Below are 144,179 nucleotides of genomic sequence, written 5' to 3'. Positions count from 1 at the left end.
GACTGGCAGTCACAAGCGGACGGCATTAAATGATCTTCGTGTCCACGTCAACAGGGCGAGGAAGTAAACAGTAGCCTACAATCCATGTTTGTTGTAGTCCAAGAAAAGAGATTTAAGTTGGAAATGATAACTCGCATCATCGTTTACTTTTGGATTTGTACTTTTTACATATCGTTAACATATACTTATACACACCAAAGGAAATGTAAAATTGTGAATCGGATAATAGGTGCTCTTTAAATTTTTGGACATATATTTAGACACTTGTTTGATGATGGTTAACACAAGTCCTAGACAAGAGTTTTCAATAGGTGTGATGTATTACTAAATCCACACTTCTACGTACGACTACATTCTGAAACCCCCAGCCTTTTATTCAAAGCCAAAGTGCTAGAGCTTACACAGGGGACGGCAACCTTCTCATTATATTCTGACACTTTTGATACGTTTAATCGACATGACCATCAACCCCGATGAAGAGCTCCCTCTCCTCAAATAAAAGGGGGAAAACCCAGATATTATTGTCAGGGTATGTAAGCACCGCAACCGGTCCCTGAAATTGACGGTTGGGGAACACGGTCCCCTGAAAGAAGTCAAATTAAATGATCGTGGTCTCTAGTTAGTTGCCCTTTCAATATACGAATATCTGCTGGGAATAGAAATGACTCTGATCCCACTCTTTAAGCTTCCCGGTGCTCATGTATAACAGCTTGTGATATCTCATCTCGTGTGGCTTGAGGAAATTGCTGTCTACACAGGCCAAATAATTCTGTCTCTTTGACCTGTGGTTCAGGGAAGTCTAATTATCAGCTTCAGCGCTGGGCTCGCTGGGGTCCCCAAGCCGCCTTAAAGGCCCCGGGCTGTCACCCTTTCTCTCTCCCCTCCCAAAATGAAAATTGAGTTGTCTGCAGAGTGATAAAATGTGTCTGCTAATCAGAAATGTGAAAAGATTTCGAGCAAGAGTGGCATTGTGACATGAGAGAATTGCATATTTCTTTCGGCTCTTCTCTCAAATTGTCTAAAGTTTTACTAACATATATAATCACTCCTGTCTGATTTACAAAACGTTCTTTAGGAAATATATATACACTGTTTGATCATCAAATTGTCATGTTAGTCCGAAAGTCCGAAATTAAATGTGTTCTTAGTTTGTGACACCACAGAAAAATGTGATATTAACCACCCAGCCAAGTTTGAATGATTAAAAAAAAACACGGCAAGTAAATAAAATAAGTTATCAAAATCTTGGAAAAACAGGCAGGATTCTCTTATACGCCCTAAACACTGGGGGCGTGTCTGCTTTTAAATCACGCCCACTTGCGGGAAAGCTGCCATCTCTCTTAACTTTCAAATACTGCTACAACCTGGATTCTCATGATTGTGTTAGGGGCGGGGCCATCCTCGGTGGCTCCAGTGTGTCATCGAGCCACCATTTTGATTCTAAAACGAGGCTGTGAGGGATGGACGTCCAGAGCGTGCGCGTTAAACCTATTGTTTTGTATCAGGATGCTGGTCATTCAGCCATCAAAACACAGAAAATACATAGTTTTACAAATTTCCACAGAACAAAAAAAACTCAGAAAACGTGGATTGCTGTGGCGGCCGGTGACTTCTTTTTTTTTGAGGGTGGTCGATGGGAAGTTGGTCACAACATGTATGTAGCCTGTTATGTGTGTGGTTTGTAATTTCAAAATATGTGTTCTACGCGTCGAGAGATCCTATGTGCATCACGTGTGTTGTCAAAATAAGTGCCTGCTGCAGACGCGTCTAAAGGGTTTATGATAAAAGGGACACTCGCGTTTGCCAGATACTCGCATATTCTCATGCGTAATCATAGTTTACTGTTAAGGGAGTGTCTTACGTATATTTTGTGAACTTGAGCATCTCTTTTATTATAAACAGTTTTGACGCGTCTGCAGCAGGCACTTATTTTGACAAAACACGTGATCACATGATGCAACAAACACATATTTTGAAAACGCAAGCAACACACATGACACTCTGAACACTTATTTTGAATTTTCGCCCCTCGGATAAGCAGTCACTATCCTCCACTGGTGGATTGTTCAAATTAGAAGGGACATTATGACCTAATTTGAGATAGCGCATTGTGTACATAATATATGTTTTATTATTAGCCTGTTGGCTAATCACTAATTTCTCATGTTGTAAGCATTTTTATTTTTCTTTAAAACACCAATATAGTGCAACAATACAATATTTAATGACAACAACTAAGTCTACATATCCAGTTTGTATAGAGTATGTCCCATGCATTTTCTCTGCTTGATTAAAAGCTATTTACGTTATAGTTTGTTGTGCAAGTATTATCAAGAGGTAAAACCCCATATAAACCCCCAAAGTTGTGTACAAATTTTATTTAGCTAGAAATGAATCCATGCTGCTATTTAACGTAGTTAAAACGTTAAAAGTTTTTAAAGTTGCAGTGTGTAAATTTTAGCGGCATCTAGTGGTGAGGTTCCAAATTGCAACCAACAGCTCAGTTCATAGCTTTTGAAATGCATAGAGAAGATACGGTAGCCAACACAGGACAAACATTTCATCACTGGAGACAATTTAATAAAAAAGTTTGTCCATTATGAGCTTCTGTAGAAACATGGCGGGACAAAATGGCGACTTCCATGTAGGGGGACCCTCGGTGTATGTAGATAAAAACGTCTCATGCAATAAACACATAACGGTTAATTATGAAAGGTCTTTATACACCCCTGATAATATAGTTTTGTTTATTATTTTGCATTTCTGTCAAGAAATCTTTCTAAAAATTACACACTGCACCTTTAACGTATTCATCCCGAGCATTTTTCACAATCTGTACGAATTAGAGATGTACTTCATTTTTTTTTTTTTAGATATGTACTTAGTTATCGGACTATATTACTGTTTTAAAGAAACGTTTTTTTCTTGAATTTAGTGTTTAAGAAAAATGTTCAAGATTTTTTTGCTTTCCTCATTGGCAGATTTTTTTTGCTTGTTTTATGCACAAAAGCACTTAAATTTAATATTTTTGGTCTAAAAACTTGACTTATTTTCTTGGGTCATTTTGCTCATCAAGAAAAAGCATCTTAATTTAAGAATTTTTAGATATTTTTAAAGTTAACTTATTTCAAGGAAATTTTTCTTATTCCACTGGCAGTTTTTTGTTGTTGTTTTAAGCACTAATTTACTTAAAGTTTATATTTTTGGTCTAAAAACTAGACTTATTTTCCTAGGTCATTCCGCTCATCAAGAAAATACATCTTATTTTAAGATTTTTTTATATTTTACTGAAAATAAGACAAAAATACTAAGTAAGAAAGTAATTTTTTCCAGAGCAAGTTTAATAACATTTTACCTTGCAAAAGACAAGGTCGTACAAATTGATACAGTTCCAGGGGTTTTAAAATGATCTGAGATGTATGTAATACTGTCACACAACAATTTTCCTCAAGCTGCCATCCCAGAGCTACAATTATATAAGAAATGCAAGGCACAAGTTAATAATTTTGTTTGCGCCAATTATTGTGCATGCCCATTTATAGGGCTGGGCGGTATATCGAATTCGGTCATATATCGATATTTTTCCCCAATGGGATAAAAAATACCATAGACTGTAAAAAATACTTTGCTGCTTTTTAATCAATTTCTTAAATCAATTCAGATTTACAAGTCATGTCAACAGAGATGGGTTGTCACAACTTATAAAATATAGTTAGAGAAAGGTCAACTTAATTTTTTAAGTTATAACAACTCACCTGTAGTTATAACAACTCATCTCTAGTCAAGATAAATAATAGTAAGTTGAAATGACTGGTAAATCCAAGTTGATTCAACAAATTTTTTTAAGGCAGTAAAATATATTTTACAGTGTATCGGTATGGTCTGATATGACTCTCGTTTGCAACAGAAGCTTTGCTAGAAATTTACACTGAGGTCAGATGTAAGTTTATCAACTTGCTTTTAAGTTGCGTATGGGGGGGGGGTTATTTTCATCATACGCTGTTTTAATAAATGTGATCGTTCGTGGCATCTCACATAGAGGTTTGATTTGCTTGAAAACATTTATTCCACTTTGTAAATTATACCGGGATATGTATTGTATATCTTCATCTATCCCAAAATTACAGAGATATGTATTTGGGTCAATCGCACAGCCCTACCTACTTATGATTAGCAAACTCTTACAGTGGCTTTGTCTATTCAGTAAGCTTAGAAATACGCACATGCTCATCATTATGATATATAATCTTATAGATCAGTACATTTCTTTGTAAAAAAAAGTGATATGCAAGATACGCATGTTTCGAGTATTAGCGGATGGGGGTTTCTTTCATTGTCATCACCCTCAGGTCACAGGGTACACTGCTGGGTGGAGCTTTTTGGTGTCTGGGACATAGAGGGCTATCAATAACCTCCATGTTTCACCACACCGTCTTTCTTAAAGCTCTCTGAAAACAAACAGTGAATGGACTGCCGGCACCAGCAAGATTCTGGACAGAGGTAACATATTTCACCCGACACTCCTTCACTATTAGCTATCTTAAAATAATGGAAATGATTTGAATAATTTATTTCATTTGAATGTAAGAAATGATTCATTCACGTCGTTCGTCTCAACAGTCTCTTTGCTACACGGTCACCATTCTGCTGCAGGGCCTGAAAAGGTTACGCTCTCATTTAACACCATTTCAATTCAACCTTCGAACCCAGCGCAGATGATGAGGATGTTTGCTTCCTTTCTCGATTTTGCCAACTAACGTAATTCAAGATCGACTTTTCCTGTTGCTCTTGTGACTCAACAAACGAGAAAAATAACTTTTGAAATTGCGTCTCTTAGTTTCGCATCGCATTGCTTTGGTGAAATCTAATTTGAGCGAAAATGGCAACCCAGCTGTTCTTTTGATAGAGAATCACCAAAACATGGGTTCTTTCAGTGCAACATGCATAGTCCATCCTCATCTACACATCAATGAGCTTTTCTCTTGTCTGCAAGGCTATAATTAAAGCTCTGTGCTGTGCTAGGGGTAATTTATCCTCCTTTTCTGGCTCCGCGTTGAAATCAGGTAGCAGGGCATGATTGCAGTGGATGGGGCGTTGCAGGTTGCACGATGCTGCCGCTTTGTGTTCCTCTAGCTTGTAGAGCACGTGTGGATGAGCGCCCATTAAATATACAAATTTATTATGCAAACAAAAAGGGTTAATTGTCCACATATTTGTATGCGGTATGTAAATGAATTATACAACGCGTTTCATAGCAACTGTCTTTGGAAGGAAGGTCAGGTGACATTTTTTGCTGCTGGTAGTTTGCTTTTGAGTGGATTGAAGGTTGTGAAGAGACAGATATGTGACCCTAGACCACAAATCCAGTCACATGGGTCGATTAAATAAATCAGCTTTCCATTGGTGTGGATTGTTATAGGACAATATTTGTCAGATATACAACTATTTAGACATCTGGAGGTGCAAAAAAAAAAAAATTATATGGAGAAAATCGCCTTTTAAAGTTGTCTAAATAAAGTCCTAAGCAACACATATTACTAATGATGACAATTTTTTTAGGTTACGGTAGGAAATGTACAAAATATCTTTTATGAAACGTGATCTCTAAATAATATCCTAATGATTGTGGCATGAAAATCAACAATTTTGACTTTTATTATGACTTTTTTATTATTATGATGGGTTTTGTGGTCCATGCCTGCAAAAAATTATTTTCATGAAAAAAAATTCTTAGTATTTTTGTCTTGTTTCAGTAAAAAATATCTAAATATTCTTAAATTAAGATGCTTTTTCTTGATGAGCAAAACGACCCAAGAAAATAAGTCTAGTTTTTAGACCAAAAATATCAAATTTAAGTGATTTTGTGCATAAAAAAAGCAAAAATTTCTGCTAATGGGGTTAGCAAAAAAATCTAGAAAATTTTTCTTAAACACTAAATTCAAGAAAAATTCAAGAAAAAAACTGCTTACCCTATTGGAAGATTTTTTTTATTGTTTTATGCACAAAATCACTTAAATTTGATATTTTTGGTCTAACTAGACTTATTTTCTTGGGTTGTTTTGCTTATCAAGAAAAAGCATCTTAATTTAAGAAATTTTAGATATTTTTACTGAAAACAAGACAAAAATACTAAGAATTTTTTTTCTTGAAAATCATTTTTTGTAGTGCATGGACCACAAAACCAGTCATAATAAAAATTGTTGATTTTCATGCCAAAAATCATTAGGATATTATTTAGAGATATTATTCTTGAAAATCATTTTTTTGCAGTGTGAATCACATTTAATTAACTATTAATATGTACAACTATTTAATATACAGCTATTTAATGACTTTCTCTTATTAGATCTGGTATAAATATTGTTGGACAAACTATTCGAAATAACAATAACATGGCATAAAACTGCTAGTTTTAGATCTTCAAACTTGCAAACCAATTATCCGTTCTACTTCACTCTTACTGTAAAAAATGCATTGGTTAATTCAAATGTTTGTTTCAAATAAATGTTTATTTTCTTAAATGAACGAAAGCAGGGATTCAGGGACCACAAATGGTCCCCAGCTTTCACTGGGGTGGTACCCTTTTAAAAAGTTCACCTTCATATTACTACCTTAGAGGTACATATTGGTATAGCAAAGAGTTCATATTAGTACCTCAAAGGTATATATTAGTACCAAATATATCTGCCCCAGTGACAGCTTGGGCTCATTTTTTATTTTTTTCTGACTGTGTAGAGATAACGTGTCCAGATAAATAATGGTCTTGTGTCTTATTGCACTAAGAACATCACTGTATCAAGCAGGAGACCAGAGAAAGTGAGATCATTCAGTCCCACCATAATTAATAGCTTATCTAAGTCAATTAGGCATACATGTTAGCACCTGCACTTTCACAGAAGACAAAGGAGAGAATTATTCCCTAAAGGCAATGGTAGCTCACTAATTTCAGCTTTAATTTGTTGAATCTGAGCTTTAATACTTTGTCAAAATGTTTTAAAGACAGGACTAATATTACTGCCGGTTCATTGAATATTTCCTTTATGAGGTAAGCAGGGAAGACAAAGAAACTATATCATGATCTCATGACAATGTTGATGAACTGCAATATCTTTTCATTTTAGCATGCAGAATCTCATTTACCCGTTTGTCAAATGAAATGCTGTGTGTAGTGACAAAACTATATAAAACAATTCATGCAATAATGAAATTTTGTAGCTTAATGGAAAGCACAATTCAGTTTAAGGGTAACACTTTATTTTACGATGTCTTTGTTACACATGCTACATGTAATTATTATAATAATAACAGTTAATTATGCATAATTACATGCAACTAACCCTAAACCAAACCCTAATCCTAACCCCAACCCTATAGTAAGTACATGTTGTTGATGTTTATTACTAAGTACTTAAATGTATAATTACACTGTAACAGTGATGCCGTGAAATAGAGTGTAACCGATTTAAGTTTAAACACAGAAAATCATTTATTATGTGTGTTGGGAGCTAACAGGTTGTTGGTTTTTGAGTTGGTTTAGCTCACGGTTGGGTATATGTTGGAGGGAACCAACTGTTGGGCATGGGTTGTTCTTAACCCACATACTGGGCTGTTTCAACCCACACTATAAAAATTCCTTGTTGCACCTAAATGTTTAAGTTTAAACAGCTTGAACTAATAAGTTGTTTAAACTTTTTTGATTTTAGAAGTTAATAAAGTTGTAATAACATAAGCCCATTCAACTTTTTTCATTTTTTTTTAAATTATACCAGCACTGTAAAAAATATTTGCTGCCTTAAAATTTTTTGTTGAATCAACTCGGATTCACAAGTCATTTCAACTTACTATTATTTATCTTGACTAGAGATGAGTTGTTATAACTACAGGTAAGTTGTTTTAACTTATAAAATTAAGTTGACACTTCTCAACTATATTTTATAAGTTGTGACAACTCATCTCTGTTGACATGACTTGTAAATCTGAGTTAAAAAATTTAAGGCATTTTTTACAGTGAGCTCTTCACTAGTCAAGAAAGTTGAATTTACTTGTTAATTCAAGTTGTTTAAACTTAAACATTTAAGTGCAACAAGTATACTGTAAATTTTTTTTAAAATTCAGCATGAAGTTAAAACAACTTAGTTTTGCAAGTCAATTCAACCTATTTTAAGTTTTGGCTTCTAAAAAGTTGACATAACTTATGAAATCAAGTTGAAATTGTTTAACTTAATTTTTTAAGTTAAAGTAACATTTGTTGATTTGACAAAAATGCTGCTTATTTTTTACAGTGTTATAACTTAACAGTTGGTCTGTCCAATATTTACCCAACCATGGGTTAAAGTGGTTCTCAAACTGGGGGCACGAGATGGTTCCTGGGCAGGGGGAATTTTATGACATTTTATAAAATACATTAATTTATCAGAATTTTGTGTAACCAAACCTCAGAAAAATATAGCAACCAACCAACAACACTACATTATATACATAATATACATAATATCTGCGGAGGGATGCACCGTACACAAAGTGGGGAAGCTGAAAAGTTTAAGAACCACTAGATTAAAGCAACACTATGTAGTTTCCATGTAAAAATGACTTACAGCTCCCCCATGTGGTTGAAAAGCGCAACAGTGCCTGGTATCAGACACTCTTCTGCAGGCAGGGGGAGGGGCGGGGCTGTGTTTCCTACCCTCCACCGCCACTTTCAGAGTGTGCTTGTAGCAGCAAGGAGGCTGCTCAGGTTGCAGCAACAGTACAATTTGTCCAGTTAAAAGTTGTTCTATCACTGAAATAATTTTAGAGACATTATTTAAAGGTAAAAAAACTACATAGTGTTGCTTTAAACCAACCCCACATTTTTTAGGTTGTACCTACCTGCAACAACTATGTATAACCACTAATACTGTATAACCAATGTACAGATGATTGAGGAGATTTGAGGTAGGCCAGTAGATGCATGAAAAACGTCAAACCTTAAACCACCCCACTTATTAAAGGGGACATATCACAAGACTTTTTTTAAATGTCAAATAAATCTTTGGTGTCCCCAGATTTACAAGATTCACAAGGGGAGCCAAATTTCAATGACATATTTTTTCACATGCTTGCATAGAATGGTTTACCAAAACTAAGTTACTGGGTTGATCTTTTTTACATTTTCTAGGTTGATAGAAGCACTGGGGACCCAATTATAACACTGGGAAAAGTCAGATATTCATGTCCCTTTTAAGATTTAGAAATACAAAAGAAATCCCAACTCTTTTATATATCTGTAATTATATTTGATGACATTTTACAATCCCTGTGTTTTTATTGCCCTTGTCTCATAATCTCTTTATTGAAAAGCATGATTTTGTAGCATAAGCTTTTTACTGTTTGTCTGCTTTGAGCTTCTGAAAATGTAACAATATGCATGGATGCATAGAAGTCCACCCCAAGTGCTACACAAAGCAGTAGCTGTAACACAGGAGTAAAGCTGGATCATATGAATTATATAGGCAAAGTAAATACATATTTAGGATTTTCTGTGGATGTGATTAAGTGATTGACTTATGTGGTGTTTCTCTACAGCAGGGAAGCTGGGATTTCGAGGATGTCAGGATTAGCCACTGTATAAGGAAGGCGCATGAAGGTTTAAACGACGGACGGCCAACCATCCCTCCTCTCTCTACTATTGTTGTCTTGTCAAAATGTGCCATTTACAACTTTCTTGACTAGCGAGGAGTTGCTATAAATGATTAAAATAAATCTGTATTAACTTAAGTTATTTCAACTTTATTTTTATTATTTACAGCAACTTCATACTAGTCAAAAAAGTAAAAAAGAATTACAATTTCAAATTGATTAAACAAATTGATGCAACAAATAAATTCTTACAGTGTATTCAAGAAATAGTGGTCATGTTTTAACGTTGTATCATGTGTCATGTGTGTCAATGTGGTCATGTATGACCCAAGACAAGAATTTGTGTGTTTCTGTCCTGTCTTTATTTCTTCAATCTCCTGTCCTTACAAACTCAATTTTTTTTCTTTTATGTCAAGCAGAATCTTGTGCTGCTTTTTTATATACAGCTAAAGTGTATGGAGACCAGGGGCCTTATTTATAAAGTGCGCATATGCACAGATTTAATCGTAAAGTGTGCATATGTAAAAATCCCAGTAACGGCTTGTGACTGCTTACACGAGGGGCACAAATTTAAAATATGTGTTCGAAGTGTCATGTGTGTTGCTTGTGTTTTCAAAATATGTGTTTGTTGCGTCATGTGAACCATGTGCATCACGTGTTTTGTCAAAATAAGAGCCTGCTGCTGCGTCAAAACCGTTTATGATAAAAGAGACGCTCACAGTCACACAATCAGTCCTTCCAGAAAAACGCGAGTTTTTTTGTGATTGTTGCGGGCAAAAATACTCGTTTTTGCAGCACGTTTTCTAAAAAAATGCGATGAAAAATGCGGGATATTTATGCAATTTATGTGATGGAATTGCGGGAATTTGCGAAAATTGCGGAACTTGCAAAATCTGCAATGATGTTCATGTCACATAATCACGTCACTTCATAACGTTCCCATGGCAATAGAGGACACGGCTGCGCTTTTGGGAAGTAAATGCAACATTTTTCAACTTTCTGCTAATATATGTGTGACTTTTTGCTACGAAAATGCGGAGATTATGAAATCATGCAAGCCCCGCATATTTTGTGCGCGGAAATATGTAATTAATGCGGCGAAAGTGCGTAGTATTTGGAGAAAATGCAGCCCCGCATAAATATGCGGAATTTGGCTGATTATGCAATATATCGCGCGATCGCACAATCGCGTTTTTCTGGAGGGACTGCACAATACACGCAAGACACTCCCTTAAAGGCGGAGTGCACAATGTTTAAAAAATGCTTTGGAAAAGGAGTCGGGCCGACTAACAAAACACACTTATAGCCAATCAGCAGTAAGGAGCGTGTCTACTAACCGACATCCTTGCCGGGTTGCGTATGTGTGGGGCGGGTCTTTTAAAAGAAGGTCCAGATTCTATTGGGGTAGGGGCGTGTTTGCTTAGGTGATTTCAAATATCAACATTGTCTTTTAAACATTGTGCACTCTGCCTTTAACAGTAAACTTTGATTGCGCATGAGATTATGCGAGTATCTGGCAAACGCGAGCATCTCTTTAAAGGCGGAGTCCATGATGTTTGAAAGCCAATGTTGATATTTGAAATCACCTAAACAAACACGCCCCTACCCCAATAGAATCTGGACCTTCTGTTGATAGACCCGCCCCACACATACCCAACCCGGCAAGGATGTCAATTAGTAGACACGCTCCTTACTGCTGATTGGCTATAAGTGTGTTTTGGTAGTCGGCCCGTCTCCTTTTCCAAAGCGTTTTTCAAGCATTGTGGACTCCGCCTTTAAATCCTTATTTTGACAAGACACTTGATGCACACAGGATCTCTCGACGTGCAGAACACATATTTTGAAAAAAGGAACCACACACATGACGGGCTACATACATGTTGTGACGAACTTCGCATCGAGCACCCTCGAAAAAACAAGTCACCCGTTGCCACTGAAAAATCCACTGCAATATTCATATTTATAAAAACAAGTTCAAGCCTAAAGACAATGTAAGCTATATAGTGTAAATGTTTTTTAAACCCTGGGTATAGTCTGCATATGTGCACATTAAAACACACAGCCTTGCAAAGCATAGTTCATTTGACTCATACATGTGTGCTGACGTTTTGCAATTTGCAATACCTCTCGTGGCCTACATAAACTGCGTCACGCACATTGTATGCGGACCCTTGTAAAAAATAACTATGTCGCGGATGTCTATAGACACTCCTTGTACACCAGAATTGTCCTTATACACAGACGAATAAAACAAGTGGGAGTCAGTGTTGAATTGTGCTTTAATAAGTAAGGAAAATATTAAATGTAAACTGTGCTTTAACAAAGCTAAACAAACATAAGGCTACTGTACTTTATGTAATGTATATATAGAAACCAAATGATGTTTTTATTAACCCCTGACTGAGAAGCACTATGTGTATTTGTTTGTTGTGTGCTGTAGAGAGCATTGGTGTGACAGGTTGAAATGCAGTACAGAAACATGTTGCCTAGAAACTAACAGAGTGAATAACCCAATATGTATGTGTTTGTCCTAGTATAGGTAACCATTGGCAACAGTGAAATCTTTCTGATAATACATTTCTTACACAAGACGTATGAGATTATTTCTTTGTCATGGATCTGCTAGATGTTTTGTTTTTTGTGCATTCAGATAGAAAATACACAGATACGTTTAGACATTGCAAGGTATGATTCATGCAGTTATTTTTAACCCTAAGCTATCGCTTGGGTATGCCGTTTATATTTTGCTTAGCATTCCTGCAATATAGATGTTTGTCTTTCTCTGTTTTTTCTGTTTTACAAAATGAGTGCATTTTAAAACGTTTGTGCAAACGAATCAAGCAAACCCAGTGCCGGTTTGTCTGGGGAAGCCAGATTTCTGCTCTGTGCTTGTATACTCATAAATGCTCCATAAATATGGCCCAACATGGTTATGAATTATATATAGTGGCTTGTCTTTGGACCATTCTGTATATGCATAGCTGGGGAATTAAGGGGACAAGCGAAGCTGGGGGAGGCGGAGTTCATGTTAAGTTTGCTCCACTAGTCTACAAACACTCAGGATAATCTGGCTTTTGAAATATAGTGTATTATCTTTGCTTAATAATTTTGCATAAAAACTTGGTCCAAATAGGGCAATAGTTTTCTTGCTCTTTTAATGCATTCACTCAGGCAATACATTCGAGTTTGGACTTTTTAACAGAGAATAAATTCTGACAACGGTGAGCATCTGTTGAGGGTGGTGTAATTGCTTTAATGAAATATCGAGGGTTTGACTTGGGCAGTCAGATGGATAGGCTCTTGGTGGGGTCAACACAATCTCATTGCAATTCACACGCATTTGAGGTGGCAATTTTTTGATCGCATTGGCAGTCTTATGACCACATTTGTGCGTTTTTGTATTATTTGCTTTAAATCAAATGCATGTTTTTTCAATTTTTTGGGGCATTTTTTGCCTTTATTTGATAGTACATAAGGAGAGGACAGGATGGAGAGAGAGGTATGGGATCGGCAAAGGACCTTGAGACGGGATTTGAACTTGTGTCGCCGAAAGTGCATTTGCACCATATGTCAGAGCACTGCCCACTACACCTTTGGCTCTGACTCAAATGTATGCCTTGTTTGAACTTGTTTGAACCAAGGGGCAACCTTTCGATCTCTATTGTAAAGCCAACACGGAAGTGACTTAAACTGCAATTCATGGACTGGCCACTAGAGACTAACTCCAAAAGGGAGTCAATTCCCATAGACCCCCATGTTAAAATGCCAAACTTTACTGCAGAAATTAATCTGTTTATAGCCTCTGGTACAAAATGTGTTCTTGGTCTATATAGTCAATTTTGTGTGCATATATTTTTTGTAAGTCTTCCGTTTAAATTATATTAAGTCTTAAAGTTCTGCATAATTAAGGGCGTGGCCATTTGAGTGACAGGTGAACTGCCACTGCAGTCACTATGGTTGAGCTAGGCGGGAGTGGTTTTAGCAACCAGCCACTTAAGCTTCACCCACGTCCCGCCTCTTTTCCCATTTTCAGTTATCAGCTCTTCACAAACCTATGGGTGATGTCACAGACACTACGTCCATATTTTTTACATTCTACGGGTCTTGGATTAAAGGCATGATCTCTGAAAGCCAATGTTGACATTTGAAAGCCCCTAAACAAACACGCCTCACCCCAATAGAATCTGGACCTTCTTTTGATAGACCTGCCCCACACATACGCAACCCAGGCAACGATGTCGGTTATTAGGCACGCCCCTTACTGCTGACTGGCCCATCTCCCTTTTCCAAAGCGTTTTTCAAAAATCGTGCACCCCGCCTTTAAAGCTAAAAAACTTTTTTTACCTTGAGGAAGGTTTGCATTTCTTACAAATAAGATAGAATAATAATTTTCATTCCTTTTTTCAAATGCATAAAGCTGTACATATTTATAGAATTAGGCGCTGTTGTCATCTTTCAGTAGCATAATGATCATATATACCGTATTTTCCGAACTATAAGTCGCTCCGGAGTATAAGTCGCATCAGTCAAAAAATGCATCATGAAGAGTAAAAAAACATATATAAGTCGCACTGGACTATAAGTTGCATTTATTTAGAAATTTATTTCACAAAATCCAAGCCCAAGAACAGACATTAAATCTGGAAAAGCAAGTTATTCAACTAAACAATAGCACACAGAACAACAGGTCGGAGAGGTGTATGTACATGTTAACGTAACACATTAACAGTTATTAAGCTAACGTAAACAATAGCATACCGAACATAACTGGGAGGTTGAAAAGACTAAATTAACATAACAAGCCAACGAGAATCATGTTCACCAAACTCATTCAACTTCACTAAATCATGAAAATGGAGGAAAAGCATATAGCGCCCTCTCCCGGCTGTAGGTGGTAATGTATTCTCTTAGCTCATGTTAGCCAGTATGAATTAATTTTTAAGTCGCAGGACCAGCCAAACTATGAAAAAAGCGCGACTTATAGTCCGGAAATACGGTAGAAGTTTGACGAATCAGGAAAGTATACACAATGATCCAAAATAGCCAATAAGGGAATGAATGTGGGCACTCACTTAATTACACAACTGTCTGGTTAGGTCCATCTACAATGCAGCTTTTAAACTATTACAGTAATATTACAAAAGTCTCTACATGGAAAGAACCTATATGTGGATATATGTGCATATATGAAACCTATATGCAGCTTATATGCACATATATGCTGCATATATACAGCATATATGCACATATATAATAATATATATGCGCATATATGAAACATATATGCAGCGAATATGCACATATATGCAGCACATATACAGCATATATGCACATATATAATAATATATATGCGCAAATATGAAACATATATGCAGCTAATATGCACATATTGTAGAGTGAGTTGTCTAATGATTGGAAGGTTGGGTGTTCGAATCCCGACAGTGGCACATGGGATTGCATTTTGTTTTGTGATCGGAAGGTTGGAAGTTTGAATCCTGGCTCCTGCAGGTGCAGACTGTCATTGGTTGGACCTTTATTTATGTTTCATTTATTAGCAGCTACAGATTTTAATAATTTTACCAATATATAGGTTAACATATATGTGCATGTACATATATGTACATATAATATAGGAAAACGGCCAATTTTATATATGTCACATATATTAAAAACCTATATCAAACCTATATTGATACATATATGTTTATATAGGTTTTTTCCATGTGGGATGAAGGTAGAGTGGATGACGGGCATAACCGTAGCAAAAGTAATGTGTTTTAAAATGAAAATACACTAATGTATACATTTAGGGGCAATTTCCCGGACAAGGATTAGCTTAAGCCAGGACTAGGCCTTAGTTTAATTAGGAAATTGAGTAGTTTTAACAAACATGCCTTACTAAAAACATTACTTGTGTACATTTTGATGCAAAACAAAGAGTACTGATGTATTTTAAGATATGTAAAAGTTGGTTTCAGCTTAGACAGCTCTTAAATTTTTTTTAGTCCAGGACAAATCTATTCCCTGTCCAGGAAACGGCCCCATTGTCTTAGTTCTTTATTTATTCATGCATGACAAATACGCAGACACCACACGTTTATGCTCCAAAATGTGGTTGCCACTCCATTCACCGTAGGTTTTACTGACCAATGGAGTTTCGAGGTTTCATTAAAAGCTCTTTTTAAAACATCTCATTTATTAAATATTCCCCAAAACCACAGCCGCGTTTGTGGGTCACATAAAGGGGGATCAATAATGATTCAAAATGACCAAACAAGAGATACAAGGTTTCAGTCGAACAACAATCATATATCATATTTGTCTATTAAAAATAGACATATTCATAAAATGAATAAACAGAAGCAATATTATTATGTATTGCTGTTCTTTGTTTGCTATAATTGCTTCTATGGTTTACCTTATTAAGCTAAATGCTAAATGACTTAATGTAAATATTACACTTACTGTTATGCTGTTGTACTAAATGTTAGCCACCCATGGCTTTGTGTCAAAACCTTTCTGATTTTGCTCAGTGAGAGATATTCCTGGGTCAACATCATTGTTTAGTCAACATCTCTCATAGGAATATTAGACCTTTTCTTATCTGAGCATGCTACACATGTTCTAGTCCAGTAAAGTGAACTGGACTATTGCAATGCACTACTACTACAAACCCCTACAGATTATCCAGAATGCAGTGGCAAGAGGGGCACACATCTCTCCTCTCTTTGTCAGATTACATGGCTTCGTATAGTAGCTCGGATCTCAAATCTCTGCTCCTGGCATTTTAAAACCACCACTGGGTCAGCAGCACCCCCTTGCCTTCACTCCCTTATACAGACTTATGTACCCTCTAGATCCCTATGCTCTACCACAGAGCAACAGCTTGTGGTGCCATCCCAAAAAGGGGAAAAAATCACTATCACGTACCTTCTTTGGATCTGTTCCACATCTGTGGAATGATCTGCCGGTTGCTACAAGATCTGCTGAGTCTGTAGCCATCTTTAAAAATCTGCTTAAAACCCATCTCTTCAGCCAACACCTCACTCATTATTACAGAGTTTAATATTTTTTTCTATTTCTATCTTTGTCTTTTCTGTACTTAATAAAACAAACAATTGGATATGTATACTGTGTTAGACTTGATGAGACTAGTTTTAGTGCACTAATGTATTGCTGTTCTTGTGTTGCACTAATTGTTTCTATTGTTTACCTCACTTGTAAGTCGCTATGGATAAAAGCGTCTGCTAAATGACTAAATGTAAATGTAAAATGTCACTTACAGCAAAATCAAGTCAAGCTATGGCTGAATTAAACTGTTAGACTTAACTGTAATTTCTACAGTTACTTACCACAAAATGCCCAGTAAAATACCATCATTTTCTTTTCCAGTTCATTACAGTAACATGCATTGCACTATGGGTATTAACATTTAATTTACAGTGATTTACTGTATGTTTTGAATTTGCGGTAGACTGCTGTAAAACAACAGCAGTATTGCTACTGTAGTTGAATAAAACAGTGTTATAAAAGCATATAAAACGGAAAAATAAAATATATATATGAAATGAAATACATTTTATTTGTTATGCTTTAGCAGTGTAGCAAATTTCAAAATGTGAATTGTTTTTCAGCAGTGTAAATAATTTATTGAGAATTGAAGAGTTTTGTTGCGAAACGAGATTTGTCAAAACATGTTAATTATTATGTTATGTTATTATTTTGTTTTATGGTGCTACTTAGCTGTACTCTTTTAGTTATGAAGGTTTAAATCAAAACAAACCAACTGCAGTTGAATTGATATTAATTGGAATGCACAACAAAAAAACAAGATTTCTGAAAAAAACGGAGTTATCTTGTTTTGCAACGAAACTCTTCAATTGTAGAAGGTAACAAGAAAGGGATTATGGATAAATGCTTGACCGATTTGAATTTGACCTCAAGGCTTCAAAACACTAGGGACACCAAGATTTCGCTCCTCGGAGTGTCGGGAGAGTGACAGAAGAGGCTACTTGGGGAGTGTAGCGAGTAACTTTTATTAAGTGACTCTGTGGCACTGTGGTAGTGTTACAAACCTACAACCTGGGTGATCAAGGTTCGATTCCACTTCAAGGCAATATATTTTTTAAAACTAGTATAGAGTAAGGGTATTAAATGGAACTGCGATAAAGGCATTATACTGTAAAAAACATGTACAGTTATGGTACTGTAATGGGGCCGCATATATACAATAAAAAGTCTAACAGTGTACAGCCATGTTGCAATATTTGTGATATTTTAATAACATGCCGAATATAATAACTCAGCAGAAGTTTTACTTTCTGAACATTCTATTTAATTATATTATCTTTCCAAGATTCATTTTCAAAGGTAGAATTTTTTCTAAAAACGTATTAATGTACCTTCCAATGACGGTCTCTGTCAAGAAGGAGAGGTAGGGGGGCCAGCAGGTGGATTAATTTGTTCTGCCAGGTTCCTCAGGCCCCATGCTAATGAAGAAAAGAATACAGATCAGAGCTCAGATCAGTGGAGAGCTGTCCAACTCCTCCGATGCCCTGCTGGCATTCCTGCCTGGATTAACCAATGACTTCCCTATCTCAAGCCCTTATTAGGCAGTGTTGGTCTCCCCATGCCATGGGAGCAAACCAGGGTGAGCAGGTCGGTGAACAGTTTGGGTTACGGAGTAATGAAGCATGGACCTAGCTACCAACAACCCGCTATTCCCCAAACACCCCTCCTTCCTTTTTTGCCTTCCAGAATTAGATGTGTTTATAATACAACACGCTCCAGAGAACAAACACAGAACGTGGAGGGCATGGGGATCTCTTCTCTCGTCTCTGTTCTCCGCTTCATTGTCGATGCAAGGGTGTCTGTCAAACACGGTTTCCGTCAGCACAGTCATGAGGAGTCGTACGGCTTGCATCTGGCCAAGTGTGAAACTCCATCGTCTCTTTCCATTTCCGTGATTCACTGTTAAATCGCGCCTTTTATTTGTCGCCAAACCTTTGCTGTAAAACCCAACACAATGTGACATTCAATCGTTTGTGTATTCTGCTCAGACATCATACAATTAGTACCCTCGACCTTTTATACAACAATAAAAGATTTGGAGAGGCAGAGTTACAACTACAATATCAGATCTATTTAATTGTTTACTAGCGCAGTGGTTATGAAAAGCAGAAGCGTTTTAAAGGAAAACACCACAGTTTTTCCATACTTTACTATGTTCTAACCTCAAATTAAATGAATTAATACATACCTATCTTTTTTTATTGGTGAACTTAATCTTTGTTCAGCGCGTTGTGAATGTGTTAGCATTTAGCCTAGCCCCATTCATTCCTTAGGATCCAAACAGGGATGAATTTAGAAGCCACCAAACACTTCCATGTTTTCCCTGTTTAAAGACTTTTACATGAGTAGTTACATGAGTAAGTATGGTGGCACAAATTAAAATGTGGTGATTTTTTTAAGCGGAAAAAAGAGAACTATATTGTATGGCGGAAGAGCACTTAGTTTTCAGCACGTCGACTTTGGCGCGCAGTAACATCATCACTCCTGACTAATCCCCCTCTCGTTCAAACTTCTGTCAATATTAAGTGTTGCAAACTAAGTGCTCTTCCGCCATACAATATAGTTCTCATTTTTTTATCCGCTTAAAAAATCGCCACGTTTTTTTGTGCCACGATACTTACTTGTGTAACTACTCATGAAACAGTCTTTAAATATGGAAAACATGGAAGGGTTTGGTGGCTTCTAAATTCATCCCTGTTTGGATCCTAAGGAATGAATGGGGCTAAGCTAAATGCTAACACATTTACGACGCGTTGTACAAAAATTAAGTGCACGCATTGAAAAAAAAAAAGGTATGCATGTATTAATCTGTTGAGGTAAGAACATAGTAAAATATTGAAAAACGGTGTTGTTTTCCTTTAAGACTTCTCAAACATGTCACACAGCATTCATTTAAGTTGTGGACATAGATGTTTTCAGGCAAGAAGTGGTCAGATCAACAAATAATTTCAAACACCCGATTACTTCAGCTGTTATTGATTATATATACATACAATTGCCAAATTGTAAAAGCGCTATATAAATAAAATTGAATTGAATTGAATTATGAAAAGCAATGTTTCATTATATATGTGATAGATTAAAGACCTTAAAATAGACCTTGCTTAGTCAATATTAAAGATACAATATTAAAACAAAAAATATTTTTTTTTACAGTAATGCATTGATAAAATTCATCTGCAAGCGCTTCTGTACTTCGGTAAGAGTTATAAAGAGCTTATAAAAGTGTCCACCTAATATTTTTGTACACGTACCCTTGGGATATACTGTTTGTGTTGGATCATGGGAATGTGTTGATACAGTAAGTGTGGTAACAAGCAGACATCAGCAAGCTGACATGTGGAGTATCAGGAGTGTGGTATCTCCCACTCACACCAGCCCTTGGGAAAGAGGGGGCTTTAAAACTGGGGGGGGGGGGCATGCAAAGGTCTCAGTTCTTTGCTCCATTTCTGTGGCTTAATGCAATCTATAAACTCATTGGTCTGTTTACGTATCTGCAAATGATACGTCTCTGATCCATTTCTATTGCAGAGGATAATGTATACACAAAGCACTGATGCTGTGTGTACACAAGACAGTGAGATCGCCGGGAGCTGTCCGTGCTTTTACAGCACACTGTCGCTTTAATAAATAAAGCCCTCGCTCCAGTTAGCCGCTCTGTGAGGGCCACATTGCGTGCAAACCCGGCTCACCGCTCGAGCGGTGCAGCGCTTGAGCCTAATCCATGCTGACATGTTACAGTAAAAGTACTTTATAAAATCAATATTAAATTCACAGCCTTTGACATCCTGGGACATCTAAGATAAAGGGGAAATAAGGCGTAGGGTAAATAGTCCTGCAGCTGTGTCACTCGCTCAAGGAGGAAGACTGCAGGGGACCGCGGGGAGAATTAGTGCAGTGCTAGTCATGTTTTATACCAAGGTCTTGACATCAATGAAAACATTATAAAACGGCACGCAAACTCTGACAGGATGAAAAAAAGAGAAGGAGCCAAGCAGAGGCCGAGTCTCCGCCCACTCGGAAGGGATAAATACGAGGGAGGATGTGATGGTGTGGGATTAAAACGTAACTGCTTGTGTCCTGACAGAGTAGCTTTATTTGTTTATCCTCGGGAAGTTAATCCGTGACTGATCATATTTGTTGGACAATTAGAACGGCGCTGAAAGCAAACAAACTAAAGTTTCTGGGGCGTAAGAAATTAGGGTCCGTTTATTTATGCTGTGCATTTCGTGGGAATTATTAAGGGTTATTTGCTTTGAGTCGTGAGACTGCAAAACTACTTTGGCATCAATAAAATAGTCCTATATTTGAAGAGCTTTGATGCAAAACCCTCTAAGTGACATGTTCTTTTTTTGGGAAATTAGCACTTTTATGAAACTCTTATGTCTAGGTTCAATAATTTGCCTTTAATGGCACTTATTTTAACAAATGTCACTTTAGTCATTTCATAGATTATTTACCAGTGGCGGCTCGTGACTGCTCATCCGAGGGGCGCAAATTCAAAATATGTGTACAGAGTGTCATGTGTTGCTTGCGTTTTCAAAATATGTGTTTGTTGCGTCATGAACCATATGCATCACGTGTTTTGTCAAAATAAGTGGCTGCTGCATATGAGTTAAAACCGTTTATAGTAAACGAGACGCTCACGTTCACAAAATACTCGCAAGACACTTAACAGTAAACTTTGATAACGCATGAGATTATACGAGTATCTTGCAAACGCGAGCGTCTTTTTAATCATAAACCCTTTAGACGCATCTGCAGCAGGCACTTATTTTGACAAGACACATGAAGCACATAGGATCACTCGACGCGCAGAACACATATTTTGAAATAAGGAACCACACACATGACGCGCTACATACATGCTGTGACGAACTTCTCATCGAGCGCCCTCGAAAAAAAAAGTCACCGGCCGCCACAGCTATTTACCAAATTTGGTCTTTAAATGCAAAACCCTCTAAGAACACTCAGAAAAAATTTACAAGAAGGTACAAAAGTTGTCACTGGGGTGGTACCTTTTAAAAAAGTACACTTTTATACCTAAATGATGCACATTGGTACCTTAGAGGTACATGCTAGTACCTCAAATTAACATATCTGTACCAAAATGAGACATATTATCACCTTTTTGAAAGGTACCGTCCTAGTAACAACTTTTGTACCTTTTTCCGAGAGTGTACATGCAAAAATCTAAAAATGTCTCCGTTCACCCTTCATGTCCTTTCTGAATAAAAGTAAAAGGCTAAAAAAATCACTCAATCATAATATAATCTTTAAAACCGGGTAAAAAAACTCTTGCACTTTGATGGAGTGCACCAATAATTTTTTTTATGAATGTATAATACGTGCCGATATTCGTTCAATATCATTATTTCTTTTTCGATAAAGATGGGGTTTAGCTGATTTTGCATCTGAGCTCCTCATTTTAAAAGTATATTCAGAAAGTATTCAGACCCCCTTCCTTTTTTTCAATTTTTCAAAAAAAACTGAAATATCACATGTACATAAGTATTCACACCCTTTACCCTGTGCTTAGCTGAATGTACTGTATGTAAATGTATGACAAACATTTGTTATATAAAATGAACAAATTCATTATCTAAATGTGTCTAAGCTTTTCTTTACACAACATTTCCTAAAATGTCAATATTTCTACTGTGACTTAAAATAGTACATCTACAAAAAAAGCACAGTTGGCAGAATGTATATTAAATCAAAATTGATGTGACTTTTTTTAACAAAAGTATAATTAAATTATGAAAGGATAACCTGCATTATTTATTTAATTATTAAAACCCAGCAGCAATTTGTGTATATTTTCTAATCATAACACAATGTCTACTCGGTTTTGATTGACATGTCTTTTCATAATTTCCTCTCCATAAATAAATAAAAAAAGCCACAGATTTTAATGTTTAGGCAATATACTTTTTCAGAGATTTTGTTTATTTATTTATCCAGCAGGCTGACATGTTGCGAAACAGCGCAGGAGGATTATGAGTGTCCTAGTTTGGCTACAGTAATTTCGTGTCCACAGAGGCGAACACACTGAGCGCTTCTGTCCGCACGCAGCCGAATGACTGAAGCACGGAGAGTTTAATAGGTCATCGGCAAGAGAAGATATGTTGTGACAAGGATGCAAGTTGTAAAAGGTCAGAGGAGAGAGAGCAAGCCCCACCCGCTGCTCGCCCCCAAACTCAACAAGCTCCCCAAACTGCCAACTTCACAAAGTGCAAAAGGGTCTTTTATTAACTCTTCACGTTATTAGGCGTACATTCTGATGTTTTATAATTGGATGTACTATTTGGAGAATTGTTTAGGTACTTGCTATACTGTACTGAAAATCTGGGATATTTGCGTATTGGTCAACACAGTCTCACCCCATGGCGTCAATATTTGTGCGCATTTTATTTTCATTTAAGCTTTAAAATTTCTTTAAAATATTTAGCTTAATTACATACTGGCTGGTGATGTGTCTCAGTTGATGGAGGATTTTAAATTCAAAAGCACAAATGGCTAATAACCTTTTTTAAAAACCAGCCATAGGAATGTGAACAAGAGAGCTGTGTGTATGTTTCGACACATTAACACTGTCGAGCATGAAGATCTCCCTAGTGTTTCCAGAGTTGTTTTCATTTATTTTGATTCTTGCTCTTCCATGCGATAAGCGTAGCTCTACATTTAGCCCTCAGAAAGCAAGAAAAACTACATGTTTTATGGGTCCTAATGCAGCCTGAAGGAAGATGTCTCGCCGCAAATGCATTAGGAGTAGAACGAGGACAAGAAAAACAAAAAATATGATCTCATAGTTGTAGCTTTAACTCTGTCAGATTACATCATATTTGTGCATGATGGAAAGTCTGGTTAGCACATAATTTTACAGTTCAGTGTACATACTATGTAAGTACTAGGTAACAAGCCTAACCTACATTAAGTGCATGGATTTACCAGTATGTTGTTGTCGTCGGAGAAATACACTGTACTGTAAATACACTGTAAGTGCATGTACTGTAAAATAAAGTGCAACCAACTTCTGTTTGTGTAAACCTAAAACGTTCTTTCTACAGAAGAAATAAATCCAGTGATAATATCTGTACTTTTTTACAATGCATTAAAGTCACATTATACCACGGGTCTGTTGAATGCTGTATTCTGATTGGTTGAGAAATGTTCCATAGGTATGCATTATTTTTCGATTACTGACACCTTACTTTTCAAATGTCTTAAAAATAGAGCAATGTTTGTGGTAACCGTGGTATAAGCGGAATAATTGACTCCTTTGAATGATTTGAAAATAATCCTTGAGTGTGCATTATTTTCTTATAATTCAATGGCCCGTCGTCAATTATTCCTTACATAAAACGGAAGTAGCGATTGTCTGTTTTTACCGTTGCGACGTATATCCGAGTGAAATGGCTTCTGAAATGAGAAAAAAAGGTAGAGCGAGAGTTTAACAGGCCTTCCAATAAAACAGGATTATGCGATTGCATGATTCAATGCATAATCAGCCAAGTCCGCATATTTATTAAGTTTGTGAAGTTTACACAGTTTTTGCAAGTTCCCGCAATTTTGTAGCCTGGGAAAACCCAGACAACTTCCGGCAAATTTAGATTTGTTCTGTAAGTAGTCTGGCAAAGAGGCCATTTAAGCCCATTTCTAATGCCGAGAAATCGCGACACCAATCAGAAACTTTAAGGCGGGCTTTACACGATGACACAGCGCAGCGACGGTGAAGCAGATTTTGTATATTACAAATATGGATGCCGCGATGGAACATCACTTGTTCGAATCAGCGTCTGTTTATCGCGTCTGTTTAAAGCGATTTAAACTTTTCTTTTTTGTTAAAACCCGAGCAAAGAACAACACTCGAAGCCTTCATATCTAAAAAAGATGTTATCGCTGTCTTACCGACTGGATTCGGCAAAAGTCTGATATAGCTTTGCATACGTCATCTCCTTCAATGCTGTGATTGGTGCTAATGTTAGGTCTACCCAATTGAACACAGAGGCATTTGAGAGACATCCGTTGGTGACACCCCTTTGGAAATGATTTGTGTATGTGTGTATGAAGCTTTGCCAGATCACAACTCAGTTACTACTGAAAATGGTCTGGTTTTAACCAGGCTAGCAATTTTGGCAAGTTCCCGCAATTTCATTGCATAAATATCACGCATATTCCATCGCATTTTTTAAGAAAACGTGCCACAAGATCAAGAATTTTTGCCCACAATCACAAAAAAATGGAGGACTGGTTAAATTCGTCCATCAAGAATTGATTGGATCGTTGGAAGCTGGGTCATGTTGCTATTATTTGTCAAACAGATTTTTGTGATAAGCTACCTGCAGTACCTCCGTGGAGCCCCTAGGAAACCCACGAGACTCCTTTGTTTTGAATTAAATAATTGACTTTTCACAAGAAGGATTGACTGAATTTATATTACCAAATTGTTTACATGATATACATTAGTATTCTTTGAAGTACCATATGGTAATCACTATTATTATCTAATATCTGTACCATGGTTTTTGGAAGTAAAACCTTCTACACTACATTACAGGTATCACTAAATTCAAGTCAGTTTTGTAAAAATAAAACTCAGTTACATGTCTAAACCCATGTGGTACACAGGACAACAGTGTACACGTGCATTGATTTTCAGGTCAGATCATTCATGCATTCAGAGAAATCTTCTGTCACTACAGTAAAGTAATGCAACAGGATAAAAGCTCTGGTGAATTCCCAAATCTGACAAAATTCATCTACTTAAAGCCAGCTAAATGATAATATATGAATAAAAAAGGCTAAAATGCTAGGTTATTTTTAATCAATGTTTAGAAGGGGACAAACCCAACTGTTGGGTTAAATGTCCAACTCTTGGGTTAAATGCTTATGTTTGATCCAATGTATGATGTATTATCCCTGCTACAAACATTATATTAGGTCCTTTGAATGCTTGAGAGTATTTAGGATTGGCAGCCTGTCTGTTTAGTGCAAGTCGCTATTTGATATCATACTCATTTGTGGCAGAATGCAGGTCAAATGTTTGACATTCTTGGCTACCGAACTCCAACATTGTACATTGATGCATAACGGCTCCTTCCACTCCTTCCGTTTTAGGAAACCATCAGGACTCTCACCGTAAAATAGTTTGTATTGTATCCTCCTCAAACAATACTAAGCGACAATCCATTATCAGTATTCATCTAAGCTCTGTGATCATACTGGTCCCAGGAGTTCACTACCACTGTTACTCTAAATTCTTACGCTTCATATAAATTGCATCTTCCTCTAGACATTGTCCTATTGAACCCCATCCCAATGCATTGAACCGATTTGTCGCGGAGCTCTGTACGCTCAACATCAGTGGATTTTGTGGTCCTTGTTAGCACTGGGACTCTCCGTGCCTCTGCCCCCTTCCGTACGTATGTGTGTGCGGGCGTACGCGATTGTGGAGTGACAGACAGCTTGTTACCCTCAACCTGAGGCGGTGCCTCGTTAACACAACCCTCGGAATATGGACATAATGAAAGAACCTGGCAACACATCTCACTCGGTCTATTAGCCTCTCAGTTTCCTCTCTGGGAAACTGCTCAGGGCCTCCATTCAGAGCGTCCGCACAAAGGGCCCGATTCTTTAAACGCTAGACAGGCCCACGGACAGCTGGGTAGAAAATGTCACACGGTGCGTGGAATGCCCATTATCAGACACACTCATTTGTTATCCGGGCCCTCCAAACCTTGTCAATCTCCACGTCCCCCTCCCCGTCAGCCACACACGCACACACACACACACACACACAACCTGATACCGAATTGACAAATCGAGCTTCGCGTCTGTGACAGAATATAATAAACTCAGGAAAAGGGGGAGCGTCGAGTCCACTCCGTTCTGCCCAATCTAATTGGTTTCGACATCAAAGATGTCAGTCAACCTTTTAGACAGATTCGCTCACTCTCTCGCTTTCTCATTATGCCAATGGTCCCATTAAAGGAGCCGTCAGTTCCCTGCTCAGGGATTTGGTGGAAGTCATAATTAGTGATTTCGTTTGACAGAGCGGTTCTGGCTCCATTTAGTTTTTAACACCCCCAGGCCACATTTTTCACATGGAGTTGTCTCAGCCTTGCTGATCAGCATAGGTGCACCTGGTCTGAGTCCAAGCTGTCACACTTTCGCTATTGTCTTTTGAACACTGTGTTCATGGATAGCCTCGGGCATTGAGCGTTTTTTTTAACGTTTCATTCAAAGCTGGTTAATAAAGACGTTCGCTTCGACTCAGACCGCTTACTCTACGAAAGCATACGATATAAATAGCAGCTATATGATGGTATAAAACCAAGATAAAATACACAAATATGTGAGCCAGTCTGTGGAAACCCAGCTGAAGTCATTTTTGTGATTTACTGTTTTCTACTTAAAATAATACAAAATACAACCTTGATATCTTTATATTGACTGAGTAAGGTCATGTCAAACATTGAAATTAAACTTTGATGCTCCTAATCTAACCATTACATTTCGAGGCTGAGGTCACATTATTAAATAGGCATTAAACATTTACCATTGGTGGTGCACAGCTAAAAAACCTGAAACGTATACAGTAAATGCATATGGACAATTATTACTATAATAGGCAAATAGTAATTTTTCAACGTGATCTCATGAGAATACGTGTGCATTTTTATGTAAAGTGTGGTTGTAATACACATACATTTACTTATGTTTTCATACAGACCGAAATGTATAATATCGACAGGACTATAATATGTTAATTATTTACATATTAACAGCTTTACAGACGTACAAATTTGTACGTATACCTATCCATAAATATTCAAATCAGAGACATTGCCATTTCTTACACATATTAAAGGTATAGTTCACCCAAAAATGAAAATTCTGCCATCATTTACTCACTTTCATGCTGTTACAAACTCTTTTTCTTTGTTTTGATAAACACGAATTACGAAGGAAGATATTTTGAGAAATGTTTGTGACCAAACCGTTCGTGGACCCCATTCAGTTCCATACTCGGAAAAAAAGTACTTTGGAAGTAAATGGGGTCCACGAACGGTTTGGTTACAAACATTTCTGCAAAAAATTTTTGGTGAACTATCCCTTTAATGACATGTTTCAGTCAAATTTTCTGACTTATTGATTTAAGACAGTTTACTCATTTATCTATTGAAATGTTCATGACTTTCAGAGAATCACACAATATTAAAGAGTACACTACACTTTAAAACCTTATAGTGAATAACATTTCTGTAATCATTTAACCATTTTGTAATATTTATTTTTTTAGTTGCCATTACACAAAAACGAGTTTTCTCCTATGCAATAACAATAACACCAAAACAAAACATAAATTCACAAAAGATCTGTAATCCACATTTAAAAATCATACAATTACGAAGAACAGATCCAAATTTAGGCCTTTATCCAGCGATCTTGAATCCAGTTCTCAGCAATGAGTCGACCATAAACGTCAAATCTCGTTTTTTTTATGAAATTGAATTCAATCAAGCCTCAAGAAGCTATACGACACATTGCTTTACGGCAGTGATATCAAAAGCTCATTGGCTCTTGCGTGCTACATCACATATTTGGGACATTTGCGTTTTTCAGTCAATGTACTTGCGCGCCTCAGATTAACATTCTTGTGATGAATAACTTTAAAATGCAATTTCTGTCATCATTTACTCATCCTCATGTTGTTCTAAACCTGTATGAATTTCTTTTTTCTGATGAACACAAAAGAAGATATTTTGAGAAATGATGGTAAACACACAGCAGATAGTGACCATAGACTTCCATAGTAGGAAAAAAACATATGATGGAATTTAATAAGTATTGTCAACTGTGTGCTTACAGTCATTTATCAAAATATTTTCTTCATCATTTATCACAATACTTCCAAAATATTTTTTCCCTACTATGGAAGTCAATGGTCACTATCTGCTGTGTTTTTACCATCATTTTCAAAATATCTTCTTTTGTGTTCATCAGAAAAACTCAGAATTTGCATTTTAAAGTGAACTATCACTTTAATACTTTTGTGAATTTCATATTCTCCCGAAAGGACCGCGGCACATCCTCATTTTATCTACTTTTGGTACTGCTTTTAAAGTAAGTTATTGTGTCGCTTATGCTTTTTATTAACAATAAATGATTTTAATAAACTTTTTTGGCTAGGTTTAGAGGTAGGACTGTATTAGCAGCTTAAAAATATCTTTAAAATGCTATATTGTTACTAACATTTTCCTACATATTTCTGTCCATTATCTTGCAGAATACAAAAAAATACATTCATATTTTAAATTTTTTTGTTTAAAAAGAGTTTAGGGTAAGGCTTGGGGTAGGGTAACATTATCGATAAAATGCAAGGGAAATTATACAGCAATCTTTAGGTTTTGTAGCTGTAAAAACATAATAATGCTACAATTAAATGTTGCAAATACGTGTTTTTGAAAGTAATACCCTGTATTAACAGTGAGACCAGATATTTTATACATATTAGCAGCACTGTTGTTAAATGCCAACTCTTATAAGTCTTACCGTCAAAATCCACCACCTTACATCACTCTCGCTGCGTGATGGGACTCTTATTGAGATATGAATAAAAACAGTGGCATAACTTTTAGTGTGAGATCTGAATACCACATTATGGGTGATTCTCACGAAAACTTGGTTTTAAAAATGTCAAGCATGAAAATGTAAAAATTGCTTAAATTTACTTTTTTCCCACCAGACATTAAAAAACAAAGTCTGGAGTAAATGGGAACGTTAATTTAAAAACATTTACTTATCATTTAACACTTTTTGTAACATAATTTAAAAAATTTGTCCTAAAAAATCTCATTACCGCAACAGTCAGAAAACATCAACACTGACATATTTTCAAAATGACATGACAAACCTGAAAGAACATAATTTGGAGATTCTGCACATGCATTTAAAATCAAAGTATTATGCTTCTATTAATTAAATTAACATTTAATAAGCATCTGTTGCGGTAATGATAATCAAAATGTCGTGTAAGCATTCTGACAAGACAATATTTCAAATTAACTGTAAAAAAAAATGATCTTACCTGGTAGCCATCTTGAAGTAACTGGTCCATGTGCTTGGTCACTCAAAATCAAACTTTATTAAAATTCTGTATGTGTGCTTAAACTGTTCTCAAAAAGTGTTGCGGAGGATGAGAACATCAGGCATGGACACATCATTTTCCTAATTTTTCTTCATTATTATTATACATGAATATTCAGTAAATACTTTTTCTGTCATCTAAAACATCCATTTATTTTTTTTCTTAATATTTTTGTGTTAATTTGATTAAATTACAACATAACGCATGTTCAAACACAGCCGGACACATTGCGGTAATGAGAATTTCAGCAGAAAATGAGATAAAATTTACAATTATAAATTCTTATGTTGAAATCACACATTTTGCAAGGTAGAACACAGTATTGTGTTAATTCTGATGCTTTTTAATGTTACTATATAACACATTTTAAAGCTAAAATCATTAGTGCCGTGGTGTTTCAATGGTTTCGTGAGAATCACCCTTATATCATTCTGCATTCATACCCATTTATATAAAGTAGATTCATCTTATTGTGTCTGAGGATATCACTCATATAAATGTTCATTGCTATCTGATACTGGCTCAAAATCCATTTTGCTCTAGGGTGAAAACTAATAACACTGAAAGGCAAACTCTACTGTATATACAGTACTGTGCAAAAGTCATTAGATTCGTTGTTTTTGCTAAAAGGTTTCAGTAAAGTGACCATATATAATTATTTTTCAGTGTCTTTATCAGAACAAAACCAAAAAAATGTTATCCGGTATTAAAAAACAGAATAAAATAATAAGCTTAAGCTTCAAGTGTTTAGTGTGAACTCCTCTTAGCGCAATAATAGGAACATGCAGGATCTCTTAAACCTAAATGAAATGAAATCCTAATATCCGGACTTCAGTCTCCTCAAAAGAGTTCAAGATGCGTTTAGTGCCACGAGAGGTCTACACTAAATACCGAATCTTATAAGAAAAAGCCATTTCGTTCTGAAAATTTATGTGTACATATTTGTTTGTATCTTCATTAAGAGTTTTATGCTAAAACAAAAAGCTAGTAGTGGCCTAATACGTTCGCACAAAACTGCTATCCAACCTTTCCGTTGCTTTACCAGGGCAAAGTCCCTAAGGTTAAACGGATTAGTTACGGACCGTTTTGATGGCTGAAGCCTCTCTGAAATGATTCAGTTTCAAAGTTTAAACACTTTCTGCACCATACAGACCTCGGGTTGATTGGCAGTTTGTGTCTCTATAGCAGCTTGTCTATCCTAGAAGCATCACCACCTGCTGTTGCATGGCTGCTTAAGCTCCTGCATCGTACAATTTGACATTGACTGCGACGACGGAAAACATCAATAAATAAATAACCCGGACAAATAAATCCATAGAAATACTCATTTGAAGGTTGAATGAAACGCTTTGTGGATGTAATATGCTGTGGATGCATTTCAAATGTAAATTATGGTATTCTGACACATTTGGTTTTCCATCTTTTCCGTCTTCATTTAGATGCCGATTCTACAGGCTCACAGCTGGACTTTTGTTTGCCACTCCAAACCGTTTCGCTTTTTTAAAGCCGGCGTTCAGACGATATTCATGCGGCGGGTTGCGACGAATCGACGCGTTAGGCCCAAAGTTCATATGGCAGCACTCAATGGCATAAGCCATCCAAACACTATTACATCAATTGGTTAAGTCAATCGGTTCTCGTGTTGGCTAAGTCTGTGTAATTGGACAGTAGACGCTATCTGTTTCCTGGTTTATAATGTATTATATCCTATGTCAAGTGACGTCTTTTCTTCAGGCCTTCAGATTGTTGGCTTGAATTGCAGTATCTCGTCATACGTGAATCCCATAAGATGTTAGAAAAGGGAGACAAGATTAAATTAACATGGTTTATCCCAAATACAACACGTTAACAGTTTAATATTGATTTTATTCTGTGATCACAATAACTAATGGTTAGATCAACATACCAAATGCTTTAATTTCATTTAATGGACTGGAAATTAAATATTTATAACCATTTAACTTATTTAAAACTTATGCCTATAGGTAATTTTATTTTGGCGAGGGATTTAATTTCAACAAATTATTTTATCAACTTTATTAAACAGTTAGTTCCAGTCCTTAATTCTGATTGGTCAATAGATATGTTATATTCACAATAAAACACAGCTATGACCTCAACAATTCTGCATATCACTCCGCAGCCACATAAAAACATATGTAAAACATTCTATTGCCTTTCCCAGGGACTATTTTTTCCATCGGAAGGAAGACTTTTAGTGATTTTACTTCATAAAGGTTGCGTATTTTTGCTTTAATATTGCAAAAGTGTGGTAACAGTGTTAGAGAAGCAATACTTCAGGCGAGTGCTGTATAAGTTGTGAATAACACCGCTTTCCGCCGTGCCTAATAACGCCCTTTGTGATATATTTACGATTCAATGAATACATTATTGCTTATATTGTATATATTATTAAGAGAAGACATTGTATAGATTTATAATGCTGATGCTGTGTTGTTATGTGTAAAAGCTACTATCTGGGTATTGTAAAGCTCGAAGCATCCTAAATTTGACCAGCCTTTTACACTTCTGGTCAATAACAAGTGCTGTATTAAGTGCAATGGCAATATGAAAGTTCATGGTATCTCTATTTAAAGTACACTAATGCTTTGGGGGATATACATTTTAATAACAAAATATTTACAAATTACAGCATTATGATGCTTACAAATGAACACAAATCCTTAGCCTAAAATTATGCACTCAGTAAAGCACTTGTCAGTATTCCAATGAATTATGGATTGTCTTTAAATAGGTTTATATGTCAGCTGATAACATTGAGTTACTGCTTTACAATAATCCCTGACCCATTTTGCTTCAAAAACAGATTCAGCCAATCCAAGCACTGGATTACAGGCCATACAGTAATCCATATACCATCTAACTGGATCCAGCACAGTGACCTGTGGCAATCTGTAGACCACTTTCCAGTAATAACTGACCATTAAGCTAATTTATTTACAAACAAGAGGACGAGCCAAGAGACATATCATATCGTATCACTAGTGGGCATTTGCTTCTTTCAGATACCATGAGCACTTTATCCCCGTCCATTCATCCAGGCAGCAAACCTCAGTCATGCAATTTCGCTTGCCGTCTGGAAGAAATCCCAAGGGCTCCCCTAACACATACAAATAGTTTTCCACTTACATGCAACCACATCCACACATTCAGATATGCACTTGTACTGTAAATTGTTGTGATGTAAAGATTTTCACATGCGAGTTGTGTTCGGTGTATGCATGGCCGTGTGAGAATTACGGTTTCTATTTGACTTTGCAGATATTGATTGTTCTTCATCCATCAGTTAATCAATCAGTGCAAACATAGAAATAGGATTTTATGGATTATGTGAGACTAAATCACAAATACCATATCGGACGTTGTTTCAAATACAAAACTGTGTGAATTACACATTTTCAGTGAACAAAAGGGCCAAGATCAGGTGTCAAATCAAAGCATCTCTCTCTGAAACAGGGCTCTGATACAAAAATATGCAACCGACGCCCCCTAGCAGACAATTTGGTCAGTGGCGTAGTGGTGCCTGGAGAAGTGGGTATACACTGTTATACCCTCATTTATTTTATTTTTTTTTAGAAGTGGGTTTACCCCATGCCATCTAATAATACCTGTGTATATACCCTGCACTATACCACTGAGTGTGGTGGCACAAGCTACAGGTATATAAAATGTATAATCTATAAAAAGGTTTCCAAACACTTCCGTTTTGTAATTATTAAAGCTTTAACGATTTTTAAAATTGTCGATGCAGTGTGGAGTAATAATTATTTATTAAATAATTAAAGTTGGATTTAATTAAAAGTACAAGGTGTTTCTAGCATGCCATGCTATACCTCATCACGCCTGTAGATGGCAGTGCTCAATAAAGTTTCACTCACCGTCCCCTCACTGAAAGCTGTGCCTTGACTTCAGTCTGTTTTTGCCGGAGAAACCTAATTATACGCATTCCTTTTGAAACCACAGCTCTTGACACATTAATGTATCATCAAAATATTTTTCGCTCATTAATATGACTTGTTTGTGCTACTGCTTACTAATATCTTGTGTTGTTGTTAACATGCCTATTAGAAAAGGCATTTGGATTAAATTTGATTTTACATAAGGCAAAACTCACTTGTCAATTAGCCTGTGACTGCATAGGTGTTTTCGACTAATAAAAACAACTTCACAAACACGCCCGCTGCGGCGCGCGAGGCTAATTCAGAACAAACCCTCACGAGCGATATTTGTTTAAGAAAGATATGCGCAGTTTGACTGTGTTTATGCATCAATGTGGTGAAATTAATGCTTTGGAGGACTTTTTACACGACTCCTCACAGCATTACATCCTAATGGAGATTTTGGTAGGCTATTTTCTTACCTTTGGTGGATGGAGAGGAATGAATGTCATCAAACGTGCAACAGAAAAACGCAAAAAAAAGGAGCGGGAAAGAGCGAGAGTTAAAAGGGCGGGAACTGTGAAGGGGAAATGCTAATTTAAAGAGGGAAAAAGGTCTGTGAACTAGCTGTTGACGATAACATAAAGTCTTTATTGTTGCCTTTCAGAGACATTACACATGCGAAACAGCGTGACGTGTAAGATTCATACATCTATTTCACAGTCATTTTATGGATGAATGGCACATTAGCTTCGGCAATTACTTTGTTCTTGCTACTGTAGTTCATACAGGCATATACGAGTTGATAACCTCACGAGGCATGACTGAAGAATTGTTTCCTCGGTCCTCGACTGTCAGTGTGTATTTTGTTGTTAATGTCATTTACAGATAATTAACCTGATCTTAGATGGAAACTTAACTATTTTATGAGGTGGATAGCTACTTCGTTGAATACGTAGCCTATGATAAATGTATGATTTTGAGACAAAGAAAAGCATGAAGGTCCACCCTACCCTAAAAAAACAATAGAAACATTCACATAAATTCAAATAGATTTAATACAAAATTCCTTTGTGTACCCAATATGGGGTTTAAATGATATTTTATAGTGTCCAAACACAGCCCCGATGTCTAGGCTAAAACAAGGCAAAATTTGGGCTGAAATTTGGTGAAAATTTAATACACATCTTGAGCACAAAATAAATAAATAAATAAATAAATGAAACCAAAGACCTTGTAATCACGGTTGACTTTGCTTACATGAATACTATCTCACAAGTTTGCAGGCCGGATCCGTGGCAGAGTCAGCAGCTCCGGCCCAGATCCGTCCCGGAGTCGTCTGCTGTCTGGTATTTAGGCAAAAATTAAATGCAACCAAATTCACGTTTATTTTGGTTAGAAGTGGGTTACTCATACCCGGACTATATAGGGTCTATAATTAACTTGGATGGTGAAATGTTTTTGCTTGCTGGCGTGTGTTTTTCGGCATATCTCAGTAGGATTTAACGCTGTTCTAATATTCATAGTTATAGTTTCCATTATAGTTTCCGTTCAAAGCAATAACATTTTTATTATAAGCATTAAATCCATTAGAATTTATGTAATAATTTATGTTGTGTTTTAAGCAGCGACTTGGGAAGAAAGCATATTGCAAAAAAAAATTTAATACTAATATTATAAAAAAATTATACAAATTTGTATAAGTAAAATAGTTACAAATCGCAATGATATTGTAGTTATATATATATATATAATAGTTAAAGAGATAGTTAACCCAAAATTTTGATCCTGTCATCATTTACTCATCTTCATGTTAGTCTAAACCTGTGTGACTACACACATGCTAACTACACAGTTGACAGTACCTACTGACTTCCATAGTATTTATTTTTCCTACTATGGAAGTCAGTGGGTGTCGTCTACTTTGTGCGTACCATCTTTTATTAAAATATCTTCCTTTGTGTTTAACAAAATAAAGAAATCCATACATGTTTAGACTAAGATGAAGCTGAGTAAATGATAACTGAATTTTTATTTTTGGGTGAACTACCCCTTTAAGACTATTAGACTAAGCTAAAGCTATAGACCTTATTATTGTATGTCTAAGAAACCATCACCATAGCAACATTGAAAAACATCTTCAGCTGCTGTCTGCAAGGTAACAGAGTCAATGATGATGATTACACACACGCGCGCGCGCACACACACACACAAGCGTGCATACAGTACAATCCTGCAAAGGTTTGTTTCTGTCGAGATTTATTGTTGGTCCTCTCCTGTGTTGTTTGGCAGTAGCACATTTTACGGCATTGTTTGTCTCACTCATTGTCTTCATCACGCTCACAGATGCTGTGCAGTGTGTTTGTGTGTGCGCGCGCACAAGTGTGAGTGTGTGTGTGTGTTATCTGCGGTTTTTAAACTGTTGTGTGAGCACCCTGAAACAAAGTGTGATTTGATGGACAGTTGTTTGTCCACATTAGAAAACAACACTGCTTGTTTTCCATGATCTCCCACATCATTTTTAAACATCTGCCTCCGTTGCGCAAAGCCCAGGGGTAAAATCAGTTGAATTTGTGCGAGTTTACCGATTAGATCAGACTAAACCAAGCAAAGGACCGAATGGTTGCCGCCGGTAAAGGTGTTTATTTCTTTCAAAGTATAAAAGCGAAAGAGGCACAGACAGATTGATGTAAGGCATGGTGTATTTAAAGCGACACGAGAGTGTGTTTGTGTTCACGATTGTGTATTTGTGTGTATGTGTGTGTCTGTGCTGTGTTAGCAACAGATATCCCACTGTGCTAAATGACCTGTGACTGAAGTCTTTCATGTCAACCCTATGATTCACACTGAGCCCCACGTCACAGTGCACACACACATGCCCGAAATGAAGACTTCCTACGGACGCCATACTCCGAGCGCGCATTAGTAAGACATTTCCTTCGATGCATATTCAGTTGTGATTTATTTGTGTTGAACGAAATGATTACTATTTTGTTTCACCTCGCGGTGTTTTGTTTTTTATTGGTACAGAAAGTGAAGGCGGACTCCAAACAAACAAACAAACGGCAAACGTGAAAAATGATTATCGTGCCAACAAGCTTTCGATTGAGAAATGAGACATGCGACTGGTTAATCCTGTCTGACACGCCAAACCCGAATAAATACACAAAACATCAAAAATTCACAGTGCTTTCGTTTACATCAAACATAATAGTGTTGCCAAATTCTGCTTTATTGACGTACGCGCCACTTCTGTGTAAAACAACAACATGTTTTTTTTTTAATCCATTCCCTTTTCCTCTTCTCTCACCATCTGGTAAATCATGGGGGAAAGGGGGAAAAGTTGGGAATTAACAAGTTTCCACATGTTGCAGGTGAAAGTGGCACAATTTTTAATTATACCTGGACTCGACTAATTCCAAATACTTAATATAACAAATGGTAAATCAGCTCCTGGCTGCTCCCCGGATAATTGGGACTCGTTGTACTCCGAGTTTCTTTAGCGTCTGCTACATTAATTAACGCTGCAATGAACTCAGCCACAATATGTTCTGTATTTGTTCAAATTGATTCCCCTGGTAGCGTCTGTGAAAGGTGGGAAAGCGCAGGACTACGAGGCTCCAACCTGAGCTTCATTAGTTCAGCTCACAACCCACTCGGCCTGCCACTTCTCCTGTTGAGCTCTCTGACTTACATATTCAGTATGTTGGTGGTGCGGTGCTTTACAGATCAAGCTTAGCTTTACTGACTGGCTCGGTGGATTAATTGGCAAAGCTTATGTGAAGGTGAAAGAGATGGCAAGTGTGATTTGTATTAATAATGTCTAACAAAAAACACAAAATGTAAGGTGTGACTACTAGATGAAAATCTGGAATCTGAGGGTGCAAAAAAATCTAAATATTGAGAAATTGCCTTTAAAGTTGAAATCCTTAGCAACACATATTACTATTGATAAATCAATTTTCATATATTTATTTACAGTAGAACATTTATTAAATATCTTCATGGAACATAATCTTTACCTAATATCCTAATGATTTTTGGCAATTAAAACTGATCATTTTGACACATGCAATGTATACATTTTAAATATACCAATGCAACTTAATAGGGATGGGATGATTACCGGTTAACCACGATAAAATGTCCTGACAGTTAATATTATCGTTTAAAATTTAATTATCATTACAACCGTGGATAATTCGATAATTCATCACACCTACAAAATATACTTTAAGTTAGTGATGCATAACGATTAATCGCGATTAATCTATAGAATAAAAAGAATAAAAGTTTTTGTTTACATCATATAAGAACTATGAACTGTGTATAATAACTTTATAGATAAATGCACACACATGCATGTAAATATTTAAGAAATGTTTACATGTGTATATACATTTGTATATTTATGTAAATATAAATACATAAATATATATTTTTCTTAAAATTATACATGCATGTGTGCATATTTATATATACATAATTATTATACACAGTTCACACACATATGATGTAAACAAAAACGTTTATTCTGCTATAGATTAATCGCGATTAATCGTTATGCACCCCTACTTTAAATGAAACATTTTCTTCCTCGTAAATATACGAATGCAACTTAATAGGGATGGGATGATTACCGGTTTCACGGTTAACCACGATAAAATGTCCTGACAGTTAGTATTATCGTTTAAAATTTAATTATCATTACAACCGTGGATAATTGGATAATTCATCACACCTACAAAATATACTTTAAGTTAGTGATGCATAACGATTAATCGCGATTAATCTATAGAATAAAAAGAATAAAAGTTTTTGTTTACATCATATAAGTGTGTATGAACTGTGTATAATAACTTTGTATAGATAAATGCACACACATGCATGTATATATTTAAGAAATGTTTACATGTAAATATATATTTATATTAATATATAAATACTTAATATATATTTTTTATACATGCATGTGTGCATATTTATATATACATAATTATTATACTGAGTTCACACACATGTATAATGTAAACAAAAATGTTTATTTTGCTATAGATTAATCGCGATTAATCGTTATGCATCCATACTTTAAATGAAAAATTTTCTTCCTCAAAATCGGTACAAAATGGCTCTTAGCATGGTGCAGTTCAACAATATTCAAGGTGTTGTTAAAATAAAGCACTGAATATGACCAATAGGATATTTACTAGTGCTCCACTTTCATTTTCATTTCTTTAATCAAGCACTTTTATCATATATCTCTCTCTCTCTCTCTCTCTCTCTCTCTCTCTCTCTCTCTCTCTCTCTCTCTCTCTCTCTCTTCCCACACCTACAATAATTATCAAGATCTGTGGTTGAGATTGTCCTTCTGTCTACCAGCAATGTCTACATTAATGGCCACTCTTTCCCTTTCCTCTCTACCTTTTTTGGATTAATTTTAGCAAACCATTCTTTCTAATTCTCTCTCTAAGAGGATTGCACAGAGAAGGCTGTTGTACGCCCACATGCAAAATCTCCTGTCTCCACCCTTATGTGTTACAATGAAAGATAATGGTTAGGAGACAGGATTTAGAAAATGAATGCCTTCATGTTTCATAAACACATTAAAATGAGATCTCTCTCTTTCTCTCTCTGTGTGTGTGTGTGCATGTGTGTATGGGAAAATGCATGATTTTTTTAGAAGAAAAACTCAGGTCCAGCATTTTGCCTGTGAGATTTTTTGTTCAAGCTGAAAAGCAACCAATTTGTGATTTTTCTAGTTTTTATTAATGTCACATTCTTGTAATTTCTGCTAATTCATCTTGTCATTTCGCTGGGTTTTATGGCACAGTGTAACAACACTGATGCTTTTCTGAGCTTTACATTTCTTGGCTATGTCAAGAAACATAATTTTTACCATGATATAACACCAGTGCATTTAATAGACCTTTCTTTGACTCTATACATTTTCACAGACCTCATTTGCTGAATTTTAAAACAACATTATTGCATTATCAACAGTGGAAAACAATAATAGCTTTTTAAGGCAAAAACCATAATTTCATAATTATCTTTATGATATATACAGTATATTATAACTATGAAGTCATCAATCTTTACAGCGATACAAAATAACAGTCTGATCTCACAAGAAATCATACATATTTTACGAGTAGGCTAATTCGTATTTATTCATGCGAAGTTAATCGTGCAAATCGTCATGAAAAAACAACAGCAACGAAACCGACCCCTAACTCCGCACCTAACCCCAACGTCACAGGGGTCAAGGCAAATCGTACCAAAACTTACAAATGTGGTCGTATGAATTAATACAAATTAGCCAAATCGTAAAATATGTACGAATTCTCGTGAGATGGCGTTGAAAATAACTGCCGATAGGAATATACTGTTATCCAATGTACAACAGTATACCAGTCCCTGGTAATAACCTGGTAATAATCATAATCTTTATTAAAAAATGCAAATCCCGAAACGATTTCTCTTTACTTCCGGTCACGAGAAATGGCACAAGGTTCGGGAAAGATCGCAGCGATTAGCAATTAGCCACATAACCCAACTTTCAACGATTGAATCAGTTCTCGATAGACAAATTCAAGTTCCGCTCTACATTTTTTCCTTAGAAGCAGTTTCGCGTGGATATATGTGAGACATATTGTTACAGATATAGGTTACAATATACAGATATACGCGAGACAATCACTACTATCGTTTCATTATGACTTTAAATCACCACATAAAATGAAAGAAAAAACAACCAAGCAAAAAAAGCTTGGTTCCAAAAATAGCGTTATATAAACAATCATTGTTGAAACTACACTGACAACTGGAAAAAGTCACAATTTAAAAATATTGCGGCGCCTTTTTTTAGTTAATTATTTCCCAATATGGATATGATATTATTATATATATTGTCTATTATAATATTGCATTCAGTATCCACACTATTCCTACGCCCCATGATGCTTTGCTCGAATTATGGGTGCAACTTCCGGCGCGTACTGTCACTGAACCAGAGCCGCCGATTTCCATGATGATTACGGTCATAATTTCATGTATGAACCAGTGTGAGGATGAAATTAAGAAGTGTCCTGATACATCAAGATATATTCAACCATTTCATGTTGTTCATCGGGGGTGACGGGTCTTCAATGTGCAAATATAAAAGCATAGAGACATACCAGTATCTCTACAGTGGGACAGTCAGAGTGTTTAATACATGGAATATACAAAGACTTCTTGTTTTTAAACTTTTCAGGTGATGGTTTGAGGTTTTTTTTAAACGGCAATTTTTAATCGACTTATCGAATTTTATGGCTACACATCAAGCTTCACGCGATCTGACAGCAGTAGTAACTTGCTTCTCATTCAACACAATGTAAGTTATTTAAACAAACCATAATAAACATATTAAACTCCTATTACATGTTTTCAGTATTGTTTTCGTTTTATGAAAATATTATACAGTAAATAAGACATGAGCTTATGAAATTATTTGCTTAAAAAAATCATTTGAAACATAACAAAAGTAACGGTAAGCGTAAACACATCACAAACTATTATAAACAATAACTTATAAGCAGTTAATGTTGTAGGCTATCTATTATGTACTGTAATCTAATTTTTGTAATAATATATAGTAGCAGAATAAAAAAAAATCTGCGTATTTTTATCAGCATAATATGTTGTTTTTGAATAGTTATTGTATTATTGTTCACTGTCAGTTTCTATGAAAGGTTTTACTGGATGGATGTGTGGATACAGTTAATAGATGCACGTGCGCCACATAAACATTCAGTTATTGTGCATATTATAGTAAAAAACAACTGTTTTTAGAGATTTACTGCGTTTGTATCAACTATTATGGCAACCCCAAACTGCACAAATTATGCCGGTTTTCCTGGATTTCATAATAAGCATTAAAATGCCAGTCAAAACGGCAGACTCGTATCCCTCGCAATAGGACTACTATTAGCTGTAGTGGCTCACCGGAAGTTTTACCCATCTGAGCTCAAGATGGCGTCGCCCGCATTTACGTCAGGAATAGTGTGGATAGGGCTGCAAGAATATTGAAAATGTCAAAATATTGCAAATATGCACGTCGCAATACACATATCGCAATGGTTTCCAATAACTGAATGATTATAATACTTCAAAAAGTTATGTATAGGCAAAGTTTCAAGTTGATGCATTTAGAAAGACTGGCGAGACAAAGTGATGCTTTCTTTTGCCAGAAAGAATCTGAAACATGTTGGTTTTTATATTTAATTATTATTCTGATCTCAAAACAAAGCATTTTGTTTCGTTCATATCATTTAAGCAAGTTAATGCATTTTCCTGCTGGATCATCTGCTAATTCTGGTAGGCCGCCACAACATTTAATTTATGTATTTAAAAATGATAATGGTACAGCTTGTCTAATGGACAGATCTGCTCTTAAAGTGATGTGTCTGTGGGAGTATTCTAATTGAAACCATTAAGACAGCGAGGCTCCGCCCCGTGGTGTGCCCGCACATATGAATATATGTAAAGGCATCTGGAGGAGCTGAGAATTTAAGCGTGAAGGCGTACAAGTAGCGATGGGGGTGTCAGTACGAACGCGACAGTAGATATTCAAAATATAAGTGAAGAACACCATTCAGTGTCTCCATATACTGTCAATTTTTCTTTGAGCTGTTTCTCACTTGCTCTCTCCTTTTCTCTGTCACACACGCGCAGTCTCACCCAGTTGTAAGGGTGCTTTTCTAGTGACATTCAGTATGTGTGAGGCATATGTTACGCAAACATTGTCAGCGTACCACCATTTTATCGGTAAACAACAAAACTCAGTTTGGTCAATAAATGATCCGTGGGCGCGCCACCGAACTCAGGAAAGCCTCAGCGATCCCTCAGGAGCGCCCTGCTGCATTTGCGTCTTTTAAATCTTCAATAAATAACTACTCTTTAATGAGCCTATTTTTTGGCGTCCATGCATTTCCAGACACTCGCAGCCAAATGTCTTTTGTTATTTACAGCAGCTATTTTCATGCGCGCCTGGCGTGGTGGATGTAAAATAACAGTAATTGCTGGATCGTTTGCAGGTTGTTTAGTTTGTGTACCGAGCCAGATGAGAACAGTTAATGAGCACAGCTTCCAGCGGCAATTAGTGAAGCAGTCGTGTACATCACAGATGATTTGCAATTAGCTAGCTACATATTATATACACTATGCCAGGAGTGCGCCAGGCGCTTTGGTGTGTGTTTGTTGGGGGGGAGTTCGATTGGCAGGGGAGAAAGCTGTATGGAGACATGAAGGGACGAGATGGTGGCGAATATTCACACCTATTCCTCATGGGAGAGATCTGCGCTTAGGAGATTAGGCCCCTCTTACTTTCCTCGGGTTTATATTATGTTAATTGGCGTAATGGACTGAATCGGAGACAAATATTATTCTTAGTCGTGTTGTACTGTGAGAGATATGCAGGCCTAGATTCGGTATGATATTACGTGTGTGGCGTGCGTCTTACAGTCGGACCATTATAATAGCAATCTATCAGTTTCGAGAAAAATGCCTCTAAACGGGTAATCTCGATCTGCGGGAGAACGGTAACGTGTATTGTGCATGGACGTGGTGTGTTATTATGTGTGCAATTTGATAAAACATGGAGATGTATTCGGTCTCCTATAGAAAGGAGCATATATGTAAAGAAAGCTAGCGTGTTCACGGTTTATAATAGTGCCATGCATAGGAGGGGGCGGGAAATCACTTTGGAGGCTGTTTGGTGTGTGACATCATACAGCACCCTCTGTGATATCTGGTAAGACTGTCAGGTCCTCTGACAGACACGCCAGATGGCTACGTGTGTGTTTGATGGAGTGTGTGTATGTGCGCGGGGATTATTTCATTGTTGTTACACTCCGGGATAGCAGCAACGTTGACACCTTTTAGCTGCTAAAGTTCAAACCTTAAAACATTAACATATTAGGAAAAATGCAGCAACAAAATATCAGAGCGAAGGCCGGCGTGCATTTCTGGCATGCAGGGATTTGGATTTATCTAGATTGTTAGAATGCAACGTATATTTATGTATACACGAGTCGATCGACGTTGTTTATACTACGCTCGAATGATCTGACCTCATAAGGTTACATTATTTATAAGCTGAAACATAACATGCAACCTATCTTGAGCAATCTGTGCATGTCTTCTCTTTGATAGTTGTATTTTATATATAGCTCAATGGCAACGAGAGACAGTGAGAAGAATATAATATTAAGGTCAGAAAACTGTTTTTTCCACTTAGACATCTACTGTATGTTTATTACACCAAGTGGGAAATACGATGTACTGTATCTCTATAAACATTAATAAGACCAGCTCAGTGTTTTCATCAAGACCAGGTTGTTTTCCAGATTTTGACGTAAAACATGTTGCTGTTTATTTGCCTGTTGCATTGGCCGAGAGCGGCAGAAATTTAAACCGGTGGATTGTGTTAGTCGTGTAAATACGGATTCATATCTTCATGACAGGACATGTCGAAATGGCCACTGGGTGAGTGAGTCTGTAACAAATTGAAGATAATGATACCACCAAGTATGGCACCACTGTGAGATGCATAATGCAGAACCATGATGGAAATCTAAAGACATTTTTTATGCTCTAATATATGGACAATGCTTTACCAGTTGCATAATGAAAATAACATGGCAACTACATTTTGTTTCCCTCAATATGTCAGCATTAAACTTCAAGGTTTTCTATAACCCACTCATATACAGCTCATTATATAGCAAAAACAGACCAACAGGCCACTTTGTCGGCCCCCAAAGAGCTTATTTTCCTCCCACCAACACTATCTTTAGAGTGTGACATCAGCAAAGGTTTTATTCTGTAGCACAGCACATCATCGAAAGAATATCAGAGCGCTTATATTCATTTTAAAGGAGGCTTTTTCCATGTTTAAGTGCTATAATTGGGTCCCCAGTGCTTCTATCAACCTAGAAAATGTGAAAAGATCAACCCAGTGACTTAGTTTTGGTAAATCATTCTCTGCAAGCATGTGAAAAAATAGGTAATTGAAATTTGGCTCCCCTTGTGATGTCAGAAGGGGATAATACCACCCATTAATCTGCAGTTTCCAACCACAACACTGCCATTTAGTGCAGAGATCAGCTCATTTGCATTTTAAAGGACACACCCAAAAACGGCACATTTTTGTTCACACCTACAAAGTGGCAATTTTAACATGTTATAATAAATTATCTATATGGTATTTTGAGCTAAAACTACACATATGTACTCTGGAGACACCAAAGATTTATTTTACATCTTAAAAAAGTATTGTGAAATGTTCCCTTTAAATGTATTAAAGACACAAGATGTAATATTTGCACCATTAGAGGTCGCTGTTTTACAATAACAATAATAAGAAGAGTGGAATGATGGGAGATGTTGTTTTCACCATTCAGAGACGTATGGATTTCGCTAATCAAGTTGATGGATGAGGTTATGAATTAGTTTTATTACTTAAACGTTTGATCACATTATTATATGCCATCGTAAAAAATTAACTTCAAGGCACAACAGCTGTGTGTTATGGCGCTTTTCCATTGAACTGTACCCCACGGTTTTGTTTGGGTCGGGTCAGCTTACTTTTGAGGGTTTTTCCACTGGGTGCAGTACGTAGTACCCGATACTTTTTTTACTACCACCTTGTTGGGGTTCCAAGCGAGCCGAGCTGATACCAAAACGTGACGTGAAAACACTGTAGATCACTGATTGGTCTGAGAGAAGCGTCATCGCTATAATGTAAAAGATTAGCTTTACCTTCATGCTAGCTTCTCGAGTAAACCTGTTGTTATCTGTGCTGTGGTGTAAGTTCCCAAACTCCCTTTTGGCGATGAAAAACATCCACAGGTTGTGAATCAGGAACACCATAAAATTTTTTCCAGACTTGCAGTTCGTGGCGGCACATTTGCAACACGCACGTCCGCATATATGTTTAAATACAACTTAAAGCTCAGTGGAGCGCGTCGACTGACGCCACGGGTGTTTGTACAGAAACTGTCATGTGAGACACAGGTAGTGATAAACGCGATGTGCAAACATCTATTTGTGGTGGTCAATATTAAATTTGTGGTGGACTGAGAAATAAATGAATATGGGAATGTACAACGACGCTCTCACTTGTATGATGACACAGGAGTAGACAGCGCAAATATAACGATACGCCTATAATCCCTCCCACTCCGAAGTGTTACTAAACTCGATGGAATAGCTAACCAAGCCAAAGTGAGGTGAGCTGACCCGACCTGACCCAAACCAAACCGTGGGGTACTATGCAATGGAAAAGCACCAATAGATGCTGTATAGCCGACCTTCCGCATTTGTCCACTCGTGTTGCCATAGTTTCTACAACCGAAAACTAAGGATATTTAAGTCACTAAAAGGGCGACGATTACAAGGGAGAAAAGGGACAAACCATTATTTAAAATAGGAATTTTTCTGGATTTACAAATTCTTGGAAACGTTTAGGATATATGTAACTTCAAAATATATTACATTGTGCAAGTGGGTTTTGGATATTTTTACTACATAAATTGTACATATTGTGGCTTTAAACGTGTCTGTATATCTCACATTTGTGTGATGCTGAACTGTAGAAAGGAAAATGACTGTAGTATTTTCCTCAAAATTTAAATGAACTTTTCAGTTTGCAATTTTTACACATGCAGTGACCTGTAAAGTATTCAGACCTTTCATCAATTATTCATTTCACCAATTAATAGTTCATAGTTTCAATTTTTTATTTGTATGCAGCAAAATAATTTTTTTTTTTTTTACAAAAATCCCACCATTAAGGGATAATGAAATATTAAAATGCTTTCCGAACGGATTAGAGTTGCATAAAAAACAAATGCATAAATTAGAAAAACAGTATACAAGTGTTTAGATGTTCCAGTGGGCACAGTTGGTTTAATTATCACAAGATGCAAACTCCTTTTCACAAGCCAGACACTAAACAAATAAGCTTGTAGGCCTTCTTTACAACTCTTTGTAAAGCCACAGAATGACCATGAAATCACTTTAAAGGATGTTTAGTAGCTCAAAATGTAGTAAATGTGCACTACCAGCCCACCATATCATGCTGTATATGAAAAAAGAATTCCTCATTTGACACGGTGACCCAATTGAGATTTGTGCTTTTTAGCCTAAATTTAAAGTGATACGCTTGGTGGAAATACAACACTAGACCAGTCACGCATCAAAAAATATACAATGAAGCAACATGGAAGTAGCATCAAGCTGATACTTGTCTTTAGTAGAGACTGAGCCTCTTATTATAAAGAGAAACTGATGGTGCAAATAAATGAAAATATTGCAAATTTGAAAACCTATTGCCTGAGAGAAATGTGTTTGCAAGACAGTATTACTGCTGACAGGATTAAACCAACATGTGGTTGCTTAAAGGGATAGTTCACCGAAAAATGATAATTCTGTCATCATTTACTTATGCTCAATTTAGGGCTGCACGATTATGTCAAAAAAAGCAAAATTGCAGATTCTTCATCCTCATATTGTAATTGCAATTATTATGGTTGATTATTTTACATTGACATTTTTAAATGGTTTATAGTGGTGGGCAATGATTAATCGTGATTAATCCTTCATGTATGTATTTAAGAACATTTAAATGTGTATATATATATGTATATAAACAAAATTTATATATAAATATAAATAAAACATTTCTGAAATGTATATATGTGTATGTTTCAGTTTAAATGTACATAATAATTAGACACAAAACACACATTATGCAAAAACTCACTTTTATTTTGCATGCGATTAATCACGATTAATCATTGCCCACCACTAAATTCTAAACTAAACTAAATAATATAATGTAAATTACAAAATTTGCCTTTTAAAGCATAATGCAATCGGCTGGTTTGGACTACAGCCCTCTACTTCCTGCTTTAATGACGTCAGTAGAACAGTTTTTTGATTAAACTCCGCCCACCGGAATACGTCAATCGCCAGCTAAGCTAACGACAAGCTAAGCTGCTATCGAATCACAACACACTAAACAAGCTACACAATCAGAACTCATTACGTATTTCTGAAGGAGGGACTTCATAGAACAAGGAAGACATCAGCCTGTTTTGAGGACAGTGAAAACAGCTCTATACAGATAAGTTAATTGTGTGAAAAATACTGAGTTTTTTTACACAGGAAACATGATCACATGTTATATTGCGCACTGTAAACACAATCAAAGCTTCAAACACACAGAAAGAATGGGACCTTTAATAACCAAACAAATCTGGGGCACTATTCACTTCCATAGTATTATTTTTTCCTACTACGGGAGTCAATGATGCCCCAGATCTGCTTCTTTAAAATATCTTCATTTTCAGAACTTCAATAAATATATACAGGTTTGGAACAACTTTAGGGTAAATATTGACAGAATTTTCATTTTTCGGCGAATTATCCCTTCAAAGAATGAAAAGGTGATTTTTCTCTGGTGCAATGTGCAAGCTTCATCCAACAAATCCATTGTGAAGAGTGACCAAATACAAACTTAAAAAGTGCATGAACATACCTGAAAAGACATGACAATATTTTTACTGAAAAATAGTGTCTGCATAAAATCTTACAAGTGGGAATTAAACAAGCGTGTAGGTGCTTGCTGACATTTCTGTCACATTAAAATAATTGATTTTGAGCTGAGCTGTAGCTTTGAAATAAAAATATCGCAGGTCGAAACAATTTTAATGTAGGAATTATAATTCAGTACAACGAGAGCATAACTTTGCATACTTTTGCCTGCCGCTATATGTGGCTTATAGACATTCCTTGACAAAATATTGTGACAGAAATGCCTCTGGAGAGCAGGTACAAATGAAACACATTTAAAATATGCTTCTTTTACATTCATGCATTTTCATTAGGGGCCCCCGCAGGTTATCGGCTAAAGGTCTGAATACTTTTACCAGACACTGTGTAATTACAAAATCTACGACCTAACATTCAGTCCAAAGATTTAGTTTTATGTCACGTCAGCGCAAAGCACGACCAACTCGTGACCTAAACAAACAACTCTGTGCATGTGTACTAAACAGCGTGACTTGTTAGGGGACGGCCAATAGAAAGGCCAGAGCACGGGAGTTCAATTTACAGGTTTGAAACTGTAGATTAATGCACTCTCCCGGGAGTCTATTATCAAGTGTACTCATACATGCAACAGTGACCGGCATCGCCTTAAATCCAGCCACTCCCTGTACCCAATTAGGGCCGTCCCTGGCGACTGGGCAAGGGGAGGGCCTGCAGAGGTCTGCCCCGTGCTAACAAGATGGGTGACAACCGAGTCATTAGCGGCCTGTGAGTGTAGAACAAGTGATATGAGCCATTAGGGCACGATATCAGTCCTCTGCAAGTCCCAGCTGAACGCAGGCTTTGCTGCCACGGTCCCCGACTGCCTCCACAAGCCAATTAAAGTTGTTATTGGGAGACACAAAATAATTAAAGGTGCACTTTGTTGTTTTTTATTTGGGGTGCTGAGGGACCGCCCATGGCAGTGTTGCAATATGTTTTCTGATGTTTGCTTTTCAATTTCCCAGTTAAGTATCAAAAATAAGCCCCGGCCAGCATAGCAAAAAAGCTGTTTCTCATGCGAGGGTGCTGCAATCACGTCGACTATTTGCATACTGCTGCAGTCGTGTTTCGTCATGATGTTATAAAGACTAAACATGACAATTGTGCGTATAAAGCCATTTTTAAGGGTCTGTCTTATAGTATGCACATATTAATCCACTGAAAATAGAAATCATTATTTCATTCACATTTAAAATAATATTACACATTTCATCCATGTGTGTATGTATAGTTGTAGAGCTGCCTAATGAGTCATGACTATTCGTTTGCAAAAAATAAAAGTTTTATTATTATACACAGACAGTACATCAACAAATATTATGTATATAGTAATACAAACACGTGTATGTATATTTTTGAGAAAAAATATATTGATATAATAAATATTTATATTTATATATGATATAAATTATCCGTTAATATACAAATGATTATACACATGCAAATATTTCTTAAATATATACATGGATGTGTGTCCATTTATATATACATAATTATTATACACATTACACACACATTTAATATGTAAACAAAAACTTTTATTCTGCAAACGATTAGTTGCGACAGCTCTAGATGTATGCATATTAATGTACAGTACTTAATGACTTTCTATGGAAGTTTTTATTCTTTACAAACAATTATATAAATGTTTGACCTTCTTAAAGGGATAGTTCACCCAAAAATTAAAATTACTGTACCATCGTTTATCCAAATATCTTATTTTGCGTTTAACAAAAGAAATAAACTCCTAAAGGTTTTTTGGTGGGGCGGTCAACTATTCCTTTTAATTACATTCTTGACAAATCATTGCAATATTTATTTGCAAAATTACTATAATATGAAATGTAAAATACTTAAATTTTGTTTGTTCAGGTGTAGTGACAAATATGAACTATTTCTCATTTCTCTTGTTAAATTCACCTTCTAGAACCGTTTTGCTTTGATTTTTTTACATAAGTCATAAGCGGCACTTGAATTTGCATGCATGAATTATAATTCATAAATTTATGACTGCTCTGCAGAGGGCTCTGTGACTCTACATCTGCGTCTCACAGCAAACTTGTTTGTGAGCACATTTTTACAAGACGATTCCCAGGGCCTTAAATTAAACGTCCCGTAGGCTCCAAATGTAGACATAAGGCAGAACAACAAGACGATACACAACACGTATGCAAAACACATACAGAACACACACAAACAAACACGACTATGAATACAAATACATTACAAGCAACTTGTCTCATTATTACGCTTAAATCATTTACACCCCAAAACAAACATGGAATAAAGAGAGATTTATGTTTTATGTAAAACAGCAAATTACTCCCGCTTCAGTCATGACTAAAAAGTTTACAGAAGTCCTTAATGGTTATTTTAAAGAGCAACTATTGTCCGATTCATGATTTTACATTTCCTTTGGTGTGTATTAGTAAACGATATGCAAAAGGTACAAACCCCAAAGTAAACGATGATGCAAGTTATCGTCTCCAACGTAAATCTCTTTTCTTGGACTACAACAAACACACGGATTGTATAGGCAACAGTTTACTTCCTGGGATTCGATGATGTAGACAAGTCCGACATTATCATAATTGCTCCCGCTTCGGACTCACAGCCTATACCGAATCTTTCAAACATGGTAAGGAGCGTCACATTTCTGTCTGACGTCAGAGGTTTTCAGGCCAATCACAACGTACAGATTAGCGGGCCAATCAGGGACACAGAGCTTTTCACATCGATGAGAGAGTGAAATCTGGAGCTACAAAAATTTACAGTTTGTGGAAAATAATGTGTTTTTTGAACCATAAACCACGGAGACTGTCCTCCAAAAATAACGACCTCATAGGTCGTTTGTGCAAGCACCTTATTACGACGTTAAGTGACGTATTACACGTAAGTGTCCTCTAGTTACGTTTTAAGGTTTTTGCTTTATACATCAGATTAGACACATTTAATTTTATGAATTTGTAAATGTAGAAACGGTTTCATAAACATTTATGGTTTTAAAGATATTTTGGAGCATCTAACCCTACCCTCACCTTTACCCTAAACCCAACCACTTCTCAACCATAAAACACAACTCGCAAGTAAAAGTACAGTCACAGGTATTTATTGCATAAAACAGTATAAAAGTATTACAAACCATTCGCGTTGCAAACCTTGCGAACTGAAGCCATACGATTTCTTTATATGAAAAACTCACAGTCAGATCTCATTCAAACATAAACCAGCATGACGTAGTCGGTCACAAGAGCCAATAACGCTTCACATTCTTAGCTAACGTAATGATGCAATCGGTCACGAGACACACGAGAGACAATGCCTTTTCACAATCATAGATGACATATCATCGCTTCTTCGGGTGGCAGTTTTTGAATCAGTGTACACCGGATCTGATATTTACAGCGGATTGTCATCACTTTTGCATGCATCTTTTTTTGTAAAATAAATTGAACGTTTGACCACTTGGAATATGTGGAAGTACATTTTTTTTTAAAGTTTTGACTGTTTTGCATGCTGTGTTTATTTCATATAATAAATAAATGTGTAAGTTATTTGCCCTAAATGCCTCAATAGTGTAATGTGTAATAAAATACAATTAATCCTGTCGGTTTAAATTTAAATTCTTATCCCAGTACATGTCATCATATCAAAAGTATACCCCAAAATATAATTTTATAACCTAATATATTAAGTTTCACCTGCTGCCGGTAGAGACGCTAATTTAGTACTGTAAATGCATCTGTTGGTCGTATATGGTGAAATGGACACACGACCAAAGCAAACGTATAGGTTGGAGAATAGGTTGAAACCACGCAAACACATTGTATTATACCAAATACACAAAATAATGTTGTTTTTTAGCAATGAAATTGGGGAACTTTAATAAATAACTGTAGCTCAATTAGAGAAACAAGCTAATTCCAACATCAAGATCACTAATTTGATTCCCATGAAATGCATGGTTTGATGTAATATTAAATGCACTCGACACTCTTAAATCTAGGAAATGAAAGTTATTCGCAGAAATGCCACAGAAGAACCATTTTTGGTTCCAAAAAATGAGGCTCAGTTTCCTCACAGCAAGAAGGGCTTTACTCCGGTTAATCCCGTTTTTTCCAAAGGCCAAAAACATGCAGGTTAGGTAAATTGGAGATGTCAAATTGCCCTTCCCCCAACGTGTGTATGGATTAACTTCTGTATGGATTACCTGGTTCTCGCTATAAATATAGATGCTGTAATGGCTTTAAGAATAAACAAACAATACAGTCAAAAATAGTTATTTTATTGCATTATTTAGTACCTTTATTTTGAGGGTATAAGTTGCTTTGGGTACAAGGATCTGACAATTGCATAAATGTAAATAAAACAATAGATTCCTGTAATTTACACTTAAGAAAATATGGGTTATTTTCAACCCAGGTTTGGGTCAAAAAGGGACGAACCCAGCCCCTTGGGTTGTAATTAAACATATGCTGGGTTGTTTCAACCAAAAATGCTGGGTTGTTTTAACTCATTGTTGGGTCAAATATAAAAAAAATTGCTTTAATTTAACCCAAAAGCTTGGCTTGGCTCTTTTTGACCCAGTGCTGGGTTGAAAATAACCCTGTATTTTTTAAAGTCTCTCAAAGCTTATTGTTCAACTAAACAAAATAAAATAGCAGAATATTTCAAGGGCATGAATTTCCTTCACCTGAAAATCCTTTACACCAATCAATATGACTCAGTTAAACGCTTCACAACACAATAGCCTGAATAATAGCAGGCCCAACCCAAAACACTTTACTTCACACATCTATCGGGGTATTGGCATTTACATACCCTGTTATATATGCTTCCTATTGTTACTTGAATTTCACCCAGCAAAACTACAACAATCTAAACAGGACCTTTTTGCAAAGTCCTCAGACGTGTCATTACAGAAAAGGCGTCTTCGCTGTGGGGATTTAAAGCGCTGCCAAAGTCACAATCGCAATGAATATAAAACAAACAGAATCAGCCAAAACCACAAAGACTTTTTGCTCAAGTAGCTCTCGAGATATTTAATATGCGTCCCCGCTGACCACATACTAAATAAACAAGAAAGTTTGTACTGCGAGGTGTTATTGCCAATCTTATTCACAACATTAAGAGACCCCAAAACCTAGAACTCTCAATGGTTTGTTAAACAAAACAATCCTGAAGCTGAACTTGTAGAGCACAGTGCCAGCAGCGTCAGGCTAATTGGTTTGATTCCCAGGGAATCCGCATACAGTCTTGAAAATAAAGGTGCTGAATGATGCCCTAAGAAGAACCATTTTTGGCTGAACGGTCCCTTAAAGAACATTTAAACACGTTTATAAAAAGGTATGAAAGAAATTATTCTTTGAAAAACCTTTGCATGAACGGTTCTTTGATTGACCAAACATGGTTCTTCTCTGGCCCCTTATTTTTAAGACAGTACCTATTAAATGTATACATAGCTTGAACATGCTTAAAAGCATCACCCCAAGTGAGTGCATGAATTTTCGAACTTTGTTTTGTACTACCACTGTGTATTTAGTGTAGTTATCCACCTAATTTTTAAGTATCTAATTTTTATTTTCCTTTTTAGTGACCTTGGATAAATCTGCTTATTGTCACTTTGCCGTTATCCATTTTGTTTCTCTCCATCTTCTTCAATGATTATGATTTATATTCATGTGTGTTTTGTTTAAGTTGGCAAATTATCAATAAATATACTATTTAAAAAAAGCATCTGGGCAATTCCAGCGTTATGGATGTGACATTTGCAGTCAAAACTTGTAATATAATTTCTCAGATAATGCATTTTGTTGAGGTATCTGTTTATATTTTTATAAATCTCTGATGATACGGTCCAAGCATTAGAAAAATGTCAGTCGATAGACGGTTTCAGCAGTAACAACATAAACAAGCAGCTTTTGTGGTCAACACGTAACTTCTGGTAAACTCCACTAAGAATAAATAACAACAAAGTCCTTTTAAAGTAGTTTATTTATATAACAGGCTGTCACGATTATTACATTTAGCTGACGGTTAATTATCTAATAAATTGTGACAATTATAATGATTAATTGCCTGTTTTAGGACTTTGATGATTATGACGATTGTCTGTTTTATTGCTATGACATTTAATTCTCATACATTTATTTTGTTTGTTTGTTCAGATCCTTAATAGCATCCTTCACTTTCCTAATTGCTGTTTTGGAAATGTATGTTTTACCTGGCAGTTCATACTACTTATGAAAGTTTTGCAGCATTTCTCTAAATGCTGTTTTTCCACTGTATTAAATGGCTTTACAATGTATTGCGTTACACTGTCAGTTAAGGAGTGCCTGATACTGTCTTGTTTATACATGTGCTGCAGCTCCCCCTTGTGTTTTTTAAAGAGATGTGCAATCATTGCGGTGATCTGAAATCATCGCAATGAGGTTAAACAATCGCAATGAGACGATTATTTAATCATTGTGACAGCCCTAATAACAAACAAAATAAATAACACGTAGATTACCTACGAAACTAAAACATTTATTATTTTCGACAAGGTATTTGTTCAAGACTTCAGTTTAGCAACTAGTCAGACCATTAAAAAAACTGAAACCGGAAGTAAAGTTCCAACCAGACGCGTAATCACTTCACCGCACGTGCGTCCGATGAAACCGTCTATATTCATATTTTCTGTTTTAGATGAGGGAAACATGCATGTGCTATGGATGTAACCAAAAAGGACACACGTTTTTGGGAGACAACATACATAAAATGCACAATCCAGAAGCAAAAATACCCAACAAATGAAAAAGGGACAGCTTTTAAAAGAACATTTAATATTTAATTCATTAAGTTTTGTATATGCATTTATGAGGAAGAAACAATTTTATGTAAGTGACGTTTCTTCGTTATGCATGTAAAAATTCTCAAATTTGCACTTATTTAATAAAAAATGCTTAAAAAATTTTATGTCGCAATTGAAATTGAAATGAAAAACTGTAATTTGTTTTAAAATATTATGCTATTTTTTACAAATGACTCATCTGTTAGCTTCATTGTTTTTTAAAAAATTCATGTGCCCTCATAATCTTTAATCAAAAATGCAAAACCCCTCCCCTCCTCGAAACAATCTTTCTTTACTTCCGGTCATATGGTGAAAGTCCGGGAAAAATTGCAGTAATTAGCAACATGAATAGCATTATAAATAGCACTAAAATCTCTTAATCATAGGGGAACCATTTTTAGTGCTATATAGCACCTATAAAGCACCTATGAAGAACCATCCGGGGGTGAAATAGCACCACTATAGCACCAAATATGGTTCTATATAGCACAACCCTGCTGAAAAAAACAGCATGGACCAGCATGGGTATTATGCTGGTCTATGCTGGTTTGATGCTGGTTTAGCTGGTGGTCACCAGCATACCTGCACCAAAACACAACATATGCTGTTCTTGGTGGTATGACCAGCATGGGATGCTGGTGCAAATGCTGGTTTGGTGCTGGTTTAGCTGGTGCTAATGCTGGTTTGGTGCTGGTTTAGCTGGTGCTAATGCTGGTGCTGGTTTAGCTGGTGTTCACTAGCAAACCAGCACCAAAACACAATATATGCTGGTCTTGCTGGTATGCTGGTTTTTCAGCAGGGAATGTGGTTCTATACTGGTGCTACATAGGTGCTATATGCCACTTAAAATGGTTCCCCAATGAAGCGGGTTTAGTGCTATTTAGCCCCCTTTTTTTCAGAGTTTACTTCACCACGGGGAAAATAAGACAATCGCTACTTCCGTTTTATGGCGACTTTAAGAGAGACTTTGCATGGGTATTAAAACCAACAATTATTTACATCTGAGATGGTATGGTTATGAGCAGTATGGTTAAAAACTTTGGGTAAAATCTTTTCTTCTCATGATAAGGTTGACCTTGCATGGAATTGCACGTCTGTCAAAAGCATAAATGTAATTAAAATAAACCTTTTGCATACCCCACAAATATTGCACACTTTTACGGAAAACCATGCATTAAATTCCAAATCATTGGAAGGTTTTTGCTAGCTTTGAAGATGTCCACAGGAAAGATAATGAATGAGAACAAAAGGTCAGTGAATGAACAGCTGAATGAAATTAAGCATGCAGAGAGGACGCATCGGCTGAAGAGGTCCACAAATGATTGATGGGTGGCTCTTGTGAAACAATGGTTTTACATCAGACATGCTTATTTTCCCTTGATGCACCCACTTTATCCCTCTGATTGCCAGATGAGTTTACTTGGGATCCACACGCATTGTATATTTACAGCGTATTAGATGATTAGGTGATTTTCAATTGTATGTTATGGAAATAAACATTCGTTTCTGAGATGCAATATAGACAGACGATCATGTGTTCAAAGCAGCAAGACTACACTCTTCAAAATAAAGGTGCTTCATGATGCAATAGAAGAACCATTTTTTGCTAAATGGTTCTTTAAGGAACCAAAAATGGTTCTTCTATGGCATCGTTGTAAAAACTCTTTCAAGCACCTTTGAAAAGCACGGTATATATGATAACTCTTGATATGATAACGCCATCCAGACAGTACTTCATTGCTTAAAATAATATAAAGAAAAGTATATTTGTCAAAAATTTAAAGCTGGATTGCGTGACGAATCTCTACCCAAACCCCAACATCCAATGCACCAAGAAGATGCTACACCTGACATCAACAGTTTCAGTCAAAACCTCCATGTCACAAAAAGGCTTGATGGAGCAGTCTCTCCACTCACCATAATTATAAATATAGACATTTTCCCCGTCAGTCAGATCAGCACTGAGGATGTAATGGGCGTTGAGTTAATTGCCGAGTGAGCTTCGGCAAGAGAAAGAGAGAGAGAGAGAACGAGGTACTAAACTGAAAACTGTCATTTCTGCCAAGCCCCTAATCATTTATTCTCCATTTTCGACCATGTTACTAAAACTCTTTCCCACTTATTACATAAATTGCAATTAGACTTCATCATGACATGCTGCTGGGGGTCCTGACCTGTAATGACTCCTAACACAGAGGAACCTTATTATCTGTCAAGAGGTGCTTTGGCATATGCCAGTGACTGGCGGCGTTTCTCGCCTTTTCTGTGCGACATGCTCGGCTAATCTTTTGACTTCCTGTCTTCTGTAATTTAGACTTATTTCAGGAAGATTATTTTACAGGCTTATGAGTGGAATAATTTTAGTTCCTTTTGTCGAACGAGAAATTGCACGTCACGAAGGGTGTACGGCATCAAACAAGAATCGATGCGCACGGAAAGGTCAGTCACCTGAAACGGAGGCAGCGGGCGCGATGTTTGTGTCACCTTAAAAGCATAGTAGGGATGCAGTTGATACCTGTTTTGTATTTCAGAGTCCCGAAGGGGGCAGAATTAAACACATATTCACGAACAACAAACAAAGCGAAAGAATAACAGGAAGCCCTTTTAAAGAGATATACAAGAATTGCAAACTGTACTAATATGAAGCCCGTATTTATTTACATGCAATTCATAAACAATAAGGACAAAAGGTCATGCAGATATCCACCAGATTTTAAAGAGGACATGATTTTTTATGCTGCGTTCACACCAGCCGCGGTAGAGGCGTCAAGCGCGGGTGATTTCAATGTTAAGTCAATGTGAAGACATGTTGACGTGCGTCTAGTTCGCACGAATGTCGAGTTAAACAATTTTAACTTTGGCGGAAGAACGTGCCGCGTTAACCAATCAGGAGCTTGCTCTAGTTGTGACGTGATTACAGGAAGCGAGCAGAGTCGCAGAAGCCCCTCCCGTGATGCGAATTTTCGTGTGAATGTCTCGATGACTTGAATTTCACGCGCGGCTTTCATGCGCGAATGAAGCGAGTAAACTCATAATGTTCAAGTGGCAAACTAGACGTGGTAGAGTGCAAGTGATTTCAATGTTAAGTCAATGTGAAGACGCGTTGACGGTGGTCTAGTTTGCACGAATGTCGCGAATTGAGCATTGCCGTGGGAAACGCGTGAGTTGAACAATTTGAACTTTGGCGGAAAAACGCGCCACGTTAACCAATCAGGAGCTTGCTTTAGTAGTGACGTGATTACAGGAAGCGAACAGAGTCACAGAAGCCCCTCCCGTGATGCGAATTTTCGTGTGAATGTCTTGATGACTTGATTTTCACGCGCGGCTTTCATACGCGAATGACGCGAGTAAACTCTAAATGTTCAAGCGTTGACACCTCAAACGCGACTGGTGTGAACCTACAGTTAGTCATTTCGAAGGCTGCGTCCCCTAGGTCACATTTGTCGGCTTTATATAGTGTCATCGAATTTTAGTTTTTTATCTCAGAAAAGCACTAGCTACACTTTAAAGTAAACATGAAATTACAGTAATTAGGTCTCATAAGGAATAAATATTAATTTTAGATTAATTTTATTCCCGAAATGAGACAACTAATAAATGTGACCTCTGGAGGACACAGCGTTGAAAATGAGATGCAGCTGTCACTTATTTTCTGTAGCATTGTAAAAAAAATGCAGCATTTTTGTCAAATTAACAAATATTTTTATGTTACTTTAACTTAACGTATCGAGTTAAACAACTTTTAATAAATTATATCAACTTTTCACAGGTCAAAACTTAAAATAGTATGTTGAATTGACTTGCAAAACCAAGTTGTTTTAACTTCATGCTGCATTTCTTTTTACAGTGTACCCATTCGATAATTGTAGTGAACAAAAATACTGCCTCTTGTGGTTAGAACTGTTCATTGCACAGTTTATTTTTCCAAATAGGAAAACTGCTGTAACCAAAACAGTACTTATATCAGTCAGTTTTGTTAAGGCACTACCAATACAAGTTGAAAATAACAAAGGCTGCAACAATCGACACATTTGTTTGGGTGAAACATTTTGCGTGGGCCTAATTTGACTTAAAATCATCAGTTTTATTAGTGATCTCTCTCACTGATTCGAGTGATATTGGCGGCCTTCTGTATCTTACTACAGCAGCGATGAGCACTAAGCGTGGGAGGCGAGCATCAGCTGGCCTCTCTCCTAGCAACTACAAGTCCTTGAGCCCTTCTGTTTACAAAATGCCGGCACACACCGAGGTACAGTACATCAAACCTGGTCAGATATTTTCATCCTCATGCGTGAGTTTCTATCAAAATAAAAGGAAATTTAACAAGCCACTCGACTTTGTCTGGGCGAAGGTTTTGTGTGCATCCTAATTTGCACTATTTTACACCCATTTTGTTGTATAAATAGTGTGAGTGTTAGTGAGAAATGTTGGACACTTTTCCTCCCTATATACTGTAGCAGATGGGGCGGGACAAACTGTGTTAAAGCTAACAGCAACACAATGCGTGCAATTAAATCGTCATGTCTCCAATTCAAGAAAACAGTAAATGCCTTCATGTAAACTCCTGTGAAATGTTTCATTTGTGATGTCTTGCCTTCTAAAATGTATACATTAGATGGCTAAGTACTGTAAAGCATAAGTGCATACTGTAAGGTACATACTTTAGCATAATGGGTTTTGACTGAAAGTTTTTTTTGAGGAACCAAATTGGTTCTTCTGGCATCTCTGTGAAGAACCCTCTGTAGCAACAGTTTTAAAGAGTAGGCTGGGTTATTTTTGACCCATAATGGGTAAATATTGGACAGAACACATGCTGGGTTAAAAATTACCCAATGTTGGGTTGTTGTTTTGCAACCATCGGGTTATAATAACCCAGCAGTTTGGTCAAAACTACCCAGCATTGGGTCAATTTTAACCCAGCCGTGTGTTCTGTCCAATATTTACCCAAATAACCCAGCGATTTTTAGATTGCATGCATAGTCATTAGCCATAGCCAACAAAGATATGTACCATAGTAAACACAGTTTCCTCCAAAATACTATGCTTTTTACACTTGTTAATGGTGCATACTAAGGTAGCAGTGGCTGCTCTTGACTGCTCATCCGAGGGGCGCAAATTCAAAATATGTGTTCAGAGTGTTGTGTGTTGCTCGTGTTTTCAAAATATGTGTTTGTTGCGTCATGTGAACCATGTGTCGATAGCATGAAGAGGAACTTTTATGATGAAAGAGACGCTCACGTTCACAAAATACACGCAAGACACTCCCTTAACAGTAAACTCTGATTACGCATGAGATTATGCGAGTATTTGGCAAACGCGAGCGTCCCTTTATCATAAACCCTTTAGATGCGTCTGCAGCATGCACTTATTTTGACAAGACATGTGATGCACTTAGGTTGACTGAACGCGCCGAACACATACTTTGAAATTACGAACCACACACATGACGGGTTACATTCATGTTGTGACGAATATCACATAATGCGCCCTCGAAAAAAGAAGTCACCGGCCGCCACTGTTGTATAGGGACCGGGGTCATATCTCAAGACCATTATATTTTCTTAAATACTTAGGAACACAGTCTAAAAAATGCTGGGTTATTTTCAACCCAGCGTTGGGTTCAAAAGGAACGAGCCCAGGCCATTGGGTTGTAATTAAACCTATATGTTGGGTTGTTTCAACCCATTGTTGGGTCAAATTAATAATTTTTTGGGTTAATTTAACCCAACGGTTGAGCCTGTCACATTTTTACCCAATTTTGGCACAATTTTTTATAGTGGACCCACAATAGTATTGTCATAGAGAGTTTGTATGCGCAAACACTACCCACAGTTTATTAACTACAGGTGACAGTCTAGTTGTTTCTATAATCTAGGCTAACTAAACTCCTAAAAATAAAGGGTTCGTCGCAGGGATGCCATAAAAGAAGCATTTTTTGGTTCCTCTGAGAGCCTTTTAGTCAAAGGTTTTAATAAGAAAAGCATTTGTTTTTTACATTTTAACAATTTGAAGAACTTTTTCACTACAAAAAATGCTTTGTGGAAGGTATTGTGGTTCTCAAACTTTTTCGGCGTGCGCCCCCCTTGTGTACGGTGCATCCTTTCGTGGCCCCCCAAAGAAAATTTATGACATAAAACATTACAAATGTTTACTATTAAATTATACAATGTAGTGCTGTTGGTTAATAGCCTTATCTGAGGCTTAAATACACAGAATTTATAAAAAATTAATGTATTTTATAAAATGACATTAAACGGGGCCCCCCCGGCACTATTTCAGGGCCCCCAGTTTGAGAACCGCTGCCTTATATACGATAGAAACCTTTATTTATAACCTATTTTATCATTTATTTGTTTTATTTATAGAGTGTATACTTTTTGCACTGTTGAACTCCCAAAATGAATGTATTAGTGAATGATTATTAATCTTTAGCATTGAAACTTTCACATTTATATGACTGTTCGCCATTGCAGCATCGTCTGATCCTCCGTGATGAAGGAAACAGCCAGGAGGCGGTGTCTTATCAGAGCCCAACATTAAACATATCTGACGTCTATATCTCCATCATCATCATCGACTCTCAATGTCCGAATAACTCTTTGCATTTCCGTTCCTCTTCATGCTATAATTTTCCGTCAAATTCGCGTTGTTTGTCTGTTTACCTTTGTCTTCAGGGATCTGAAGTTTGGCTCAGTTTGCGCAACCGGTGTGTGAACTCGTCGCGGCGCGCTGACCGAAACAGCCAGCCCGATCCGATCGCCGTCCAAACGTGATTGTTTTGACACCAGGGGATTTCATATGAGCGTGCCTCCGGTAATCCGACCGCCGAGCCCCCTCCCGGGGTCGCAAGGCATTTCTTTCCAGATCCAAATCGGGTTGAGCCGGGAACCCGTCCTGCTGGACTCCGGGGAGTTCAGCCTGGCGCAGGTCCGAGAGATGGCATGCTCCATCGTGGACCAGAAGGTAACTGTTTCCATATTCCTCATGTTTCATTCATTGCCATTCGATGTTTATTAATGCCGTATCGTACATAATATAAGTAGTTATAAGGACCGAAGTTTGGAAATAACTTTTACTTGTTACTCATCTGTCAGTGGTGGGTTTTGGAACTTGAACTTGAATGTAAATATTGGCATTTTTGTCGTAGGCTAATAGACAACATGGCTTATAATATATAAAACGAAACGACCCTAAATAATTGCCTACCCTTATGTTTTTATGCTTTTAGTATTGATAAATCCAGCGTTTTAAGTCATATTAAGGCTGTATGTATTGAGACACACAGGCTTATAAATAGTTTAAAAGGAGAATTCAATGAGATGTTTTACACGAGTGAGTTAAAACTAACCGAGACTACTCCAAAACCACAAGCAGCAGAAACACTGGATTTGTGACTTCAATATGGGTTCTGCATTGTATTTTCCATTGACAGCCGTGACGTCACACGATGACGCCGGCCGGGTACTTATTGAACTAGTGAAAGGGTTGGACCAGCACACATCAGAGTCACATCCCATTTTACTGCAAGCCTGTCTCACGTGCAGTATTTCATTATTTATAAAGTATTAGCATGTGCTACACTGTTTTGCAGTTCATATCATATCCTTGTAAAAGTAAGGAACTAGTTTGACTCAAAAAGTGATGGTGTAGCTTTAAAGGAACACTCCACTTTTTTAAAGAAAAAGTTAAACATCTGAGTTTTACTGTTTTGAAATCTATTCAGACGATCTCTGGGTCTGGCGGTACCACTTTTAGCATAGCTTAGAATAATTCATTGAATCTGATAAGACCATTAGCATCGCGTTGAAAAATAACCAAAGAGTTTTAATATTTTTCCTATTTAAAACTTGACTCTTCTGTAGTTACATCGTGTACTAAGACCGACGAAAAATTTAAAGTTGCGATTTTCTATGCCGATATCGCTAGGAACTAGGCATGGGCCGGTATAAGATTCTGGCGGTATGATAACCTTTAGCAAAAATACCACGGTTTCACGGTGTTGCGGTATTGCAGCAATAAAATGTATTTTCAAATGCCAGGTAAAAATAAAGCCTTTAAATTATAATATGCTTTCATAAAATATATAATATTTTTGAAATGTATATTAAAGGAGCATTTCACCCCTGGACAAATTAATCTTTATTAAAAGTGGATCATATTTGTAGTCGAAATGTAACATACATTTTGAATTTGGTGCCTATTTGACCGAGAAAAGGAGTGTTTGTAGTCTTACCCCCTCTACAAAGATATTGGACTTCCTTCTTTCAATGATGCAAAATGATGATTTTTACATCATTGAAAGAAGAAGGTGCAACACTGAAATCCATATTTCTCCTGTCTCAGGGGAAACAGAGGGAATGATGCATGACCATTCAAAAACATGACTGGGTTTTTAACTATACAAAGCTTAATGCAAATAGGTGAAGTGTCCCTTTAAATGTAAACATCAAATCAATCACATGACTTAATGATTAATGAATTTTGTATTAAACACAGCTCATTCCTTGGAGATGGTATCACAGAACATTTTAGTGGTTTTGAAACCTTGACTGTTTAAAACCTCGGTATACCCTGAAACCGGTAACCAGCCCCTACTAGGAACTATACTCTCATTTCGGTGTAATAAGCAAGGAACTTTGCTGCCGTACCACGGGTTGCAGCAGGCGCAATGATATTACGCAGCGCTCGAAAATAGTCCCCAGCTAGGTAACTTTCAATGTGTTAGCGCGATGCTAACAGTCTAATCAGATTCAATGAATTATGCTAAGCTATGCTAAAAGTGGTAGCGCCAGACCCGGAGATCGCCTGAATGGATTCCAAAACGGTAAAACTCAGAAGTTAAACTCTAGGGGAGCTGAAAAATGAGCCTATTTTTAAAAAAAGTGGAGTGTTACTTTAAACTTAAAACTAAACCCTTTTTTATTGACATCCAAGAACAATCTAAGTACTGTAAATAATATACAGTAGGACTTCCGTGGGCAAATAAACAATATGGCCTGGTTTCACAGACAAGGCTTAGCTGCCAGGACTAGGCCTTAGTTTACGCATCTTTAATAAACATACCTTAGAAAAAGACTTTACTCGTGTGTAAAAATGTCTTAGTCTAGGACTAGCTTAAAGCCTTATCTGTGAAACCAGGGATATAATATGTCAGAATACTATAAGTAGTGACAACAACACTGTCCCCCGGTTTCACAGACAAGGCTTAAAGGGATAGTTCACCCCAAAATGATAATTGTATCATAAATCACTTACCCCTGTGTCGTTTTAGACCACCAAATGCTCCGATTGTCTTCAGAATACATTTTTAGATATTTCTGATGAAAACCAGGGGGGTTCTGTCTATCCCATGACTACAGTTTGTCTAACAATTCTTTTCCCCAGAAAAGAATGAAAGACATCACCAAAAAGGTCCATGTTCCATCAGTCGTTCAATAATAATATTATGAAGCGACCAGCACCTTTGTGCGCTAGGGCTGGGTAAAAATATCGATTCATCAATGCATTGCAATTATTTGTTCCTCAATTCAATATCGATTCATCAAATCCTATGAATCGATTCAGCCTACCGGCCAGTTGCGGCGCTGTGGGTGGGCAACACTGTAGCGCCCGCTCCCCGAGGTAATTTGATCCGGCCCTTTATGTAGTCTGTGAAAAAGACATCTCTAGAATAAATAAATGTAGAATTAAAATAAATGTAGTTGGACAACGGGCCCTACAGTTACGAGTTGATGAGCGTGCATTTGCTGTACATGAGATGCAGAGCGCGAGTCACGTGACTGGCGCGAGTAGCTGTGTCACGTGTTTATATTCGTGCTTTGGTCCAACGCGAGCCGCTCGCATATCAAGACGCGATGACTGACAGTGGTGAGACCACAGACTCTATGGCTGTTTTAACTTGTATTCCCATCTTACAAAACCGCCTTTCCTAACAGTTGTTGTTTGATATGTCGGCTCAATGATGACTTGCTTATCCACAATGACATTAGATGTCTTAATGAAGGAAACGCATTGAAACGATTAGTAACAGTTAATCACCTATCGCGCCCAAAACCTGCACTACTGAACGCGTATCTACTGACAAACATACACCTGATTTTACTGCTCTAGCGAAATCTAAAAGTATAATTTCCCTTATCAGAAGCTAGACTAATGTTTGCCAGTTATTAATGGCTGTTGCAGTTCAAATAGGGGTAGTGAAATAATTAGCTTTGACAAAAACAGCATAAAACAATGTTATGTTACATATTGTAAACTTTTTTGATATGTGTACTAAAGTGAGTAAGTTAAATTCTCAATGAGTGTGATATGGCTCTTATTTACCCCTTTATATGTAAATGAAAGCATCTTACAATGCACTTATGTTGTTATGCAGTTTTAAAATACAACATATGAACATGTCTGGATGTAGAAAAAGCCTACTTGGACATCTTCCAATGCACTAATTTTGTTTTATGCAGTTTGAAAATACATGTTTGTAGAAAAAGCCTATTATACAATGCACTGATTTTGTTGTTATGCAGTTTAAATATAGGAAAATGTAGTCATAATCACTGATATATCTTCGGACCCTTATTTGAGATGCTTTTCATGAACTGGCCCCCATGACAAACTAACTGAATAGCCCTGCTCTAGTGAGAGCGTTCAGCGTTGTACAAGACACGCTTTACCAAAACAGCAAGATGGCAAACAGCAGCTGCAAAAGCTAAAATTAAAATATTGGCTACTCAGGTACATAATTACTTGTGTATCTACTTATTATTGAATCGATATTGAAGCAAACAAATCAATATCGAATTGAATCGAATCGAATTGAATCGAAGCCTCAAGAATTGGAATCGAATCGAATTGTGAAATTCCTAACAATACCCAGCCCTATTGTGCGCAAAGAAAACCAAACAAACGATTTATTCAACAATTTGTTCTCCTCATTGGGAGTTCATGAGCAGACTATGGCGCATGCTGCTGACGTCACCTGCTGATGTACTTGCCAATGTTTTTTGTTTTTATATATTTTCATTACATTATTGCGCATTCACCTTCTCGTATACATTAATGCAATAAGCAGCACATGAACCCACAAGTATTTCATAAAGTTCCTTAAAGTCTTCAGTGTTTTATAAACAGCATAACACTATAATAACACAACAGACAGATTGTCACCACCCCTTGAAATGCACCAAAGATCTCCATACAGTTATAAATATCTTTTGACAAAAATGCACTTTCTGTTTTGTAAGCACCTGTGCTGTGACACATCACTAGAACGATACTCGTTCTTTTCCATAAATATTACTCATTGTACGCATCTTGCAAAGTTTGCGACGAGACGCGAGGCGTTGACAACAACGCAATGTGCCACCATTATCAAATGTTTTTTTCACTCCCTCTGTGACTTTCGGGTTTATTTTGTGACATAACATGCAGAGGTTGCAGTTTTTTGTGTTTAAACAGATACAGGTGTTAAAATAGAGAGCAGTATTTTAATAAGCATAATAACAACAAGTGCCATGTGACACTAAACAAGAAACACCTTTATTTGACTTGAGGTTGTCAGTATGTGTTTTGAAAAATAAAAGTATGGGTTTAAGTTTACTTCAAAGGAAAAACTAGTATGAGAACAGATCTAACCTGGACTCCTTCAACGCGTTGTATACATGTTCTCAGATGCACATTTGAGCATTAACACCAATAGTCCGATGTGAGATGTCGAATGTGTATGAGGTATGGCTGACATTAGCTATGCAGTCTCAAACTAACTGTGCTTATTGTATGTTGGGTTAGTGGGGATTTTATCCAAAACCATTTTCAGTGCATCTAACCATTATAGGGGTGTAACGGTTCACAAAAATCACGGTTCGGTGCGAACCCCGGTTTTGAAGCCACGGTTCGGTTCATTTTCGGTACAGTAAGGGGAAAATGCAAACATTAAACTGCATGTTGTTTATTACTATAAACTTTTTTTTACAATTTGTTTACACTTTTTTAAACACTTTTTATTAAAATATAACATATAAAATATATATAAAATGAAAAAATAATAAATAAAATACTACTGCAAAGTTCTTTTTTACATTATTTTATAACAGAAGGTAACTCTTTTCTTAACCTTCTCTTAAACTTTTTCTACTAAAACCTTGAACTAACAAATTCAATTCCTGAATACATTTATAAACAATTAGCCTACATTTTTGCCACCAAAAATGTTCTGTTTTGATTTATTTTGGATTGTTTACCTCACAGTATTGAATTGGCTATGTACCATCTCTGTATAAAAATAATATTACTGCTCTATGTGTAACTGCATAGCAAGCAACATGATGATATACTTATTATACACTCATTTTGAGATTAGTGAGTTGCATACATAGCCATCTTTGATCTTTTGCACGTTTCTCCTATTATTTGCTTGTGTTGTCAATGTAAGCTGCCTGTGATTTTACTAACGAACCCCTCCGCAGCTGAGTAACAGCTGAGTAAGCCCCGGTTACAGCTCTTCCGTGTCCCGACTAGCTGATCGCATTGTGACAATGATATGATTGACGTAATATGCAGATGAAAAATCTGATCACGCATTCCTTATTCTCGCTGTCACAGAAAGCGCGTCTCATGAATGCGTAGCAACAAAAGACGCGCAACCTCTCACGCACTTTTGAAAGAACAAAGCAGCGCGTTGACACGCGTTTAACATGCGCTTTTAGATACGACACGTAAACGTTTACATCAATAATCAAACGGATATACAACTAAGTAAATAAAAATCTTTCTGCGGGCCGAATTATGTTATATGTTTGACAGAAGACTTGCGCTGAACGAGGAGACTTCCGCCACTTAATATGTTCGTGCGGAAACACACGTATTATGTTCCGCACAGGCGCACACAAAATGCATTCGGCCTTTCGGTGCACGTGTGCACCGTGCCGAAAGCCCTGAACCGAAACGGTCCGGTTCGAATACACGTACCGTTACACCCCTAAAGCATTACATTTTATCTTTAAATGCATTTTCAGGTAATTGAGCTCATGACCTTGGCATTACTAACACCACGTTGTATCAGTTAAAAGGAAAAATTCAGACATCATGAGGTTGAGAAAATGACTTAGCTTTAAAGCAATAGTTTGCCCAAATACAAAAAATTGATTCACAATCTTACACACACTCATGCCATGTATATGACTTCATTTCATAAGATGATCATAAATGAATAATTTCATATTACAATGCCACAATTGTTATATGGCTCAAGATAGTAAAGCTTTAAAAGCACATACATCCATCATTAAAGGACAAGTTCGGTATTTTAAACGTAAAGCCCTGTTTTCAGATTGTTTATGGTGAAATAGAACGGTTTTCACTGAAATTTTGACATATGCAGCTGCCCCGAGAATTTTCGAGTGTTTGTGTTTCACCTCCCACCTCTACAATGGGTTGATAGGTGCACTGGAACAATCCTTCCTAAAATGCATTAAACTTTCGTTTACAAAGACATGAAACTCACCGAGTGGTCAGGGATACAGAATTTGAGGAATAATCAATTGTTTACTTCAGCCTAAACACTAGCATATAGCATAATTAGCATATAACGCTAACTCAGCCATCACAACTTTATATTTAGCAACATTGTACTTAATTTTAATAGGTCATTTATGTTGGGGGAGTACATCTCGATCCCTTTACCTGATGTTTTTTCGGTGAAAGAAACATTTTTCTTTGGTGTGAGAAACTGACAAACTCATTTAATATTGGACTTTACACAGACTTTACTGATGAATGTATGTGCGTTTTCGAGCTTGACTGTGTGCCCCACATTAAACCATAACATGGTGGTATTGTAATATAAACTTCTTGAAGAAAGGAATTCATATACATTTGGGATGGCGTGAGAGAATATTTGGATAAACTATTGCTTTGAGGTCTCAGCCAGTGAGTGGTTGAAGTAAAGCAGAGGACACAAATCTCTTGAGATTGGAGGATCAAGAACCACTCAGATCTCAGACAGGCCTTAAAAGGTAGAGCAGCACTGACGATTAAACTACGATTAAGACAATATTTGATTTTTTTGTCATACTAAAGTGTTCTAAGATTTGTGTTTATATAGTTTATTTATGGCAGACCATGAGGGTGTTTGCTACAGTGCAGGACTAACTAATCCACAAATGGTAAGAGCTACTGTAAAAAGATTACAAGGGTCAGACTGAGGGGAACAGTGATTTAGGGAGTGACACAAAAATGTCATGCTTATCAGATATTAGTATTAGAATAAATAAAGACATGTCTGTATCAAATTCGGAGAGAATTTATTTGTGACCCTGTGAAAATCCAGCTGAACTCATTTTTTTTTGTAATTTACTGATTTCTACATAAAATCCTCCTACATAATGTAAACAACATTCTGTGAAAATATAACCTTGATATCTTTATTATTGACTGAGTAAGATCATGTCAAAGACTGAAAGCAAGGTGAAATCAATAACTATGATGCCCCTAATCTAATAATTAAATTATGAGACTTTATTCTGGTTCCCTTTCGAGGGAACTCGTGCTGGGTCGCCGTATATCAAATTCAACTAATGTTGGGGCGTAACATCACCAGCGGGGTGACGTCTAAAAGGTGTCTGTAAAATGCCCTCGCTAGCTAAAATATGCTGAAGAAGGCATAACAAGGATGCAAGTATGGCAAGGGAGACACAGAAGCCGTTTCTCAATACCAAGTACACCAAACTCGGACTTGTGTCCTTCGTAGTTCGAACTTGCAAGTTCAGACTCGTAAGAACGAACTCCTGACGCGAAATGCATTCTGGGAAACTTCGCTGTCATAAGTCCACACAAGTCTCCTCTGATGCATCCTTGATAAAATGGGCGGATCAAGAACACATCCGGGGATTTTATGTGAACTTGGGCTTGATGCGAACTTTGAATTGGAACAGTACTTGGGCCGCGACTGATAACGTTTCACAAGTCCACAAGAACCCAAGTACAGACAAGAACGCATATTGAGAAACGGCTAGAGTCTCATTCCCTTCTCAGGAAACAAGGGTTACATACCCCAAAGTACATAACCCAAGACGATTTCATAGATACTGTGGGTTCTGATTTGAAACCCATAGAAAACCTCTGGGGTGAACTGAAGTTGAGAGTCCATCACTGTGGACCTCAAATTCTGAAAGATCTGGAGGGATTTTGTACGGATAAATGGTCTCAGATCCCTTGCCATGTATTCTCCAACCTCATCAGCCTTTAGAGAAGAAGACTGCCAAGAGCTGTTATCTTGGCAAAGTGAGGCAGCACAAAGTATTGACATACATTTAACAACGCTTTAATTTTTTATAAAACTGTGTTGTGTTTGTAATTGTTTCTTTTAATCAGACATTTTCTGTTTTGTTAATTTTTTTAGCAAAAGATCATAAGGTTAAACAATAAAGATTTTTTTTAACAGCCTTCTGTGCTCATATTTACCAAGTGTGCCAATATTAGTGGAGGGCACTGGTGAGAAAATAACAAATGGCAGAACCATTTTGACTTAGAAATGGCAAGGGTAGACATTCTTCCAACAGATTAAATAATAAAAAAAAACTATTCAGTTATGAAATGTACAGTAATTAAATTAAAATTGACCCTTTAATTACTTTCTTAAAAACATTTCTGTACAGTCAGTGAGATTGGTGCATGCATTCTAAAAATGCTGTTATTTTCAAAAAGAGTCCAGCCTGTAGATTGTAAATTTAATCTACGCTGGCTTTAGTCTGGTTCCCTTTTGAGGAAACTCGCGCTGCGTCGCCATAGTGGCACTATGGGAACGCCCCGAGGCTTTAGTGTGTCTAAATGTGTATATCAAATTAAACCATGGTGGGGCGTAACGTCACAGGCGGGGTGACGCGGAAGCCAGGACGTATAAAAAGCGAGCCTGAAAAACCTCTTATTAGCTGAAATATGCAAAAACAGGGGACGCAGAAATATTGCAAGGGAGACGCAGCGCAAGTTACATATTTTTTTCTTTAATCTTTTATAATTTTTATTTGGGGTAACTGTAGTATCATCGTCTGAAACAATGTTTATGTATAGGCACTGTTTTGGCAAATTCGCATACAAGTCAACATTAGTTTCACTTTGGTACAGCGACGGACATCTCAGATCAGCATCCACTATGGTCCTGTATACCTCAGTTAGCACGGCAAAGGGTCATGGGTTTGAACACACATGGGTGATTCTCACGAAAACTTGGTTTTAAAAATGTCAAGCATGAAAATATAAAAATTGCTTAAATTTACTTTTTTTCCCACCAGACATTGAAAAACAAAGTCTGGAGTAAATGGGAACATTCATTTAAAAACTTTTACTTATCATTTAACACTTTTTGTAACATAATTTAAAAAATTTGTCCTAAAAAATCTCATTACCGCAACAGTCAAAAAACATCAACACTGACATATTTTCAAAATGACATGACAAACCTGAAAGAACATAATTTGGAGATTCTGCACATGCATTTAAAATCAAAGTATTATGCTTCTATTAATTAAATTAACATTTAATAAGCATCTGTTGCGGTAATGATAATCCAAATGTCGTGTAAGCATTCTGACAAGACAATATTTCAAAATAACTGTAAAAAATGATCTTACCTGGTAGCCATCTTGAAGTAACTGGTCCATGTGCTTAGTCACTCAAAATCAAACTTTATTAAAATTCTGTATGTGTGCTTAAACTGTTCTCAAAAAGTGTTGCGGAGGATGAGAACATCAGGCATGGACACATAATTTTCCTAATTTTTCTTCATTATTATTATACATGAATATTCAGTAAATATTTTTTCTGTCATCTAAACATCCATTTATTTTTTTCTTAATATTTTTGTTTTAATTTGATTAAATTACAACATAACGCATGCTCAAACACAGCCGGACACATTGCGGTAATGAGAATTTCAGCAGAAAATGAGATAAAATTTCCAATTATAAATTCTTATGTTGAAATCACACATTGTGCGAGGTAGAACACAGTATTGTGTTAATTCTGATGCTTTTTAATGTTACTATATTACACATTTTAAAGCTAAAATCATTAGTGCCGTGGTGTTTCAATGGTTTCGTGAGAATCACCCACATACTGATACAGGGTTTCCTGCTGAAATTTTTTTAGTTAAGGTGGTTAGAGCCGGGGGGCGTGGAAATCAAAGGGCCCGTGCTATTCTCCGAGATGTTTTATCAACTGGCTTTCCTCCATGGACAGTGACGGACTACTCTCATTTCGGTCGTGTGGCACGCGTGGTCGCTCGCGGTGTGAAGTGCGTCCGCGCTATTCTTCGAGATGCACTTGACAGCCTTTTGTGCAGCAAATTTTTTTATTTATTTTTTGACTACCTAATTAACGCGGTAGGTTTTCCCAGCTTAGGCGGGCCGCCCGAACTGCAAAGTGCTGCGGAAACCCTGCTGATAAAATTTGTATACCTAGTAATTCTCTGTAAGTCGCTTTGGATAAATCTGCAGAATGCGTGAATGTAAAGTCACACTGAACATTTTTTATTCTCCTGTTTTGCTCTGAAATACGTAACATCATGGATTTAAGATGAGCTTGGAACAGGAGTTGTCTTCCCGGACAGACCCTGCAAGCAATATTTCAAAAGCAAATACGTCATATTTCTAGCAAAATACACTATACAGTATGTATAAAAACAAGTGTGTAGATGTTTAGAAAAAATACTCCAGAACTCTTACTGTAAAAACAAAACTAGCAACAAAGGGCAAATTTATGACCTGATCTTAGGCAGTGAAAAGAAATGAAACTCTTTACCGTCTTTCTTTTCTTTCTCACACTGACAAAAGTCCTTAGTGCTATCAAGGGGCTGGCTAATAGACTGTGAATCCATTAGTGCTCTGGATTATCAGGCTTAATTAAAGTGATAGCGCCTTTGTTTGAAGTTTGCACCTTTTTGCATTACCGCTCGCTCAAAGTGTTCTTATTAATCAGCAGGGCTGCCGCACTCTTCATGCTAAGCGCTAAGCGATCCATTGCTCAGTCCATAGCATAGAGATGGCTGGCAGATGAGCATAGAACAGCTAGAGATATCACGTCAGCTTAATGCATCCATCACAGGTCTGCATGCAACAAGTAAAGAAATGAGCTTTGTGGACGCGGAGCTTGGTTATAATGGAGACGGCCGTGTTTTGCTGTTCTTGTTGTCAAGGTAAAATAGGCTTCAGATCTCCAAAAGATGTCGATTTTAACGCAATTATGCATTTTAATGGTTTTGATATTACATGTGAATTATTGATATTAGCTTATATGGTCATCTCTGCACTGGTCGTTCAGAGCGAGGCTTTCTTGTTGCTTGGCAACTGATTATGATTGCCTGTGAAGTACTTATCTGAGTGCTATTATGATGACGAGAGCCATGTGTGATGGGGTCATGCACTTGCAGATACACACATGCACGGGGACGAACACACACATGAGAGCTACACATACAGAGCCATTGTCGAGCAGCTGTTTCTGGAGAGCATTCAAAGAGCTGCTTTCATTACCATGAGAGACATGACGGTGTGCACGTGTGTACGTCTCTTTCTCTCTCTCTCTGTGTGTGTGTGTCTTCTTTCTCATTCATCTCAGTTTTTCAATGTGTGTCAGTGCTGCAAAGCACCCGTTGGTGTTTCAGCCAATCAGCTTGCAAGGTGCTTAAATGTGGAAAGTGTGGATTTTTGTTGTCATGTTTAATTCTGTTGCGTTGACTAAGGAATGACAGAAAGCATTTTTTGGGTAAGGTGGAGATTTAGCGTTATGATGACGCGGACTCGCGCTCTCCAAAGTGGAAATAGAGCAAACAAAGAAGATTTAACAAAGAAACCTGTTAATTGCTTCCAGTAATGAAGTAAACATGGATGTCATGATTGAAACGACTAAAAATATGTAGCGTTTGTCAGTTTACTGAGAGGTTACCTCATTTTCATGGGTGTTCGGAGACGGTTTGGAAAACATAATTATCTCCTCAGGAGAACTGTGCCAAGGTCTCTCCGAGCACAAACGCAGCCTATAGCGTGTGTTTGTGATCTTTATATTGAGTCACTGTATTTATATATGTAGTAACAAATCCAACTGTTGGGTTACCTGGTTTAAGCTGGTCTTCCAGTCTGGTTTTAGCTGGTCAGGCTCGTGTAGCACGCTGGTTTTAGAGGGGTTTTGGCCACTTTGTAGTTGACCAGCTGACCCACCAGCTTGGCCAGGCTAGAAGCTTGGCTAAGCTGGTTGGCTGGTCTTAGCTGGTTTAAGATGGAAGTAGCTGGTTTAAGCTGGTCTTCCAGCCTGGTCAAGCTGGTGGGTCAGGTGGTCTCGCAGCCTGACCAGCTAAGACCAGCTATACAAAGTGGCCCAAACCCCTCTAAAACCAGCCTACTACACCAGCTAAAACCAGACAATCAACTTTTCAGGGGCAGTTGTAGCCTAGTGGTTAGACTGGCAAGTTGCGACTGTGGTGCCCTTGGTGCACCTTTACCCTAATTGCTCCCCGTGCACTGCAGGGATAGCTGCCCACTACTCTGGGTGTTTGTGTGTTCATGACTTGCAGTGCATGTGTTCACTGTTCACTGGATGGGTTAAATGCAGAGGTTACCATACATTGGCAAATACTCACCTCACTTCACTTCAGTAGGGATGCTGGGTTGTTTAGCACAAAATGCTGTGTTGTTTTTATCCATGGTTGGGTCAGATTTGGAAAACCTAGGTAGGGTTTGTCCCTTTTTGACCCATCCATGGGTTGAAAACAACACAGCACTTTTTAAAGCTTATCAAGAAACAGCCATAAATGCCTTTGCACAACTAAACATATGTTTAACGCACCTGCAGAACAACCAGGAATATGCATTTGTTCAATCTTTAAGAAATTGTTCACCCAAAATATAAAAATAATCTCATCATATATTCACCCTCATGTTTTTGCTAAACCTGTATAAAATTCTGTTCAAAATCAAGCAGTTTTGGGGCACCATTGTCTTTCATAGTAGGAAAAAATAGTGATAGGGACGAGACCAAATATGCCAAGTACGGGTCAAGACCAAGTCCTTTGGTTTTCAATTACACCTGAGTCCGAGTCAAGACAGAGAAAGGAGCTGCGACAGAGTCGAGACAAGACCATTAAAACGTCAGTTTTCATATTCATGATTTAATATCACCCCAGTTAATAATCAACAGTTAGGCCTACAGACTAACTAGATTGGGAATTCTAGATTGGGAGTCAAGACTGGTCTCGAGTACTACATCACTAGTAAAAAATACTACAGAAGTCAATGGTGCTTCAAAACTGTTTGTAAATGTATACAGGTTTGGAACACTTTAAGTCCCTGTTAACCGGAAGTTGCGATTGACTCTTGTGAGGTAATTCCGAGCGAAATGAAATATCACACAAGGAAAACATGGGGCGTGGCTTGTGTTTTTCACTGTGATTTGATTGGATATAGAAAAGTAGGCATTTCATTTAGAAATGGAACGGGCATCAGACTGACACTAGGAGGGGCGGAGTTAACGGATGCTCCCGCCCAAGCCGTCTAGCTGACCTCATTAGAGAATGATCGCCTAGAGCTGCACGATTAATCGTTAAAAGATCGTGATCTCAATTCGACCCCCCCAAACAATCTTAATTTAGCATTTCAACGATTCAGGTAATTATATTTTTAAGGAGGAAAGACGCAGTTTCGTCAGTTCTCTCGACAACACGCAATCACAGTGGCCGCAATGACGTCTTGACACCTAATTTTTATTGCGCAAGCCAAATGTGCTCGTGCTCGCTTCACTGGTACAGCGGATGCTTTCGCCGAGAAGTTAGACAGAAAGAAACAGAAACTAAAGAGAATGAGTGAGGCAGAGCAATGCGCAGGTACTTCCGACGAGAACCTTGACGTTGTTTTAGTACAAAAAAGATAATGACAGAATTACATTTTTTGGGTCAACTATCCCTTTAACAGGAGGTGTACTCAAAAATGAACAATTCTGACATTTGTGGCATCATACTTACAATCATGCATGACTTTCTTTCACGAATGAAAGAGGATATTTAGCAGAATGAAAGTTTGAAATTATAAATCCGTTTTCATTGTTTGTCAACTTTTTGTATAGCACCAATAAAAATGATTGTTGACCAAGGTTTCCAAAGAGCAAAAGTTTCCATTTGTGTTTCAAGCAATAAAGAATTTCTTTTAAACAGAAGGTATTCAAGTATTGATGTACGTACGGTTCATAACTCTTATTTACTAAAGCAATTAGCATCTGTTTTTTGTTTTACTGATATAAAATGAAAAAAACCCAATTTTTTTTATATAAATATGTGTTTTTTAACAGAAGTCTTTTAAATGTGTATAAAAAGCAAACACCACCTTCAATATTTATTTGGCTAATAAATAATGAATACCATTAAATGACCTTTAATCTGCTATGAAACAACAGAAATTAGTTCAGCAAATTCAAAAGCACATAAAAGCTCAACTTTCGTGTTGTTTCACGAATGTTGCGCCGCATGCTGTGTAAGAGGGTCTGGTTCGCCTTATCATAGGCCAAATATCGAAATTAAAAAGTCAATTTAGAGATGTACCACCTGCTAAGCCTGTCATGTTATTTTAATGATCTGCTGTAGCACCTCAAAGCCCAACAGAACTTGCGCTGTCTCCAGCCGAGTGCACTTTGCCAGGGGTTAGTTAGTGGGCATGCGGTATTGAGGAAGAGAGCTGTAAAATACTCACTAATAAAGTGTGAACATACAGCTATTAAGGTGACAATGAGAATCTTAGCAGTCCTAAAAGTGAGCTGTAATTAGATACAGTGTGCAGCGCTTTACAGTGCTGCTCAGCCAGATGAGCCTTCATAGGACATGCAAATGTATTTGAAGGAAATCATAATGTCGACTTCTTACATCTTATAGTATATACTTTCAAAAGTGTGTGTTGTGGATTTATGACCCTTAGAAATCACTCAGGTAGACTGTTTGATTTTGTCAACTGTATAAAAGCAATTAATATAAGTTAATTTAGGCGCATTTTTAGGGGACATGACAAATATGTTTTTATACAGTGGGGCTTATTTGTACTGTAAAGCCCGCAGTATAGTCTGTTTTTTATGTGTACGTAAAGTATAGTTTGACTGTTACATGTACACAGACATTCGACGCATGCGCATTACACCAAAATGCAATGCATCTCCAGGGCTACATACTGTAGGTGCATGTGTGACCTACGCATACAATGTATGCGCGATTTAAAGAGCACCTAAATCATTGCTAAAAACAATGTTATTTTGTATATTTGGTATAATACAATGTGTTCGCGTGGTTTATGGTTAAAAACACATCATTTTCCACATACCATACATTTTTGTAGCTCCAAATTTCACTCTCTTCCTGAAACACACGGATTTGAAAAGCTCTGTGTCCCTGATTGGCCAGCTAATCTGTATGTTGTGATTGGCCTGAATACATCTGATGTCAGCCGGAAATGTGACACTCCTTACCATGTTTGAAAGATTCGGTCGCAATGCAATGCTAACAGGAGTTAACTAACAGGCTGTGAGTGTGAAGCAGGAGGAATTATGATAATGTCGGCCTTGTCTACATCAAAAATCCCAGGAAGTAAACGGTTGCCTACAATCCGTGTGTTTGTTGTAGTCCAAGAAAAGAGATTTACGTTGGAGACGATAACTTGCGTCATCGTTTACTTTGGGGTTTGTACCTTTTACAAATCGTTAACTTGTACTAATACACACCAAAGGAAATGTTAAATCGTGAATTGGACAATTGGTGCTCTTTAAAAAATTTGGCGGTGCACATAATGCAGTATGTGCGCACTCTTCTGAGGAAAATTTGCAAAAAATGACTTTACTTCGAGATAAAGTCCAGAGTATAGTCTGTATTTTATGTTTACACGAATGTACGTGCACTGTCAAACACACTGCCTTGCAAAGTATAGTTTATTTGATGCATTGCGCCAAAATGCATTGCACTTCCAAGGATACATACTACATTCACATGCGCGACCTACGTATGCAGGGTTTAAAAAACCCAACGGTGCCTATACAGTACGCACGCACTCTTCTGATGAACTCCTCGGTTTAAATTATATTAAGCTTTAAAGTTCTGCAACTTGGTTTCAGCAACCAGACACCTCATCTTTACCCACGCCCCGCCTCTTTACCCATTTTTGGATATTCGCGAGTGATGCGCGATGACGCGCGGCCAAGATGGCGACGGCAGGCAACGCCTACTTTAAGCTTCAAAAACGATCTTCAGAAACCAATGAGTGACGTCACGGACACTACGTCCATCTTTTTTTACAGTCTATGGAAAAACTATATGTCTTGATGTTAGTTCATGTTACACTAACTATTAATCCATTTGCTAATGTTAACTAACGCAACCTTACTGTAAAGTGTTTCAGATATATCAGAAATAAAAATATATTAGAACTTTGTAGGAATTTTTGTAATGTCATCACTTGACAGATTTCAGTAATATGTGTATCCAGGTAAACATAATCGGTTGTTCCTGATTTCTGAACATTTTCCCCTAAATGTTTCCTATAAGAGTGAATAGAAAAACAACATGAACTTTGTCTAAAATATCCGGATACAAGAGGCATATCTTTGGCAAAGCGTGCAGACGCTTGTTTCCTCGTGTGTCTGTATGTGTACGGAGTGTATAAATAGAGGAGAAATGCTCCAATAGTATTGATCAGTGGCTGTTACAGCACAGCTAGCAGCTACTAACCTGCAGACTACACATGGCTTGGGCAGACCTATTGACTGATGGTGGTTACAGTTCGTGCTGTTTAGGGGCATTGACTGGTTCTCTCTGGATTGTGGTGTGCTTGGGGTTCTGGTAGATGTGCAACAACCGGCCTTATATGTACCGATACTGTATGTGCTGCGCCAATTGGTACGTAATATTATACATTTCCAATGCTGGTGATTCAAATAGTAGAAAAGAAGGAACTTGAAATCCTACTGAAATTAGGACCAAGTAAGCAATAAATTGAAATTATCAACTAGACACAAATGACCATTAGCACAAAACACACTTACCACAATAATGGTGACAAGTAAAAAGATGAGTTTATATTCACCACATGAGAAATAACTGAAAGTGACAACAAACACGACAACAACAGCGTAAGCAAAAGGAGCAAAAACAGCAAAACAAACACTAATCCGCATAATTCATTCATGTCACAGTGCATGCTGGGACTTTAAGTAGGCCCACAGCATCTATCACTGGGAAAGTCATAGTATTATTATTCCACACCCTGCTTGCAAATTCTCACATTTAAAAGAAACACAGCGAATTGCAATGCTAAAGTTACAAGTCACAGTGTTGAGTTTATTACATTTAATCTTACCACTCTGAATTTACCGGGAAATCAAGTTTTTAAAACTCTGGAAATCCATTCGATGCCAGAAAATAATGCGAAGAATCAAATTTGTTGTTATAGCATAATGATGCAAGTCCTGTATTTCCCCAAATTAAAGCATAACAACATCCTTTCCAATAATCTCTGTTATGTCAAATATGACACACAACAGTTTCAAGAAAGCTAAGTTCTTTTTAATGAGATGCAACACTGGACTCACGTTGTGCACTGAATGCTTTTAGTATATTGCATGAGGATACAAACCACCCTGCTCTGACTTTAGCCACCTCTGAAAAATGGAACAAATTCCCGTAAGATGGCTGAATGGGGTTTCAAGATGGGGTTTTATTACTGTATTTTATCTAGTAATTGTATGTTTTATACGATTCACTTCATACAAATTAATAAAAATTTGCCACCTCTGAAAAATGCGAACAAATTCCCGTAAGATGGCTGAACGGGGTTTGGAGATGGGGTTTTATTACTGTATTTTTTCTAATATTTGTATGTTTTTGTACGATTCACTTTGTACAAATTTATACGAATTCACCACCTCTGAAAAATGCGAACAAATTCCTGTAAGAGGGCTGAATGGGGGTTCGAGATGGGGTTTTATTACTGTATTTTTTCTAATAATTCTATGTTTTTGTACGATTCACTTTGTACAAATTTTAACGAATTAGCCATCTCTGAAAAATGCGCACAAATTTCTGTAAGGTGTCTGAATGGGGATTCGAGATGGGGTTTTATTACTGTATTTTTTCTAATAATTCTAGGTTTTTGTATGATTCACTTTGTACAAATTTAAACGAATTAGCCACCTCTGAAAAATGCTAAACAAATTCCCGTAAGATGGCTGAATGGGGTTTCGAGTTGGGTTTTATTACTGTATTTTTTTCTAATATTTGTATGTTTTTGTACAATTCACTTCGTACAAATTTATACAAATTAGCCACCTCTGAAAAATTTGCACAAATTCCTGTAAGGTGTCTGAATGGGGATTCGAGACGGGGTTTTATGGCATTATTTTTTTCTAATAATTGTATGTTTTTGTACGATTCACTTCGTACAAATTTATACGAATTAGCCACCTCTGAAAAATATGAACAAATTCCTGTGAGATGGCTGAATGGGGTTTCGAGATGGGGTTTTATTACTGTATTTTTTTCTAATATTTGTATGTTTTTGTACGATTCACTTCGTACAAATTGATACGAATTAGCCACCTCTGAAAAATGCGCACAGATTCCCGTAAGATGGCTGAATGGGGATTCGAGATGGGGTTTTATGGCATTATTTTTTTCTAATAATTGTATGTTTTTGTACGATTAACTTCGTACAAATTTATACGAATTAGCCACCTTAGAAAAATATGAACAAATTCCTGTGAGATGGCTGAATGGGGTTTCAAGATGGGGTTTTATTACTGTATTTTTTCTAATATTTGTATGTTTTTGTACGATTCACTTCGTACAAATTTATACGAATTAGCCACCTCTGAAAAATGCGCACAGATTACCGTAAGATGGCTGAATGGGGATTCGAGATGGGGTTTTATGGCATTATTTTTTTCTAATAATTGTATGTTTTTGTACGATTCACTTCGTACAAATTTATACGAATTAGCCACCTTAGAAAAATACAAACAAATTCCTGTGAGATGGCTGAAAGGGGTTTTGAGATGGGGTTTTATTACTGTATTTTTTCTAATGTTTTATATGTTTTTGGAAGATTTGATATGAATTTATTCAAATTAGCCACCTCGTAAAATACGTACAAAGTCCTGTGAGTTGGCTGAATTCTTAATGTAATTTTTAATGTAGTAATTTTTTATGTTTTCTAATGTGAAGTGATACCAAAGAGTCCCTTAATTTTACATTGAAATGATATTGTCTGTTGTGCTCCTGCCACGTTTAACAGATCACAATGTTGGACGTCACAGAACAGCATCAAACTTCATGCACGCAGTTCTGAGTGAATAATAGCCTAAGACTAAAATAACACTGCAGAATGTCATAATCCTAATTTGCATGAATACAATGCTTGCAAATAACAATTTCCAGGTTAAATAAGTGAAAATAGTCTTTTCACATAGTGGGTAAGAACAGCATATATTTACTTTTCACAGTGCATTGATATAAAAATTTATTTAATACAAGCAACACTTATAATTGCAATAGAACATATATTATGAATATATGTAATATAATGCATGTATTACAATATGAAGACACGTTTATATAATTTAAGTAATGAAAGGGCTTAGGTTTATTAAGATGTCAAAATGGTGCTAGGAGGAAGGAACTGTGGCTTAGCGTTAAAAGCAGGGCATTGAGTCTGGTACGGCGTGGGCGAGTGGGGGCTGACAGTTAATACAGATGATTCACTTCTTACAAGCTTTGAGTGCTCGCTCGCTCTCTTTCTATGCCCGTCCAGTTTTTCCCCAACATACCTGCCTCTCTCCGCACACGCAAGTGCTCGCTCCACCCTGACGACCAGCTTCAGCAACCAGTGGTTTTAAAGGGAAGACAACATCCAAATTGATGTTCTTCTCGGCGCTCTAGCCTGTCATCTGTAAAACACATACAGCGAGATGGCAGAAAATGACAGTCATGAAAGACCATCAAGCACGGAGGTCTGGGCAGCCCTCTAAGAGGCAATAACATAGAGTTATTGTCAGTGGATTCCACCGATCGGAGCCAGACATCTCCCAAGGGGTTAATGACAAGGATCGGTGTGTCTCCAGCTTTGATGGTTCAGACATGCAGCAGATATATGTGCATCCATTTGTGCCAAACAAACGAATGGTACTCAATCAGGAAAGAGCCTTGGGTGTCCGCTGCCATGACAACCCACACTGTTACAGTGAGGCTGCTGTCATGGTGACCTCAAAAGCACACTTGCTTCTGTGTTTCTTCATTGTGTAGCGTTCATTAAAGCTAGACAAGAAGGGAACGAATGAGCACAATTAAATAGCAAAACAAGGGGAAAAAAAAGAAAAGCAAAAACATTTACACTGTGCCTTGCACAATTTGCGTGGATATCAAACATGTGAATATCACGAACATCTGCGTTCGATGCACGAATCAAAATTTTCATGCTTTTGAAAAAGCTGTTGAATCTGTGCTCGCAGCGCTATGCTTTTAACATGCGAGTCTGTCACCTTGGTGAATTTTACTCAGTGACTGAATGATACGCTAACAACACGTTTTGGTGCAGTGCACATCTCTTGTGGGCGTTCGGAGGTGAGCTCCTCTGCCGGGTTGCTAACAATGATGGATTCGTCTCTGTTTTCAACGAACCACTGTTCTGGTTAGAAACGAGCTTAAAACGTTACGTATGATCAAATGCTCTTCAGACTGTAAATGGCACGTTTTACAGTGAGAAGCTTGGATTCGTTTATACTGTAAATGTGATATGGATATTAAGCTGGAAACAAGGCAAATGATTAGCAGTCTGTTAACCTGTAGCCTGATAATCATCATATGTTATCACAGTCTGTTAGCATCCAGATATCTTGGATGGATGTTTTTTTTATACCAACAGTTGCTTTTTCTGCCTACATTTTTGCATATCCTGAAATACGTCACTCAAGGTATGACCCTGGACCACAAAACCATAAGCGTACATTTTTTGAAATTGAGATTTATACATAATCTGATAAATGTTAAATGTCTTTATATTAATGTATGGTAGGACAATATTTGTCCGAGATACAACTATTTAAAAAAAATAGGGTGCCAAAAATCTAAATATTGAGAAAACCGCTTTTAAAGTTGTCCAAATGAAGTCCTTAGCAACTGCATCCAATCACAAAAATAAAGTTTTTATATATTTACAGTAGGAAATTTACAAAATATCTTCATGGAACATGATCTTAATATCCGAATAATTTTTGGCATAAAACAAAAAACAATGATTGTGACCCTAAAGTGTATTGTTGATAATTGCTACAAATATACCTGTGCGATTTATGACCCGTTGTGGTCCAGGGTCATAAATCACTGCATCTTTCTATGAATGCCCACTAGAGACATTTTGTTTTTGTCTTTTTTGAAACAGGTTTTTTTAAAGGTACACTGAAAAAATGAACTTTTTGGTGTTGTAATAGATATTAGATTAACTCTCATTATTTCTACATAATAATATTAACATTTATTGAGAACTAGATTTTCCTAAGTAAAATGATGATAAATACACAATTAATTCATGTAGAGAATGAACTGTGTGGGACTAGTGAGTCGTATTAGATATTTTCTTGTATTATTTAACTGTTTAATAGCCACTGCACATAGTCCTAAAATAATTAAGTACATTTTAATCAAAACTTTTAGCAGATTCAAGTAAAAAAATCTTAGTTCATTTAACTTAAAAATATTAAATACATTAAACTAAAAAAATTCTAGTAAAATTTACTTACATTTATTTGCACATGTTGTAAGGAATACCCACAATCCTTTGTGCCTGAATATTTTTTAAGCTTTATAAACAGAATTCTGTGCGTTTCTTTTCAGAATTTATTCAAAGTTTATTCAATGACTGACTCATAGTCAGTCATGAATTTTGTGTTATAATGCCATTTATAACGCTAAAAATAACTAAGTCCATAGAACTATGTTAAAGAAAATAACAAACAGTAAATACGATTTATTTAATTTTAAGACAGCAATGCTTCAATTTAAAAAAAAACTAATAGACTTTACCTAAACAATTAAAATGAATCTAACTTCTAAAAAAATGAAGTAACATTTACTTAATTATTTAACATATGTTTTTAAGTAGATTTTATTTGATTTTAGTAGGTAAGTTGTACTTAAAAAAAGCAGTACATTTTACTTAAAAAAAGTTCGTGCAAATTGTTACATGTATTCAACCAGTGAATGACTATTATTTTATGTATTCAAATACACTCTAAAAAACAAACGGTGCTACACAGCACCAAAACAGCTGCCCCGGATCGCAACGATAGAAGAACCACCCTCAGTGCCATACAGCACCGGTGAAGAACCAGCGAAGCACCAGCGAAGCACCTGTGTAGAACCATATAGTGCTATGTAGAACCATATGTGGTGCTATATGGCCCCTACAGTATATGGTTCTACACTGGTGCCTCACTGGTGCCCCACTGGTGCCTCACTGGCCCCCCACCGGCGCTACACGGCACCAAAATGGTTCCTCCATCGTCACGATCCAAAGCAACTGTTTTGGTGCTATATAGCACCGTTTGTTTTTTTAGAGTGTATGTCATTTCAATAGTCCCACTACCAACACAAGTATTAAGATATTTTAAACATAAAGATATTTTGTACATTTTCTACTCAAATATATAAAAAATGTATTTATCATTAGTAACATGTGTTGCTAGAATTCATTTGGACAACTTTAAAGGCAATTTTCTCAATATTTAGATTTTTTGCACCCTCTGATTCCTAACAAACCATACACAAATGGAAAGCTTATTTATTCAGCTTTTATTTATCTTTTTTGATTAATGAATGTAAATTTCAAAAAATTTACCCTTATGAATGGTGTTGTGGTCCAGGGCAACAAGCCATGCATTCATTTTGTTAGTGCTTACAGAATAGTTTATTTTACAATCATGTTCTTTGTCTACGGTTCATATTATGTATTTACGGCTTAAAAACAAATGATTTGTGACAGGCAGAATAGTTTTTATATGCGTTGTCTTTGTTTGTGGTGTCATAAAACTTAAATAGCTCGGATGCGAGTTCCCTTTGTGAACTGTGGAGGTTTGAATTGCCATTACATCCAGGCCGTCTCTGAGTGTTGCTGCAACTCAACCCAGCAGGGATCAATAGGGAACGAGGCTAGTGAGCCATTTCCCCAGCGGTCTACGCGGGCCAGTCAATATGTTGCTCTTTCTTTTGACATTGAATTGATTGTGAGGCTGCTGTTCGTAAAACTGTTTAGGAGCAGTCAAGAAGAAAGTTTTCAGTGCTATAAATGTGTTGTTTTTATGAGTAAGCTTTGCCTTTGGGAGCGGGCAAAGTATTTTTGAAGAACCGGATGAACAGCGTGAAGTATACGTTGTTTCCCGTCAGTTGAACATGTGGGCAGGGCTTTTAGATTATTTTTGCCTGAGTAGATGAGCAATCGTTTCATGTGGGCTAACATCACAAACCGCACAGCACATGGCCAGAATGGTCTTCACCATCATCTTTATTAACACCTGACAGATATTGTTTCTTTTCTGTCACAGTTCCCGGAATGTGGCTTCTATGGGATGTACGACAAGATTCTTCTGTTCCGGCATGATCCGAACTCGGACAACATTCTGCAGCTGGTGAGGTGCGCCGCTGAAATCATGGAGGGAGACCTGGTGGAAGTCGTCCTGTCAGGTAAAAATTCCTTATAATTTACTCACCTTAATGCCATCCTAGATGTATGATCTCAGGTGAAAACAATCAGAGTTATATTAAAAAGTATCCTGGCTCTTCCTGAATCCCATCCATCATCAAAAAGGAATCCATATCGCTCCAATGGGTTAATAAATGTCTTTTGAAGTGAAACGATACGTTAAAACATCTGTATACAAATCGTTAAGTAGGACAATCATTGGTGTCACGATTTTTGTGACTATTCTATTATATTCATATTCAAAAAAATGCAGTCATAGCACACGCAGGAACCAATAATCGACTGACTTACTGACATGGAGCTGGCATGCCGCCATTTTTTAATCTACAGTAATTGTGTTTATATTCCAATGCACTGTGACGACCGCCAAATATACTTTTTATTTTTCCTTTTATTTCTGGCAGTGGTGTCCGGTGACTTCTTTTTTCGAGGGCGTTCGATGCGAAGTTCGTCACAACATGTATGTAGCCCGTCACGTGTGTGGTTCATAATTTCAAAATATGTGTTCTGTGCATCGAGTGAACCTATGTGCATCACGTGTCTTGTCAAAATAAGTGCCTGCGGCAGACGCATATAAAGGGTTCATGATAAAAGAGACGCTCGCGTTTGCCAGATACTCGCATAATCTCATGCGTAATCAAAGTTTACTGTTAAGCTGTCTTGCTTGTACTTTTTGAACGTGAGCGTCTCTTTTACTATAAACGGTTTTGACGTGTGTGCAGCAGGCACTTATTTTGACAAAACACGTGATGCGCATGGTTCACATGACTCAACAAACACATATTTTGAAAAAACGAGCAACACACGACACTCCGAACACTTATTTTGAATTTGCGCCCCTCGGATGAGCAGTCACGAGCCGCCACTAATTTCTGTTACTTTAACATGTTGTCATTCGCGGGCCGTGCCCCCAACAGGTTGTTGTGCCCCCCCTACAAAGTTTTTTTAATTAATTTAATTTATATCAAGAATAATTAAAATAAATTAAACATTGAATGTTTCATGACTTTTAATGTCATCAAATGAGGAAAATATAGTTGATATATGTTTTCTTTATTTAAAATAGACCAGTTTCTCTGATTGGTTGTATTGCGGCGTCTCATGCGTCTTTACGTCTTTAGCATATTTGTGACTTGATACTAGCAACGTGTTTTTTCGCGGCATTTTGGATCGTGTAAAATATGGATATTAGATCATTTCAAACAAACCAGCACCGCCTGCTCCATCTGACTTAATGCAAACACCGACTGGCTCAAACTCAGAGATTAGAGGTCGAGGTGGAATTTTCAAATCTACAGGACAGTGTTTTAAGGAAGTTTTATGTTCGTACACGCCGGCTTCAGCTATGTTAAAGGTAAGTTAGCGTTGTTTTAATTTACGTAAGCTTAAATGTGAAGTATGGCTATAGACCGTTAACAACATTACGACGTGATTATAGTAAAGCGGCTTTTAGGACGCGGTGTGCGCTGCGCTATGAAACCCATTCATTTCAATGGCTTGCGCCGCACTAGGGCGGTTTGTTGTTGCGTCGAGCAAAGCACGAGCACAGCGGAAAATAGTTTTGCGCATGGTTTGTGATCTTTTGGACTTTATCCGGGAAATAAGCTGACAATACCAGTGTGTGCTTGCACTGTATTTCTTGTTTTAATGTCTTGTTTTTGCAAGTTATTGTTGCTATTGCATGCCCCCCCGTTGGAAGCCACGTGCCCCCCCTGTTAGTTATGGTCTGGCGCCGGCTCTGTGTCATGCCCATATACCAGCAATCTTCTACTTTATAAATAAGAGAGATGTGACTTACCCCGATTGCAATTCCTGTACCATTTCTGACTCCTTATTTTAGTCTCAGAATCTTCTCATTTACCACTCTGGATAAGTTGATGCGCATCCAAGTTTTAATGTCGCACCCAGTGTGAAACCCGGAGTTGCTTCGCTGAGGAAGCGATGGAGTTATCGTGTTTGACACTGCTAAACTGTTTCTAAAAACACTTGGCAGGCCTTCCCCCTTCGCTTCTTCTGCCTGTGCTCTTGCAGGTAATTGAGTGAAGTCTACTCCAAAGAGATGAAGGAGACTGACACCCTCCCAGTCATTTTGCCAGGTCTATGTGAGTTTGCCTCTATGTGTGCATATCTGTGACAAGACGTATCAGGTGATTAATTCACCCAGATGCACACATTCTCTTTGACGGGCCTTCGGGAGCCTGGAGTAACACTTCTCGATGACACACTCGACAGCTGATTTCACTGTAAAGTAACAGTTGAGTTCTACCACAAGACTACCACAAAAGTCAGGTCAATGGTTATTCATTATGACGACGCCCGAGGGAGATGAGACGGCCATTTGATTATCACATCACTTTTCTCTGAGGAAAATTCTTGCAGTCGGTGGTCCAGCACATATTTTATTAAAGGGGACATATCATCAAAATCAGACTTTCTCCATGTTTAAGTGCTATAATTGGGTCCCCAGTGCTTCTATCAACCTAGAAATGTGAAAAAGACCAACCTAGTAACTTAGTTTTGGTAAGCCATTCTCTGCAAGCATGTGAAAAAATAGGTAATTAAAATGTGGCTCCTCTTGTGATGTCACAAGGGGATAGTACTGCCCCTTAATCTGCACTATCCAACCACAACACAGCCATTTAGTGCAGAGATCAGCTCATTTGCTTTTAAAAGTACACCCAAAACCGGCATATTTTTGCTCACACCTACAAAGTGGCCATTTTAACATGTTATAATAAATAATCTATATGGTATTTTGAGCTAAAACTTCACATATGTACTCTGGGGACACCTAAGTTTTATTTGACATATTAAAAAAGTCTTCCTATGCACAGATCACATAGTCTGTCTAGGACACCGGCACTTTAAGAAAAAAAACAGCAAGTTTTGGTAGCTTAACAGATAACGGTAAATAAAGTAATGAATTAAAAAAATAATAATATTTCATTAAATAAATATTTTGTGTACATTAGAGGACCTCTGAAAACCTCTGCGATGCCATAGAAAAACCATTATTGGTTCCTCAAAGAACCATTATAGGTAGGGTTTCACATTTTGTAAAATGCTAACGGTAGCCGCATAGCAATGAAATAGGAAACGTCCGTTCGGACCGAAATCTATGATTGGTTGAACATTTTTTGGTCCTACGCCTTTCACAGATGACATACATTTCTACAAATACATTTAAACAACTTAACACAGTGATTGCTATCAGGATGTGAGGAGACTTTTAACCAGCATAACTAAAAATGTTTCAGGATCAAATGTGTTACCCTACCTTTAAGTCAAAGGTTCCCTAATAACCTCTTTCTTACCTAATCTAAAGTAACTGTATTTACCTAGGCCTAGATGAATAATAAGAGTTCTGTACATGGTAATGACATATCGTCTTAAACACTATTGTTTCCTCCTTCTTATGTTAACCTCGTGCATGCAAAAGGCCAATCTCAACATAACACCAACTGTGACGTTAAAACGATGTATGCCCCCCAACATTAAATGACACATTAAATTAATTGCACTGTTGTTACAATGCTTTAAACAAAGCTGTGACTGCTGATAGCGCTATATGCTAGTTAATGCTAAATGCTAACATTTACGCTAAAGTTCTTCTATTGACGTTACAGTTACGTTTTGCAAGTCCATACAAAAAACTCCACAAACATACCACTCAGAAACGTCCATTAACAATCTCTGAATAATTGATTATTCCTTAAAATCTGTATCTTTGTCTGATACAGGCTCAAACATAAGGTCTGTTGGCACACACACATATCTACTCAAAAGAGCCGCTCTGAGAAACAGCCAATTAGAACGGAGCTAAACATTATTATTCATGACCCTTTCAATAAGGTAATAATAGACAATTTAATTCTAGGGACAAATCCTATAGGGTTGTAAATGGACCATTTCTGGATAATTTTTGCACTTAAAGAAATATTCCATTTTCTTAAAAGAAAAATCCAGATAATTTACTCACCACCATGTCATCCAAAATGTTGATGTCTTTCTTTGTTCAGTCGAGAAGAAATTATGTTTTTTGAGGAAAACATTGCAGGATTTTTCTAATTTTAATGGACTTTAATGGGCACCAACATTTAATACTTAACTCAACACTTAACAGTTTTTTTCAACGGAGTTTCAAAGGACTATAAACGATCCCAAACGAGCATAAGGGTCTTATCTAGCGAAACGATTGTCATTTTTGACAAGAAAAATAAAAATTATATACTTTTAAACCACAACTTTTCGTCAAGGTCCGGTCCAGCGTGACCTAACGTAAATGCGTAGTGACGTAGGGAGGTCACGTGTTACATATATAAAACGCACATTTGCGGACCATTTTAAACAATAGACTGACACAAAGACATTAATTAGTATCAGTTGACATACAACAACGTAGGAACGGTCCTCTTTCAAGACGCTTGTCAACACTGGGGCGGAGTTTCGCGTTCGTCCTCTGTGACCTCTTGACGTCATGACGTATTGCGTGGGGTCAGCTGGCGCATCACGACCGGATCAACATGATGAGAAGTTGTGGTTTAAAAGTGTATATTTGTTATTTTTATTATCAAAAATGACAATCGTTTCGCTAGATAAGACTCTTATGCCTCGTTTGGAATTGTTTATAGTCCTTTAACACTCCGTTGAAAAAAACTGTTAAGTGTTGAGTTAAGTATTAAATGTTGGGCTCTATTAAAGTCCATTAAAATGAGAAAAATCCTGCAATGTTTTCATCAAAAAACATAATTTCTTCTCGACTGAACAAAGAAAGACATCAACATTTTGGATGACATGGTGGTGAGTAAATTATCTGGACTTTTCTTTTAAGAAAATGGACTAATCCTTTAATAAAGCCCCATATCTTCTATGTAGATATCAGAGAACAATGTAACATATTGTATCAATGTATTTTTGGCACCTTTAAATTTTAGTCTGTTTCTTGCGTGCTTAAAGAAGACGATGATGTATAGGGACCACTTTTTAAAAACTTTTAAAAAAAATCTTTTTTTATATGATACCTTAATTTAATTTAGGAGGTTTGAATGATTTAGTCATCATTAACTTTAGTTAGTTAGCACAAAAAGCATTAGCATAGAAGTTAGCATAGAAAAACAACTAGTACATTCTTCAAAATATCTCCCTTCGTGCTCCACGTGACCCTGACTGTTTGAAAAAATTGTCAAGAAATGGTCCCAAGCCATCAGTGGAGCAGTACCCTATTAAAATGTCCTTTAAAATGTATACATTTTGTACCATTATGTACCTCTGTGGTACTTATATGAACTATTTGGGTGCAGAGGTGTACTTCATAAAAGGGTATTGCCAATGGTGACATTTTTTGTAAAAAGTTTCTTACAGTGGGCCTGTGAAAATGATAATGTAAGCTTTTTTGTAAATTTGCGGTTTTCTGCATAAAATCATCTTACATAATATAAAGAACATGCTGTGAAAATATAACCTTGATGTCTTCTAATATGGACTATTATTGAGTAAGATCATATCAAAGATTGAAATTAATGAGTGAAATCAAAACTGATGCTCCTAATCTCATATTTTCATTATTTTAGCCTAGGTGTCACAGACAGGGTCAGAAAGTGAATGGGTTTGGAACAAACATGAGGGCGGGTAAATCACAATCTTTATTTTTGGATGAACGTTCTCTTTAACGCTGATTTTGTATGCCATTTGGTTTTCTACTGTATGTACAGGTAGCTGATTTCTTCTATGGTGTGTAATTGGTATATCTGGAGAAAAACAAAGTGATAAAAAAACGAAAACAAGAATGAACAGGCCAATAAATGTTGATCTCGGACAATCTCGAGTAGTAATTAAAAAGAGCAACATTTTGTGAAAATATGACCTACGCTCTCTCTGCTGGGTCTCTGCTCAGTCTGTTGCATTCGTAAAATCTTTATTCGCCGGATAAATTTAGAGTAACCGCGGGTTGGCTCCCGTGAAGCGCACTGACAGGATGTTTGGCTGTGCCTGGATCAACATAATTGCAACAGAGAAAGTAGATAAAAATACAAGTGGCACACTGAAGAGTAAGAAGCGTGGGATTAATAACTACGTAAATTTTTAAGCAGCATGCACAAACTTTTATGCGCCAAGGTGATAATGATCGGGTCATTCCTGTTATGCAGCACCTTTCAACTCTGTAACTTTAAAAAAAAATGATATGCTTGTGTTGGAATTTAAAAAAGGTATTTTTATAAAAACTTTATATCAGACTTTTGAGAATGTGCCCTGGTCAAGATCATGTACTTACACTCTATTAATTATAATTTCCAGTTCACAACAGCAAAAATAAATAAATAAAAAATAAATAAATAACAGGATGGAACCTAACAAGATTTGTACTTTAAGGTTGGTTAAAAACTTGGAGTTGTACAGTAAGTTTTTAGTCGAGTCTCAAACAAAATCTAAGTCGTTTTTCAGCGGTATTACACAGTGAACTCTTCAAATTTTCTTTGGATCTCATAAGCATTGATTTCATGACAATGAGATTGTGATACCTGCTATGATTTGTTATTTTTTGTGGTTTATCGTTTTCCACATAAAATCACATGTCATAATGAAAAAAAACATTATATGTGAAAATATAATCTTAAAGTAAGGTCATGTCAAATATTGAAAATCAATGAGTGAAATTTAACTTTGATGCTCATAATCTCATCATTAGGTTATAAAACTTTAACCTGGATTTAAAATACATTGTCACATTTAATTCAGTGATAAATAAATAAATAAATAAATAAATAAATAAATAAATAAATAAATAAATAAATAAATAAATAAATAAATAAATAAATATATATATATATATATATATATATATATATATATATATATATATATATATATATATGTAAATGTTGTATTAAAAAAACTATAAATATGTATATTATACAAAATAGCAGATATATTAGGTGTTAATTTAATTAAAAGAATATACAACCATATCCTTTCTATCTTCTATTTATATGTTATAATGCTACACATTGCTTATCATTAAACTATAAAAAACATTGTATGTTAATATATAATCATATAGTAAGGTCATGTCAAAAATTGAAAATCAATGAGTGAATGAAATGTAACTTTGATGCTCATAATCTCATCATTAGGTTATAAAACTTTAGCCTGGATTTAAAATACAGTGTCAAATTTAATAATTCAGTGATAAAAAAAATAAATAAATATATAATCATGAATATATATATATATATATATATATATATATATATATATATATATATATATATATATATATATATATATATATATATATATATATATATATATATATATATATGAAGAGTTTCGTTGCAAAATGATGAAATCCGTTTTTAACATTTTTGTCAAAACATGTTTATTATTATGTTATCATGTTATTATTTTGTTTAATGGTGCTACTTAGCTGTATTTTTTAAGTTATGAAGGTTTAAATCAAAACAAACCAACTGCAGTTGAATTGATATTAATTGGAATGCACAACCAAGATTTCTGAAAAATAAAAAAAAACTGAGTTATCTTTATATATAGAATTGTATCATTATTTTATTTTATTAAAAAGTATATAGAACCTAATCATTTACACAGCAATGAACAAGATTTTAACTGCTGAAGATTGCTGTACTGTAAATGTAGTATTAAAAAAATGATAAATATGAATATTATACAAAATAGCAGATATATTAGGGGTTAATTTAATTAAAATAATATACAGCCATCTTCTATTTAGATGTTATAATGCTACACATTGCTTATCATTACACTATACATTAACTTTTGATGGCTGTCTATAAGAAGGCCAAAATGTTGGACCACAGCAATTTCAGTTTCCACTAGCAGTAACAGCACATAGTGTTTGCATTTAGTCAACTTAAGATGCTTTTCAGCATCATGCTTATTTCCCTGAAGCATTTAATGACAGTTTACAGGTAGTTCAACTTGCAAACATATCTTGGCCTTTAAACAAAAGGCAAAACAATAATTTGAATGAATTGAGGTAATTTAGCTGCAGAATGGCTAATCAGAATGTATTCTGCTCGAGCGTGCTAGGGGAAGCCATGTTGGAGAGGAGGCAACACGCACGCCTGTCGAGGCAGGCAGTTCTCCCGCTGCGCTCGCCACTCAACCGCTATTGGTCCTGTCAACATGTAGCCGACAAGAGCCAATCAAAACACTCCAACCACCCTAAAAGCTTCCCTTTCATGATACAATTTGCAAATGTAAATAAAGCTGGGTTTGTTTGGAAGATTTCGGATGCCAATTAAAAATCATTTTTTATGGATTTGGGTTTGTGTTCTTTTGTGTTTCGGTGCACAGGTTTGTTTGTTTCTTTATTTTGGATTAACAGTTGAGTATTATTTGATTTCTTCCTTCTTTCACATAAAAGATCTTCAAATATAAGACAGGACTTCAAACTGAAGGACTGATGCCATATAATGTTCTATACATTTCTCTAAAAAATACAGTATTGTGCAAAAGTCTTAGGCCACCACCAGCTTTGTTGTTAGGTTTTAATGACCATCCATATGTATATTTCACTCTCTTTATTAAAGGGATATTTCACTCTAAAATGGAAATTCTGTTATCATGTACTCATCCTCATGTTGTTCTGAACTTGCATGAATTTCTTTTTTCTGATGAACACAAAAGAATATATTTTGAGAAATGATGGTAAACACACAGCAGATAGTGACTATTGACTTCCATAGTAGGAAAAAAATATTTGGAAATATTGTGATAAATGATGAAAAAAATATTTTGATAAAGTTGACGTTACCCAATAAATTCCATCATATTTTTTTTATTCCTACTATGGAAGTCTATGGTCACTATCTGCTGTGTGTTTACCATAATTGCTCAAAATATCTTCTTTTGTGTTCATCAGAAAAAAAAGCATACTGGTTTTAAAACAACGTGAGGATGAGTAAATGATGAAAAAAATCATTTTGCAGTTAACTATCCCTTTAAGATACAAACGGAAAATACAGAAAACATGTGCACAAAATATAAAAAAAGCACAATTATCAGAACACAATGTCTTCTTTAGGCAAAAGTCTTAGTTTGACCTCTCTTGGCACTACACATCTTTTGAGGAGACTGAAGTCATCAGATTAGTATTAGAAATTAGGATTTCATTTTCATTTTTGATTTAGGTTTAAGGGTCCTATTTTAACAATCTAAGCAAATGGTCTAAAGCGCACGGCATTTATGGTGTGTCCGAATCCACTTTTGCTAGTTTAACGACAAAGAAAATGGTCTATATCAGTCATGAAGTTTATTAAGTAAAATAAGCTGATAAAGTATGATGCATGATCAAAAAGGTTTTTATAAGAGTAATTTACAAATATGCTAAAAATTTTTTTGCATAAGTAAAAATACTTTACTTGTAACAAACAGGAGATACAAAATTTACAAAAGTGTGGAGAGTTCAGCACTGGGACAGCGCCGTGAGTGTTTTGAAAAAAAAAATTACTTAAAAATGGTACAAAGTCATACAATAAATCCATGGGGTAGCATTTTAAAAAATCGAAATAAATGCAATGCTGTATATATTTGCATTTTTATAAGCAAAAAATCTGCTTACTTTCAAGCTGATCTCAGCCTCACGGCTTCTAAAGTCCTGTAAATTGTCCTCATTTATGTCCAAGAGACTGAATAATAATCTTTTACATTTTTATTCTTTAATTTGTCATATTTAAAAATGTTTGTGTGGTGCTGCACATCCATTGTGTGTCATAAGCAAACGTGCGTTGTCGTCCCGTTTATAGGTGCATATTACTAACGCTCTCCTTAAATAACAAAAACAATATTGTGCCAATATTGCGGTTTAAGCTGATCAATGGCGTAGTCTATTTTAGTTGCCTTAAAATAGCAACGTGCCAACAATGCGCCTGAACACACCTCGTTTTCAAGCCAGCACGCCTATGGGCGCACAAGTCCTGCACGGGTCCAGTTTTGGAGACCCACTCCCGCCCGTACCCGCAAAGTTCAGCACCAGATCTGACCCGTCACCCGTGATAATATCAAAATTAAATCCGCACCCGCCCAGACCTGTTAATATTTGGCCTGTTACCCGACCCGTACCTGCACACGCATAAATCACACACGCTAAAATCATTCCAATTAAAGTGCTTTATTTTTTATCTCGTACCTCTCTCAACAGTACAACAGCGTCATGAATGGGCTAATGAAACAGGCTAAAGTGCGCTTTGTTTTGCGCCATTCAAGTAGCCTACCATCGGCACCTAAATAAGCTATGGAACCTGATAACTATACACAAATAGACCTATTAATGAAAAAATACAACCTACCTACACAACCCCTCCTGTGCTCCTAAGTCTAGTCTCGAAATGCTTTCTAAGAGAAGACGTTCCCAGCTTCCAGGCCGGCTATCAACGGCAAAACTTTTTGCAACTCCTTCAACGCTCACTCCAACTAGGCTCCGAGAAGCATCAACAAAGGTCGCACACTGTCGCAGTGGTGGTGGTGACGTGATGGTTCAAATGTCATATGTTGCGCATGTAATGGTAATTTAGACATACAAATATTGCACATATTTTGATTTGCACTACTACCCGCCCGCACGGAGTTAATTATCCGCCCGCATCCCCGCCCGTGAATTTTGGGAAGGTCACAATCCACCCGTTTTAGACACTTTTATGCGCGTACCTGACCCGTTGCAGGACTCTGCCGTATATGCATTTGTAATTTAAACAACGTGACGCTGGACGTGAAAACTAGGAAAAAAACATTTGCGTTGCGCATTGCACTGCATTGTACCGGGTGTATGATAGGGCCCTAAGAAAGCCTGCAGCACTTCACACTTTAGCTTATCATTTTACATTTTTTAATGGTCACTATACAATGGCAAAAACAACTAATCTAATGGTGCCATGGTAGCCTTAGACTTTTGCACAGTATACTGTATATCCAAATCCTTTATTAATTTGTACTGACCAGCAGCCCCTCAAGAGACACCACTGTCTCTAGTCCATTAACCCTGACAGACACCCGGTCTGCCCATCTGATCTGAAGTAGTGAAGGCCTGCTGCCCAGACCTTGTGGCAGTTCTGTGGAGATGGCCAGCGTTTGCCAGACTGTGCCATTGATAGATTCGGTTTGGCCCACCATCTCATCCATCTGTACCCCAAAGATACGCATGCCTTGTGGGAGACTGAGAGAGGACAGTTCATAATAATAAAAATAAAACTCCCATTGCAACATTTGTTTGCTTTTCAAACATGACATGTTTATTTATTGCTACTGGGATTTAGAGGAAAGCTAATTCCCCCGTGAAGTTGAAAGTCCAAATAATGCATATGAAAAATAAGGTTATTTATGCAAGTTGTTATGAGAAAACAACTTTAATTATGATTTTAAGCCGTAAATTGGGAATTAAGTACTTGGAAGGATCCATGACTCACTTCGCTTTAACAACAACATTCGCACACAAATAACAGATGTCTCAGAGTCTAAGGTTGTCAAAACTTGACACTTCCTTTGCGTGTCCTTAAATGAAATTCTGAGGATGAACGTTTTTGGTTTTAACAGCAGATGCTTTTTTTATCAAAGCAATTTACAATCAAGTGCACAAATTGTGTTAATTGCATCGGAACAGGTAGTGGAAAAAAAGCCACGGTTTCTGCATTTACAGAAAATCAATTTTCTTACACCATTAAAAGGTTGAAGATGACTTAAAGGGCACCTATTATGCAAAATCCACTTTTACAAAGTGTTTGGACATAAATGTCTGTTGGCAGTGTCTTAACACAATCACCCACAATAAAAAATATCCACCCACTTCCACTTTTTTAAAAAACATTAAACCAAAAGAGTTTCATAATGGCGTTTGATTTTCTTGTTAACGTGACATCACACTGATAAAGCCCTGCCCACAGCCACTGACTGACAGTCCCGCATTACCATACTTTTCACCCTCAGCGAGTTGTACGATGTCCGCTATATCTCAATAATAATATACTATTATCTCACACCGTATTCATGGGGATCAGATCTATTTTAACTGAAGCTAGCGCTCATGGTCTCTTTTGGTAAAGGAGTGAAGAGCAGTAGCTCATTTGCATTTAAAGGCAGGAGAGAGCGCTTTTTGGTTTTGGCTTAATCATTCAAAAAATATTTGAGTTTGATTCATTATATTTTTGCACAAGCAACACACACATCTTTGCTACAAATGAACATTTGAAGTTTGTTTCTAGCACTTACCATTCTTGGACAATTACACCAAACGTGACAGAAGTGCAAACGTTACAACATACCCCATAGGTGGGGTTCATTGTAAGAGGCAGGGGGTTAGTTGTAACACTTGCTAAAAATTAAGTTTGAAGGCAAATATTTCAATACTATTTTGTCTTTATACTTGAAGTGGATATTGTTTATATATCTGTCTATAATAGACAGGTATCCACACTGTATTCATTCACCGAGCCCTTTTCTAACAATAGTTCAATTATAAATGGATACAAATGTCTAAATATGTGAGAAAAAGCAGCAAAACATTTTTTATGTGACCCACTCTGTAATAACCATACTACAGTTTCAAAATCAATTTCTGAGATAATGTCTGATTTTAGCCATTAATTTCATTATGATCTTTGACGTGACCTTATTCAATCAATATTAAAGATATGAACAAAAATAAATTTGACACACGATTTTTGATAAGACAGGCACATTTATTTTGTTGGCAGTCAGCAATCATTCGTGTGTAGGCTATTTAAAACAACATCAAGAATTAGGCTAACGTTAGCGGTTTTCATATCGTAAGTGCTGAGGGGTTAGTTGTAACACAGCGTTACAATTAACCCCGCTGGGTCAAAATATTTTCAAGCCTACCAAAAAAGTTGCTAAGAGTTGCCGACAAATTTCAAAACGATGCTTTAGTCAACAAGACACTGATTAATATGACATAACATTGGATTTCGTATCTTACACACCCAACTTAGAAGCCGAGAAAAACATATGATGAAAAAATTTACTTACATGCCACCAAAACACTCTTTCATCAATAACTCTCTGGAAAAACATTATACATTTCCAATAATTTGCAGGAAATCGTCTTTTGGCAGTGTGAAAAAAATACCGGAAAAACAAAACGCTCAACCTTGGGCAACAATGTAAACAGTCCGTGTTACAACTAACCCCACGTTAGTTTTTGCCCCACGCACCCCTACAGATACTAAAACAATACATTTTGCTTTCACCCAAATAGGAACATTTTGGACATGCTATAATAAATGATGTGTGGGGTATTTTGAGCTGAAACTTTATAGACACATTTTGGGCACACATGAGACTTATATTACATATTATAAAAATGAGCATAATATGTGCCCTTTAAAGGAATATTCCATTTTCTTAAAAGAAAAATCCAGATAATTTACTCACCACCATGTCATCCAAAATGTTGATGTCTTTCTTTGTTCAGTCGAGAAGAAATTATGTTTTTTGAGGAAAACATTGCAGGATTTTTCTCATTTTAATGGACTTTAATAGACACCAACAATTAACACTTAACTCAACACGTAACAGTTTTTTTCAACAGAGTTTCAAAGGACTATAAACAATCCCAAACGAGGCATAAGGGTCTTATCTAGCAAAACGATTGTCATTTTTGACAAGAAAAATAACAAATATACACTTTTAAAGCACAACTTCTTGTCTAGATCCGGTAGTGATGTGCTAGCTTGACCCCACGCAATACGTCATGACGTCAAGAGGTCACAGAAGACGAACGCGAAACTCCGCCCCAGTGTTTACATGTGTTGAGAAAGAGGACCGTTCCTACGTTGTTGTATGTCAACTGATACTAATTAATGTCTTTGTGTCAGTTTATTGTTTACAATGGTCCGCAAATGTGCGTTTTATATAGGTAACACGTGACCTCCCTGCGCATTTACGTTAGGTCGCGCTGGATCGGATCCAGACGAGAAGTTGTGCTTTAAAAGTATATATTTGTTATTTTTCTTGTCAAAAATGACAATCGTTTTGCTAGATAAGACCCTTATGCCTCGTTTGGGATTGTTTATAGTCCTTTGAAACTACTGTGTTAAGTGTTAATTGTTGGTGTCTATTCAAGTCCATTAAAATGAGAAAAATCCTGCAATGTGTTCCTCAAAAACATAATTTCTTCTCGACTGAACAAAGAAAGACATCAACATTTTGGATGACATGGTGGTGAGTAAATTATCTGGATTTTTCTTTTAAGAAAATGGAATATTCCTTTAATGTCTAACCCTGCTTTGATATTATTGTGCATTACTGTATAAAACAACACACATATGGCACAACAGGTCAGTGCAGTGGCTTTAAAAAAAGTTGACATTTTTAATAATTGTGTGTTGTCTTTCAAACCTACAGCCTCAGCTACTGTGGAGGATTTTCAGATCAGACCCCACTCGCTCTTCGTTCACTCATATCGAGCGCCAGCGTTCTGCGATCACTGCGGAGAAATGCTGTGGGGTTTAGTGAGACAGGGTCTGAAGTGTGAAGGTAACGTTTGTAAAGGTTATACGTAAACTAAACTCGAAGAAATTACAATAAAGACATGCGATTATCTTTTGTTGTGATGTCAGGCTGTGGGCTTAACTACCATAAACGGTGTGCCTTTAAAATTCCAAACAACTGCAGTGGCATCCGTAAACGTCGACTGTCCAACGTGTCCCTCACCGGCCTGAGCAACACTCGCTCCATATCTGCTGATCCATCTCCTTGCACCTCTGATGAAGTTTTACTGGTAAGTTTCATCATTAAAATCACTGGGCAATGCTCAACGTGGTTAAGCATTGAATTGTTGCATGTAAATTAATACAAAAATTGCATAACGTGGGAATCCTAGCAACAACTTGATCTCAGGTGCCATTCATAATGACCATAGATTTGATGCATGCACAATTTTTGTTCATCCTACAGTAAATGTGCCTCTACACCCACAGACTGCCCACAATACTCATAGTCTAATGCATATGGCACATAAAGATGTTTTAAAGCACTTACCAGAAAGTTAAGTGGATAACCACAAGCAAAAAATGTGTTTATTTACCCATGCAGTCAATTATTTTTATATAGTTTATTTCAGATAGTGTTTTGTCACTTTATATGTTGGTCAAATAGCCTGACCTAAAGTGCTTAAAATAAAATGAACCATAACCATTAGCTGTTTAGTCAGTCTTTTGTTTGTATGTAATGTATGACTGCCCTAGTTGCTGTAGTGCATGCATTTCTTGTATTAACAATAAAATTAACAATACAATTTTTTTTCTATCTCTCCCCATCCGGTCTGCGCTGCCCAGTCTCCTGTCAGTCCTAGCATGGAGGTAGGCACTTACCAATTTATCTCTAACTAGCTAACCAAGTCTGATATTTTATCCCCTTTGTTCATGTTTTGTCCAGCTGTCTAATGATTAGTCGTGACTATTTATTTGCAGAATAAAAGTTTTTGTTTATATAATTATTATACACAGTACATCCACATATATCATGTATATATAAATACACACATGCATGTATAATTTTAAGGAATAAAATATATTGATAATGTATTTAAATATTTATATTATATATGATATAAATTATATGTAAATATAAAAATTAGGGCTGTCGAAATATTAATTGCGATTAAACGCATACAAAATAAAAGTTTGTGTTGGCATATTATATTTGTGTGTGTATTGTGTGTAAATATTATTTATATATAAATACACACATACATGCATACATTTAAGAAAAAGTTATATATATATATATATATATATATATACTATATATATATAAAATACAAAATATATCAAAATCTAAATAAATATATACATGCAAATGTTTTATAAAAACATGCATGTGTGTGCATTTTTATAAACAAAATAATTACACACAGTGCACACATATATATTATGCAAAAACAAACTTTTATTTTGTATGCGCGATTAATCTTTTGACAGCCCTAATAAAAATTTATATACAGTACACTTGTAAATATTTCCTAAATACATACATGTGTGTGCATTTATATAAACATAATATGTAAACAAAAACTTTTATTCTGCAAACGATTCGTCGCAACTATAGTATTTACTATAGTATACTGTACCATATTATAGTAATTACTACACTGTTAGTGTATACTGTAGTATTCTGTAGTGAATTGATAAACTGCAATAAATATTGTAGTATACTTAAATATTTACTATGGTAACACAATAGGGAAAAAAAAGGTTTGATGAGCATGTTTTGTCTGTACATTATATGCAGTATGTGACCCTGTATCACAAAACATAAACATGGGTATATTTGTAGCAATAAGCAAAAATATATTATGGGTCTAAATTATGTTTTTTATGCCAAAAGTCATTAAAGGAATATTCCATTTTCTTAAAAGAAAAATCCAGATAATTTACTCACCACCATGTCATCCAAAATCTTGATGTCTTTCTTTGTTCAGTCGAGAAGAAATTATGTTTTTTGAGGAAAACATTGCAGGATTTTTCTCATTTTAATGGACTTTAATAGACACCAACAATTAATACTTAACTCAACACTTAACAGTTTTTTTCAACGGAGTTTCAAAGGACTATAAACAATCCCAAACAAACATAAGGGTCTTATCTAGCAAAATGATTGTCATTTTTGACAATAAAAATAACAAAGATACACCTTCAAAGCACAACTTCTCGTCTAGATCCGGTCGTGATGCGCCAGCGCGACCCCACGCAATACGCCATGACGTCAAGAGGTCACAGAGGATGAAAGCGAAACTTCGCCCCATTGTTTACAAGTGTGTTGAAATAGGACCGTTCCGACGTTGTTGTGTGGAATGATACTAATTAATGTCTTTGTGTCAGTTTATTGTTTACAATGGTCCGCAAATGTGCGTTTTATATATGTAACACGTGACCTCCCTACGTCACTACGCATTTACGTTAGGTCGCGCTGGACCGAATCTAGACGAGAAGTTGTGCTTTAAAAGAGCATATTTTTTATTTTTCTTGTCAAAAATGACAATCGTTTCGCTAGATAAGTTTGGGATTGTTTATAGTCCTTTGAAACTTCGTTGAAAAAAACTGTTACGTGTTGAGTTAAGTATTAATTGTTGGTGTCTATTAAAGTCCATTAAAATGAGAAAAATTTTCCTCAAAAAACATAATTTCTTCTCGACTGAACAAAGAAAGACATCAACATTTTGAATAACATGGTGGTGAGTAAATTATCTGGATTTTTCTTTTAAGAAAATGGAATATTCCTTTAAGATATGAAGTAAAGATCTTACATGAAGATATTTTGTAAATGTCATACCGTAAATATATCAAAAATGTATTTATCATTAGTAATATGTGTTGTAAAGGACTTTATTTGGACAACTTTAAAGGAGATTTTCTAAATATTTAGATTTTTTTTCAAACCTAAGATTCCAGATTTTCAAATTATAGTTGTATCTCAGCCAAATATTGTCCTATCCTAACAAACCATACATCAAAAATGCTTATTTATTCAGCTTTCAGATGATATATGAAACTTAATTTAAAAAAGTGACCATTATGACCCTTTTCCTTTTAACAACACTCTGGTGAAAAAGTTGCAAAGAATACTCATTTTTTAAAGGACTCTGTCCCGAATTGTATTACGCTATGCCTACACCTTTTTATCTCCCAGAGGCTGAGAGACTTTTAACCTGACACTTGAGATGTTGTGGTACACATGTAGAGTTTGTTTGAAGAAAACTGTTAATCAACTGTTGACTGCAGAATCAAACATCTGTTAACCGCTCTCTAATCTGTTCCCTACACCTAAGACAGGTTACAGCATCTGTACTTTATCTGCGCACGAGCTCAGAATACTGAGATTACCTTTCCCTCGACATCAATTTACTCGAAGCCATTGGCGAAGCGTACAACACGACGCCAGGAAGCTATCGATCGTTTTCTTTCTTTAGAGCACATTGAATAGTTGATTATGCACACCTGCGTGATGTCAGATCTATTCACAACATGTGGTAAGACATCTGCATCTTTGCCAATCAGCACCACGTTAAAGATCAGCGTAATGAGAAAGGTGTTGTGTTCTGAGGTGATGCAAATTCATCAGAGCTCAGCATATACAACAATCTCCCCCAGCATGACCCTAGCAGAACCATTGTGTCTTTGTTCAGCTAATCGAGAGCAGTGTGACTTAGCTTAGGCTAATGCTTGTCTAAACTCGTGTGACAAATAAATCTTTTTGATTTGTTTTTGATAACAGTGGATTCGGAATTTAAAGTCGGCATGAAATCAAAATGAAGTGTGTTTAACTTTTATTACGAATATGTTGGCCTTAGGCCCGTGTCCACCAAAGCACAGCTTAAAGCGCCAGGCGCTCTTCTAAAAACGCCAACTGTGGGCGCTTGCCAGCTTTTCTTTAGCTGAGCGCTTTGGTCGCTATGCTGTTTTATTATATGATGCACCAGTTGGTGTGGTATTTGTCCCGCACCCTCCTCCGCTGTGAAAGGACGGCTGAGTGACATTGACGAGCGCAGCATTTTTCCAAAAGTTAAACATTTATCAAATCTCAGCGACTGGTAAAATATGCAGAGACAGCTCCCAGAGGTTTTTTTTATTGAAAAACACAGCACTTGAAAAAATTGAGGAAAAAATCTCAAAAAGGAAGTTGCTAGTTTTTATTTATTTAAAAAAATTTTTTTTGGAAGGCATAAAACATGAACTGTTTGCCCTAAGGGTATAATTCTGTGTTTTATAAATTGGGTAAGAGCGCCACCTGGTGGAAAATGGTGGAAATACGGATTACCGTAAAAACTTGTCATTGGCAGGGAAGCGTTTTCTTTTAATTGACAAGTTAACTAGTCAATGGCGAGGAAAGAGTTGAAGGATTAGTCAATTTTCTTACAAAGGGGATCCGGATAGTTTGCTCGGCACCGTGTCATCCGGGGTGTTGATGTCTTTCTTTGTTCAGTCGAGAAAGTCGAGATTCCAGGATTTTTCTCATTTTAATGGACTTTAATGGACCCCAACACTTAACAGTTTTAATGCAGTTTAAAATTGCAGTTTCAAAGGACTCTAAACGATCTCAAACGAGGCATAAGGGTCTTATCTAGCAAAACAAAATTTTTTGCAAGAAAAATAAAAAATATGCACTTTAAACCACAACTTCTCGTCTTCCTCCGGCTGTGTGACGAGCCAGCGCGACCTCACGTAATACGTCATCACATCAAGAGGTCACGGAAACTACGCCCCAGTGTTTACAAGTGTGGAAAAAAAGAGGACCGTTCCGACGTTGTTGTATGTCGAATGATACTAATTAATGTCTTTATGTCAGTTTATTGTTTAAAATGGTTCACGAATGTGCGTTTCATATATGTAACACGTGACCTTTCGATGTCATTACGTAATTACGTGAGGTCGGGCTGGCGCGTCACAGGACCGGAGGAAGAAAAGAAGTTGTGGTTTAAAAGTGCATTTTTTTTCTTGCCAAAAATGACAATCGTTTCCCTAGATAAGACCCTTATGCCTAGTTTGGGATTGTTTAGAGTCCTTTGAAGCTGCGTTGAAACTGCAATTTTAAACTGCATTAAAGTGTTGGGGTCCATTAAACTCCATTAAAATGAGAAAAATCCTGGAATGTTTTCCTCAAAAAACATAATTTCTTTTCGACTGAACAAAGAAAGACATCAGCATTTTGGGTGGCGTGGTGGTAGGTGAACTATTCGGATTATTTTTTTAAGAAAATGGACTAATCCTTTAATCCACCACAGTATGAGATACAATTGCGCAACTCTGAGAGTTTGCACTTCAAGAGTTTTGCTTTTCAAAGATAATGGGGCATATGGATGATCACTTTTGATTGGTATTCCCCCTTGTAGCCTGGGGCTAGTTGTCACATTTCAATTGGGTAATATGGCAATATGTTATTTTTTAAAAGGCAATTTCAGAATAGACACATACCTGTTGATCCAACAGCTATATCAAAAAACATATATTAGAATAGAAAATAGAAATTAGTATAGATATTTAGCATTGAAATAGTATCGAAATTTAGAGAACTACGTTTCAAATCAACATTTAAAACCATAGTAAAAACATAGATGTGTATTTTGTGTATTTTGACAGCTTCCCTGCGTGTAGACCTGGTCTCTTTATGTAGCTGTCCTGTGATTTACAAGGAATTTAGGGTTCTGTATCCATAGTGTATAACAATAGTGTATGTTACTTCTTCACAGCAAAAAACGCCATCTGACATCTTTCCTGGAAGAGGCCGTTCCAACTCCCAGTCCTATATAGGTCGACCAATAGAGTTAGACAAGATCCTGCTCTCTAAAGTGAAGGTGCCGCACACATTTGTCATCCATTCCTACACACGGCCCACAGTTTGCCAGCACTGCAAGAAGCTTCTCAAGGGTCTTTTTCGTCAGGGACTGCAATGCAAAGGTAAGAGACTATCCCCAATACTTTATACTGTGTACTAGCTATAAGGTTTTAAAGCCCCCCTAACCTAAAATAAAGCAATAAACCCCAAGAAGCAGTGGGTTACCAGTGCATTTTATAACAGCTAAGGGGCGTTGTTAGGCACAATTAGCTGTTATAAAATGCACTGGTAACCCACTGCTTTGTGGGGTTTATGGCGTTTATAAAACGGTTACTTCATATGCATAGCAGGGTTTCACAAAATAAAACACAAATAAGTTGTAATTATATTAGTACAAATATTACTCTTCCGCCAAACAAAGTAGTTCCTCAGAATCAAGTGGGGCTGCAACAGAGCGCAGTTCACAAACAACACAGACGCAGCAAAGACACAATGAAAATATAATTAAAGACTGTGATGTTTATTTTTATATATCAAAATTCATCTAAAATATACATTAACATTTATATCGTGCAACTGTTGAAGCGATGATCAAATATGCTTGGAAGCATGCTTAACTCTTTCCCCGTCAGCGTGTTGCCACCCAGTTTTAGTTTAATGCCTTACAGAAAAATTATCTTCTTTAAATAAACATAAAATATCAAATGAAAGAACAGTCCATCGGTGTTCCAACAACAACAAAAAAACTTTTCATCCTACCTTCATTTGTTCTCTTATCAGTTATCACCTCTCAAATTTTCAGCTAAAAGCAGAGATACTTCCATTTTTGTGAAGAACTTTTGTAAGAGATCAGATTCAGAGCCTGATCAAAACGTATACGTCACGCTAAATCCACCACAACGCTGTTGTGTCGAGTGAATGCGTCAGTGTTTAAGTTGGGTAAGATTGCCATCTAGTGGATAATAGCGGAAATATCAATAAGACAAAAACAACTCACAGAACGAGAACGTTTTCTCTTTATTGACGAAATGTTTTATTTATTGACACTTATCTGGATATCGCCATAATTGTGCAAAGGTAGAAAAAAAAAAACGATTAAAGACTGTGGTGTTTATTTTCATAAATCAGTACGCAGCAAGAGTGGCGCAGTGATACTTGTGATGCGGTCTGAACCGTGGGTTTACAGGGGTATTTTATCACGGCTTAGAACGCGTTTCAACCAATCAGAATGAAGAACCAGAATGAGCCGTTTTATAAAATGCACTTTTAGGTAAGCCGCCAGTGTGTGTGCAGAAACATCCTGTAATTATACAAATCCATTTATTTTTCTTTGTGTAATAAACAACAACAGTCACACAAAACAGGCTGTTGGGGATCCCCTGTCAATGTGATGTCACATTGATTACGCCCCACCCATAAGCGCTCACAGACTCCACCTTATGAGCGCGTACTTCAACCTTTTGCCAGAGACACATGTTTTGATGTAGTCCAATGCACATGTGTAATGCTGCTTTCACACCAGTCGTTCACAAAACAGCGCGTTTTTCATTGTAGCCACAAATGGCCATGTTCAACATCGTATAATGAAAGATCTGTGATTTATTTTTAACTGAAACTTTACAGACAAAATCTGGGGATACCAGAGACTATTTTAATATTGCTGAAAACACCTAGGTTAGGGGACCTTTAAACTTACGACTGCCCTACTGGAATTTACATAATACTACATTCACTATTCTATGCCTTTTTTAGTATTAATAGGTGTCCATTTGTGTGCACCAAAACTAGTATGCTTTACAGATATTCCAAGTTTATACTTAGTCCACTAGTTGCAAATATACCAATGTATACATTTTGATAACACTGCAACTCGCAGTTTAACAGATCATGACATTTGTTGATTTGTTTTTTGTTAACTGGGAGCACAGCTATACAGTGACACAACAGCTGTTTATGTGTATACAGTATATATATAAAATGATACACAATGTGTGTGAGCAAAAGGAATATATGCCATGTGCCAAGCAGTAAAGAGTACAGTTGGCAGGGCCGTTGCAAACAGCTTTAATGTTCATGTGTTCAATGTGCGAGGTCTCAGCCTGTCAGCCACCAGCACAACAGGAACTCATATGTTTATGTGCCAGATTGGTAGTAAACTCCTCTCTCTCTCTCTCTGCTTTACTCTCTTCCCTTCACACTGTCTCAGATTGCAAATTCAACTGCCATAAACGATGTGCACCCAAAGTGCCAAACAACTGCCTCGGAGAGGTGTCAAGAAATGGAGGCAAGTCTAACTTTAGCATCTCTGTGATTCAATGAACAACACTGCATTTTCACAACAAAAACAACAATATTTATCTCACCGAGCATTGAAACACCACCTGAACATCAAACTCTCTTGTGTGCTTACATGTAAAATTGAACCTGTTTGGTTTGTATCAAATAATATTGGTTAAGCAAGCATTCATATTTTGTCATTCAAACCAGAGGAATGAAAATGCATTTCATGAGAAAATAATATAGTCCCATTTAAATTATAAGACAGTATTATTATTCATTACTTTTCTGATTTTTTTTTATCAGCTCAGGTTCTGTATTTTAGGGTTGCTGGTTTTAAAGGGACATTTAACTTTTTATGAAAATATGCTCATTTTCCAGCTTCCCCAGAGTTAAACATTTGGTTTTCATTTTTTGGAATCCATTCAGCTGATCTTCGGGTCTGGCGGTACCACTTTTAGCATAGCTTAGCATAATCCATTGAATCTGATTAGACAATTAGCATCGCGCTAAAAAATAACCAAAGAGTTTTGATATTCTTCCTATTTAAAACTTGACTCTTCTGTAGTTACATTGTGTACTAAGACCGACAGAAAATTAAAAGTTGTGATTTTCTAGACAGATATGGCTAGGAACTATACTCTCATTCTGGCGTAATAATCAAGGACTTTGCTGTTGTAACATGGCTGCAGCAGGCGTAGTGATATTATGCAGTGCCCGAAAATAGTCCCCTGCCATTGAAAGTTACCAGATTTAATGTATTATGCTAAGCTATGTTAAAAGTGGTAGCGCCAGACCCGAAGATCGGCCGAATGGATCCCAAAACGGCAAAAATCAAATGCCCAACTCCAGGGAAGCTGGAAAATGAACCTATTTTACAAAAAAGTGAAGTGTCCCTTTAAACTGACAGCTTTTTGACACGTCATGTGAATTTGTCTTGCTTTAACTTCTTGCTTCATAGCCTTTCTTCTCTCCAATCCCCTTTTAATATTTTTGCCTTGTAGATTTGTTGAGTCCTGGTGCTGAATCAGATGTGGTCATGGAGGAAGGCTGTGATGACCATGATGGTGAAAGACACAGTCCACTTACCGATGATATGGAGGAATCCCTTGTGGCCGACTCGGCTGCATTTTTGGAGGCTGGACATGGTGAACTTGTCGATTTTCAGGACCAGGACCCAGATGAATCCAATAGAATCATCAGGTAGCTTCTTATCAAAAAGACACCTATGAACAATATGTACTTTAACCCTTACTGTGCTTTCACAACAAACATGGAGGAGATGGCAAAAACGCACAATTCGCGCGTAGTGGGAAGCTTGAACATTTTGAGTTTTTATTCGCTTCATTTGCGCGTGGAAGTCACGTGTGAAATTCTAGTCTTTCGAGACCTTTTCGCGTAAATTTGCGTCACGGGAGGGGCTTAAATAGCTAAATTAAGTAAACTTACCAGATTGTTCGACCTCCTCACTCACTTTCTTCCAAACAAGATCCTTTTAATTCTTGTAAAAGTATGAAGATGTCTCGTGTAACGATGATGATTATCCTCCATTATTTTTTTGTTTTTCTGCCTCCGCTTGCTTGCTGTAATCACAGCACTGCTAGAGCAAGCTCCTGATTGGTTAACACGGCGCGAAAATCCGCCAAATGTCAGATCTTCCTACTCCCACGGATCACGTGGCAACGCTCAATTAATGTGGAACGCGCTGCGTCATTCGCGCTTACCGCCCAGCAGGATGCCTATTCGCGTCTTTGCATTATCTTAACATGTAAATCACTTGCGCTTGCCGCCACTTATGTGTCTGGTGTAAACGCACCCTAACACCTGGTATTAAGATGTGTTTTGGTCGATTGAATCACAAGTGGACATGTTGAGACGTGTATGTTTTAATCTGTCTCTTTTGTCCACTTTTAACCGCTTCTGTCCTGATTTTTTCAAGGGGATGGTATATGAGCGGAAGAAATGACAGGTTTAAATTGACGCGCACTAATATTAGAAAGAATTCTGCTGCTTGTGTTGTTAGTGAACGTGCTGCACAATGTTTTGTAAGGACTTTATCTGATATTTTAGAGAAAATGATGAAATAAGCTCATGGAACACGTTTGCAAAGTAAAACAATAATTAAAGTGGTTTTGATAGTTTTATCAATAAAAGCCTAAATATCGCGCTGAACACTGTGCGTTCATGCTAGAAGTTATGTAAAAACATGTGCTCGGGAGTCGGTACATCACATTAGATCAATAGGTGGAGAGTAGGCAGTCTTTTGTAGCTGGTCGAATACATTCGACCACATGTGCGTCTACACCACAAAAGCAATCCGGTCGAATGCGTTTTCGACTACCTTTGAATGTGATCGAAAGTGGACGAGCTCAAAACGTTCACAACCCCTTTACACCTGTATTTAGCGTCGTCCACTTGTGATCCGATCAGCAAAAACACATCTTAAATCATTCCTCGCAATTGACGAGTTATCTCGTCAATTAAGAGAAAACATTTGCCTGAAAAAACGTGTTCCTGATGAGTTTTTATGGTAATCTGTAATATCGGGATTATCCACTAGATGCCGCTCTTACCTAATTTATAAAAAACTGAAGCAAATTTTTTTTATTAATTTTACACTCCATGTATGTTTCGATAATTGTTCTGAATCTGATCTCGAACAAAATTATTTTCACAAAAATGCAATTATTTCAGCTTTTCGCTCAAAATTTTTAATTGTTGAAGAAAAATAACCATATTTAAGAGTTTATAAAAAAACAACTGAAGATAGGATGAAAGTTTTTTCCCGTTTTGTTTATTGTTTGTTTGAAAGCAGAGGGTCTGTTCTTTAATTTCATATATTTGTATGTTTATATATTTTTCTGGAAGTAATTTCGTGAAAATCACAAAAAATGTCGACGGGCAACTTTTCAAAAAATGGCAGGCGGGGAATAAGTTAATACTAGTTGTAAACAGGGCCTCAGATTTTCTCAGAACAAATTTGTCCCTTCATAAATAATTTTAATTTTACAATTGAAGAGTTTTGTTGCAAAACGAGATAACCACCGTTTTTTTAATTGTTCAGAAATCTCGTTTTTTGGTTGTGCATTTGCAACTGCAGTTGATTTGTTTTGATTTAAACCTTCATAACTTTAAAAATACAGCTAAGTAGCACCATAAAACAAAATAATGACATGATAACATAATAATAAACATGTTTTGACAAAAATGTTAAAAAATGGATTTATCTCGTTTTGCAACGAAACTCTTCAATTCTACACTTATTATATGGTAACAATGATTTGAGTCTATTTTATTTTTTTCCTAACGAATTTATAAAATATCAAACAATAATTAAGAACTAAATTTATTTGTCATTGGTATGTTCAGGAGATTAACAGATAAACAGTACGAGTATTCAAATCCTATGAACCAGCATTTGACCTGCAATTGACATTTTCTCGAAAGGTTTTGACATGTCATTGTGTTTTTTAAAGCCCTTGCACCAGCAACAACATCCCACTTATGCGCGTGGTTCAGTCTGTCAAACACACCAAGAGGAAAAGCAGCAATGTTATGAAAGAAGGATGGCTTGTGCATTTCACCAGCAAAGACACACTGGTTAGTAGGCTGGATTTTTAATTACTTTACAATAAATAATGATTAATAAGAGAACTTGCTATACTGCGCCAGGAGTCAAGAGTGTATTGTATATAATGTGACATCATATTTTATTCACACTAGCGTAAAAGACATTACTGGAGACTAGACAGCAAGTGCATCACCCTTTTTCAGAATGATACTGGGAGCAAATACTACAAGGTAAGTTAATTTAATCTATCTGTTAAAAGTGAGCATATTAAAAAATGTATGTGCCTTCGTAAACTGAAATATTTTTGAAAATGTACTTCCACCCTATTGTGGCAATCATTCTTTAATGATGTCAGCTAGACAGCTTGGGCGGGAGCATCTGTTAACTCCGCCCCATCCAGCTGTCAATCTATTGTGAGCTTCATTTCTAAATGAAATGCTTATTTTTCTATGGCCTTGTCCACACGGACACAGGTATTTTTATAACCGTGACTTTTTTTGGCCGTTCGTCCACACAGAAACGCAGTATAACGTCACTGAAACCGAACATTTCTGAAAACCCCTGCCAGGGTGAGGTTTTTTAGAAACGCCGGTTGCAGTGTTGTCATGTAGACAGTACAACCAGGGTTTTTGCTTCTGATTAAGGCTACGTTAACATGAAAACAATCTGAAAAGAAACCGCAAAAGTGGCGTTGCGTTATCACTTTTTATTCCGCGTTTATACGAGCATTTTGAGGGGGAAATCTGCGTGCATATGGTGACGCAAAAGTGTGTGATATTCGATGTAGTATGCACTCCAGGCGGCTAGGTGGCAATGTGAAGCACTGACACACAACAACACCAAGTCCGTGTGCCTGCGTACAACCTTCTTCCTGATTCTCCCAGGTCTCGTCCAAAGCCGTCTGGTTTGCCTCCGACGAATTGGCGCATCAACAGTTTCACTGAGATAATTAATGCGCCTTCTCTGATCAGTAATACTTGCTGTGAATAATTCGTACAACTGCTGGAAAGACTTGTATATTTATCAGAGCTGCTATGGCAACTTGAAGGTCCGACGTTTGGAACAATCTGACATGTTTGTTGTTATTTTCCTGAACTGGCGCATGCCTGTGACGTAAACGCGTACGCGACGAGATCCACCGTGAGCAGACTTTTGCGTTTTTACTCTTTAGACGAGAATGCGACGGTAGATCGTTTTTAAGATTTCCACTCTGAAGGGTCTTTTCACTTTTTTGCATTTTTAAGCCCCCAAAACGCAGTCGCCGTGTAAACGAAAGGCACATCCGATAAAATATTTTTACGTTTTCACCCTCGAGCGTTCGATGGCTTTACGATTACCGCCTGCTGGTGTGGCATGCTCTTGACAGCACGTGATCACGTGTTTTTGCTTGTTCATGTAGGCGGAGATTTCTTTTAAACCAATCATGTGTGGAGGACATTTTTTTTTAAAACAGCAGGAGGGAAAACCCGTTATAAAAATCGCAACCTCCGGTTCACTGGGACTTTAAAAAGGTCCTAATACTGTATGTACCATTTACTGTAGATACAGATATACCTTTGAGGTACCAATTCATATTTTTGAGGTACTTAAATGCACCCTTAGGTACAAATATATTTTTTGTTAGGTTTTTACCTTTGTGCCAGATGCAGACTTGTAGTCTTAAACCATAGACATCATTACAAATATATGATTTATGATTAAATTTATATTTATTATTAGTTATGATGATCTAATCAAAACAAATTGAAATCAACTTTATGCATTTGTTCCAGAAATATTTGCAATGTAATTTTCCCTCCACCATGATTTTAACCACTGAATGATATTAAACACAAGACATAATTTGATAATGTGTTAAAAATGACACTGTGATGGATATGTTATGACTATCAGATAAAATGTTTTAGGGACTTTGTCACAAGGCCAAACGTACCTATAGTTAAGAAAACACAAATGAGGTATTTACTGTAGTTACATACTGTATAATTAGCTAGGGGCTTACATAACTTCTTAGATGATGTTGATAGTTTGTCCTGATAGTTTCACGTATCACTGCACACATCAGATCTACACGCATGCCTCTGCTATATAATTCAGGTTTCAGTTTTCAAACAAGACCTTCTCCAACAGGAAATCCCCTTGTCTGAGATGCTGTCTTTGGAACCAGCCAAAACCTTCAACCTGCTCCCCGAGGGTGCAAACCCACATTGCTTTGAGATTGCCACAACATCTCTGGTGTATTATGTGGGAGAGAACCTGGCTCGAGCTGACGTGGGAACATCTGGCTACGGAAGCAACGTACTTGTTAGCGGGGTGGGACAGGACGTGGCCCGCATGTGGGAGATGGCCATCCAGCATGCGCTTATGCCTGTCATCGCCAAGGGCATATCTCATGGAGGCCATCACAGCTATCACAGTATGAACTTTATGGTGAAACATTTAGGGGTTCATGTTAAGACTCTTAGTTCATGTTAAGACTCTTAACAAGTGATAAAGTAATGCAAAACTTTTTTCATTAACTATAACCTTTTACATACATGAATCTTCCAGAATACAAATTCTGTGACTTTCAGAAATGTTAGGGCATGTTTTTTAAGCAATACGCTACAAGAGGATGTGCTAAATTTTGAATATAGTCTTAGGGGGGACTTGAATTAGGTTTTAGCTGTGTTATATTATAAGTCCCTACAGGATTTCACCGCTCGAGTTTTTTCATGATTTTGGTGACAAAAAATGCTTGAATTTATTTTTTGGAAAAACAAAATACTTGAATTGGAAAGCACAGGATTCTTCTTTTAAACTACTACATGTGAAAACATTATGTAATCGCTTTTAAGAATCTAACAGTATACCACAGACAACATTCAGTACGCATTTTTATTACTATTCTGACCTCAAGAACCTTTCATCTCTTTAATTTAACTAACAATTCCTACCCAGTCTCCTGAAGATGCGTATAAATAGCACGAAGTGTAAAACTCGTGCAATACATACGCCAAATTCCACTTTGGCGTGCATATGATACGCAAGTCCTTCCCATTCACTTGAACGGGGCATCTTTTTTTGTCGTTTTATTTATTGGTTTCTCGATTTTTTTCTGTTTTTTAAACCATTTTCGCTTGGGTTTAGGGTTAGATTTTAGATTTGCTTAATGAGGTTATTTAATATACAGGTTTCTCCATGTTTTTGTCCATATTTAAGCCATGGTCGCTTGGAGTTGGGGTTAGAGTTGGGGTTTGGGTTAGGATGTCATTTTTATATAACAAAAAGTTGTTCTGGCCCTAAACCCAAGCGAAAATGGTAAAAAATAGCAAAAAAATTGAGAAACCAATAAATAAAACGACAAAAAAGGATGCACCGTTTGGGTGAATGGGAAGGACTTGCGTATCATATGCACGCCAGGGTGGAGTTTGGCGTATGTATTGCACGAGTTTTACACTTTTTGTACGCATCTTCAGGAGACTGGGCTCAACAATTCATAACAATTCATGTCAACATTTCATTTCTAATGAAAATAGAAAGCACTGACATTCAATAAACAATGCATTAACTTAAGAAAATGCCAGGAATCCATCATATTAACAGCAGGCAAACAATTATTATGCAAAGCTTTAGTTATTCATCAAATTATGTCACTTAAAAATATTAAGCCATCTCTCTCTCTCTCTCTCTCTCTCTCTCTCTCTCTCTCTCTCTCTCTGTAAAGTACTCACATTGCATCTTGTTTACACATTAATGCAATCTTATATGAAATGCAGTTTTGACATTAATTGGCAATAATAAAGTTTTGACAATAATTAGACTGGCAAGGTTAAGATAGTGTATTAAACGGTCTATATATGGAGGGTTTGGTTCCAAGGCGCAATAGATCCATTTTGACAATTTTCGGTAAAAACGTGTTTTCTATACCAAGAAAGTGACAAGATGAAAACAACTATTTTCTGTTACAAACTTTCACATAGCATCTTTAGGTTATAAAAACATAAAAAATTCAAAATCCATAACTGGATTTTCAAAGATTTATTATAAAAATTGATTATTTTTTCCACAAAATGCAATAAATCCATGACAAGTTTTTATTCAAAATGCTATAAATCTATTGAATCAATAGCCTATATAAATGTGCATTCATCTTTGCCATGTTATATTCATTTAGTTGACTAGTTGTACACACTAATTAAAATTATAAACATTAATGTTAATAATCAAAACACTTTGTCATATTAAGAACACTGTCATTGCTGCGGTTATACTTGACGTCGTCGCTTAACGTTTTTCACATTTCATAATGTTTTTGTCCTGCTCGATTTTCATTGACTTTGAGTAAAATTATGAAAAGTTTTTCATAAGATCCCTTGGGGTCAATGTGTTATCATGACAGAAACTTGATGCTGTCGGCCCTGGCAAACAAGCACCCGTCTCCCGAGTGCCTCTTGCGTAAATTATTAGATGTTGATGGCTTACGTTTCTTTCCCGTCACAGAAAACTATCACAGGTTTATCAATGCTATTAAAGTATTATTTTGTTTTTGTTTGTTTGTTAATCACGAAGTACAAAGTAGATGAGGGAAAACTAGGATTTGGTGTACTCAACGCGCCGCCATTGTTTGTTTACATTGCGTGAATGGTGCGCTGCAATCTGTGGAGTGGATTTATGGCATTCTGTAGAAAAGGAGGAGTGGCGTTTATTGCATTTTGGAAAAAAAAGGGAGAAAAGATGACAGAATAACACGGCGGATATTGGATTTTGGGTAAAATTAAGAATTTGTTGTAATAAAGAATTTTAAAATGGCGTTTATTGCATTTTGGAACCAAACTCTTCATATGGACATCTAGAGTTTGATTTCTTTGAATGTGTGGAATGGATGGGTTTTTACCGACATCTGGTGAAAATTTCATCTCAATAGCACCTTTAGAAATATGTTAACTGAGAAAAATCGTGACGTATTCAATACTTATTTTACCCACTGTATATATGAAGAGTTTGGTTCCAGAACGCAATAAACGCCATTTTTGAAAAAAATTAGTTACTGCCAGAATCAGTATTATATCAGGTCAGTATTGAAAAGTAAATTCTTAATTTTACCCAAAATCCAATATCCACCGTGTTATTCTGTCATCTTTTCTCCCTTTTTTCCCAAAATGCAATAAACGCCACTCCCCCTTTTCTACAGAATGCCATAAATCCACTCCAAAGATTACAGCGCACCTCACGCAATGTAAACAAACAATGGCGGCGCGTTAAGTACACGGAATCCTAGTTTTCCTCATCTACTTTGTTCTTCGTGATCAACAAACAAACAAAAACAAAATAATACTTTAATAGCATTGATAAACCTGTGATGGTTTTCTGTGATGGGAAAGAAACGTAAGCTATCAACATCTAGTAATTTAGACACTCGGGGGACGGGTGCTTGTTTGGCCGGGCTGACAGCATCAAGTTTCTGTCATGATTACACATTGACCCCAGGGGATCAAAACTTTACATAATTTTACTCAAAGTCAGCGAAAATCGAGCAGGACCAAAACATTTTACAGCTGATTGCTGTGAAAAACATTAAGCGACGACGTCAAGTATAACCACAGCAATGACAGTGATCTTAATATGACAAAGTAAGTGTTTTGATTAATGACATTAATGTTTATATTTTTAATTAGTGTGTACAACTAGTCAACTAAATGAATATAACATGGCAAAGATAAATGCACATTTATATAGGCTATTGATTCAATAGATTTATAGCATTTTGAATAAAAACTTGTCATGGATTTATTGCATTTTGTGGAAAAAATAATCCGTTTTTATAATCAATCTTTGAAAATCAAGTTATGGATTTGAATTTTTTATGTTTTTATAACCTAAAGATGCTATGTGAAAGTTTGTAACAGAAAATAGTTGTTTTCATCTTGTCACTTTCTATAGAAAACACGTTTTTACCGAAATTTGTCAAAATGGATTTATTGCGTTTTGGAACCAAACTCTTCATATATTAAGTTCCCACTCTGTCTATAGCATGCTGTTGATTATACAAAACCGAAACTATTTCATAAGTTATATACTTTTAGAAAAAAAAAACACTATTTGATTGAGCAAACGCTAAATGAGCAGCATATATGTTTTTTCATTGGCATCATTTAGACGAAACTAAAATAATTTTAGGTGGCTTCAACGTGACAGTGATGTGCCAAACATCAATACTGCACAGGTGAATTTCTAATTTGATTTGCCAAGTTTTTAAAAAATGTAATGTTTATATTTGTGTGTTCCAGTAGTTCAAATTTGTTAAGGTAGATTAAATTAGCAAAGGTGTAAATATGTGGATGCAACGTTCGATATGAAAGAGCTTTAATGAGTCACACTTCTGTTTTATTAACCAACAGAGGAGGTCTCCATTAGCATCTCTGTATCCAACTGCCAGATCCAGGAGAACGTGGTAAACATTTTGCTATTTGCAAAGACATATTAAAATATATACCATATTTTCTTTTCCCCTATATCAAGCTTTGCTTTCGTATGAAAAGATCCTACCGAGCCTGCCTATACCTGCAACCTTGAATTTCAGTGTGATATAAACACACAATGCCTCTATTGGAGATTATTTTGATTACCTGCTCGGCCATGGGGTTGCCATGGTTACCCGAGTCTCTCTGACACAGTCCTAGTGAGATGTGGAAATAGCTCTTTAGGCTACTGGTCTGAAATCATGCATTGTTACTGTACAAAATCAAAAGCAATCCGATGTATATAAGCTTTGGGAAAAGAAAAACATACATTTTTTTCTGTTTATCTTACAGGATATTAGCACCGTGTATCAAATATTCCCAGATGAAGTACTTGGCTCTGGGCAGTTTGGCATTGTATATGGAGGTAATGCAGATTTGTCTATTTACAGTACAGTGCATTTTTTTTGATCAGGTGAGGATGTGCAATAGTGTTGAATATATGTATAATGCTTACGTTACTGTATTTAGATAACACAGGTGCATATTCAATATATAGTAATTTCTGGTATATCGCAGGAAAACACAGGAAAACAGGCAGAGATGTTGCCATCAAGATCATAGATAAGTTACGTTTCCCAACCAAGCAGGAGAGCCAACTGCGCAACGAGGTTGCCATCCTTCAGGTAGAGCTACATGATAAACAAGATATTTATCATTATGCACATTATGCATACTTAATATAGATGTCATATCCGTCTCCCGCAGAACCTCCATCATCCTGGAATCGTCAACCTGGAGTGCATGTTCGAGACACCGGAGCGTGTCTTTGTTGTCATGGAAAAGCTCCATGGCGACATGTTAGAGATGATACTGTCAAGTGAGAAGGGGAGGCTGCCAGAACGCATCACCAAGTTTCTCGTCACGCAGGTGCGTCTCGCGCCGGCATCTTGCCAGACACTCTTGACTGCAGTGTTACAAATCAAATACAATATACGCATAATACAAAAAATTTCATTTACGTCATTCTGCATTGTAACCGCTACTGTTTCGATCCATTTTCAGATTCTGGTGGCACTTCGTCACCTTCACTTCAAAAACATCGTTCACTGTGACCTCAAACCCGAGAATGTTTTGTTAGCCTCGTCTGACTCTTTTCCACAAGTGAGTAAAATCCCTACAAAAGAAAAGGGAATATGTGAATGAAGCGAGGCCACACCAAAATGATGACTAAATGGATCTGTTTTTGTAAATGCACAAGAATAAAAGAGGGTAATTATAGCGCGCTCGAGGGTTGTGTGTGTCTACATTTTAATGAAAGATTTCTAAATTATCCTCCCATTGTTTCTCGCGTCTGCCGAGCAAGATGTCGTCGAGCACAAAGGTGACTCACCGTTCAGACAAACATTTCGGACGAATGCTAAACAAGCCATTTTACAAATATTTCCCGGAAAGGACGCCAGAACTCGAGCTGTCAACGTTTCAACTCGGCTTTTATCGGCTCAGGTGCTTGTTGCTGTTCTTAAGGAAATGTTTCGAAGGTGGAAAATGTAGATCAGCAGGAGATACATTGTAACCACATCCAACTGGGTGATAATTTCACTTGACTTTCGTACAGACCCTGACAACTGATTATTATGGCGTCTGTGGTGTTAAAAGCATGTTTTTTGGGGTCTTTTGTGCATCTCAGTCCTAGTTTAGTATTAGACTCCAGGTGTCTGTTTTTTCTAATGCTCATTGTTCATTGGTTTGTCTTGCAGGTGAAGCTGTGCGATTTCGGTTTCGCGCGAATTATCGGAGAGAAGTCTTTCAGGCGTTCTGTAGTGGGCACGCCGGCGTACCTCGCACCGGAGGTGCTTCGAAACAAGGGCTACAACCGCTCGCTGGACATGTGGTCCGTGGGTGTCATCGTCTATGTTAGTCTCAGTGGAACGTTCCCCTTTAATGAGGATGAAGACATCCATGACCAAATTCAGAATGCTGCTTTCATGTACCCACCCAACCCGTGGAAAACAGTGACTCCAGAAGGTAGGTTTTAGGGTAAGCTGTCAGAAATATGGGACTTGGTTATCACTAAGGCTGGTACCTTTCAAAAAGCACACCTAAAGAGTTCATATTAGTACCTTAAGGGTACATATTATTGGGGTACCAAAAGGTGCATATAATACCTCAAAGGTACTGCAAAGGTACATATTAGTACCAAATGTATACATATTTTTACCTAAATGGTACATATTAGGACCCTTTTAAAGGGTACTGCCTCAGTGAAAGCTTGGGACCATTTTTTGAAAAAAAAAACCTTCTGAAAGTTTAAGGCACGTAGTGCTGTTATCAATCAATCTAAATACATCAAAACTGCATTGTATTGCAAGGTCATTTTTTAAGGTAACACAGGGTTAGCATTTAAACCCAGAGTCATAAGCCAGCGCTTTTAATCTCTCTAAACTGGAAATAAGTCCAGTATGTGTTAATGTTAATCTGTAAAGATGTATGTGTTAATCCAGTCTCAGAGCTATTATGTGATCCCAGAGATATGAGAAAAACCTATATGAATCCATAAGCTAGCTACTGTATATAAATCTCATTAAATGTGTTTCCATCACACTGATTTTGTGCACATTTTGAGTTATCTAATAAGAAACGAGTGATGGAAATGCCAAATATCGAATAAAAATACTATAACTCTTTCCCTGCCATTGACGAGTTATCTTGTCAATTAAGAGCAAACATTTGCATAAAAAACGTGTTCCTGATTAATTTTTATGCTAATCTGCAATAGCGACATATCCACAAAAAACTGAAGCCAAAACGTTATTACTAATTTTAAACTTTGTATATGTTATGATAATCGTTCTGAATCTAAAGGAACAAAATTCCTTCATAAAATGCAATTATTTCAGCTTTTTGCTGAAAAAAATTAAATTTTAAAGAAAAAAACCCATATTTAAGAGTTTATAAGCAGATAAAAATATAGAAAGGATGAAACGTTTCTTTCCCATTTTGTTTTTTTATTTATTTTTTGTTTGAAAGCAGAGTGTCTGTTCTTTCATTTGATATATATGTATGTTTATATATTTTTAGAAGAAAATTTTCCTGGAAGGCATTTTGTAAAAAATCACAAAAAATGCTGGCGGGCAACTTTAAAAAAAATGGCTGGTGGGGAATGAATTAATTCGCAAAAAAGTTTGAATGTGAAAAAGGGTAAATGCGAATAATGGGAGATGGAAACAGTGGTGAATACATTTGTAGTGAACGTAAAAACCCACGTGACTGATAGTCTAGCTGTTTCAGCTGATGTTAGCTGCGTCTGAAATCTTTAAAATGCTGCCTTCGGAGGCAGCATTCCAAGGCATGAAGGCATCACGTAAGAATTCAATATTTGCTTTATTTCTTGACTCCTGATATACCTTCATCGTCTTGTCCCACTATAGGCTTTGTGCCCAGCTGCACTGCTTCCTGAACTTCGGCCGGCTCCTTGTTTCCTGTCTGCCATTGTTGGACGGGCTGATTAATCCAGGTGTGCCTGACCTCAGTAGTCACAACAACAATAATCGGGCACACCTGGATTAATCAGTTTGTCCAATAATGGCAGACAGGAAACAAGGAGCTGGCTGAAGTTCAGGAAGTAGTGCAGTTGGGCATAAAGCCTATTCTATGTGTGTGTGTGTGTGTGTGTGTGTGTGTGTGTGCGTGTGTGTGTGTGTGTGCGTGTGTGTGTGTGTCTGTGTGTGTCTGTGTGTGTGCGCGCGGGGAATGTGATTGCTCGGGCCTGGTCGAATTCGAAAAAGTAAAGTCGCAGCCAAGAAAGCGGCTGGATCATATTTTAGTGTAAATAAAGTTATATTTTCACTTTTACAACTTTTCATTGCATTTCTAGTGAGAAATTAGTATTTCATATTATGTTAATATTTCAAACAGAATTTCAATGTATTTCCCTATGCCGCCGAATTCATTGCCTCATGAGGCAGCAAGGCAACAAGTCAGCTGCCTCCGGTTTTTCTATTTACTTTTTTGCAAATTTTGAAAAGATTCACTGCTCGTTTCAGATGAAAACCCAGTTACTGTTAATGTACACATACCAAGTATCGCACAATACATTTCTATGTAGCCAGCTGCTAATATCTCACACTCTTAGTCTAGTTATGTGCAGTTAACCTTTTCAGACTTGCTATTTTGAAGTCTCCTCACTTCTCTTTCGAATGCCAGCACTTTCAACTTAATATTCATATTTGAGATGCACTGGCTCTAATTATCTCTGCCCTGTAACTGTAAGCGAAGATGACCTCAACTCGCCAAACATCATTTTATACTTGAAAATGAAAATATGGTCAGCGTTAAGGTAAAGCCTTGAATTGTGGGTGTGGAATAGGTTATATTTACGTACAAGTCATGCGTAATCCGCATGAAGAGAATCGACCTTCGTCTCATTACCTTAAGTAGATTTTTGATGCCCTCACCTTTGACCCTGTTTATTTTCTAACGCCTTCTTTCTTCCTCATTAAAATATCTGGAGAACAAGAGCAGACTTAGTTTACTTAAGACCACTGGCAACTGAAACAAATTAATCGTGTGCACTTTTATTTATTTATATAGTTTGGTTGGTATCAAGTATAGTGATTTTTAACAATTACATTCTGGTTTTAAAACGGTTTTAATTGAATTTCGTCTTGTTTACTCTGAAGTGAAAATAATTACGGTCCATAATAAGTGTGCATGACTCAAAAAGTGCTTTATAAAACAGAAACTCCATGGCAAAACATACAGTATATCAAATTCTAACAAATATATACATGTATATATCTATATACTGTATATAATATATATATATATATATATATATATATATATATATATATATTTTTTTTTTTTTTATATTTTTATATATATATATATATATATATATATATATTTATATATATATATATATATATATATATATATATATATATATATATATATATATATATATATATATATATATATGTATATATATATGTATATGTACACACAAAATTGCTGATATGTACACTGTAAAACCTAAAAGTTAACTCAACTCAAACCATTTAAGTAAACCGGTAGGGCTGGGTATCGATTCAGATGTTCCAGATCGATTCAATTTCAATTCACAAGCTATCCAATCGACAGAGATGGGCATAAATACATGGAAATGTATTTCAAATACAAATACAAAATACTGTGTCGAAAAATGTATTTAAATACAAATACAAAATACTGTGAGGAAAAATGTATTTAAATACAAATACAGTATTTTGTATTTTGAAAATACACAAAATACATGTGAAATTGGTGATTCTGTGCAAGTATCTCTATTAGGCTGAAATCTATCTGGGTCTATTTCTGAATGCCAAAAAGCATTTAGATGTGTGCAACTGCTTAGAAACTTTCATTTTATTTTACGTACCTTTTGCTTTCCCCTGCCCTGTAAAAAAAACTTGGTAACACTTTACTTGAAGGGGTGTGCATAAGGCCGACATGGCACATTCATAATCATAACATGACATGTGTCATGAACATGAAGAAGATTTTATGCACATTTATGACAACTGCCATTAAGTGTCATTTACTTAATTATGTCATTTTTAATGCAAAGATGATATTGTTTGAGATATCTTTGTTATGACAACTTGACACATAAACCAATACAACACAACTTGTTATAAATTATAAACAATAATTATCAAACTTAAGAAACTACCTAGCTTTGTGGGTTAACATTACATTAAACCATGATTTAAATGGCATTAAGTGTTAATACTATGTCAAATATTATTAATACTCGGTCAAATAAACATTATGAACTGAAGAATATTCATGATGCTGTTATAAAAACTATTTAACAGAGTATTAACACTTAATGACATTTTAATGACAAATTATATTTGTATCACTGGTAAAAAGTGGTCAGTTATGTTGTCTTGGTTAATGTCAAGTTGTCATGGCAAGTTATGATGTATGGGTTAAAGCAACACTATGTAGTTTCCATGTAAAAATGACTTACAGCTCCCCCATGTGGTTGAAAAGTGCAACAGTGCCTGGTATCAGACACTCTTCTGCAGGCAGGGTGAGGGGCGGGGCTGTGTGTTCTACCCTCCACCGCCACTTTCAGAGTGTGCTTGTAGCAGCTAGGAGGCTGCTTAGGTTGCAACAACAGTACAATTTGTCCAGTTAAAAGTTGTTCTATCACTGAAATAATTTTAGAGACATTATTTAAAGGTAAAAAAACTACATAGTGTTGCTTTAATGTCAAGTTGTCATAACAAAGACATCTCAAACAATGTCATCTTTGCAATAAAAATGACATAATTGAACAAATGACACTTAATGACAGTTGTCATAAATGTGCATAAAATCTTCTTCATATTCATGACACGTGTCATGTTATGATTATGAATGTGTCATGTCAGCCTTATGAACACCCCTTCAAGTAAAGTGATGTTTTATAAAAACATCATTAAAACTTTTTCATGTGTCGTCAAAATGACCCACAACCTAATCAGTTTATATGTTAAGAAATCCATGCATTTACAAACGTCTCACCAGACAAATTATTCGGCAAACTAATTCCTCTCATTGCTGCTTTTTGATGGTTTTGAGAACAATTACTCACGAGTCGTCCTCTGTCATTTCACAGAATTATACAATGGAAAGCACGTCAAGCATAAAAGCCTTTTAGGTTTACACAGTTTTTCAATATTTTACTATGTTCTTACCTGATGAATGGATACATGCCTATCTTTTTTCAATACTGTATGTGCACTTAATCTTTGCACAGCATGTCATGAATGTGTTAGCATTTAGCCTGGTCCCATTTATTTCTTAGGATCCAAACAGGGATGAATTTAGAAGCCACCAAACACTTCCATGTTTTCCCTATTTAAAGACTGTTACATAGTTACACAAGTAAGTATGGTGGCACAAAATAAAACGTGATTTTTAAGTGAATAAAAAATGAGAACTATATCGTATGGCGGAAGAGCACTTGGTTTGCAGCACTTCAACCTCTGGCGCAGTAACATCATTACTCCTGTGACGATGTTGCTGCGCGCTGAGGTCGAGGTGCTGCAGGCTATGTGCTCTTTCTCCATGCATTGAAAAAAGATAGTTATGTATTAATTTGTCTAAGTTGAGGTAAGAACATAGTAAAATATAAAGGAATTGTGGTTTTCCTTTAAGTCAAAAGTGTAGGCCAATTTGTCACTCTGTCTCAGTCGTGCAATGTGCAAGTGCAACTGTAGCGTGCAACTGCCTACCAACGTGCAAGTGTGAATTTGAATTTCCTTTCGCGACAGTTATAATAACACAAATCACATCACACCCAATAATTCAATCGCCTTTGCTTTATTTCCCACTCCAACATTTCAATTATTGCCCACTAAAAGCTGCATAGATATATTTGCTTACCTGAACTCTGTGGTCTGGTCTGAACTAGTTGATGCATGAAAACAGTACCCTGACTGACTGGCTCAAAGTATTTTGAGTATTTTAAAAATACAAAAATACTCATCTTAAATGTATTTAAATACAAATTACATTTCTTTTTTTCAAAGGCTTTAAAATACAAAATACAAAATACTATTTTGTATTTCAAATACGTATTTTAAATACATGTATTTGAAATACTGCCCATCCCTGCCAATCGATTCGATTTCGAATATCGGTTTAATTTTCGGTTCCGGTTCTCGGGTCGGTTTTTAACCTCGATTCAACTCAATGAATATAGATTTAATACAAATACTACATTAATAAAAAAGAACAGTGAACATAAGTTTACAAGTGGGTAATTAATAAAAATAAATTAAAAACCACAACACTATTGTTGTCGTCTTGCTTGCGAAATCTAAAATGCTTCCATACCTTTGACTTTTTATGTGAAGGTGGCATAAAAAGTGCCATTTTAAGCACTGAATGAAAGAATGAAAGGCTCCTTGGTAACATCGCAAGGCAAAAAAAGAGGGTGACATCTAGTGAAGAAGACTAGTAATTTGATTAACGTTATCTTATGTTCAATGTTTGCAGAAAAAAATATGAAAAAAAAATCGATTCTGCTCTTTGAGAATCGATTCTGAATCGACCACGTTATAAAAACGATTAATCGAAAAATCAATTTTTTGCCCAGCCCTATAAACCGGTTGCATTAGTTTTAAAACACATACATTTGAGTACTGTGAACTTAAACAAATTGAGTCACTACTTCACACTACTTAAATATAAGTGCATAATGCACATGACTCAAGTTCACAGTACTTATATTTATGTGTTTTAAAACTTAAATAGTCTAATGCAACCGGTTTACTTAAATGGTTTGAGTTAACTGTTAAGTTTTACAGTATGTATATGTATGTGTGTGTGTATTACATATACATATACATACATATACATACATATATATACATATATATACACACACACACACACACACACACACACACACACACACACACACATATATATATATATATATATATATATATATATATATATATATATATATATATATATATATATATAATTTATTTATTATTATCTTTATATTTTATTAGTATATAAACATTTAAAAAATATTTATTTATTTTGTTTATTAAAGTGAAATATACATATTTATTATATATATATATATATATATATATATTGTTAACTTAATATATTTTTTGTTAAATTAAAACTGAATTTTTCGTTGGCTCTTTGCATGACTATACCCCACTACTAAGCTGATGGTAAAAGCATGCTTATGTGGAAAAAAATAAGTGAATGCGAAATAAAGGGGAAAGAGAAGATAAAGAGAAGAGAGGCAGAGGGTTAAATAAAGAGATCGTGCTCAATTTTTGTTACGAGCCACTCATGTGAGTAATGGCAGGCGAGGCCTCGGACTAAAGCGCGGGGGCCCCAAGGTTCAGAAACTTTGGAGTCTCTCAGAAATCTCTGACCCTTAAAATAATGTTAACATGATGTTGGTTTTGCTCATTATCCCTCTGGACAGAAAATCCTTCAGGTTTTCAGTCGTGGTCTGCTCACTGACAACCTGTTTTGTTGTTGCAGCAATTGACCTTATTAATAACCTGCTGCAAGTCAAAATGAGGAAGCGTTACAGCGTGGACAAGTCTCTCAGCCATCCCTGGTTACAGGTTAGAAAGATAATCACTTTTATATGTCTGGTGTGGTATCATATGCACACAAAAAAATCTTCTCAAATCCCCCCACATCCATACGTTATCATTAAGGATCCTGATCCTAGAGAGAGTTGTCCTGAGCTTAGCTCCAACCGTAAATAAACACATTTATTTAAAATTTCAGTAGTCGTGATAGTACCTACAGGTGTGTTTCAGGGATGGACGCAAACAGGACAGTGACTCTCCAGGATTGGACACCTCTGCTTTTAGACGTTTTGAGAAATGTTGATGTATTTTTATGACAGGACTACCAGATGTGGTTGGACCTTCGAACTCTGGAGTGCAAAATGCTGGAGCGATACATCACCCACGAAAGCGATGATTTACGCTGGGAGCATTTCGCAGAACAAAATGGCCTTCAGTACCCCGCCCACTTAATCAACCCCCACGCTAATGTAAGCGAAGAGGCGGAGTCTGATGAGGCCGTGATGAGCATGCTCAGCGACCGAGTCAGTGTGCTGTAAATTGACGCCTGTCCCTTTAAGGGCACAATGGAGCTTAAGCCAACTGTATACAACAGCTAAATCAACACTTCAATCGAATGCCTTGTGTTAACACAATTTTATTTAACAGCACAATGCAGATTAAGCACAAATTTCATTAAACACACAGTGCCTAAACCGCAAAAGCCAAACTAGCCATACATTGTGGATCGAACAATCAAATATATTGCAACACATTACAACTACGCTCAGACTTTATACGCTGCACAAATATAATATTTGCAGGCTATTTTGTTTAGAAGGACTGTCTGGTTTTGGAGATTTACTTGTATGTTTTTGTGCAATTATTCGGTACCAGAAGTATTGTTTGTATAATTCACTCTATAATATATATATACTAATATATATCGCACTAACTTATACAATCTTTGGAAATATTCTGCTTTGAAAGTTGGTGAATGCCACTGTAATTTTGTGCTGACCATTGCATCAGTGGATATAACTTCACAAATGTATAGCAGAGAGCATTTATAGCTTTCGTGGTATTGTGTTTATGTGCTTTTGAATGTACCGTGTGAGCGTGTGCGCGCACGTGTGTGTGAGTTTTTTGGAGGCCTGTTTTGTTATACAGTAGTTTTCTGTGCACTTTCAAGACAACAAAGCAACACTGCCTGTGGACTGGACGTCTCTCCCTTTGCTTTCTTCAGAGATGGAACAATAAAGTACAGCTGGTACACAAACAGTGTTATGTGAGTTATGACGTGAGTTTCAGTGTTTCTTCAATGTTGCCTTTAAGTGAAGACCTCACGGGTAAAACCCATGTATGTACAATTATTTATTCACCAGAAGCTCTGTATTAAAAGGCTGATTAAAGGATTTTACCAAAATGTTTACTCTTTTAGTTGTTTATTATGATCTTGAATGTGCGCAAGCTGGTATTTGGGGTTAGTTATGAAGGCGCATGCGTGGCGTAAAACATATACATGCGATGTGTATTTGGCACGCTGCTGGGTTTATGGTCATATCAAGTACAGGTTGTCTGGTGTCCTCATGATTTGTCCCTAATCAACAGAGGGCGCTATTTGCTTATGCAGCATTAAAGGCTGTGCAAACCATTCTCAGTTAAAACACGTCTTACAGACGACTAAAATACATGAACCTTTAACAAAACACTGACTGTGTTTTGGAAAAAACACACTAATGTAGTGGATTTGGCTAATATTTGTATTACCCAGAGTTTTTAATGATACAGTAGACTTAAAACAATTTAAAATGAGACTAGATTAGATTAAAATGCATTTATGATTTGTAAAAAAAATTTATTATATTTTAAACATTTATATATTACAATATAATTAATATTTTTATAAATAGCTATATTACAACTCGTAATTGTATTTTTCTAGCTCATCCCTGAACGCATTTATCAAGACAACAGGTAATATTTATGACATTTAGACTTTCCTTTCTTCGTTTCTCAATTTTTTTTTCAATTTTAATTTGTAAATAATCCATTCTGAAACACCAGCCGGTCTTTATGAATCATTTGCTTTGGCCTATTTCTGGACAAGTTTGGAGAGATGACGAGCTCATGCTGAAAGGAAGAGATAAATCTTACAGATGGGCAGTCTATCGAGTTACGCACGGTTTGAGTCTGTTTTCTCTCAACCAAACTCCTCCCCACTACACACAGAGATAAAGAATAGTAGTGCAGGTGTTACATTTGAACGACAGTCACCTAAATTCAATAAAAGGGAAAAGTTTTGTATCAATAGAGTCATATCTAATTTAAACCTAAATTTGAACCGAAACAGAAGCAATATTATTATTAATAATAATAATATATAATAAAATCTATAATAATATATAATAAAATGTAGGCTATTATTGTCTGTTCCATTTTTATATTATTATTATTATTATTATTGTATAATAATAATAATGTATTAATCAAACAGTTTAAATCCGAGTAACAAAGTTAACTATTATTTACACGACAGTAAACTTTAAACGAATAAAAAGATGACATTTAAATTTTAATATCATATGAAAAAATATCCACTCTAAGATATTTAATTGCCGCTTTCAATATAAACGAATTTTCACAAATGTTAATTATTTGCTGCTTATCCCATGAATTTCCCAGATAAAATAAGCAACTTGATCATGTAATTTGAAGCATTATTTAAGTATTATTTGAAGTAATACGAACGAATTAAGTGTAGGCCTAGTCATGCCTTAGTAAATTTCTTATTAACACATTTTCCTTTTTGCTCCCCATATACGATCTTAACTGCTGGAGTTGCACATGTTTTCCAGGGAATGCGTACTTGGGGAAAATAGTTAGTATGCAAATGAAGAATCACAGCTTTGACAGTGAGTAACCATATGTTCTGCAATTGCATATTTTGAAGAAAGAGAGAGACAGAGATATATCCTGAAAGGATTGTTGCCGTAGTAACTCGTTTTGTTCCTCATCCTGGCTGCGTTGGCACAGACAATTGCAGCAAAAGGAAAACAAATATAATAGTTTCGCACGTCTGAATTATTTGGTTCTGTCAGACAAAACACGCAAATATTTTCCCCGATTCCGTGTTGAGCTACAAACATGAAACCAGACGGTGCAAAAAAAATTAGCCGAATAAATGACTTTTCAATCCACGTGTCAAATAGCTTTTTCTTTCACTGTTTCTGTGCGTACCTACGATACATAGCCTACAGAAATATAAAACAATACAATCAGGCTACGTATTAGCGTTAAAAACCCGTGTAAAATTTGTCTATAAGTCTATATATTTATCTGTATTTTATTTATTTTATTAGTCATATTTAATCACCATTTTGTGTAACAGGACTGACTTAAACTACCTACCAAGCGGCTTAAGGGCGGGTTATATCTGACTATTATGGCAATAGCTCGGTGTTGAGCGCGTGGCAGGTAGTTGTCTGTGTGCACGCGAGTTGCGCGCGGTAGACTTCTTCCCATCAACACACTCCTGAAAATTAAACTAAAGATGAATAATATTAGAATTTATTCATTTACATTTTGTCATTTACAAAACATTAAGATGCTGAATAATATTTAAAGGCCTGTCTTAGCTAATATAATCAAAAGGTTGTCTGTCATAAAGTGGGTTTAATATAATTTCTCCTCGAGCAAAATGTCGTTAACGTGAATAGAAAAAATGGATTTGCATCAAAATAAATAAGCATATATGATAAGGAGGAAATAAAATATAAAAAACAGACTACATAAAATATCCTGAATTAAAAATGAGTACATTTAAACTTTACGCAGTATAAAAGCGTATAGTGCTTATTTATCTCTATTAAAAAAATTAAGATAATGTAAAAAATATAAAGAACATTTTTAAGATATGATCAGTTGATTGCAGACTTTTTTGACAGAAAGGTGCACAATATTTAAGTGAGGCACTAGAGGACGCTAAAACAGAAACTAATGTAGACATATCAGGCTGTGGTAAATATTAAAAGTAGGCCTATATTCAGGTAAAAATACAAATTATATATAATAGATATGTATGAAAACGATATTTAAAACTCAATAATATTTTAAGAATTAACTATAATTAAATTTATAATAAACCATCTGTAATCTTCATTCACATTTATGATCATATTACATAATTAATTTTGTGTTTACACTCATCAATATGTGAGTTTTGGGTTGTCCTAAATAATGAATTCAGTAAAACAAAGAAAAGCTTAACCCAAAACTTGACAAAACACTTATTAGAAACTTTGCACTTGCAGACTAAACATGAACTGAATGTTGAAATTACTCCTCTGTGAAACTTTAATTTAAATAAAATAAAATATATATTCCTCTTCCGAATTTCTCCACTGGGAAGTTGTTCAGCTGACGAGTTAGACTAGCTAAATATTATGATAACCTTTCCATCCTAATTTGTAGTGCAGCCTGCACACATGCTAGTATCAACATCAATTATAGAGCAACATTTCAAGTGCATGGTTCAGAGAAATGTCAGGGAGTTAGTGAAGGGGAACGTAAGGTTTTGGGGTGAACATAGGTATGTTTTCATCAACACCCAAAGTGTCACAGTAGTTACTATGTTGCATCATCTTTAATAATTTTTGTCCTTTCCACACTGTAAAATCTTTAATGTGAATGTGATGTAATAATGACCAATGTATGGTAACCCATACTTGGAATGTGACCTCTGCATACCCGTCTCAGTGAGTAGTGTACACACGCACTGCAAGTCGTGCACACACACCCAGTCGCAACCTGACCAGAGACTCGAACCGGCAACCATTAGTCCACTACTGAACACACAAACACACAAACCTGGGGCAGTGGGCAGAGATCACTGCAGTGCCCAGGGAGCAATTGGGGTTAAGGTGCCTTGCGGCATTTGAGGGCACCTCAGTCGCAACCCACCGGCCATTAGACTCTTCCCACTCAAATGCTTTTATGTCATTTCTGGTAGTTGTTTGTGCAACAACGCAGATAAATAAGAACCTCATGCTAATTTCTGCACATATCGGTCATCTGGCAGCCTATCCTAGCAAAGAAACCAAAATAGCCCTTGTTGGTCCACACAACAACTCGTGTTTCTAAATTAGGTTCTCCGCATGTTTTCATGCTATGGGGTGCAGATTAGAAGGATTACAGGCTTGGCAGAGGGTGATGGTGGAGAGATTAGAAGTCTTCCTCTGCACAGCAGGGCAATTTTGTACGACTGCAGCTGGCGAGGCTGCTGGTCCGTTTTAACTCCATTATAAAATAGCTCTGCACTTGACCGCTCTTCAATATGGTATAGAAAGCATATGCATTTTTAAAGTAAAGGAACAGCCTAAATGCAGGTCAGTCACTGATGATAGCTACTATATAATTTCAATCCATTCTGTACACTGTACAGTCATTTTCTTTAGCTGACCCTCATCCGAAATGTGGAAGATTTGTCAAACAAAAGCTATATATCTAATATCACACTGCCAAGTATTAAGAGTTTAGGTTCCATGTGTCACCGCAACTTTACTCTTAATCGTGCAAAGCCACAGCTGGGTGCATTTAAAGAGAACTTAACATGCATTCCTTTACTTAAACATGTGCACCTGATTAGTGACAAGCTCCTTAGACCAGCTGTAAGCATGCCATTATGTAATCCTGTTGGGTCTTAGTCATGGCACCAGTCATATGCTTAGATGTGCCTGACTTTAAAGAGTCATGGTAATAGTAATTCATAGCATTTATTTAACTTTACCGTCGCAATAACAGAAGACAGCTGAGCAGCGTGTAAATCAATTTACATAGTACCAAAGGTTACAATTTTAGCTTGTTTCGGGTTACACAAAAGTGACATTTTGTATTTACATGTGCATGGTCGTTGACAAGTGTGGGCAAGGGAGAAAATTTCCTACAAATTTCCTATGGCCAAAATATTTGAGCTTGAGCTTTGCTGATTTACATTAAACTACAGATTAATGGTTAATATACTGTAAAATGTTTAGTTAACCTTTAGAGGAGTGGTTTGCAAACTGGGGGGGGGGGGGGTCTAGGGGGCCCCAGTTTCATGACATTAATTTTTCATAATTAAACCTCAGAAAAATAAAGCTACTAACCAACAGCACTACATTGCATCATTCAATGTTTTGTTTAATTCAAATTCTAAGTTTGATGTCATGCACAAAGGGATGCACCCTACACAAGGGAGGAGGGAGTGCATGAAGAAAAATTTGAGAAACACTGCTTTAGAGTCAACGTTAAAAAAATTAAAATAATCAACACATTAACTAGTCTAGTGGTCTTGTTAGGATTGACAAGCTTGCTTGATTTAGGTAAAAATGTCAAAATCATCTATCATTTTTTTTAAATAATAGTTTATATTATCGTTAACTGGCAAGAGTTGCTACATTGTGTCAACATCATATATTATTTAAAGAGAAAATGTATTAAATCATTCTTATTGAAGGAAAAATCAGAGAAACCTGATTGAAAAACTTTGTTTATTATCCTGTAAAATAGTTAATATGCTTTGCTTGTAAGCTAATTACCATTTAATTTGACTCTTGCAGTGAATCTGGGGTCTGTAAAATAACAAATATAACATTTACTTTGTATTTTGACACTTATTATTGTACTTTAAAACATTAATCAACTGGGTAATTTTGAAAGAATGTTTGTCAGTAGAGGAAACTTGAATTCTGAACTAAATACGCAAATATACACACTGTCAGAATAAATGTTCAAAAATGGTTCCTTGCTGTCCCTGGGGCGGTGCCCATTCAAAAATTACACCATTGCACTAACATAGTCCATATTAGCACCTCAGAGGTACATATTGGTACCAAATGTATACATAACTGTACCTAAATGTTACATATTAGGACCTTTTTGAAGAATAGTGCCCCAGTGACAGCTTGGGACCCTTTAATTACTTTTTTTTGACAGCGCTGAAGGCAGAGCAGGCCAAGTCCACAAAGGGGCAAAATGGGGCAATGCCCCCTCAGATCTGAATTGTGCCCTCTTGCATTTATTGCAAGGTTTAAAAACGAGGCTTTACAAAAAAGATAACTAGGCCTAATTAAAACTGTATTGGGTGTATATAAGAACTAACTGACTAACTGAAAAAAAAATATACACTGCAAATAATTTCTGTAGAAATTACAGTATTACTGGGTATTACTGGCAACTAGCTGCCAGTAACTTACTGTAGATTTTACATTTATGTTATTTACTGGCAACAGTTTGTTCAAAGTTAAATAAAATGTTTAGACTTTATCTTCTACAGTAAGTTACTGGCAACCAGCTGCATAATTACAGCAAATTTTTTACAGTGATAAAGAAAATTCCTTTGTTATTTTCTATTTATTTTAAATGAAACAGGCTATGCGTCTCCAACTGGCTAATGAAGTTTAGATGAATAATCCCACTAAAAGATGATTTGGCAAGAAAGATAAAAATGGATTTGTGTTGGCTAGATAACAATTTTAAAATGTATGTAAAATGCAAATATATGGTAACATTTACTATCTGAGTGAGCTACATTTTCCCTCATATATGTTTTGCGTACGGGCAGGTAAACAGCACACAATCTGTAAAATTAAAATGATTATAGATGTATATGGACAGGGTTTTATCCAACATTTATCCACGCTATTATCCGCGTTATGACTTGTGATATGCGTTATGATATTAGTTCATTAAGTTTGAGCTACACTGCGTGTTAATGAATAAATTTAATGCGAAAACAAGCAGATTACAGCTCTTTTCAAAAGGTACAATTTATTAAAATAAAAAATATATTTTTTTTTACTGAAATTCAAAGTTACAATTTCATTACTGTTTCTGTTTGGTTAGCTGCAAATGCTGCGTTAAAAAATCTCGAGAAAGCAATAGCCTGTGTTTTTTCGGTTTAAAGAATTAGTCTATTTTCTTTAAAAAATCCAGATAATTTACACATCACCATGTCATCCAAAATGTTGATGTCTTTCTTTGTTCAGTCAAGAAGAAATTATGTTTTTTGAGGAAAACATTGAAGGATTTTTTTCATTTTAATGGACTCTAATGGACCCCAACACTTGTTAGTTGTGGTGCAGTTTAGAATTGCAGTTTTGAAGGACTCTAAACGATCCCAAACGATGCATAAGGGTGTTATCTAGCGAAACGATTGTCATTTTTGGCAAGAAAAATAAAAAAATGCACTTTTAATCCACAACTTCTTTTCTTCCTCCGGCTGTGTGACGCACCAGCGCGACCTCACGTAATTGTGTAATGCAGTCGAAAGGTCACGTGTTACATATATGAAACGCACATTTGCGGAACATTTTAAACAATAAACTGACACAAAGACATTCATTAGTATCATTCCACATACAGCGATGTCGGAACGGTCCTCTTTCTCCACACTTGTAAACACTGGGGCATAGTTTCGATACGTCATCTGTGACCTCTTGACGTTATGACGTTATGACGCTGGCTCGTCACAGGACCGGAGGAAGACAAGAAGTTGTGGTTTAAAAGTGCATATTTTTTATTTTTCTTGCCAAAAATGACAATCGTTTCGCTAGATAAGACCCTTATGCCTCGTTTGAGATCGTTTAGAGCCCTTTGAAACTGCAATTTTAAATTGCATTAAAACTAATAAGTGTTGGGGTCCATGAAAAATCATGAAATGTTTGCCTCAAAAAACATATTTTCTTCTCAAAAAACCACCATGTCAACATTTTGGATGACATGGTGGTGCGTAAATTATCTGGATTTTTTCTTAAAGAAAATGGACTAATACTTTAAAGTTAAGCACCCTTAAAAATTTGACATGCCTACTCAGTCATTTCATTCTGCAGCTGGGCACGAGGCAAAGGTTTAAAATGACCAATTATGAAACAGAAACTGACAATAATTTGTTCCTATTTGGCATACATTGATAAAAAAGCAGGACTGTACAGTGAATACACCTGGTGTATTATCCAAACCAACCAAAATAGCCTTTCATACACTCAAAAAAAAAAAGGGACAAAACCCAGCATGTTGGGTTGCAATTTAACTTATGCTGGATTGTTTCAACCCAAACTGCTGGGCTTGACCCTTTATGACCCAACGCTCAAATAACCCAGCTTTTCTATAGTGTAGTTTTCATGCATCTTGGATAAAAGCAAACAGGTGAAGATCCGTTAATAATTTTCAGGATGTACAAAATGAAACACATTGTAATGACATGACAGATGCTCGTCTATAAAAAATAATCTGTTGCTTTTGCAAGTATCATGTGACACTTCCAGAAGCTGGATGTCATTTGTCTTTCTACATGTTACCGGCTACGTGCAGTCTTTTGTGTTGACTGACAGCTAGTTGTTTTTCCCTTTTTTCTTCTGTCAGTTTTGTCTAAGGTCTAAAAGTTCTCAAACCTCTATTTGATAATTTGCCACATAAAGGATTTGGGTTTTGGAGCCAGAATTTCGTTTCTTCTCCACATTCCGTACAATTTTCTCTCAGTGCCCTATTGTTTTGTCATTCACTGCCCACAGTTAAAATAACGCACCTGACAAGCAATCTAACCACTCGGACCGAATTAGACATCATTCCTCGGAGACAAAAAAGCCTGTCTTTCTACAGTAGGCTCAAAATGTTCCCCTCAATTTTAGTCTCTGATGGTTTGGTCAGTGTGCTTTTTCACTCTAAAGTGTTTGCACCTATAAAATCACAAGAGTCCTGATAGTATGAAGGCAATCGTATTTACATGTACAGGTTTAGGCATTCAACATAAACATCCAGCATTGGGTCAAAAAGGGGCAAATCCAGCCGTTGGGTTAAATTAACCCAGAAAATTGACCCAACATTGGGTTAAAACAACCCAACACAGGTCAAATTACAACCCAATGGGTTTGGATGTGTCCCTTTTTGACCCAACACCGGGTTAAAAATAACCCAGATGTTTTTAGAGCAAAAGCGACTTACAAAAGTGAGTAAAACAACATGAGGTTTAAATAACATTAAGGGTGTGCGAGGCACAAACTAACGCGGGGTTAATTGTAACACGGACCGTTTACATTGTTGCACAAGGTTGAGCGTTTTGTTTTTCCGGAATTTTTTTCACACTGTCAAAAGACAGTCTCTCGCAAATGCATGGAAATGTATAATGTTTTTCCAGAGAGTTATTGATGAAAGAGTGTTTTGGTGTCATGTAAGTAAATTTTTTCATCATATGTTTTTTTTTCGGTTTCTGAGTTGGGTGTGTAAGATAGCAAATCCAATTTTAAGTCATCTTAATCAGTCTTGTTGACTTAAACATAGCATAATTTTGAATTCTGTCTGCAGCTCTTAGCAACTTTTTTGGTGGGCTTGAAAAAATTTTTACCCAGCGGGGTTAATTGTAACGCTGTGTTACAACTAACCCCTCAGCACTACAATATGAAAACCACTTACGTTAGCGCAATTCTTATCGTTGTTTTAAATAGACTACACACGAATGATTGCTGGCTGCCAACAAAATAAATGTGCCCGTCTTATAAAAAATTGTGTTAAAATAAATTTTTGTTCATATCTTTAATATTGATTGAATAAGGTCATGTCAAAGATTTAAATCATTATAAAAATTAATGGCTAAAATCAGACTTTGATACTCATCTCAGAATTTTATTTTGAGAATTTATTATGTTTTTTAAAGACTGGGTCACATATAAAAATGTTTTATTTTGTCATAATTGTGCTGCTTTTTCTCACATATTTAGACATTTGTATCCATTTGTAATTGAACTATGGTTAGATGAGGGATGAATAGTGTAGATACCGATTTCTTATAGACAGATATATGAACAATATTCACTTCAATTATATAGACAAAATAGTATTGAAATATTTGCCTGCAAACTTAATTTTTACAACTAACCCCCTGCCTGTTACAATTAACCCCACCTATGGGGGTAAGTTGTAACGTTTGCACTTCTGTTATGTTTGGTGTAATTGTCCAAGAATGGTAAGTACTAGAAACAAACTTCAAATGTTCATTTGTAGCAAGATGTGTGTGTGTTGCTTGTTTAAAAATATAATTAATCAAACTCAAAAAAATATATAATGATTGAGCCAAAACCAAAAAGCGTTAGGTTGTGCCCCGCTCTCCCCTACTGTAAAAAATGATGTCAAATCAACACATATTTTTATTATTGCTGGGCAAAGATTAATCGCGATTAATTGCATATAAAATAAAAGTGATTTTTTTGCATAATATATGAGTGTGTGATGTGTGTAATTATTATGCATATATAAATACACACATTCATGTATTTATTTAAGAAATATTTATATATATATACTTATTTATTTATATTTTTATATATGCTATATGATATATAAATAAATAAAAATGTATATAAATAAAATATTTCTGAAATGAATATGTGTGTGTGTGGTTAAATAAACATAATAATTACACATATATTATAAAAAAAAAACACTTTTATTTGTATGCGATTAATCGTGATTAATCTTTGCCCAGCACAAATTTTTATGTTACTTCACCTTACAAATTAAGTTAAACAATTTTGACTTGTTTCTATAAGCTATGTCAACTTATCCCAAGTCAAAAATAATAGGCTGAACTGCATGCAAAACCAAGTTGTTTAACATTTTTTGTTTGTTTGTTTACAGTGTATTAATATAAAACACGCCGCAAAATGCATGAAGCCGATCTGTCTGGCTACTTGCATAGGTTCTTAACTTCTAACATTGTAAATCAAAACAAATAAAAAACAAAATGTGCAATCACGGCGACAAACAATCTGATGTTTTGCCTGCATATAAACAGCATTAACTTCAGTAAACAGCTATCAAATACTTGTAAGTACAAACATACACACAAAAACAGATTTTTTTCATGCTATAAACAACATAACTGCACCCACGTTTCAATTTAGCATATCGTCTCAAAAGGACAAAGAACTTGGAGGTCATAATGAAGGGTATGTGCAGTGGTTGATTTGAAAGATTAGTAATTGTGCAAGCATCTCTCCAGCCACTGGCTGTTTTAATGAGTAAATATTAACAGTAATGGCATGCAATTTCCCGCGGCGGTGCTCACCTTGCTTTCGGTTACTCGCTATGGTGACATTGGCTTTGTTTAGTTGAGGCTGTGCCTTACATCACCTTGGTAACCATAATCATAAAAGCCCCCTAAGTGTGAAGGAGAAAATTAGAGTCCAAGCTTTAATAAGGGGTCTTATGATAAACCAATGTTCTAAGGGATAAAATGAGAGGACTTTTTTATCCGCGAATTTGAACATCATTTCAATGCTAGTCGGAAAAATTCTATAATTTTGTCCATTAGCGAGATCCAACTTAGGAATAGAAAATAAGTCTGTTGATTGTTTTCTCTCTCTTTTTCTCTCACTCCCTCGTCCCAATTTTAGCATTTGCAATATGCAATATAGCCTGTGATAAAAAGTTAAAGACAAATTTTAATTCAGAAAGATGATGGTTTCTATCATCAACACATCTGCAGGCAGGGAAGCAAAGGCTGGTGGTCATATTAGATAAGGTGAGAAAATTAGGGTTTCTGTCCTCTTAATGTCCTCTTACATGCAAACAGTCTCTGGTGAAATTTAACATGACAGCGCAACGATTTTCAAGTGGCAGAGTAGCAAATGGCATCATCTCTATTATGTCTTTAAATGTGTTTCAGGGACTTAAGCAACTGCCCTAATACAGCCTTATTTTGATATTTCCAAAGGTCAACAGCCTTCAGATACAGAGGCACGCATTGACAGCAAAGGTTAATTGAAATGAGTTGAAATTATTTTTGGTTATTAAATATCATGGCTGTCAGCGCCCGTAGGTTTGTACTTTAATTGTCCTTTCGACGAGCGTTCAACAGATGAGATTGTCATCTGGTCACGAGGGTCTCAGAGGGTTATTCTGTACCCATGTACGACTCCCAACATATGTGATTCATTCCCTAACTTCATCCTGTCTGTGGCATTATGAAAGAGCTACACAGCGTGGGGCCAAATGCCCGACAAGTAGTGAGAGTGAGGAGCGAAGAAAGGGAGAAGAGAGCAAAGTTTACCTTCCACTTCAGTAACTCTGTAAAGGGCTGGAGATGAAAGGTGCTATTTGGTTAGTGGGACAAACTGAACCCTGATTCTGCTGTGAATGGAGCTGTTCATAGCCCTGCCTAAAGCTCCACACTTGTCTTAATGAGACTGTCTGTCTGTCTGTCTGTCTATCTGTCAGTCTGTCTGTCTGTCTGTCTATGCATCTATCTTGTGTATCTGTCTGTCTGTCTGTCTGTCTATTGTGCCTGTCTATTGTGTCTGTCTATTCTGTGTGTGTGTGTGTGTGTGTGTGTGTGTGCCTGTCTATCTATCTTGTGTGTCTGTCTGTCTGTCTCTCTATCGTGTCTGTCTATCTTGTCTGTCTGTCTATCCTGTGTGCCTGTATGTCCTGTCTGTCTGTCTGTCCATCTGCCCATACACCCAACCCATCCATCCATTTTGTCTGTCTGTCTACCCTGTCTGTTTGAAATTTTTCCATCCATCCATCTATCTTCTCTGTCTGTCTGTCTGTCTGTCTATTGTGCCTGTCTATTGTGTCTGTCTATTCTGTGTGCCTGTCTATCTATCTTGTGTGTCTGTCTGTCTGTCTCTCTATCGTGTCTGTCTATCTTGTCTGTCTGTCTATCCTGTGTGCCTGTATGTCCTGTCTGTCTGTCTGTCCATCTGCCCATACACCCAACCCATCCATCCATCCATCCATCCATCCAGTTTGTCTGTCTGTCTACCCTGTCTGTTTGAAATTTTTCCATCCATCCATCTATCTTCTCTGTCTGTCTGTCTGTCTGTATATCTCTCTCTCTGTCTGTCTGTCTGTCTGTCTGTCTGTCTGTCCTGTCTGTCTATCTGTCCTGTCTGTCTGTCGATCTGTCTGTCTGTCTATCTATCCTGTTTGTCTTTCTGACTATCCTGTGTTGTGTTTGTAACTACATCTGTCCATACACCCAACCCATCCATCCACCTATCCATCCATCTATCCTTTTTGTCTGCCTGGAACTTTTTCATCCATCCATCCATCTATCTATTCTGTTTGTCTTGTCTGTCTGTACGTCTGTCAATACACCTAACCCATCCATCCATCTTGTTTGTTTGTCTGTCTGTCTGTCTGTCTGTCCTGTCTGTCTGGAATTTTTTCATCCATCCATCCATCCATCTTGTTTGTCTGTCTGTGTCTGTCTATCCTGTCTGTCTGTGTCTGTCTATCCTGTCTGTCTGAAATTTTTCCATCCATCTATGCTGTCCGTTTGTCTGTCTGTCTATCCTGTCTGTTCATACACCCAACCCATCCATCCATCTATCTATCTTTTTTGTCTGTCTGTGTCTGTCTATCCTGTCTGTCTGGAATTTTTTCATCCATTAATCTATCCATCTCTCTATTCTGTTTGTCTTGTCTGTCTGTACGTCTGTCCATACACCCAACCCAACCCATCCATCCATCTTTTTTGTCTGTCTGGAATTTTTTCATCCATCCATCCATCCATCCATCCATCCATCCATCCATCCATCCATCCATCCATCCATCCATCTATCCTGTTTGTCTTTCTGTGTCAGTCTGTCTGTCTATTTATCCTGTCTGTCTATCCTGTCTATCGGTCTTGTCTGTCGATACACCCAACCCTTCCATCCATTCATCTATCCATCTTGTTTGTCTGTCTGAAATTTTTTCATCCATCCATCGTCCATCTTGTTTGTCTGGAATGTTTCTATCCATCCATCCATCCTGTCTGTCCATCCGTCCCTCCATCTATCTATCTAACCTGTTTGTCTGTCTGTCTGTCTGTCTATCTATCTATCAATCTATCTAACCTGTTTGTCTGTCTGTCTGTCTGTCTGTCTATCTATCTATCTATCTATCTATCAATCTATCTAACCTGTTTGTCTGTCTGTCTGTCTGTCTATCTATCTATCTATCAATCTATCTAACCTGTTTGTCTGTCTGTCTGTCTGTCTGTCTAACCTGTTTGTTTGTGTGTGTGTGTGTGTCTGTCTATCTATCTATCTATCTATCTATCTATCTATCTATCTATCTATCTATCTATCTATCTATCTATCTATCTATCTATCTATCTATCTATCTATCTATCTATCTATCTATCTATATCTATCATGTCTGTCTGTCTATCTAACCTGTTTGTGTGTCTGTCTATCTGTCTGTCTGTCTGTCTGTCTGTCTGTCTAACCTGTTTGTTTGTGTGTCTTTCTGTCTGTCTATCTATCATGTCTGTCTGTCCGTCCGTCCGTCCATCCATCCATCCATCTAACCTGTTTGTTTGTTTGTCTCTCTGTCTGTCCGTCTGTCTGTCTGTCTTATCTGTCTGTCTGTCTGTCTGTCTGTCTGTCTGTGTATCTATCTATCTATCTATCTATCTAACCTGTCTGTCTATCTACTATGTCTGTCCATCCATCCATCCATCCCTTTTTCTAACCTGCCTGTCTGTCTGTCTGTCTGTCTGTCTGTCTGTCTGTCTGTCTATTGATCATGTCCGTCTGTCTGTCTGTCTGTGTATTTAACCTGTTTGTTTGTATGTCTGTCTATCCGTCCGTCCATCTATTCATCCATCCATCCATCCATCCACCCATCCAAAAATCCATCCATCCATCCATCCATCCATCCATCTAACCTGTTTGTTTGTCTGTCTGTCTGTCTGTCTGTCTGTCTGTCTGTCTGTCTGTCTGTCTGTCTGTCTGTCTGTCTGTGTATCTATCTATCTATCTAACACGGTCTCACACCCATGGCGTCAATATTTGACGACACTTGACCATGCGTCAATATGTTGACGCGGAGGGTATACCTTTCGCGTCATTTTTTGACGAACTGGGGACTTCAATACTATTAGGTACGCGAAATTAAACAGTTGTCGCCTGGCATTGGGGTTAGGGTAAGGTTTGGGTAGGGATGTCATTATGTAAATCTAACCCTAAACCGACGCGAAAATGGTAGAAAATGGTAAGAAAATAGGAAAGAGAATGCAACAGACTTAATAGTATTGAAGTCCCCAGTTCGTCAAAAAATGACGCGAAAGGTATACCCTCCGCGTCAACATATTGACGCATGGTCAAGTGTCGTCAAATATTGACGCCATGGGGTGAGACTGGGTTGATCTATCTAACCTGTCTGTCTATCTACCATGTTTGTCCATCCATCCATCCATCCATCCATCCCTTTATCTAACCTGTCTGTCTGTCTGTCTGTCTATTGATCATGTCTGTCTTTCTGTCTGTCTGTCTATCTATCTAACCTGGTTGTTTGTGTTGCTTTCTGTCTATCTATCATGTCTGTCTGTCTGTCCGTCCATCCATCCATCCATCTAACCTGTCTGTCTGTCTGTCTGTCTGTCTGTCTGTCTACCATGTCTGTCCATCCATCCATACATCCATTCATCTAACCTGTTTGTTTGTCTGTCTGTCTGTCTATCAATCAATCATGTCTGTCTGTCTATCT

At 36.5% G+C, this 144,179-nt stretch overlaps 1 protein-coding gene across 2 annotated transcripts; it reads left to right on the top strand.

The window, feature by feature from the left end:
* The first annotated feature begins 34,179 nt into the window (after positions 1 to 34,179).
* On the top strand, positions 34,180 to 128,601 carry prkd1 (protein kinase D1). Of its 2 annotated transcripts, none has more exons than XM_055171406.2 (19): positions 34,180 to 34,206; positions 85,808 to 85,946; positions 100,360 to 100,491; positions 100,575 to 100,735; positions 101,292 to 101,315; positions 106,202 to 106,409; positions 108,494 to 108,571; positions 109,569 to 109,767; positions 112,041 to 112,164; positions 112,288 to 112,365; positions 114,266 to 114,551; positions 118,516 to 118,568; positions 118,930 to 119,002; positions 119,155 to 119,261; positions 119,344 to 119,505; positions 119,641 to 119,739; positions 120,336 to 120,603; positions 127,633 to 127,718; positions 128,009 to 128,601. In XM_055171406.2, exons 1-19 carry the CDS (start codon positions 34,195 to 34,197, stop codon positions 128,225 to 128,227), a joined length of 2,508 nt encoding a protein of 835 aa, XP_055027381.1. In that variant the 5' UTR covers positions 34,180 to 34,194; the 3' UTR covers positions 128,228 to 128,601. The 2 variants fall into 2 exon arrangements, with proteins under 2 accessions (XP_055027381.1, XP_055027380.1); XM_055171405.2 differs by lacking the exon at positions 34,180 to 34,206 and adding an exon at positions 61,683 to 62,173.
* Positions 128,602 to 144,179: the final 15,578 nt, after the last annotated feature.

Source organism: Misgurnus anguillicaudatus, chromosome 7 (assembly GCF_027580225.2).
Source record: "Misgurnus anguillicaudatus chromosome 7, ASM2758022v2, whole genome shotgun sequence".
NCBI classification, from domain to species: Eukaryota; Metazoa; Chordata; class Actinopteri; order Cypriniformes; family Cobitidae; genus Misgurnus; species Misgurnus anguillicaudatus.
Note: the sequence above shows the minus strand (reverse complement) of the source record. Positions and strands in the feature narration are given on the sequence as shown.

What these genes read in the sequence shown, in the direction of transcription:
- prkd1 (XM_055171405.2), top strand. Translation starts at nt 62,009, where the DNA reads ATGAGCGTGCCTCCGGTAATCCGACCGCCGAGCCCCCTCCCGGGGTCG. An exon ending in GCTCCATCGTGGACCAGAAG is followed by an intron (nt 62,174 to 85,807) that starts GTAACTGTTTCC and finishes TTTCTGTCACAG; the next exon opens with TTCCCGGAATGTGGCTTCTA. An exon ending in CCTCTGATGAAGTTTTACTG is followed by an intron (nt 100,736 to 101,291) that starts GTAAGTTTCATC and finishes TGCGCTGCCCAG; the next exon opens with TCTCCTGTCAGTCCTAGCAT.